The sequence below is a fragment of the Hyperolius riggenbachi genome, chromosome 1 (genome assembly GCF_040937935.1).
Source record: "Hyperolius riggenbachi isolate aHypRig1 chromosome 1, aHypRig1.pri, whole genome shotgun sequence".
NCBI classification, from domain to species: domain Eukaryota; kingdom Metazoa; phylum Chordata; class Amphibia; order Anura; family Hyperoliidae; genus Hyperolius; species Hyperolius riggenbachi.
This window is the reverse complement of record NC_090646.1, coordinates 75,927,172-76,057,162: the sequence shown is the minus strand read 5'-3', so window position 1 is coordinate 76,057,162 and position 129,991 is coordinate 75,927,172. Positions and strand designations below refer to the sequence as shown.

The 129,991-nt window shown below is 45.0% G+C and overlaps 1 protein-coding gene across 2 annotated transcripts; it reads right to left on the bottom strand.

Moving 5' to 3' along the window:
- Positions 1-31,525: 31,525 nt before the first annotated feature.
- On the bottom strand, positions 31,526-103,575 carry LOC137563129 (zinc finger matrin-type protein 1-like). Of its 2 annotated transcripts, none has more exons than XM_068275208.1 (7): positions 103,392-103,575; positions 66,916-67,022; positions 65,177-65,272; positions 53,459-53,651; positions 48,483-48,767; positions 43,579-43,672; positions 31,526-32,758 (listed from the first exon to the last, which is right to left on the bottom strand). In XM_068275208.1, the coding sequence occupies exons 1-7, from the start codon at positions 103,513-103,515 to the stop codon at positions 32,026-32,028; spliced, it is 1,632 nt and encodes a 543-aa protein (XP_068131309.1). In that variant the 5' UTR covers positions 103,516-103,575; the 3' UTR covers positions 31,526-32,025. The 2 variants fall into 2 exon arrangements, with proteins under 2 accessions (XP_068131309.1, XP_068131318.1); XM_068275217.1 differs by having other exon boundaries at positions 43,579-43,669.
- Positions 103,576-129,991: the final 26,416 nt, after the last annotated feature.

Here is a 129,991-nt window from a genome sequence, read left to right as displayed (position 1 = left end):
TATGATTTTCGATCCACTTCTCACATGTACACCACTTTGTATTGGTCTTTCATGTGGAATTCCAATAAAATTGATGCATGTTTGTGGCAGTAATGTGACAAAATGTGGAAAACTTCAAGGGGGCCGAATACTTTTGCAACCTACTGTAATTGATAATTTCCTCTGAAAGTTTGGTTTAGACTACATTTATTACACTGAGCTGAGGACACCAACATGCAGCGGACAGGTGCAATAGATTCATATCTTTGTATGGGCCCTACCAAATATACAGTTGTGTTCAAAATTATTCAACCCCTCTACTCTACTGTTTAAACTTCCCCCGGCAGGAAGTTCAGTGAAGCCAAGCTAGCTGGACCTGGAGCCCAGTGCGGAGAAGAAGACAGCGGAGACCGGGGGAGTCGCGCTGGCCAGAGCAGGTAATGTATGCAGGGGGGGGGGGGGGGGGGAGGGGCGGCAGCAGCAGCTTCACAGATGGTGAATTGGTTTCATAGTGAAAACGATTCACAGTCTGTTTGCAGTAGAGGCAGCCATACAATCCCTCTCTGATCAGATTCCATCAGGGAGGGATGTATATGTTGGTCGATCTGATGGCAAAAATCGACCAGTGTATGGCTACCTTAACCTTCCTGGTGGTAAGCCCGAGCTGAGCTCGGGCTATGCCGCGCAGGAAGATATCAGCCCCTGGTGGGGCGATTTGCTCCATTTAAAATGCTGTACACGCAGCTAGCACTTTGCTAGCCGCGCGTACAGCTTGATCGCCGCCGCTCTGCGGCGATCGCCCGCACGCAGCGGCGCAAGAGGGCCCCCCCCCCCCCCCCGAGAGCCCTGCACTGCCCGGACCAATGAGTTCCGGGCAGCGCTATGGGCTGGATTGGAGGCGTCTGACGTCAGGACGGCGTCTGACGTCCATGACGTCATTTCGATCGTCGCCATGGCGACAGGAAAAGCCAAACAGGGGAGCGCGTTATATACGCGTTCCCCTGTTTGCTATTGATAGCGGCGACAATCGCACTAGAGGGACACATGCACCCTCTAGTGGTGTTTCATGTAGCTACCACTCTGGTAGCTTTACATGAAACAAAAAAAACAAAAAAAAACAAAAAAAAAAAAGGATTTTTGCCTATTTGGCAAAAAAAATTACCCGCCAGGGAGGTTAAGGCCGATTTCACACTGCATATCTGCATTAGCGGTGCGCCCCAGGGGCCGCACCGCACCATCAAAAACAGGCCTTCAGGGATTACCGCATTAATGCGGTAATCCCCTTCTGGCTGACAGCCAAACAGGAAGTGACGCTCGCTTCTGCTCATTTCCTTTTTCAGAAATACGGAAGTGCACAGAAGTGCATTGTAAAAATATGCGTCTGCGCATGAGCACCGCAACGCCACCACATGAAATTTTGAAAAAACCCTTCATTGCCATAGACTTACACGACTTCTGGTCCACTACAGGTCACCGCAGAACCGCGCACTAACATAGATCTGTCCTTGCGTCAGGGATGCGGCAAAAATGTCACTTCCGTTGTATCACATTGCACTGCATTGGTATGAACGACCCCATAGACTTTCATTGGCCTGCGGTGGAGTGCGGTAAAAATACTGCACCGCCCCACTGTAAAAGCACCCTAAGGAATGCGGCAGAAAATTCCCCATTACCCTCCTTTAACAAGGTGAGTAAGTAAAAGGGGTAGTTTTATGACCCCTTACGCAATCACAAAGCGTTAAAAGGTAAATAAAACTATTTCTGCGAAGAGAACAACGCGGTTTTAAACTAAATTATTTCTATCCTGTAATGTTCAGCATTGTACATCTTGTCAATCACTCAGACTTCATCTGCTTTCTTCTAGCTTGATTTAAAGGGAACCTTAACTGTGGGCCCAAAAAAAAATTCACTTACCTGGGGCTTTCCCAAGCCTCCTGCAGCCGTCCTGTGCCCGCGCCAGTCCTTCGATGCCCTCCAGTCTCCCTCCGCAGCTAAGTTTCGTTTTCGGCCGACTGCCAGTCGTCCTCCGGCAAAGCGTCCTCTTCTTCCGCATTCCCCGTAGTAAAGAGCCGTAAAGCGCGTCCGCATGACGCAAGACGCGTCATGCGGGACACGCTTTACGGCTCCAGGTAATTCAAATACCTCATTGTCAAGGTGTCTAGTCTAGTCATTGTCTGGCAGCCGTAAGGGCCAATTATAAACTTCAAAGGGTTAATGCCACGGCGAGGATCATCGCTACCTTCACTGGATTTCCTGTACACTTCCAGAATGATGACCAGGGCAAAGAGAATAACGAAAGATCTCTGCCTCCATGGCTGACGCTTCTTTAACCTCCCCCCATCTGGACGCCGCTACGGAGCCATCCCCTCCAAAACTTCCAGGCACAGTAATACCTTCTTTCCCCAAGTCGACCATTTCCTAAACTCAAGCCCTCCACCCACCCAAAATCCCTAACTTCCTACACTCATCCTGTCTTCGTCAATATTCTTTGATTTAGTAAACAATGGGCAGCATTCACAAAGCTTAACTGCATGCGGTAATGCAGAAAGCAGCTGATTTTACCGATCATCTAGTAAAATGTCAATCCACTAATGCTGTTACCGCATGGCAAGCTGACATTTCTGACCAGTGAGGTAAATTACCGACTTGTGTGGTAAATACCTCAACACGTCAGTAAACATCAATTCACAAAGATATGAGCATGTGGTAAAGTCAGGAGAGATGTTCGGTAGTTCCCTCCAGCTCTGAATTGTCAGAAAGTAGCAAATACCATTCAATAGCTTTGACAGGCAGCAGAGAGCAGAAAGCAGAGAGCCAATAGGAAGATCCTCCCCATTCTGCTTCTCACCCAGTTTGCTCCGATGCTTTGGAAGGTGGCACTTCAGATCGGCAGGAGAGAGGCTTTTCTGCATCATTTTAGATGTGCAGATCTGTATAGGGTTACACAGAAAAGTGGCCTCTAGTAGCATGTAAGCAGGATCTTAAGTGATGCAGGAAGCCTTTTCCTCTCCTTCAAGCTGTCACAGGACACATTAACTTCCACACAGCTTGCCTCAGAGAGCCTAGCTTACTTCTGCATTACCGAACAGGGCTTGGTGAATTAAAGTAACATTTTTCGTCAAATTACCAAACTTCTACCGCACCTTTGTAAATCTTTGTGAATCAGGAAAAAATGTCTAAAATACTGAATGCGGTATTTTACCAATCTGATTTTTTTTTATCGAACAGCCCTTTGTGAATGCTGGCCACTGTCTGTAATTGTGTACTTTAGTCGATGTCTGACAAATTGCACTACTGCCATTCCTGTGTGAACCAAAAGCAATTCCAGGCGTGGCACATGTTGTACTTGGTGACTATAACTGATTCTGAAGTGACAGATGAGGATGGCATCACAAGCCCCTGTTCTTCTACCACCACATCGTTTAGGAGGATGTGGGAAAGCATCCCTGGTTTTGAAAAGGTGCGGAGGACTTATTGCCAGGGCCATATTTAGGCCAAGGCCACCGAGGCCATGGCCCAGGGCACCACAAGAGCACCAAAGCAGCAGGCTAAACTGGTGCAGCATTTGCAAGCTTGCAAATGCTGCAATGCAGGAATATCAGGAGAACGCCTGACTGCGGTACTCTGCTGATAGCAGCCTGTGCAGCAGCCACTTTGCTTTCTGTGCACATTTGCATTGTGGCCGACAGCTATGGTCTTGGCAGCTTTGGAGACAGAAAGGAAGAGTAAACTTCTGCACTGGAGATGATCAGAGAAATGAGTAACACAGATGGCTGCTTCGGTGTGAAGGTGAGCTGGCTACCTATACTGAAAGGTGGGGGGTGTCAAAAGTAGGGATTAAGGGAGTCATCTGGCTACCTATACTGGAGGGGAAAGGGGGAGGAGTCATCTGGTCACCTATACTGGAGGAAAGGGGGGAGGGTCATCTCACCACCTATACTGAAGGGGGGCGGCTGGTGACAATGGCCTTGGGTGGTAAAGAGTACAAATCCGGCCCTGCTTACTGCCCTCATCAAATGGTACCTCCCGCAATGTTAAAAGTCAGGGAGGTTGGTGCTCAGGGGAGGCTGGGTCGTCCCGCTCAGTCAGGCCCTTATTCAATTCACCTTTTTACCCTCTAAGTTTTCTACTACTGTAGATGAGATCACCTATGGGTGATCCGGTGGTGACTGCAGCTATTGTCGTGTGAATAAAGGATATTTTTAAATCTTTGTGTGAGAAAATGCGGAGAAGCCGCCGCGTGTACTGGCGGCAGGGCGGCTGATTCCGCGTCCAGCGCGGCGGTTTCCGCACAGCAATGCATGTCTGGGTCGGCTGGGATCTCTAGTGCACCTGGATGGAGAGCTACGCACGCGCGTGCCAGAAATCAGGACCTTTATGCCAGCAGGAGATGTGTCAGCTGATCAGGATGATCAGCTGATTCCTGCTGGACTCCTGATTGGCTGAGTGGTTCGGGCAGGGCGGCAGAGTCCTGCAACTATATATACAGCTTGCTTGTCAGTTGCTGGTTGTCTGCCGTTGCGAATACTTATGTGTTAGCACTCAGACCTTAGTCAGATCCTTCAGTGTGGTGAAACCAGGAGGACCTGGGAATCCACACTTAGCCAGTTCACTGTATTATTATCTGTGTTATTCTCTAGCATAGTTCCAGGGTGTAGAGTCCACGGACCTCACACCCCAGACTAGGAATTGTATATCATCTGTGTTATTCCTTAGACCAGTTCCAGGGTGTAGAGACCACGGACCTCACACCCCAGACTAGGAATATTGTATATCATCTGTGTTATTCCTTAGACCAGTTCCAGGGTGTAGAGACCACGGACCCCACACCCCAGACTAGGAATTTTGTATATCATCTGTGTTATTCCTTAGACCAGTTCCAGGGTGTAGAGACCACGGACCTTACACCCAGACTAGGGAACTTGTGTTGTCATTCTGATATACATCAGACTAGTTCCAGGGGTGTAGAGACCACGCACCTCACACCCAGATTAGGGAACTTGCTATACATCAGACTAGTTCCAGGGTGTAGAGACCACGGACCTCACACCCAGACTAGGCATTGTTTGATATCTGTTATGACGTATTGCTTTCCTGACTATTCCTCTGATCACTGATTCGGTACCTTGCATATCTGATATTCCGTTGCCAAACCCTGCTTGCCTTGGATACCGAATCAGCTTTCTGTCTCTGTACTTTGTCTGTCCGTGTGTTGCCGACCTGGCTTGCCCGACCTCGAGAGCTATTTCTCCCCTTAAGAGACAGTCTCCGGATCAGATAGTGATATCCACCTTATGGTGTCACTCACCCTCTGGTCCTTCCTACCTCCAGCCTGACTCCACCCCTTGGAGAGTCTCAGGCTGCTGGAAGGTTCCTGTACTCTCTAAAGCAGTATTGCCTATACTGCCCAATATCACCTGCTCATCAGGTGTGTTTCTCAAAGTATTACTGTTACACCAAACACTCTTCTATACATAGGTGTCCAGAGGTTAGTAATATATCTGTATTATCGGTGATTCTGCAGATCATCAATAATCGGTTATATATCTGTATTCTTGGTGATACTGCAGATCACCAATAATCAGATTCTCTCTGCGTGCTGACACCGATCGTTACACTTGGCAATTAAATAACTTAAGTTCCCACCACGCAAGAAAACAGATAGCACTTGAAAAAGTACTAAAAAGTATTAACCACTTTGCATTCCAAGGTTTTTCCTGACAATTATTGCATTTCAGCTGTCACTTTTGATATAGCAATAACTTTTTTTTTTATTACTTAAGCCATCAAAGTGATACACTTGTAGTTTTTTTCAGGACAATCTAGGCTCTCTTTGGGTAATATTTGTTTTTAAGAATTATTTCATTTTATAGGCATTTTATAGGGAGAAGAACAGGCATAAGTGCATAAAATACAAATTTTTTCACGTTTCCCCCTCCACAAATTTCATATTACAAGTGCCACAGTTATAAAACATCTCAAAATAGGTTACTTGTCTTTTCCTGGTTAAAATGATACTCTACATGCCATATTTCATCGATAGTTGGGAATGTGGCGTATCATTATCGCCAGCTTGTTCATTTGTAGTGATTGGATCTGATCACTATGGTGCACAGTTTGGGGACCTCAGTGCTGTTCAGATACATTGCTAGGCAACAGCACAGCGATGGATCTGTAGCAGTATTGGGTCGCATCTGATCGCTATGGACGGCAGCCAATATTACATTTGTCCACTAATCTTACGGTTAAGTATAGGTGACACAAGGGGTTATTTAGTTAGGTAAAAGCTAATATTTTACTTGGAAGGGGACACTTTATTAATTAAGGGGGACACTGTCATTTAAATTGTGTCTTTTTTAATTGTTTTCATGCATGAGTACTACTATCAGAATCATATTTATTCAGCCAAGTACAACAGGGGTTGTACTCAGAATTATCTTTGGCACATACAGGGTCGGTGGTGTTACAGTAAAAATATACACAAAACAAAACATACATAGACAGCATACAGGCACATGAAAATAGTAAAGAGTGGGACAGAGGGGTAGCCTGAGTGCAGATTTGAGCAGTGCCAATTTTTGCACTTAACGCTACACAGCGAAACGTTCACAGTGAAACAGGTGCGCCACAGACTGTCCATGGAATAGAGAGGATGCAGAGGAGCGTGGTGGAGGGGGACAGCAGAGTTCACCTTGGGCCATGTTCCATTTTGTCGGTGGTGTGGAGGTGCCAAGCGCAGCCGTAGCAAGTCCGCAGGCCAAGACCGAGGGTTCAGCGTGACGGAAAGTGGACCCATAACAATGGAGGCCCGCGTGGATTCCATGCTAACCGGCAAGGTGGAGTGTGGGCCGCACACACGAAGCAGGGGCCGGCAGCTGTGGGGCCAGGGGAACATGGCAGGGCACACAGTGGGGGATAGACAGTGGGAGGTTTGCACACAGCTTAGTGGGTAAGGGGCCAGGAGGTTAGCACAGACCTGATGGAGTGATGGATCCGGCGGTGGACTGGTGCACTGGCAGCGGTGATGGACCGGTGGTTCCAGCAGCACTCATTCAACAAATGTACACGAGCGTACACGCGTAGGACCGACAGGAGCGTGCACATGCACTTGGCAGCATTTTAACTGCAGGATGTGAATTTCATGTCCTGGAATACACAGGAGGGCCAATTAGGACGTGAAATTCATGTCCAGAAATCTAAAAGGATTAAGTGCTGAAAAGGTTTTTTTTTGATAAGATGAAAAATTATCTCCTGGGAGAAAACTCACGAGAAAAAGTTAATTTGATTAGGGCAGTGGCGGACATACGGCCGTGCAGGCCGTGCCGCCGCACGAGGGCCCCTGAAGTTCCGCTGCTTCAGGGGCCCATTAAGTATTGCAGGTTTTTTTTTTTAATTTTACCTTTTATTTTAACCTGGGGGGCCCCGACTCCTGTCCTCCCCCCTCACATTGGCCCCCCCCCTCCCCCTCCCCCTCCCCCTCATGCGATGCGGCGGGAGAGCAGAAAATCCAGGAAGTCTCCGCCGGGGCTGCAGCAGACACTAGAGGCTGCTGCCGCTTGGTCTCCCGTGTCTCCAACTTTGTACACTGCTCGCTACTTCCTGGTTTAGTAGCGAGCAGTGTACAAAGTTGGAGACACGGGAGACCAAGCGGCAGCAGCCTCTAGTGTCTGCTGCAGCCCCGGCGGAGACTTCCTGGATTTTCTGCTCTCCCGCCCGCCGCCGCCGCCGCGCATACCGGGAGGGGGGCCCCGAGGTGAGTGAGGGAGGATAGGAGTCGGGCCCCCACCCGGATAGCTACACACCCATCCACCCGGCTAACTACCCACCCGGATACCCGCACACTCACCCGGCTACCTACCCACCCGGATACCCACACACCCACCCGGCTACCTAACCACCCACCCAGCTACCTACCCGGCTACCTAACCACCCTGCCGGCTACCTACCCACCCGGCTACCTACCCACCCGGATACCCACACACCCACCCGGCTACCTACCCGGCTACCTAACCACCCTGCCGGCTACCTAACCACCCTGCCGGCTACCTACCCACCCACCCACCCGGCTACCTAACCACCCTGCCGGCTACCTACCCACCCACCCGGCTACCTACCCACCCGGATACCCACACACCCACCTGGCTACCTACCCGGCTACCTAACCACCCACCCGGCTACCTACCCACCCGGCTACCTACCCGGCTACCTAACCACCCTGCCGACTACCTAATGGGCTACCTACCCGGCTACCTAACCACCCTGCCGGCTACCTACCCACCCACCCGGCTACCTACCCACCCGGCTACCTAACCACCCACCCGGCTACCTACCCACCCGGCTACCTACCCGGCTACCTAACCACCCACCCGACTACCTACCCACCCGGCTACCCACCCACCCGGCTACCTAACCACCCACACATCTACGCACTCACCCGGCTACCTACCCACCCGGCTACCTAACCACCCACCCGTCTACCCACCCGGCTACCTACCCACCCAGCTACCTAACCACCCTGCCGGCTACCTACCCACCCACCCGGATACCTACCCACCCACCCGGCTACCTACCCACCCAGCTACCTACCCGGCTACCTAACCACCCACCCGGCTACCCACCCGGCTACCTAACCACCCACACATCTACCCACCCACCCACCCGGCTACCTACCCACCCGGCTACCTAACCACCCACCCGTCTACCTACCCACCCAGCTACCTAACCACCCTGCCGGCTACCTACCCACCCGGCTACCTACCCACCCGGCTACCTACCTACCCACCCGGCTACCTACCCACCCGGCTACCTACCCACCTGGCTACCCACCCACCCGGCTACCCAACCACTCACCCGGCTACCTAACCACCCACCCGGCTACCTACCCGGCTACCTAACCACCCACCCGGCTACCTACACACCCACCTGGCTACCTACCCACCCACCAGGCTACCTACCTACCTACCCACCCGGCTACCTACCAACCCACCAGGCTACCTACCTAAAGACCCACCAGGCTACCTACCCACCCACCCAGCTACCTAACCACCCACCTACCCACCCACCAGGCTACCTACCCACCAGGCTACCCACCCACCCGGCTACCCAGCCACCCACCAGGCTACTTACCCACCCGGCTAAGGGCTGCCTACCTACCTACCCACCAGGCTACCTATCCACCCAACCACCCATGGGAGCTGCGCGCTGGATGGAGGCTGGGACAGGAGGTCTGCTGCTGCAGGTGAGTAAATGGTTTTTTTTATTATTTATTTTAGCAGGTGTATGTTCTGGGCAGGTCTGCCACATGATTGCGTGTATGTTCTGGGCAGGTCTGCCACATGATTGCATGTATGTTCTGGGCAAATTTGCTACATGATTGCATGTGTTTTCTGGGCAAATCTGCCGACATGATTGCACGTATTTTCTGGGCATATCTGCCGACATGATTGCACGTATTTTCTGGGCATATCTGCCGACATGATTGCACGTATTTTCTGGGCATATCTGCCGACATGATTGCACGTATTTTCTGGGCATATCTGCCGACATGATTGCACGTATTTTCTGGGCATATCTGCCGACATGATTGCGCGTATTTTCTGGGCATATCTGCCGACATGATTGCGCGTATTTTCTGGGCATATCTGCCGACATGATTGCGCGTATTTTCTGGGCATATCTGCCGACATCATTGCACGTATTTTCTGGGCAAATCTGCTCACATTATGTGTATTTTCATGAGAAAACCTGCACAATTATGTGAATTTTCTGGGGAAAGGGTCACCAAAACTTGGGCCCACTGTCTTTGCGTTGCACTTTTCAAGGGAACCTGAGGTGAGAATAATATTGAGGCTGCCATATTTCTCTCCTTTTAAGCAATACCAGTTGCCTGGTTGCCGTTCTGGTCCTCTGCCTCTTATTCTTTCAACCATAGACCCTGAACAAGCATGCAGCAGGTCAGGGGTTTCTGACAATATTGTCAGAACTGAGAAGATTAAGCTGCATGCTTGTTGCTGGTGTAATTCAGTTTATTACTGCAGCCAAATAGATCAGCAGGGCCGCCAGGCAACTAGTATTGTTTAAAAGGAAATAAATATGGCAGCCTCCATATCACTCTCACCCCGGGATCACTTTAAATTACAGTTAGCTCCGCCCTTATCCGGTCATTGCCACGCCCATTTTTTGCCGCGGCGCTATGCGCCGCAGGTTCTATCCACACCCATTTTTTGCTGCGGCGTGCTTCGCGCGTCGTAGGTTATAGCCACGCCCATTTTTTGGCGCGGCGCAGGTCAGGGGGGCCCACAATTGATATTTTGCACAGGGGCCCACTGCTGCCTGTGTCCGCCACTGGATTAGGGGATATTATTTTTATTTTACTCTATATTTAGTGCAAGAGAAATAAACATTATATCAGCTTTCCATCAGGTACTGGATATTTTTACAGGAGTGGCATTTTCCAGGATGAGCATGCTAAGATGCTACTGAGAAGGGCAAGTTACTGTTTAGCTGTGGACCCAACAACCGCCACATACCATTGGTAGAAGACATACTCTTCAGCAAAGATCTGGTAAATACCATGATTCGTTCAGTTGTTTATTTGCTATCTTGTGGTGGGGACTACCGTTTGTTCACACAACCCAGAATTACAGAAATTGAACAGATATGTTTTCATGCTTTCAGTAAATCAGGAAGTCCCACTCTACTAATGACTTATTAGATCTGCTTCTACACTCATCCTGTTCAGTTTCTGTTATCACTGAACTTCTTGTGCATGTGGGTTTGTATTAAGTCATGTATACAGAATCCCCTTAGAAAATCCAAGAGCTGCCAATCCCCAACATAGATAACTGATCAGAATTCTATGTGTTTACATGTCTTTCCTGTATTTGTGTGGGCTCACTCTCCCAAGCAAAACACATACAGCTTGGCTAATGACTAAATATCAGACGTATGCCAAGCATTTGTGTGCTACCTGCTTTTACTCTTCCAAGTCTCCACATAGCGGACCAGCTTGTATACTGACGTGATTAGCTCATTACTGCCCTTAAAATGGAATAAATTAGAACCTACTTTTGTAGAAAAAGCCATACATGTCTAAAAGTTCACTTTGGTAAGAGCTTATCTGTAATATTTAGTCACTAAGGGTCAAAAGCAGACGAGAATATTAAAAAAGCCACAATATCCCATCATTTGGAACTTTTGAAAGAAGACACAAGCCTATATGCAATTACCGGTAACTTTTTCCATAGGAAATAATGTTTCATCTCGTATTTAAAATAATTTTTCATCACTTTGCAATTGAAAAAATACCAAAAATAGGCAAAAAGGTGATATAAAAATTATTTTCAGTATTTTCTTGGTTGCTGGTTGTTTAAAAGGCCGTTTATTTACAAATTATGAAATATAATGTAGGAGAAACTTCAGGTGAAAAAAAGAACTGCTTATTCAATTCACTTTTTTCTTCTATGAGATTTTTCACCTTTTGCTTAAAATAACTTTTCAGCACTCAGTTGTAAAAGTACCAAAAGTAGGTGAAAAATTACTATCAAAATTACTCTGAATATGTCCTTGCTTGCTGGTGGTTTAAAAGATATTTTTTATTTTTGACAAGGTGTAAAAATATAACTTAGGGGAAAACAAAGGAGAAACAGTAAATTGTAAAAGGGCCATTATGTATCCTGTTCTTGTTAAGTCCGTGGGCAGCACAGTGGCATAGTGGTTAGCATTTTTGCCATGCAGCACTGGGTTCCCAGTTCAAATCCCAGCCAGGGCACTATTTGCACAGAATTTGTATGTTCTCCTTGTGACCGCATGGGTTTCCTCTGGGAACTCTGGTTTCTTTCCACATCCCAAAAACATACAAATAAGTTAATTGGCCCTCGACTATGATACATACACTACACATTACATACATATGGCTATGGTAGGGATTAGAATATGAGTCCTTGGAGGGACAGTTATTAAGTGACAAGACAAAATACTCTGTACAGCGCTGCGGAAGATGTCGGCACTATATAAATACTAAATAATAGTCCTATCCAAGTCCTGTCCACAGGATGTAGTAGTTACAGTGCGAAGTTGTCACATTGATGGATGAGAGACACTAATGTATAGCTATGGTGAACTATGAATGCTGGTTTCCGAACAACTACAAATATCCTTTCAGTCTAACCAAATCTCACTAATCTATTAAAATATTTATGTAATTATCATCTGATTAATTTGACTATGATTTAAAAGTTATTGCAAGATTTTTTGTTTGAAAAGAAACTATTTAAAAATGTTTAAGAAAAAAAAGAAAAGAAAAACATACTGGAACGCATGTAAGAAAAAAAGTGTTTGAAAACACACATCAAAATGCAAGTTTTCAAAGCTTTCAGGGAAAATGTTCGTTTCTGTCAGGCAAGCAGCAGCATATAGAAAAAAGAAAAAACTACTGCAAGAAGAAAAGGAGCTGGCTGTAGATTTCAAGAAACAAAAAGACAAAACAAAACATGTCAAATCACCCATGTCAGTCTTACTAATCAAATCTGTATATTCATATGAAGGCTTTACATTTTCAAGAGCTAAACAATATAACACTTCTTGATACACTGCTGTATCCAAAGGTTTCATATTTTCAAACTATGCCGTTATAATTATTTATTACCATGCTGGGTCTGTTCTTTTTCATTTAATATTTAAAGACAGTTTGCATATGGATGATAAAGAGAATCGTCAGAAACACTAATACAAGTCAGCAATATCCTACACGATTATATTTCCAATCTCAGCGCAGTTATAAATAAGTTGCCCCAACGGTTTAGAAAAATACCCAACTATATCAGCGCCACGAAATATTTTGGCGCTTTATAAATCAATAATAACAACAACAACTATATATTATTTGTTTACTTACTTAAATATTCAGTAGTATAAGAGTGCAACTTGCATGGCTGAAGATTTTTATTTTACATTACATTTTTTAAATTCTAATTTACTTTTAAAAGCATTAAAGTCAGCTAAGGGTCTACAATAGGAAGTCAGAAAAGCACTTTGGTTTTATGTATTTTAACTTTGATCTAGACACGCCGTGAGCCATGCAACAGAAAGTGAAGTGAAAAAGTTTAGAAAGAAAAGTTTTTTTTTGTAAGCTTAGTGGACTTTGCTAGATAATATTTTCACTTATAGCTAGATTAAAATGACATCAAAATTATTTTTTTGTGCTACAGAGTTGTGATATAATATGTTTTGATTAAAAACAGTGGAAAAGAGGAAAAATTAAGGTTAATGGAAAAGGGAGAGAGGGGTTTAGACAGGTCAGTGCAAGCTTCATCATGATCATGGTTTATGGTTCAGATGGTTCGGTGGATCAGGAGGATTAGTAATGGGGCCTAGGGAAAAGTCACTTTTTTCCTTTTTTCTAAAAGAAGCACAAAGGTGTGATTAATGAATACAAATTAAATCAGGACCAATCGTGTAAGCGGTCATACAATTTATTTTTGTCCCTCCTCCCCTCCCCCCCCCAAAAAAGTTAGAAGAATGTCAAAAAATTAATCCAGACTTAACTGAACAAAGTTTATCACATAAACTGAATATGAAAAAATGCCAGTTATTAAACCTAGAATACAGATACTCCACAATGCTAAGAAATATGATAAAAAGGGCAATTTATAGGGATATTTTGCATGAATTAAAATATAATAAGAAATTACACAACTGAAAGAACTAGAATAAATTGTTTTTTTGTTTTTTTTTACAAGGTACATTTTTTTTCACCCATACAAGCAGACACAACTTAACCACAAGTTTACCGCACACGTCCTCCTCTGCAGACTAAGCAACAAGCTAAATCATTTACTTAAATGCCCTAAATTGTGCATGTTCATTAGAAAAATCATTTTTTGTAATTGTATATTAAACATTTGATGACATTTTTTAAATTTTCTTCTTTAAAATCAAGAAGAAATGCAAATGATATAAAATGTTTCTAGCATAGAGACCAAGGTTCTCTAGATAAAATATGCAGTGTACTTACAGTATAAAACAAAACTAACCATTGATTTAGTAAAGCTGCTGTTACTGTGTAAGGCAGAATGGTTTAAAAAGGATTTTGAAAATAATGTAATTAATAAAAATGTATAAATTATTTTCCTCAGCATTTGCCCATTGTAAAATCTTTCCTCTCCCTGATTTACCTTCTGAAATGTATCACTGGCGGTGACATCTTTAGTTCTGCCAGGTGATCTGTACAGAATGTTTGTTACTGAGCGTTCTAATGCACAGAGGAGATATTGGTTGCTTGGCAGATGAAAACAGCATGGCATGTTGATTAGACTATGGTGAGGAGGAGCACACCAATGAGTAGAGTTGGTCAATGATATGGTAATAAGTCCACCTTGCAAGCAAATTTAATGTGCAAGTAAATTGCATGCAACTTGGAATTGGGCCATCCAAGACAGCAGGATGTACATTTGATTGCTTGAATAACGTCATAAAAAATAATGAATTAAAAAAATCAATCATTCAGTGATAGTAGTTGGAGGGAGGGGGGGGGGAGAAAGCATCATACTTTGTGAGCTGCAGGCTGCAACGCTCAACACTCAGACAGAAACTCATACATACAGTCTCCCAACATAACTCTCTCACCCTAATCCAATCACAGATCCCTGCAATTTGCAAAGCACCATTTTAAAAACACAAATGTTTAGTTTCAGCCATAGGTCCTGATACCATACAGATACTGCGTGCCATTCACATGCTTTGTGCATGCATCTTTTCACCTATATGAAATTGTATTTTTCCCTGTCAAAAAGTATATTTATAAAATGCAAAATGCAATTGCATACAAAAGATGCAAGACCAAAAACGTAGAGAAAAAGGCAGATACACATATGGCAGAACACTCATGGTTTTCCACACAAGTGTGTTCACACACCCTTAAAGAGACACTGTAACATCAAAAAGATCCCCTGGGGGGTACTCACCTCGGGTGGGGGAAGCCTCAGGATCCTAATGAGGCTTCCCACGCCGTCCTCTGTCCCACGGGGGTCTCGCCGCAGCCCTCCGAACAGCCGGCGACTGTGCCGACTGTCAGTTCAATATTTACCTTTGCTGGCTCCAGCGGGGGCGCTGTGGCGACTTTCGGCACGGAAATAGACGGAAATACCCGATCTCCGTCGGGTCCGCTCTACTGCGCAGGCGCCGGAAACTTGCGCCTGCGCAGTAGAGCAGACCCGACGGAGATCGGGTATTTCCGCCTACTTCGGCGCCGACAGCCGTCAGAGCGCCTGCGCAGGAGCCAGGAAGGTAAATATTACGTCACCGCTGCACGGAGGGCTACAGCGAGACCCCTGACGGATGGAGGACGGCGTGGGAAGCCTCATTAGGATCCGGAGGCTTCCCCCACTCGAGGTGAGTACCCCCCAGGGGCCGTTTTGTCGTTACAGTTCCTCTTTAAAGAGAGCCCTAGCCAGAAAAGAATACCTGATCCGGGAAGCTAGTTGGCTCAGGTAGAGCCTCTTACCGCTACTTCTATGTCCAGTTTTCCTTCACTTTTGTTTTGGTGAATAAAAAAAAATTGCCGAGACCAACGGGGTCAGGATGCTGCAGCTTAGCTCTCCTCTTATTAAACGCTGCCCCTACGATGGGAAAACTGCTCCGGCTGTTTTTGCTCAAAGCCTCTCCAAACAGGTCTGAAGCTCTGTGGCCCCACCTGTGTTGTCCTGGTCCACCTCAGGTCAGTGTTGGCCAAGCTGGGGGTGTGAGGATGAATAATATTTTAGATTTTCAGATAGGTACATGGTGAAGTTACTGTATATTCCTGCGTATAAGACTACTTTTTAACCCTTGAAAATCTTCTGAAAAGTTGGGGGTCGTCTTATACGCCGGGTGTCATTGATGCCGGGTGATACTCCCTATCCTGTTACTGCCTCTCAGATCTCCCTGCTGAGGGAGCGCAATCTATTCTTCCATACCGCTCTGATAAACAGGTAGACAAGGAGAGCTGACCAATGCAACAAGTCAATTGACTATATACTGGGTAACACATACAGTACAGCACCAGTATCTGTTCATACACAGCACCAGTACATGATTTTTTTATTTTTATTTTAATTTGGTGTGCATTGGAAGAGGGGTAGTCTTATACGGCGAGTATATCCCAAACTCTGTATTTTAACTGGAAAAGTTGGGGGGTCGTCTTATACGCCCAGTCGTCTTATACGCAGGAATATACGGTATGTATTTAGGACATTACAAGTCCTCTTTAAAGACTATTGCATATTGTGATAGTTTAATATGTGTATAGTATGTATAAATATTGAAGCCCCTTACCACCTAAATCTCCCACCTTCATGTCTGGAAGCTTTTTAGGCTTTTTCCTACCTGCAGGCTGAGCTGATCTATGCTTAAAGTGAACCTCCAGACCAAAAATCGACTCAGCAGCACTGAGAAGGCTTGGTGTTTCTTTAACAGTTTCACAGCATCAGAACTTTGTTTCTCTTATACAAGCCTCATTTTTAGCTGCACAGAAGAAAACTGCCCGGCTGTGCAAAGCATGATGGGATTTCTGATGGATATATGCGCCCAGAGGTGTTGCAGCGGGTGCTCGCTTGGTCCTGGCGGCTATGACAGGGGATCGATTGGTGAAGGGGAAGATGCCTTCCCCAAACCAATTGAAGCTCCTGTGAATGAATCAACATGTCTCGAATCATGCGCAGAATGATAAGTTTTCAAGTGAAAGTAGTTAGTTGTAAACAAATTAAAAGATTGTACACTTCCTGGTAACTTCTATCTAGTGGCCAAAAAGTAGTATCAGAGTTAATAAATAAATAAATACATGCAATATCTATTAAAACCCCATGACCCCCCTCCTCCCCCCTCCCCTGTAGCTGCAAAATCAAACACGTGCAAAAAAAAAAAAAAAAAAAAAAAGTTACCTTAGGGACTGAACTTTTCATACATATGTTGTGAAGGTATATTACTGTTATTTCTTTTTGCCTATATAGGCTTGTAATTCGTGATGGACACAAAACTGAAAAATCGCACCTTTATTTCCAAATAAAATATAGCCGCAATACATTATACTAGGGAAATATTTTAAACGTTGCAATAACCGGGACAAATTGGCAAATAAACTATTCTGATAAACGATTCTGATAAAATGTGTGGGTTTTATGAATAGTAGAACGTTTTATTTTAAAACTATAATGTCTGAAGAATTAAGAAAAAAAATATAAAACCATTTCTATTATTCCAGTTAAAATGTATTTAGAATAAAGTAATTCTTAGCAAAATGTACCACCCAACAAAGCCTAATTGGTGGCAAAAAAAACTGATAAGTAGTGATAAGATTATTGGTGAATGAATAGGAGGCGCACTGACAGGGAAAATTGCTTTCGTCCTTAACCACCTTAGCGGTATGGACGAGCTCAGCTCGTCCATTACCGCCAGAGGGTGCCGCTCAGGTCCTGCTGGGCCGATTTTGATCAAATAAAAAGCAGCACACGCAGCCGGCACTTTGCCAGCCGCGTGTGCTGCCTGATTGCCGCCGCGAGCAGCGGCGAAAGAGGGTCCCCCCAGCCGCCCGAGCCCTGCACAGCCGGAACAAATAGTTCCGGCCAGCGCTAAGGGCTGGATCGGAGGCGGCTGACGTCAGCCATGGCGACGCGGAAAGCCAAACAAGGAAGGCTGCTCATTGCAGCCTTCCTTGTTACTTCTGCTTGCCGGAGGCGATCAGAAGAACGCCTCCGGAGCGCCCTCTAGTGGGCTTTCATGCAGCCAACTTTCAGTTGGCTGCATGAGATAGTTTTTTTTTAATAAAAAAAAAAAAACCCTCCCGCAGCCGCCCTGGCGATCTCAATAGAACGCCAGGGTGGTTAAGGTGAAAACACCTACGGGCTGAAGTGGTCAAGTTACAGATTATTTTTAAAACACTGGTAGGGACATTAGACTATAGCCTCATAGACACGTTTGATTAAAATTGTTGAAAAATAAAACTATAAACAGCAGAACAATTTTTAAAATTTCAAAATTGTCACTGAACGATATCCAAAACCGCTAACAGACCACGATTACAATGCATGTAGATTGATTTCATCTTGATGGATATGATAATCGGTAGAAATCACAGGTATTGGGCGATGATAAACGATCATTCAAATCAAAACCTTCCTGCTACGTACAGTACTTCAGGATCCTCAATTTTTAACTTCCACTAACGATCCATTCCATTCACTGTCATTATGCTGTCACTGTGTCCTGTTGTCATCAGATATCAATTGTTTGTTGCGTTCCTTTTCAAATAACTGTTATCAAGCATGTGTACATAGACATGGAAGAGTTATAATTTGACTGTGAGCTCCTCACAAGTTCACCTGCAGGAGCCATGGGAAATGAGAAGCTAATAACTCTGTGTAACATCTGCGGCTGCGGGCACGCCGGGTGTCTCCGCAGCCGCCTCGGGTCCCTGTTCAGAGGTGTTTTCCGTTCCATCGGTGTCTAGCACGCTGAGGACGGAATTGTCATTTACACAGAGGGTTGCTGTATCGCGCGGCCATGCGCGTAGACAGGACCTTTATGCTGGGAGGAGGCGCGTCAGCTGACCCGCTGGTCGGCTGACGTCAGAGGGGACTCACACCGCTCTGGATTGGTTGATTATTGGTGGGCACGGCTGTGAGGTCTCCTCTGCTTCTTAAGCCTTCTCTGCTCACTCGCAACCTGTCTGCGCTTGCGAATACATACGGGTTAGCGCTCAGACCTTAGACTAGTATCCGGTGTGCTTTGATCTGGGAGGAAACCAGGGATTTCACACAAGACTAGGATTATTGTTATTACTGTATATTTGATACTCTGTTTATGACTCTGGCTATCTCTGACTCTGCTCTTGCTTATTGATTCTGTACCTCTGCCCATCTGATCTAGTTGCTGAAACACTGCCTGAATACTTACTACTCTCTTGCTTACTGATTCTGTACTGTATCTGTCTCTCAGTTGCCGAACCCAGCCCGTCTGACCTCTCTACTAAGCCAGTGGGCACTAGCCACTGGTGAGGTGTTCTAACAGTTCCCACCAGCTCCTCTGGTGAGGTTCTGCCAAACTAGTCAGTAACTGTGTTCTAACAGTACCCACCAGCTCCTCTGGTGAGGTTCTATCTATCCGATACTGTGTTCTAATAGTGCCCACCAGCTCCTCTGGTGAGGCCTACTTATTCTACTCTGTATCCTGTTAGCTATACTTGCATTATTGGTGATTCTGCAGATCAGACATCTGTGTTGCTACACCGATCGTTACACTTTGACTTGTATGCAAATTGTTTGCAGCTCAGAAATGGGCAAAACAGGAAGTTCCTTTGGTTGGTCCAAATTACAAGCACTATAGAATGTGCCAGAATTATTAGCATTCCATAAAGCATCTCTAACCAGTAGCAGCTGGTACACCGCATTCTCAATTCCACATAAAAATATACAAGATGCATAATCAGACTATCCCATTAATAACACATAAGCGTATACTTGTCGGCTTGTTAACAACACTGCGTGGGAACGCATAATTTCAGCTGAATTTGTGTTGCCAGCCAGGAGCTAATGTAATCCTGCGGGTGACAGTAAGGAAGCTCGATACTGTATACAGTAGATGTGTCGCTGGTAAATAGGGATGATCAAGGAGATGCAAATAATTCCGAGTTCATGCAGGATTATGTAAATTTTTATGCAAATATATGCAGCTTGAAAATTTACCAATCCATTTAAACCTGGATGGAACGTGATTGGTCTATTTTCAAGCTGCTTATATTTGCATATAAAGTTACATAATTACTGCATGAACTCTGAAATATTTGCATCTCATGGATCATCTCTACTGGTAAACAGCTGAACACCACATTATGGCTTCAATTCATCAAGCATTACCGCATTCGGTAATGCTGAAAACAGCTGAGTTAACAGAGCACTTAAGAAAATGTTAATTCATCAAAGCTGTTACCGAATGAGAAGCTGAAATGACAGAGCAATGAGATAAATTACCGACTTGTGCTCAACACATGTCAGCAAATGTCAGTAAATGTTAATTCATCAAGGTTACCACATTCGCTAGCACATTCGGTGTTTATCTCCAGCTCTCCCCTGTCGTTACAGGCTTTGAAAGCCTTCTGTGTGAATGTTTTCATGATTAACAGGAGCAGGCAGCCAATAGAAACAGCCCCTGTTCTCCTGCAAGTGCCGCTGATAGGTGCTGATAGGCAGGGCCGTTTCTACCACCGTGCGGGCCGTGCGACTGCACTGAGCGCAGGCCAGCAGGTGAAGGAAGGTGGGCGCAGGATGGAGGACAATGCTAGGGAGCCGCTCAGTGTTTACACTATTTTCTGTGCACACCAGATATAAGCAGTCAGGTCCCCGGCGGCTGCACTGTGTGAGAAGCATAAGGTTTTTTTTTCTCCCTTCCCTCCCGCCCTCCAATCAGTAACTCTCATTTTTCAGCTGGTGCCTTTCTCCAGCCAATGAGAGTAAGGCAGCCAGCCCACCGAGCCCGCCCCTCTGTCTCCGTTAAGAAGACCAGACAGAAGCAGCAACAGGACAAAAAGCTGCGTTCTGCTCTGTCCAGGATGTCCGCATTATTTTTGTTTTCAAGCCAGCCAGCCAGGTATAGATCTCCAGTGTAATTCCTGTGAGACTGTGTTGTCTGCTCCGGAGGTATATGACCTCTGCAGCCAGGAGCAGATGGCACAGAATTCCTCTGCTTACTGTGTGTGACATTATGCAGAGCCCTGACAGCCAAGGCAGGGATGCATGTCTCACACAAACAATGCTGTACACAATAATGGATGGAAATCTTACCTAAAGTAATGCTGTGTGTAGTGTATTGTCTAGTATTGCACACAAAACTTTTGTTTCATTGTGAGCTGCATGTATTTTCTATTTCATTTCATAAATTATGTCAGTCATGTTGGTTTTTCAGTGAATTAGATCATATAAATCTGGAGGACCTGTATGGGCCATTTGGGGAGTTTTTGAGTGGCTGTGACACAATTACTTGGGAGGGGTTCTCTCTGGCTGAGGGGGTTTGGGAGGACTTGCATGTGCAACTAGGGGTGGGGTGCTTACTAACTAAGGGAGGTTTGTTGGCCTGTCAGTGCAAACCGGCACTGAGTGGGGGGTCTGGGGTGGTATTGTAACTAGCACCCAAGACCTCCATTATGTGGGGGTGGGGGACACCTACCTATCTATCTAACCTATATTGGGAGTACCTACCTATATAATCTATACTGGGGCAGCTACCTATCTAGCTTATACTGTGGGCACCTACCTATGTAACCTATACTGGGGGCACCTATCTATCTAACCTGTACGGGGGGCTTCTACCTATCTAAGCTTTACTGGGGGCACCTACCTATCTAACCTGTACTGGGGGCACCTACCTACCTAGCTTATACTGGGGCACCTACCTATGTAACCTACACTGGGGGCAGATACCTATCTAACCTATTCCTGGGGCTTCTACCCATCTAGCGTATACTGGGGGCACCTACCCATCTAACCTATACTGGGGGCACCTACCCATCTAACCTATACTGGGGGCACCTACCTATCTAACCTATGCTGGGGTCAACTATACTGGCTACCTATACTGGAGGCACCTACCTGGCTAACCAATACTGGGGCACCTATGTGTGGCTACCTATACCAGGGGGACCTATAGCTGGCTACCTATACTGAGTGCAACTGGACCTGGCTAACCTATACTGCGGGCACCTATACCTGGCTCCGCGGGGGGGGGCGCAATTTTTACACCCTCACCCTGGGTGCATTTTAGCCTAGAAACTGCCCTGCTGATAGGTCACACAGGCTTCTCCACACAAGCTTCCAGACCCCCCAGGCAGTGAGCAGAGAGACATCTGGGGACAAAAGATATCCCCAGATGTCCTTCGGTGGTGTAACCCTTTGAGTCCCTGTTTGAATATGCAAAGATGCAAGTGGTGAAATCACCAAGCATGACATTTGTAATGTCTCCAGGAAGTTTATCTACGTTGTGGCAAATAAGTAAAATGTTAAGAAACACTGATGGACAGATTCAGAGCAGCAGAGGCAGTATAACAGTAACTATAACACGTTTACATGTAAAGGGATGTCTGGATGCCTTTTATTGTTATCAGCTTGTAACAACACAGAGACATTCCAAGCTGCTCTGCACCACTCTGCTGTTATTGAACAGCCTTTGATGAACTGAAGCCGTAGTACTTCGGTAACTTAACGAACCTCTACCACATGTGTGAAAATATTGATGAATTAGCACAGTGAAGTGTAAAATACCGAATGCGGTATTTTAAGGACCGGGATTTTGTTATCGAACACCCTTTGATGAATTGAAGCCTATGTCTCTATGGAGAATAGAGGAGGGATAATGGCATGGTGCAAAGGAGCGGCTTCAAGCGGTTGGGGTAGCGAGGAGAAAGATGTACTCAGCCAAGGTGATTCAGCACTCTAGATCAGGCATGGGCAAACTTGGCCCTCCAGCTGTTGAGGAACTACAAGTCCCACAATGCATTGCAGGAGTCTGACAGCCACAGTCATGACTCATAAAGGCAAATGCATTGTGGGATTTGTAGTTCCTTAACAGCTGGAGGGCCAAGTTTGCCCATGCCTGCTCTAGATCTATTGGTGGCACTCTTCAAACTACAAGAAGCACTCCAGAAAGAAGAACTTGCATTTCATATACTGAGCCTGCAGTGAACCTGAACTGATCATAAACTGATGAGATAAGCATTTTGTTCTAATTCTAGTCTTATTTTGTGTTTAAATGCTAAAAAAACAATGAAGTTCTTGTTACAGCTGAATTATGGGAAACTTAAAGTTGACCTAAATTAAAAATCCAAGATTTCAGAAATAAAATCTATTTTCTAAACTATAGTGATAAATGGCAGCAGTTTTTCAGCTGCATGATGACAAATATAAAATATTTAACATTTATTGGAGGAACCCCTTCCTTTCAAATTGCCGGGATTTTTCCAGCAAACTGGTGGAGGAGATAAAAAACAAAACACAGACTGCTACAGATGTCACAGGGGAGGAGCTTGTGTGAGATTTCACATAGATGACCCCTGTGAGGTAGGGTAGCTGATGACAAACACACCCATGATCTAAAACCTCCTACTAGGCTCAGAAGTAATGGCTGCCACCTGTATAACCCTAGTTATGAAAAGAGAAGGGTGAAAAGCATGCACTGAAATGCTCATAGGCTTAACGGTATGGACGAGTATATACGTCCATTACCGCCGGAGGTCGCCGCTCAGGCCCTGCTGGGCCGATTTTCTCCAAATAAAGAGCAGCACACGCAGCCGGCACTTTGCCAGCCGCGTGTGCTGCCTGATCGCCGCGGCGATCCGCCGCGAGCAGCGGCGAAAGAGGGTCCCCCCAGCCGCCCGAGCCCTGCGCAGCCGGAACAAATAGTTCCGGCCAGCGCTAAGGGCTGGATCGGAGGCGGCTGACGTCAGGCGCTATGGCGACGAGGTAAGCAAAACAAGGGAGGCTCCACCAGTAGAGATAGCGCGACACCACCTCTAAAGGACAACACCTTTAACTTTTAAAAATATGTTGGAGCTGCTCCCTCTAAACACATATACAATCAATAAGTAGAAGGTAGCGCCTACACAACAACAAAGTCCATGCACTAGGAAACTGCCACACAGGCTGATTCAGTTCAATGCAGTAGATACAAGACACTTTGCAGGGAGAGTTCAGTGTTGATAATCTCCGTAGGTACTTGATTCACCACCACACCAAAAACTCTATGTTCTCATAACAGTCATCAGCTTGTAAGTGCAACTGATTTTTATACAGTAACAAATTTTTACGGTTTTACACTATGTGGAGTCTCTTTGTTTGAGGACTCTCATATCGTGCATGGAGGCAGCCTAAAGGTTACAGCTCTGTAAGCAAGGGGACTATCCAGAGGTGGTGGGGGACAGCCCTGAGCGTTCCAAGGTGTGACTTGACCTTCTGAGGTCCTACTATCTGGTGAGTCCGGAACCTTGCGGTGTGGTGGTGGTGAATCAAGTACCTACGGAGATTATCAACACTGAACTCTCCCTGCAAAGTGTCTTGTATCTACTGCATTGAACTGAATCAGCCTGTGTGGCAGTTTCCTAGTGCATGGACTTTGTTGTTGTGTAGGCGCTACCTTCTACTTATTGAAAACAAGGGAGGCTGCTCATTGCGGCCTCCCTTGTTAATTCTGATCGCCGGAGGCGATCGGAATTATGCTTCAGGAGCGCCCTCTAGTGGGCTTTCATGCAGCCAACTTTAAGTTGGCTGCATGAAATAGTTTTTTTTAATAAAAAAAAAAAACCTCCCGCAGCCTCCCTGGCGATTTTAATAGAACGCCAGGGAGGTTAAAGGCTTGTTTATTTATCTTTGTATGTGTCAGAGTGGTGCAACCAAATATTTTGAATTAAAAAAATGTTTGGGTCCACTTTAAGCGGAAACAAAAAAGCAGTTCAACTTCCCTGGTGCTTCTTCCTGCCGCTTGCAATCATCCTGTGCCCTCGCAGTCATTCCGTGACCCTCCTGTCTGACCCATCACCTCCTCAAAGCTGGCCAGTCACAGGCTACTGCATGCTGCTTGATCCCGCTCCTGGGAGCATTCTGTGCATGCGTTGTAGTGATTTTTACATACTGCACATGTGCAAAGCACTTGCGTACATGGAAGCGCGATAAGGAGGCTACAGCTGTATGAAGGCCATTACAGCTGACCAAAGGATCGTAACGTGACATATAAAGACTGCAGGAGCATGGAAGAAGCCCCAGGTAAGTACTGTTAAGTAAGTACTGCTCTCTTAATTCAATTTAGATTTCCTTTAAAGGACAACTGAAGAGAGAAGTATATGGTGGCTGCCATATTTATTTCCTTCTAAGCAATACCAGTTGCCTGGCTACCCTGCTGATCCTCTGCCTCTAATACTTCCAGCCATAGTCCCTAAACAAGCATACAGCAGATCAGGTGTTTCTGACATTGTCAGATCTGACAAGATTAGCTGCATGCTTGTTCCTGGTGTTATTCAGACACTACTACAGCCAAGCAGACCAGCAGGGCTGCCAGGCAACTGGTATTGTTTAGAAGGAAATATGCCTCCAGAGCCTTCTCACTTCAGTTGTCCTTTAACCCTTTAGCAGCAAAATGTATTTAGAGGGTTGCAAGTGCTTCAGGCCAATATATTTTAGAATGTTTTATTTGTTATATTTCCTTATTACTAAATAGTACTGCTGTAAGGTGGATTTATGGCCACTTGTCACAGAGGACTTCTACTTTCAGTTTCTATATCCTCTACCAGCAGAGAGACATCAAATCATTCAAAAAATTTACAGCACAAGGAGTTCTGCCAGCTGGACTTCAAAACTGTGCACTTATCTCAAATGAGACGATTCCTTTGAAGCTGCAAATAGGTTAAAGCATATCTTGAGTGACATGATAAGATAAACATAGGTACATATAGTACTAGTGTTACTAAGAAATTGGCTTAACCTGCTGAGCGGTCTGGACGAGCTCAGCTCATCCAGTACCGCCGGAGCCTGCCGCTCAGGCCCTGCTGGGCCGATTTGGCTGAAATAAAAAGCAGCACACGCAGCCGGCACTTTGCCAGCCGCATGTGCTACCTGATCGCCGCTGCAGTGCGGCGATCCGCCGCATGCAGCGGCGAAAGAGGGTCCCCCCAGCCGCCTGAGCCCAGCGTAGCCGGAACAAAAAGTTCCGGCCAGCGCTAAGGGCTGGATCGGAGGCGGCTGACGTCAGGACGTCGGCTGACGTCACTCCGCTCGTCGCCATGGCGACGAGGTAAGCGAAACACGGAAGGCCGCTCATTGCGGCCTTCCGTGTTACTTCTGGCCGCCGGAGGCGATCAGAAGAGCGCCTCTGGAGCGCCCTCTAGTGGGCTTTCATGCAGCCAACTTTCAGTTGGCTGCATGAAAAGTAAATAGAAGGCAAAAGAGAGAGTGAGTAATGGTGTCCATACACTATTTTAACCAACCAGATTCAATCCCTGTGATCTAATATAGCCTCTCGATCAGAATTCTGATTGATTTCTGGCCAAAATCTATTTACATTATCGATCAAGCTGGACAGAACATCTCTTGAAAAGTGGGTGGGGCACAGTGGCAGGAAAATGCATAGTGCCCCAAAGCCTGTAACGGGCTCTCCAGTATACAGTGCTCCCTTGGCGCAATCCCAGCCACGTATCTCCTGAGGTGGACGCGGCTATACAGTACAGACCAAAAGTTTGGACACACCTTCTCATTCAAAGAGTTTTCTTTATTTTCATGACTATGAACATTGTAGATTCACACGGAAGGCATCCAAACTATGAATTGACACATGTAGAAGTATAGTACATAACCAAAAAGTGTGAAACAACTGAAAATATGTCATATTCTAGGTGCTTCAAAGTAGCCACCTTTTGCTTCGATTACTGCTTTGCCCACTCTTGGCATTCTCTTGATGAGCTTCAAGAGGTAGTCACCTGAAATGGTTTTCACTTCACAGGTGTGCCCTGTCAGGTTTAAGAAGTGGGATTTCTTGCCTTATAAATGGGGTTGGGACCATCAGTTGCGTTGTGGAGAAGTCAGGTGGATACACAGCTGATAGTCCTACTGAATAGAGATTGTTAGAATTTGTATTATGGCAAGAAAAAAGCAGTAAAAAAACCACAAAAAAAAACCACAAGTGGCCATAATTACTTTAAGAAATGAAGGTCAGTCAGTCCGGAAAATTGGGAAAACTTTAAAAGTGTCCAAGTGCAGTCTCAAAAACCATCAAATGCTACAAAGAAACTGGCTCACATGCGGACCGCCCCAGGAAAGGAAGACCAAGAGTCACCTCTGCTGCAGAGGATAAGCTAATCAGAAATCGCAGGTTAACAGCAGCTCAGATTAGAGACCAGGTCAATGCCACACAGAGTTCTAGCAGCAGACACATCTCTAGAACAACTTTTAACAGGAGACTGTGAATCAGGCCTTCATGGTAGAATATTTCCTAGGAAACCACTGCTAAGGACAGGCAACAAGCAGAAGAGACTTGTTTGGGCTAAAGAACACAAGGAATGGACATTAGACCAATGGAAATCTGTGCTTTGGTCTGATGAGTCCAAATTTGAGATTTTTGGTTCCAACCACGTGTATTTGTGCGACGCAGAAAAGGTGAACGGATGGTCTCTACCTGCCTGGTTCCCACCGTGAAGCATGGAGGAGGTGTGATGGCGTGGGGGTGGTTTGCTGGTGACACTGTTGGGGATTTATTCAAAATTGAAGGCATGCTGAACCAGCATGGCTACCACAGCATCTTGCAGCGGTCTGCTATTCCATCCCGTTTGAGTTTAGTTGGACCATCATTTATTTTTCAACAGTACAATGACCCCAAACACACCTCCAGGCTGTGTAAGGGTTATTTGACCAGGAAGAAGAGTGATGGGGTGCTGCGCCAGATTGACCAGTCACCAGAACTGAACCCAATCGAGATGGTTTGGGGTGTGCTGGACCGCAGAGTGAAGGCAAAAGGGCCAACAAGTGCTAAGCATCTCTGGGAACTCCTTCAAGACTGTTGGAAGACCATTTCAGGTGACTACCTCTTGCTCATCAAGAGAATGCCAAGAGTGTGCAAAGCAGTAATCAAAGCAAAAGGTGGCTACTTTGAAGAACCTAGAATATGACATATTTCAGTTGTTTCACACTTTTTGGCAGCATACTTCCACATGTGTTAATTCATAGTTTGGACGCCTTCAGTGTGAATCTACAATGTTCACAGTCATGAAAATATAGAAAACTCTTTGAATGAGGTGTGTCCAAACTTTTGGTCTTTACTGTAGCTACAATGCTATAATCCCCCAGCCTTCGCAGTTAATTCTGTCGCTGAACCCCAAATTACTTCTCTTAGTCGTAGCAACTCGGAGGGTCAATAGTATTTAACATTGCCAAGAATTTCAGCTGCAGCAGGGTGAGCCGATATTCAGCTAATCCTGCGCCCAACACAACAGCAATGTTACAATATGTACAGCCCTTGCAGAGTACTCACAGCAGCAGAACACACTCGCCACTCACTTGTCTGGCCTATTCGTTCCCTCCAGTGTTTCCACCTACTTTAATCCCTGAACATTGGCCCTTGTTCTGTGACTCATGTTATCCAAGTATGCACATGCCACCAGGTCACAGAGAACAGGGGACAGTGTTTGATGGAAGGACACAGGAGGGAGTGTGCTGGCCAGACAGGTGAGTGTACCCCGCTGCAAGGGCCCAGGGGAAAGACTATTAACCACTTCACCCCAAAGGGTTTTTACCCTAATGGACCAGAACAATTTTCACCTGTCAGCGCTCCTCCCTTTCATTCGCCAATCACTATATCACAACAAACTGATCTGTACCTTTTATATGCCACAAATTAGGCTTTTAGTGGGTCATACTAGTTTTCAGTAATTGCTTTATTTTCTATGCATTTTATAGGAATTTCCTTTTTTTCCTTCTTTTAAATACAGGTAGTCCCCGGTTAACGAACGAGATAGGGACTGTAGGTTCGTTCTTAAAGTGAACCTCTGGACTAAAAATCGACTCAGCAGCACTGAAAAGGCTTTGTGTTTCTTTAACAGTTTCACAGCATCAGAACTTTGTTTCTCTTATACAAGCCTCATTTTTAGCTGCACAGAAGAAAACTGCCCGGGCTTTTTTCCCCTGATGCTGTGCAAAGCATGATGAGATTTCTGATTTTGTTGTTCTCGTCCTGCTGTTTTGGTGCAATTTTTTTTTTTTTTACATTTTGAATTTGACATTTGAAGCCTAGGGTGCGCAGCTGGGAGGGGTTATCAGGACACAGGACAGTTGGAACTGTGTCTCCTGCTCCGTCACCTCCTTCTAACCAAAAAGATGGCTGCCCCCATGACAAAGATGGCAGCCCCCATGAATCACAAACATTTGCCTGTTCTTTTAAAACAGGGTGGGTAAAAAATTATATTACCTATCTATTCTAATTAACATAACTAATGTAACTTGATGACAGTATGTTTGTTTAGGCTGAAGTTCCCCTTTAACCTGAATCTTTTCTTAAGTCGGAACAATGTGCCATCTCTGACCCCTGTACCTCCTTTGTGCCCCCAGTGTCCCCCTCTGTGTCTGCTTTTATAAGACTAAAAGCCATTTTTTTTTAAATTTTTAACGATTTTCTCAAAAACTACAAGTCAAATATAAAAACATTTTTTTGGCTTGTTCCTATGGAAACACTGAATCCATGTACTTCATATCGGCGGGTCGATCGTAAGTCGGGGACTACCTGAACACTGTTTCTCCAATTCCATCCCCTATAGTTTTAAAATAAGCAATGCTACTGTAAATAAAACACACATTTTATTTGCTCATTAGTCCCGCCTATCACAACATTGAAATTATGTTCCAAGTAAAAATGTATGGCAACAATATATTTAAAAATAAAGGTGTATTTTTCTTGTTTTTTTGTGTAACTGATCAATAATTACAAGCCCTTCCGTACTAAAATAACAGTAATATACCCTCATGACATATACAGTATATTAAAAAAAAGCCCCTAAGGCAACACATTTTTTGAAACTGTTAGCAGTTTCTTTGTTTTTTTTTAAGTGTTTGTTTGGTAACCGGAAGGGATTCATTTTATTTTTAATTAAAAATATATGGCGAATGTAATTTTCCTTTTTGCCACTAGATGGGTTACCAGGGAGTGTTCAATTGTTTGGGTTTTTTTTTTACACTTTTAAATTCACCAATATGAATGGACTTGGCCCAAGGCACTGCAATTGGTTTGGGGAACACTCGTTCGCCTTCACCAATCATGGACCTCCAAGTCCCAACGGGTATGAGCGGCAGGCAAGTGGTGCATTCAAATGACCTAGAGCCACTAAGAGGCTCCAGAAGGTCATTTTAATATGGCGGCTTGACTTTAACAGGTTAATTGGGGAAGACCAGGGGAACGCGACAGCTGGGTCTGCAGAAGTTCCATGGGTTTTTTTTTTTTTATAGATGTCAAGCTTATATTTATTAAAAAATCTTTTTGCAGTGTGTGGCAAGAATAGATTCCTTTCTGATCAGGTTTCGATTAGAGAGCTATGCATCTTTAGGGCTTCTGATAAGGTTTAAGTGCTGGAAAGTTCAAAGAGAAATTACTTCTGTTAAAAAAAAAAAAAAAAAAATGAACGCAGACTTGTCACATCTGTGCTATAGATCTTAAAATAAAGTCTTTAAACTGAAGAAAAAAATAGGAGACTCAAGTCTTAAGTTTTGTAACACATAAAATCATCTCATAAGTTTTCTTTTCACTTCAGGTTTGTTTTAAAGAGACACTGAAGTCTTGTTTTTACCTCCTTTTCTTATCCAGTCCTCTTCAGCATTAAATTCTAAGCTGATTTGCCGCATCCCCACGGCAGAACGAGTGGTTTATGGCCCAGAAATAGCCCTGCAAAGTTCCAGGTAGAGACAGAGCTGTGCGCAGTAGCTCTGCCTCCTCTCCAGTCAATCTCCGCCTGTCCCAGTCTTCTTTCACTGAGAGGGGTGGGGAGTGGCAGAGATTGACTGGAGAGGAAGCAGAGCTACTGCGCACAGCTCTACCTCTCCCAGGCAGCAAAATGTGTGACCTGCAAAGACGTGGAACTTTGCAGGGCTATTTTTGTGCCTTAACAACTCATTCTGCTTAGAATTTAATGCTGAAGAGGACTGGATAAGAAAATAAGGTAAAAAAAACAAAACAAAAAGACTTCAATGTCTCTTTAAAAGGTAGCCATCCTACCTAATAAAATCCCAGGTATCTGCGCCCACCTGTGCCGTTGTAGTGTGCTTGAGCAGGGCTGGGGCCACGTGTGTAAGTGGGCATAAATGCATGTGGTCGGACATGCCCGCATGCATGCTGGTAAGACATGGCAGCATGTCCGGGCAGACAGGTCTACGTTTCTGGGCGAATGCCCCTGTATACGTTGGCAGCCGCTTGATGTTGACGCACATGCAGAAGGGTGTGACTGTGCGCTAGCCCTATGTTCTACCGCCCGTTATCGAAACGGTCCTAATTGTCTAGTACTGTATACTCCAAGTGAAATTTTAAAAACTTGGGGTTTGATAAATCATATATCAAATTATGTTAAAGGCAAAAATCAATTGAAGACTGATCAGCAATTTTTTGGGGGTTGATAGTAAAATAATCGTGCTAACATAAATAAGTTGGAAACTCATACACTTCTCCCACAATCCATAAAAGATTGAGTACTTTACAGTTAACGCGGAAATTACCTCACTCCCTCTAAGTTGTCGATCTATAGGAATCTGTTGCCGAAATGTTGCAAACTTGACCTGTTGGAGATCAATAGAATTGCCTACCAAGCATTTCCATCCCCCACCAGAAGAGAGCGCACAGCTTACCCTTTCTGATGGTGCTTACTCTACTTTTCAACACTTGCTTAGGGCATTCTAACACCTTGCAATACCTAAAATGTAGTAATATATGCAAAACAGACTGCCTTGTCTGACAATCAAACCATCACCGATTATACCACAAGAAATGAACACAATAAAACAGACAAAATAAATAACCCTTCTAGATGGCTCATTTTACTGATAGAAAAAAAGTAGTTCACATATAACATATATAAAGTTTCTTAATAGCAGCTGAGAGACTCTGGAGCCTAAAGAAAACGTGAGGTGTATTAATAAGAAAGTACCAGTTTGTTGAGAAGGGAAAAAAAAGTTAATAAAAAAAATTAAAAATAAATTAGATGGTATTCTAGGTGAGACAGTCTGCCCAATGGGCTATAAAGGCTGCATCGAGGTCTAGCTCCCCCTTTCCGGCTTAGAAAACTAGGAAAATTGTGTCTTCCTCTCCTTGCTGGACCCATGATAGCCGAGCTGGAACACCTGCCAAAAGATCTATTTTCAAGTTTCAGATAGATTGGAAAAGAGTTAGAATCTGTTAGGTTTGTATTGGTGCGTTCCTTCTAAACAGTTCTCCTTATTCGCTCTATCCAAAGCCTTAAAAATGACCGGAAATCCACTCCGATATATAATTTGCCAATATATAGATTAGAGGTCCTTAGAATCCCAGTATGGACTCATCCCACAGGATCTCCTCCTCCGTTCTTTGGTCCTCCACTTTTTTTGTTTTTTTGTGTTTTTTGCTCTCTTTATCGGTGGACTGCTCCTCTTTTTTCTTTTTATCGTTTTTGAGTTTGGGTTTGTCTTCGGGGGCTATGTCGGCCTTCTTGTCCTTTTCACAGTCTTCTTTTTCAGAGTCACTTTTTTCATGTTTCCTTTTCTTTCTGTTGCTGCTGCCATTTTCTCGCTTTGACTTATGGTGTTTGCGGTCTTTGCTGTGGTGTTCCCGTTTGCGGCGTTTCTCTTTCTTGAAGGAGTTCCCGCTATCGTCTGAGGAGGAGTAGTCACTGGAGTCAGAGCTGGAAGGAGAAGTTTTTCTGTAAAGGCCTGTTTTGGGGAACTTTCTGACCACTGGCTTGTTATGCCAATAAACCTGCTCCCAGTCCCCCATTCTAGGATCTATCGTGTGAGGTGGATTGTAAGCTGCAGCATATGCCTTAGGAAGAGGACCAAAGAACTTGTAAGGCTCAGGAGGCTTAGGCTTTGGATGAGTCACTACAGGTGCAGGTTCTATGTCTTCAGCACTGTCATACTGATCCTTATCTTGCCTAAACTGAGTTTTGGGTTCTAGACCTCGTGCTTTCTGAACCTTTATATAATCTTGTAGTTCATTCTCAAAAGAGTCGTAGGACTTCTTTGTTGTTCGTATTACACTAGCCACCATGTGTTCTCTGCAAGAAGAAAAAAAATATGATCAAGCATTACACTCCAATGCATTTAAAGTGAAATTACAGTAAGACTTTCCATACAATAAAAACCTAAATCTTTATTGACCATATACAGTATTTATATTATCTGTCTCTGTCGCAAATTACAGTTATTTAATCTGTGTGAAAATCTAAATTTGTCACTGCAGGTTACAGTGCAGTTATCGGTGGGAGCAGCCATGATGCATGGTTACCTCATATGCTGGTCAGAGAGCTGGCACAAGGAAAAAACAAAAAACACACTGCTGCTAAGGATCAATGCAGCGGTCATATCAGTTAATCATTTAAGCTCCCTGCTTTGTTAGATTTGCAAACAAGCATATTTCCTTTGCACACTACATCAAAAGAAAATCTATTTACAGTCAGGAGAGCTGAGTGCATGAGGTACAGTTCCTGCTAAGGGAAATCATGTGATACGGCTCCAAGGTAAACAAAGTCATTTTAATTCCATGCACTGTTTTTAAACAGGATTTTTTTTACCTACATTTTGATTGCGACACCTTTTTTTTCAAACTGAGCATGCACTCCATTAAATGGACCCTGTAGCAAAACAAAGTGCCCCTGGGGAGTACTTACCTCAGGAAAAAGAAGCCTCTCCTACCTAGGACACCCTTCCCACTAACCACCATTTATACCACTCCACACACAGCTTCCCTTTACCTACTGTCCTATACCTAAAGCTGGCCACTAACGGTCCAATTTCTAGCGAAAAATCATTCAAGCGATCAGAAATTCTGATCGGACGAAAAATCATTCACTACACCATCAACTAACCAATCATTGCTTCCTATCTATCACGACAACAAAGAAAATCCAAATTTTCGTTCGACAAAAATTCATTCGGGCGACATTTTTTTCACTCGTTCATAATCGATTGTGTCCACCAATGGAGATTATTTACAACCAATCCGATCAGAATTTCTGACCGCTCGAACGATTTTTCGCTAGAAATTGGACCGTTAGTGGCCAGCTTTAAACTTTTAGACCAGTGATGGCTAACCTTGGAACTCCATCAAAACTACAAATCCCATCATGCCTCGGCCTCCCTGAGTTATGCTTAGAGCTGTCAGAGTAGTGCAATGCCTCATGGGACTTGTAGTTCCACCACAGCTGGAGTGCCATGGTTAGGCATCACTGCTTTAGACTGTAAGGCCGTTTGGCCAGTTCTCTCTTCCCCTTTTGTCTCACAATGCTGTGTAATGGTTTTACATACCTCCCACACCTGTGTAAAAATATGTAGTTAATTTGTTCACGGTGTTAGCGGTTATACCCTTTTGTCTTCTATCAAATGTTTTATTGTGTATTTTGTATTGTTATACCCTGTATGCTGTTGTACAGCGCCACGGAAGATGCTGGCGCTATATAAATCAATAATAATAAAGAGGCTTCCCCCGTCCTGCTCAGCAGAGCTGGTCCTGCAGTGGGACCCCAGAAAGTCTATCTGCGCTGTGTGCATACGCAGTAGCAGCTTTCCACTTCGGCTCCGGTGGAAATGGCCAAGCCTGATTCGGTCCACTCTACTGCGCAGGTGCAAACCGCCTGCGCACTAGAGTGGCCCCATTTTGGCTAGGCCCCTATTTTGGAGCTCGAGCTGTTTTCATTGTTGCTGACTGTTCTGGGGCTGCCATCGCTGGATCGGGCTGGTTGAGGAAGATGGGGAAACCTCACTGAGATCCAGAGGCTTCCCCCTCCCGAGGTAAATAGCATTTTGTTTTTCATTTCTGAAAGTCATGGATTCTCTCATGGATTTATGGAAACATAATGTGTAAAAAAACAAAACAAAAAGACTTTGCTAAAGTAAACCCAACCCAACCCATGAGGAGGCCATGCTTATGCCTGCGCTCCCTTACTCTTCATACAGAGGACATGTTACAGATCACATCTCTCTCCCACAATGCTCCTGTGAACCACAGCAGGACATTTCTGCCTAAGTAATAGCCATTTACTATTGAAACAAACTATTGGCTAGCAAAAGATTGTTACTATATATCAGGGGTAGGGAACCTTTTTGGCCGAGAGAGCCATAAACACGACATATTTTAAAATGAAATCTGTGAGAGCCATACACAATATGTTTAAAACTAAATACAAGGTAATGTGTACATTTTATGCAAAACAAACACTTTTAAAGGACAATAGGTGTCTGAATTCCTTTTAAGAACGTTGTTATGCAGTTGCTAACGGTTAGCATTTCACCATAAAATAATCGTAAAGTGGGGAGCATTACACCAGAAATTAATCGTAAAGTGGGCTGCATTTCGCCATAAAATAATCGTAAAGTGGGGAGCATTTCACCATAAAATAATCGTAAAGTGGGGAGGATTTCACCATAAAATAATCATAAAATGGGGAGCATTTCACAAAATAATTGTAAAGTGGGCAGCATTCACCAGAAAATAATGGGAGCGGCAGGTCAGGGTGTGGAGAGGTAGGTCAAGGTGCTGGGTGGGCAGGTGATATTGCTTGGTGGGTGGGGGAAACAGGTGAGGTGCTTGGTGGGTAGGTGATATTACTTGGTGGGTGGTGGGGGAAACAGGTGAGGTGCTGGGTGGGTAGGCGATATTACTTGGTAGGTGGTGGTGGGGAAACAGGTGAGGTGCTGGGTGGGTAGGCGATATTGCTTGGTGGGTGGTGGTGGGGAAACAGGTGAGGTGCTGGGTGGGCAGGTGATATTGCTTGGTGGGTGGGGGAAACAGGTGAGGTGCTGGGTGGGTAGGCGATATTGCTTGGTGGGTGGTGGTGGGGAAACAGGTGAGGTGCTGGGTGGGTAGGCGATATTGCTTGGTGGGTGGTGGTGGGGGAACAAGGTGAGGTGCTGGGTGGGTAGGCGATACGGATATTGCTTGGTGGGTGGTGGTGGGGAAACAGGTGAGGTGCTGGGTGGGTAGGCGATATTGCTTGGTGGGTGGTGGTGGGGAAACAGGTGAGGTGCTGGGTGGGTAGGCGATATTACTTGGTGGGTGGTGGTGGGGAAACAGGTGAGGTGCTGGGTGGGTAGGCGATATTGCTTGGTGGGCGGTGGGGTAAAAAGGTGAGGTGCTGGGTGGGTAGGCGATATTGCTTGGTGGGTGGTGGTGGGGGAAACAGGTGAGGTGCTGGGTGGGTAGGCGATATTACTTGGTGGGTGGTGGTGGGGAAACAGGTGAGGTGCTGGGTGGGTAGGCAATATTGCTTGGTGGGCGGTGGGGGAAACAGGTGAGGTGCTGGGTGGGTAGGCGATATTGCTTGGTGGGTGGTGGTGGGGGAAACAGGTGAGGTGCTGGGTGGGTAGGCGATATTGCTTGGTGGGTGGTGGTGGGGAAACAGGTGAGGTGCTGGGTGGGTAGGCGATATTACTTGGTGGGTGGTGGTGGGGAAACAGGTGAGGTGCTGGGTGGGTAGGCGATATTGCTTGGTGAGCGGTGGGGGAAACAGGTGAGGTGCTGGGTGGGTAGGGGATATTGCTTGGAGGGTGGTGAGGGGGGAAACAGGGGAGGCGCTGGGTGGCAGGCTTTGTAGTGCTAGCTAGCTAACTCACCAGGCCAGGCAGCTTCATCGCGGAGTTCCACAGCGCGGGCTCGGCTGACGTCACTGGCCGCAACACTCAGGCCTCCAGTCCCTGCACGCCGCGTCATGGGGGTGGAGCTACAGTACGCTGGCCACGGCGGCTGGAGGAGGTGGCGCTCAGCGCGCGATGTGAGGGGAGGCAGTGCCGATGGAGGCACACATGCAAATTACAAAGGCCCAGCACGGAGGGGGCGGCGCAGATTTAAAAAAGTAAACAGGCTCTCTGGCCGCTCTGTCGCACGTCTTTTAGCGAGCCAGAGAGCCATATGCGGGCATGAAAAGAGCCATATATGGCTCGTGAGCCATAGGTTCCCGACCCCTGCTATAGATGGTGATATAAAATTAATATATGCAGCCTTGGAATGTAGGCAATGGGTTTCCTTGAATTGTCTGCATTAAAGATCAACTGAAGCGAGAGTGAGATAGAGGCTGCCATATTTATTCCCGTTTAAACAATACCAGTTGCCTGGAAGCCCTGCTGATCCTCTGCCTCTATTCATTTTAGCCATAGACCCTGAACAAGCATGCAGCAGATCAGGGGTTTCTGACATTGTCAGATCTGACAATATTAGCTGCATGCTTGTTTCTGGCGTTATTCAGACACTAATGTAGCCAAATAGATCAGCAGGGCTGCCAGGTAACTGGTATTGTTTAAAAGGGAATAAATACTGCAGCCTACATATTCCTCCCACTTTAGTTGTCCTTTAAGTGTAGTGTACTTTTGTTGCATTCCAGAAGCCCCGAATGCACACAGGCCTTTAATAAAAAAAAACAAAAAACAAAAAACAAAAAAAAAAAAAAAAATTCACCTCAAATGTTTTTCCCAATAAACAAAAAGCAATTTTCACCTGTCAGCGCTCCTTCCATTCATTCGCCTATAACTAACTATTTATCACAACAAAACAATCTATATCTTTTTTTCGCCACCAATTAGGCTTTCTTTCAGGGTTACCTTTTGCTAAGAATTATTGTAAAAGTGTGTTATCAGGAAAAAGAAGAAAAAAAAAATCATTATTTCTAAGGTTACGGCCATTAGAGTTTTAAAATAATACATGCTACCGTAATTAAAACCCACACATTTTATTTGCCCATTCGTCCCAGTTATTGCAACATTTTACATTTTTCCCTAGTACAATGTATGGTGCCAATATTTCATTCGGAAATAAAGGTGCATTTTTTCAGTTTTGCGTGCATGCCTGATTACAAGCCCATAATTTATAAAGTAATAGTAATATACCCTCTTGACATACATATTAAACAAAGTTCAGTCCCTAAGGTAACTATGTGTTTTGGGTTTTTTTGTACATTAAAAAAAATGCTAACTATTGGGGAGTATGGGAGGTCAGGAGTTCATTTACAAAGTAAATATAAGATAAAAATAGGTCCTTTATTGAAAAAAAAAATGCAGATGTAATTTTCAGGTGTCTTCTGTATGCGTAGTATTAGTACGCAAACAGGAAGCACTGCGTGGACGGGTTTTGTAAAAGATGGTGCCGTCTAATAGACGTCTGCCATCAGTTACACGGGGAATCAATGATCTAGCGGCTAACGATTGGCAGCGGTAACTAGCGAGGGGGGCGCAGGCGGTAACGCGGGGAGGGACGTGATAGCTACACCCCTGCAAGAAGTTATGGGAACTTGCAGGGATGTAGTTACTCATACCGGGGGAAGGGGAAGTGGTTAAAAGGTATCTGTAGCAAGGGTAAATGGAGTCTATCATCTGAAAAAGCTTTTTGTTGGCGGTTCTGCTAATTCCATTTAAAGGGAATTAAAAGTGAGATAAATGCAAAGGTTGCCAAATTGGGATCACATTATACTTGGTCAAGTGTTGTCTGAGTCACATGTCTGCAATAAAAATGCATGTATTCAAATCAGAGTTGTGAGTTGTTATGCAGAGCTAACAGAGACTTTTACACAGGGCATTTAACACATTTTAAAAAAGGCAGACCACTGCAGCTACCATTTATTCTGCTGCCGCAATCTGAAATCTTTGCTAAACTGCAAATAAGGTTGTTACTAAAGGTGGCCACTAATGATCCAATCTTTTTCATCCAATTTTACCAAATCTATGTAGTATAAGGGTAAAATGAGTAAATATATTGAATGGATAATTTAGGCAGTTACCTTATATTACATAGAAATGTTAAGATTGGATGGAAATGATTGTATCATTAGTGGCCACCTTAAGGGCGGCAACCAATCCTCTGACTTTGCATGTCATGTTTTCTACACCGACCTCAATTATGTTGCCCTATATGTACATGTGGCAGGTTTTCATTTCACTCTCACTGACCGCTGTTTTGAGGGTTAAAAAAACCTCTGCTCTGTTCACGATCCTCAAACTGTGTTCCAAATAAGTGTAGGTGTGCGAGCAGGAGAGTGTGAGAAGGGAGTGTTAGGGTGGCCATACAACAGGCTATTTTGACGATCGAAGATTTTATTGATTCAAAAGGAAAATCTGTGCCGCCACATTTCCGGACAAAAAGATTTATTGGACATGCTGGAAAAGCTGAGGCAAGTGCTTGATAAGGTGCGTGACAGTAGCAGTGTTTGATATTGTGAGGACCGACATGCCCCCCTTCCAAGTGTAAAATTTCCCCCTGTACCCATGTTTTAAAATCTCACCTGTATGCCGAGGCAATTCCAGTTCTACTCCACCGAGGTGGGTTTGATCGCCTCCTCTATAGCGCCGCTCCCTGCCTACGTCCCTTCCCTCCAATCAGCTTACGGAGGCAGGGAGGGGAGGGACGCAGTCGGGGAGTGCTGCTATAGAGGAGGCGGGGAGCAGGGGATGAAATGGCAGACATAAGGTAAACAGCCAGCTAGCGACAAGCTGCATGTCGCTAGCATGGCAGTTTTATTTATGGGGGACAGCAGAGCGCAGGGGGAGACAGTGGGGACACAGTACAGACACAGAAGCTGGTGATAGTATGCAGAACCAGCCTCTGTGTCCTAATAGCATTTTTCAAACCCACCTCGGGTTCTCTTTAAGGCAAGTGCCTGGAACACATGGCACCAGGGACTTACGGTAAAGGCAGACATGGACAGAAATTGCGCTGGCGGACAGGTGAGATGTTAGTGATCACAGGCACTGGCGATGTGGGCGGGGCAGGGGTGGGTGGGATCTATCAGAAATTGGTCTGCGGTGTATGTACTCTTCATGGGATCCACTGACACATACTGGCCGATCACAAAAGATATGTCACTTATGGCGTTCCTCTCCTCGTTATCTGTAATCGCAATCATTTTACTTTTGGCCCAAGGGCTCGTTACCACTAGTGCCAAATGCGGCACAAATCTGCAGCGTTTCCCAGCATGCCGAGCTGCATGGGGAAACACCACCTATTTCTTCTCTAGCTGGTCTGCAGTGTGATTCTGGATGGCATGCTGCAGTTTCCTGCAGAACATACCTACTTTTCTATAGCTGTCTATCCGGAAGCGTTCTCGCATCACTACAAGTGCTGGCGTGCATCCTGCAAGTGGAAACCGGCTCTATGTCAGATTTTCACAAAGGCAGGCTTGCACCCTCCTATACACCTCACATTCCGTCCTCTTCCCTGATCCATTCCCTTCCTTATAGGGCACCTGAAGTGAGGGGAATATAGAGGCTGCCATATTTATTTACTTTTAAATAATGCTAATTGCCTGGCTGTCCTGCTATTCATCTGCCTCTAATACTTTTAGCAATAGACCCTGAACAAGCATGCCGGTCCTCTGACTGCATTAGCCACATGCTTGTTTCAAGTGTGTAATTCAGACACTACTGATGCCAGAAAGATCAGCAGGACTGCCATGCAACTGGTATTATTTAAAGGAAATAAATATGGCAGCTTCCATATCCCTCTCACCTTAGCGGTCCTTTAAAGGGAACCTTAACTGAGAGGGATATGGATGTTTCCTTTTAATCAATACCAGTTGCTTGGCAGCCCTGCTGATCTCTTTGGCTGCAGTAGTGGCTGAATCACACACCTGAAACAAGCATGCAGCTAATCCAGTCTGACTTCAGTCAGAGCACCTGATCTGCATGCTTGTTCAGGGGCTGTGGCTAAAAGTAATAGAGAAAAAGGATTATCAGGAGTCAGGCAACTGGTATTGTTAAAAGGAAAAATCCACATCCTCAGTTTAGGTTCCCTTTAAGGGCAATGGTGATGAAGAGGGAATAGGAGGGTAATAAGGAGCACGACTCTGCCTGTCTGAAAATGTGACTTTAGCCAAAAAAAGACACATTTTTAACCACTTCCGGATACCAGGTGGTTTGGCTGATCTGTGCTGCGGGGGCTCTTCAGCCCGCAGCACAGATCAGAAATCAGGCAGGGCGATCAGACCTCCCCCCTTTTTTCCCCACTAGGGGGATGTCCTGCTGGGGGGGGTCTGATCGCCGCCGCGCTGCTGTGCCTAGCGGGGGGGGGGGGGGGGGGCTCCTCAAAGCCCCCCTCCGCAGCACTAGTCCTCCCTCTGCCTCCTTCCCTCCCTCTCCCGTCCCCTGTGTGCGGCGCAGGACGGAAAGCCGTCCTGCGCCGGATAGGATAGGCTTTAGCCTATCAGAGGCCGGGGATCGCCGATCTCCTCTACGGCGCTGCTGCTGCGCAGCGCCGTATATATGTAAACACCGGGGAAGATCTTCCCCGCGTGTTTACATTTACCCTGCGAGCTGCGATCGGCGGCTCGCAGGGTGTTCACGGAGACACCCTCCGTGAACTGACATGGAACGGCCGCTCATACGAGCGGCCATTTCCATGGAAACCACTTCAGGATTCAGGGGCGTAGTTAAGCGTACGCAGAATCCTGAAGTGGTTAAACAGGGTGATTACAGGTAAAGAGGAATCCAGACAACACACAGTGCAGGGGTATGTGGATCCAGTATGAACAAACCCATGTGATCACCTTCGCTACTTTTTGCTCAGGTCAGGAATACTTGAAGGGCAAAAATACCATATAAATATTTGTCAATGTTATTATAAATAAGGCTAATATAAAATAATTACCCCTTTACTTCTGTGATATAGAAAACGATTAAACATAGCTTTATTTACCAGAGTAAGTTTCACGACATTAAGTGGTCACTAACCGGACGACTCCCTCCCCCTCTTTTCTTTATGTATAGGTTCTGTTTGTTTATGTAAAGTTATCTTTACCTGTTAATCCTGAATACATTACATGCTGTATTGTATAATGATTCGATGACAAAACTTTAATAAAAATTCTCATTTAAAAAAAAAAAAAGAGTAAGTTTCACACTACTGAAAAGAAATGTGAAGACTTGTTTGTAGAATGTGAAAAAGCCAAATGCAGATCTCCTGCGCCACCTACTGGCCATCACTGCCAAACACGTTACAGCTAAAGAGCAGAGTTTCCCAACAACTTCAAAACCTGGGGTATGCCATGTTCCTGATAATATGACCAACATCTTTTTGAAGTACCCCTTAATAAATACACATTTGTGGGCAGCCGATCCTTACATCCTCTTCAACTTAAAGGACAACTGTAATGAGAGGAATATGACGTTTATCTCCTTTTAAAAAATACCAGTTGCTTGGCTATCCTGCTAAACCTCTGCCTCTAATAATTTCAGCCATAGACCCTGAACAAGCATGCAGCAGATCAGGCGTTTCTGACATTATTGTCTGATCTGACAAGGTTAGCTGCATGCTTGTTTCAGGCGTTATTCAAACACTACTGCAGCCAAATAGATCAGCAGGACAGCCAGGCAACCAGTATCGCTAAAAAGGAAATAAATATGACATCCTCCATATCCCTCTCATTACAGTTGTCCTTTAACCACTTAATGACAATGTATTGTATTAAAACGTCATGTTTGAGCCTGTTAACAACAACAGGACGTTTTAATACGTTGCTTGTTCCCGCTGCCGCTCCACACGTGTGCGCGCCGCTCACGCCACCGCTTCCATCGGGATTCAGTGTTCAGCGACTGGGGAAGAGGACAAAGCAGTCCTCTACCCAATCGCAATGCCTGGACGTGACCGCGGTCAGCGGCCACGTCCATTCATAAAACAGGAAACATTCATAGTGTAGTTAAATGTAAAAAAAAAGTGAACACTTCCTACAACGGGAGTGTTCACTAGTGCCATCTTGTGGCCAAAAAGCAAAAATTACACATATAGGCACATACATACTGTACATACAGTACATACACAATATTAATAAAATTATGAATAACTTACACTTCCAAAACCTCCCCCCCCTCAAAAAAAAAACACTTGTAAAAAAAAAATCAGTTTAAAAAAAATACATAAATGTTTGCCTTAGGGACTCAGGTTTTTTTAATCTATATTGTATGAGGGAAAATTACTTTTACTTTACTACATAGGGGCTTGTAATTATGGACCGGACAAAAGTCAAAAAAAAAATTAAAAAAAGGACACCTATATTTCAAAATAATATGTTGCCATACATTGTGATAGGGACATAATTGAAATGGTTTAATAAATCGGGACAACTGGGCAAATAAAATGTGTCCATTTTATCCACAGAACGTTTAATTTTAAAACTATAATGGCCGAAAACTGAGAAATAATGAATTTTTTTCCATTATTTTCTTATTTTTCCCATTAAAAACGCATTTAGAATGAAAAAAAATTCTTAGCAAAATGTACTACCCGCAGAAAGCCCAATTGGTGGCAAAAAAACGAAGTATAGATCATTTTCTTGTGATAAGTAGTAATAAAGTTGTTAGGGAATAAAAGGGAAGAGCACTGACAGGTGAAAATTGCTCTGGTCCGTTAGGGTAAAAACCCTTGGGAGTGAACTGGTTAAGCAGTGCTCAACACCTATAAGCCGGCTAGGCCGTTCCTTGCAAGAAAGAGGATGTGTCACTAGTTGTGTCAGAACTTTCTGCCTTAAAAGTGCAAATTGTCAGTTCTCATTTTTAAAGCAGCTTAATAAAATGAGCATCTAAGGCTCCTTTTAAACTAATGCGCTGCGGTAGCGGTGTGATCAGGAATGATTGGACTGCACGGCACCTGAATAGTCGCACTGCGCATTATATCTTCAGTGTGACCGAACAAATGCATTTAACACGTGACTTCTGGGGCACTTCTGGGACTCGCAGTGTAACGCACTGCAGGTTCTGCTTTACTTCTGCAGCACTGCACAGCTTCGCAGTCATGCCTCCCGCAGCTCAGTTTTTGCTGCAGTGCCAGACACAAGAGAACACATGTAAAACTGTACTTTCTCCACAGAACCACCCAGAACATTTCTCCATGGTGTGTGTGACTTACTTTAGCTGATGCTTGTTTCCTTGCATGTGGGCTTGGTACATCTCTATTGAGGTGAGCGTGATACTGCATATCGGACACACATATATGCCTTCTGCTGAAAAGAGAGGATAATTAGAACAGAACAATACAGTTCTAAAATCCCTACCCCATATCGTGGATAGGGAGGATCCACACTCTTTGAACACTGTTTAAACTCCTTTATCTATCCCAGACTCTCCCTATCTGGGGTGAGTCTTGGAGAGCTTAGCTCCTGTATCTTTCACCATCAAACTACAAGATTTATGTCCAACCCAAAGTTATCGCTTTGCCCCTTTTTAACCACCTAGTACACAGGCATCTGGTCACTTGGGATAGACTGATCATCTTCTAAAGAGGCACTCTGCTTTGTCCCTTTCACACTTCACACGCTGACTCGCCTCCTCTTCATCATTTGAGCTTTTAATAGCTAATGCCGATAGGCAAAAGGGACAAATCTGTCTTACATGATTTTATTTATCTAACATCTTCGGACTCTAGCTAAGCACAAGTACATGGACCAATGGGAAAGTGTTCTGTCTCGGTCCATTACTATAGCCCAGTGGCAACAAATCTGGGAAAATGCCCACCGAACCTCTATTTGCACTATTAAAGAAAACATATACAAGCTGTCATTCCATTGGAAAGAGGGTGGTAATGTTGGAGCACATTTTCTGGTTCTGCCCAAAATAAGCAAACTACTGGGAGACTGTTAGGGATATTTTTGGACCCTTGAACCTTAGCTCTGGGCCTACCCCTGCATTCTTACCACCCAGAAAACTGCTAACATCATTATGGTTGCCGCTAGGTTAGCTATCGCTACGTGTTGGTCTGTTTCCCCTCCAACAATGGATAGAGTTCAGGCAAAGATTGAGTTTATCAGACAAATGGGACTACTTGACAGCTTGTAAAAATAAAGCCACACCTTCTTTTGAAAAAGTCTGGGACTTTAGGGACATTTATGTGGTAATGGCAGATACGGCCCTTTAGTGAGGCGGGTTCTCTGTTCATTGTCTACATGTCACTTCATCTTGAGACTGATCTCCTTTGGGTACTCATCACCGAGTCAACCTGGCTGGATATTTGTTAAAGGGGCACTATGGCGAAAAAGTTTAAAATGTAAAATATGTGCAAACACATACAAATAAGAAGTACGTTTTTTCCAGAGTAAAATGAGCTATAAATTACTTTTCTCCTATGTTGCCGTCACTTACAGTAGGTAGTATAAATCTGACAGAAGGGACAGGTTTTGGACTAGCCCATCTCCTCAAGGGGGATTCTCAGGGATTTATTTTCAAAAGCCCTTAGGCTGGTTTCACACCAGGACGTTGCGTTTTAGGGGACATTATGGTCGCATAACGTGTGGACATCAGAGTGAGCCGCGTTGTGCAGCTTACTCTGGCGTCCGTGATGCGTCCTCTTGGACGCATGCGGCATCACGTGGTCCCGCCCGGCCAATCGCCGCACAGAGCTGCCGCTCCAGGAAGTAAACACTGCATGTCACTGAGTGCAGTGAATATTAATTAGCCATGTGCCTGGCCGCTCTCCGCTCCTCCTCAACATTACTGCGCATGTGCAAGCAGTCTAACGCGGCTCTGCCGCTTATAAAGTACTGCATGCAGTACGTTCTGTTATGACGCAGCGTTACTGAGTAATGCAACGTGGGCACTGTGAACAGCCCATTGATTTTTCATTGCTGTGCGGTGGGCTGCGTTACAGGCTGCTCTAACGTGCGCCTGTAACGTCCCACTGTGAAACCAGCCTTAGTGAATGGCAGTTGCTGCCAAAAAACTGTGTAGCGAGCAGGGAAGCTGGCCAGCATCATTGTTTAAATCCTTTTTAGGGAATATCTTTATAAAGAATAAAGCCTTGCTGAGAATCCCCTATGAAGAGATGGACTAATCCAAAACTTGTCACTTCTGTCAGATTTCTACTACCTACTGTAAGTGACAGCAACATGGGAGAAAAGTAATTTATGGCTCATTTTACTCTGGAAAAAGTGTACTTCTTATTGGTCTATGTTTGCACATATTTTAAATTTTACAATTTTTTCACCATAGTGCCCCTTTAAGCTATACACTGTTTCACTGTTTCTTCCTTTTCTTTATCCTGTTGGAGCAGGTTATGGTTATTCATGCTGGAAGTAAAGGATAAGATCCCTAATATTGTGGTGCTAACTTCTAAGCTAGGTTTAGATGTGATCCTTATTAGGACTTTAAACACCCCCCCCCCCCCCCCCCCCCCCTTGGGGACTTGTTACCAATGCTGGATTTAATACTGATGTAGTGTTGTCCTAAAAAAACAAGAAAACAAACAAAGCCAGTTTAAAACACTACAGGCAAAAAAATAAATAAAAAAAAAAAGCAGTAAACTCCTAAACTGTCAGTCCATAGAGCTGTATATACATTTAGCTTATTATGCACATTTATGTTAGATGTTTGTTTGAAAGAAACACTGAAGTCAGGGGTGTAACAATAGCCATAGCAGGGCCCAGGTGGTACTTAATGTGTGTTCACCATTCACTTTCTTGTGTTTCTCCACCCTTTGACTGTCTCAGTGCCCATGGACTATATGCAGTGATGACTGCACAAGAATGTAAATTGCCCAATTAACTCATAACCATAGGATAGGGGCAGGTGGCATTGCTTAAAGCAGGAGGATTAGCCATACTATGTGTAATACATAGCGGAGAAACCGCCGCAGAGACAAGCGGCATGGCGGCTATCTCCGCGTATCAGCCAGCGGCCTCTGCCGCGCGGTTACATGCTGAGACTTTGCCTGGTCCTTCTGTTGCTCACAGGTTAAGGGCTACGCGCGCGCGAGCCGAGCGACAGGACCTTTATGCATCTAGGAGGGGAGTCAGCTGACGCGCGGTCAGCTGATTCCAGCCAGCGTACGGATTGGCTGAGTGACTGGGGCGGCGCTGTGGAGCATGGTTGGGTATATATAGGACAGGCCTGTCAGTAGCTCCTCGTCTGCTGTTGCAAATGCCATCGTGTTAGCGCTCAGACCCTAGTCAGATCCCAAAGTGTGCTAGAACCGGCCGGACCTGGGGATCCACACTTAGCCAGATTCTGTTGATAGCTTAAAGTACTAATTGCATTGTTTATTTGTTATGACTTTCTGCTTACTCTGACTATCCTCCTGTTTGTCCATTCTGTACCTCAGCCATCTGATTCACGTTGCCGACCCTGCTTGTTATTGACGCTGAATCAGTCTTCCGTTTCTGTACTGTACCTGTCCGCTCGTTGCCTACTCTGCCTGTCTGACCTCGCTACCCACACCAGTGGACCTAGCCACTGATGAGGGAAATTACTGTCTGTATCATCTACTCCTAAGCTGCAGTACTGTCTGTATCATCTACTCCTAGGCTGCAGTACTGTCTGTATTGCCTACATTTAGGCTTTAGTACCTTCTGTATCAACTACGCCTAGGATGCAATACCATTCGTATCACCTGTTCCACAGGGGATCGTTAGTGCAGTACTAATTGTATTACTCCTCCTTGTGCTGTGCACCAAACACTACTAGGCTGCAGTACTACCTGAATCACCTGCTCCACAGGTGATCAGTTGTTCAGCCCTGGTTGTATTATCTTCTATTTGTGTTTGTGCTTCCAACACTCCCGGCTGCAGCACGGTCTGACTCACCTGCCCAATAGTGAGCACCGGCTGCAGTACTGTCTGGGTCACCCGCTCCTCGGGTGAACCCGCTCATCCTACTGTTACACCAAACACTATACTACATTAGCTGCCTTGTGCTTTGCTATACTTGTATTATTGGTGATTCTGCAGATCACCATATAATCAGGTATAGTATCTGTATTATTGGTGATACTGCAGATCACCAATAATCAGAAAATCTGTTCAGCTGACACCTATCGTTACACTATGCCAGGAAAAAAAAAACCCACATATACAGTATAAGTAGATAAATACTTGCTCTACTTGCATAACACATGTATTGTACTGTCCACGTTTTGATTTCAGTGAATGTTATATAGTAAATGGAGAGAATTCTGTTCCTGGTGGGAACCATGTCTTTTGCCCACAGTTTGAGGCTAAATACTGTTGTCATGTCTTCCCTTAACTTTTTTTTTTCTTCTCCAATCACTGAGTCACCTCAGCCTTGCTTGTATACACAAGTGAGCAGAGGATCAGGTTTCAGCTAGGCAGGGAAATTAAGGGAAGAGGAGGAATATATTATAGATAAAAAGAACCCCCAACATGCAACTGAATGGCAATGGCTATTAAAGGGCCAGTGCTCCTAAGGTATGTGATAACTCCAAAGCATAACAGCAGAAAAAGTTTTGATTGCAGGATTAGCATTTTATCACTTAATACACTCAGACCAGTTGCTGTTGAAATTAGAATTTTATGGTGACAATCCCGCTTTAAGAGAGCCTACGTTTGAGGACCTCATGAAAGGTTTGTTATGTGGCCCCATAATCTCTAGCTATGCCACTGACTGACGTGTCCTGTAAAACAAATTCACTCACCTATGGCTCTCATAGAGCCTTTCCAGTCCTCTCTCTGTGTCCTCATTCCCCACTGTCCCACTTTCAAATTTGCTGCCTCCGGGAGACCTCAGAAGGCTTCAGAAGCACTCGTGTCTTCACAGTATGGAGCCGACGGTTTTCAGACATCAGTGCTTCTAAAGCCTTCCGAGGATCCCCGAAGGTGTATTTGACCAGTTGGCTAAATAACTTCAAATTGGGGTGTCAGTGGTGGACCGAGGACACAGAGAGGACCGGGGAGGCTCTATGAGATCCAGAGCCTTCCCTCTCCATAGGCGAGTATCTGACTTTTTTCAGTCCCTTAAGTGATACTTTATATTTGTGATATATACAACACAGAAAGTGTTGCCTGTCCCACCACTGCTCATTCATACCCCCAGACTCCATTGGAACTCCAGTATCTTCCATATCCTCCATCATCTTCCGCCGCATCTCGTTGCGAGCGTGCTTCTTGCCATTGTAGTGCTGTGTAGCCACCAGGGGATTGTTGAACGAGGCACAGCAGAGCTTGCAGTATTTGTTTGGGTCAGTGAGGTCAATCTCATTTATATCCTCCTGAGCAGCGGTGGAGGAGGGATGCTCTTTGCTGCCTTCTTGCTGGCCAGACTTCTCTGGCACATGGGATGCCGCAGCACCGGCCTCGGTGTCAGGTGTAACAGCTGGAAGGAAACAGACGGGAAGAGTAAGCAGCTGAGAAAACAAATGGCACTACAAGCAACTGTCCAAGACGTTATTAGGGTCCTGGGTCCACAAAAAGCTTTTGATAAGGTGGCCATACACCTACCATTTTGCGGCCAAATCGACCATAAATTTATTGAATCTACTGAAAATCAGTGTCACAACATGTCAGCTGATTCGATGTTTAATCGATTTCAGGACGAAATTGGTCAAAACCATCAGAGCAGTGCAGTGGCATAGTGGTTAGCCTTGCAGCGCTGGGTCCCCGGTTCGAATCCCAGCCAGGTCAACATCTGCAAGGAGTTTGTATGTTCTCCCCATGTCTGCCTGGGTTTCCTCCTGGCACTCCTGTTTCCTCCCACATCCCAAAAACATATAGATAAGTTAATTGGCTTCCCCCTAAATTCCCCCCTAGACTATGATACATGCACTACACGATACATACATAGACATGTGACAATGGTAGGGACTAGATTCTGAGGGACAGTTAGTGACAAGATATAATCTGTACAGCGCAGCGTAATATGTTGGCACTATATAATTAAATAAATAGGACAAGCTGGAAAATCTCGGTTGCGCGTGCTAGATCAGTTGCACGCTAATAACGGCGTGCTATATCGCAATAACCGACGTACACAACAGACTCCCATCTGCTGTCCCCTCAAAAGTTAAAAGTCGTCCCCCATTCTATGTAAATTCTCACCTGTCTGCTGCTGCGATTCCCAGCCTGCACCACCATCACCCCCCTGTTAACTGTGATGTCGCGGATGTCGCTATCCGCACTATGGGACACGTGAGAATTTACAGAGCCCTAGCAGGGGGAGTAGGGAGGACGTTACACTAACACTTGGGGGGCAACAGAGGCTCCTTCACGTATTATCTTCATTAATTTTATTGTAAAGGACAACTGTCATAAACCAAATAAATCTTATAAAACTGCAATGTACAGATAATGCCTTAGTAGTAGGTTTATAGTGGTGTAAACAATTTACTTTTCATATAAATCAGAGCCAAAAGCTGCACTTTACTTTGGGTAAGTTTAAAGGCCCATACACACGTCGGATTTCCGCGAACGACGGGTCGTTTGAACGTCCCGTCGTTCGCCCGCTAAATCGGGCGTGTGTACAGACTGTCGTTCGCTTGATAAGGGTGAGTTTGAGCGATCCACCCTTATCAAGCGAACAACAGTCTGTACACACGCCCGATTTAGCGGGCGAACGACGGAACGTTCAAACGACCCGTCGTTCGCGGAAATCCGACGTGTGTATGGGCCTTTAGGCACTTCAGAACAATCCATTAGCAGAGGGGAGTCTGTGTTTTATGTGAAATTAGCCAGTGCTGATCTCTGCACTCCTCAGAAAGAAGGTCCCTCAACCCCTACCGAGAACTACAGTACTTATTCTGGAAAGCCATAGCGATACGTATCCATAGATTCATTTCAAGCAGTGTCGCTCACAGGATTTGAGCTTGATGGTAATGGGTGACACCTTAATGCTTAGTGAGCTCCTTCTCTAGGCAGTTTTCCTTTAAAAAATATTCATGTGCTCACATTGAGAAACAGAAACAGAAACTTTTATTTCGCCAAGCACGACTGGGTCGTGCCCGGAATTGGGCTTGGCACTTACAGGGTACTGATACACGGTACACAGTAGTTACAGATAGAGGACATGCAGTAGTAACAGAACATTATACAGAAAAACAGAGCATTAAAGAACATGTATGCAGAGGGAGACAATGGCATAAGTTACAATACAATAAAAAAAACAACCAAAAAAAGTACGCTTGAGCTATGTGCAAAGTGCCTCAGTGCGTCTTGGTATTTTGGGGTGGGGATAGGCATTTCCATGGCGAGAGTTCAGGAGGTTGACAGCAGAGGGAAAGAAACTGTTCTTATGTCTTGAGGTCCTGGTGTAGATGGATCGGAACCGGAGCTTCCGGCTCGAGGGGAGCTGATTAAAGAAGCGGTAGCCTGGGTGTGAGGGGTCGTTGGCGATCTTTAATGCTCTGGTGTTCAGCCTGGAGTGGTAGAGGAGGTCCAGAGTGGGAAGGGATCTTCCGATGATCCTCTCTGCAGATTTGATGACCCTCTGCAGTTTGAGCTTGTCGCTGGCGGAGGAGCTGGTGTACCAGACCAGGATGGAAGAGCATAGGACGGATTCGATCGTGGCTGAGTAGAAATTTGTCAGCAGTTTTTGGGCCATACCGAACTTTTTCAGTTGGCGGAGAAAGAAAAGTCTCTGTTGGGCTTTCCTCTGTGTTGAGGTCGTGTTGGTGTTCCACCTCAGGTCATTGGAGATAGTTGTGCCCAGTAGGCGGACACTGGGGACTCTTTCCACTTCCATGCCATCCATGTGGATTGGAGGCGGGGTAGAAGCGCTCCTCCTGAAATCAACAATCATCTCCACCGTTTTTGCTGTGTTTAGGACCAAACCGTTCTCTCTGCACCAGCTGCATATGCTTTCGACCTGGTGGCGGTACGCCTTCTCATCGTTTTTGGTGATGAGACCCACAATGGTCGTGTCATCGGCAAATTTGATTACTTTTACCGAGTCCGAAGTGGATTTGCAATTGTTCGTATACAGAGAGAACAGGAACGGCGACAGGACACAGCCTTGTGGGGCCCCTGTGTTGGTGATCCTAGGTTGTGAGGAGATGGTGCCTAACCTAACGACCTGGGACCTGTTGGTGAGGAAGTCCGTGATCCACAGGCGTAGGGTGGGGTGGACTCCTAGCGCAGCGAGATTGTCCTGAAGTATTTTAGGGCTGATAGTATTGAATGCTGAGCTGAAGTCCAGTAGGAGGATCCTGGCGTAGGAGTCCGGTCTATCCAGGTGATCATAGACGTGCTCCAAGCAGATGTTGATGGCGTCATTTGTGGACCTGTTCGCTCTGTACGCGAACTGGTGCGAGTCCAGCAGTCCCTCAGTAGAGTGCTTAAGGAGAGGTAGCACCATGCTTTCAAGATCACGGATGTAAGTGCCACGGGCCTGAAGTTGTTGAGGTCGAGGATGCCCTGCTTTTTGGGGACCGGGATAATGGCAGACCTCTTAAAGCACGCAGGAACTTTGCCCTCCTGGAGGGACCTCGTGAAGATGGAAGAGAGGGTGGGAGCGAGCTGGCGAGCACAGGTTTTCAGGCAGGCTGGCGACACACCGTCCGGACCTGAGGCTTTCCTAGCATTTAGCCTTAGCAAGTGTTTCAGTACATCCTCCTCCCTCACTGATGGTGGGGGTGAGTAAGGGCCTAGGGCTACCGTGGCAGATTGTGCAGGTGGCTGTGGGAGTCCTGCAGGTGCTGGCTGACTCTCGAATCTGCAGTAGAAGTCACTGAGACTCTCGGCAAGCTCAGAGCTCGGTGTGGCGTGCTGAGGGGGGGGGCTTGTAGTTGGTGGCAGCCTTCAGTCCCTTCCACATTGTGGTTTGTTTGTACAGATCTGCCTCTTAAAGTGTGTATTAACGGTTTGACATGTTTTAACGTATGCACGATTTTTGAGGAAAGAAATTCTCTGTCATGGAGTGTTTACATGGCTCAATTGCCCTCAGCAGGTTTTGCAGATATCCATTCAGGAGCACTGGAGAAGTTAATCAGTGACTTAGTATTGATTCACAAAGTGTTATTTACAAAGGCTAAAGACAGGCTGCATAGCACTGGTGTAGCTCTATACCTCTCTTTATAGAAGAGAGAATGTTTGGTTTGCTCCAGTTCACCATGGATATTTCCAATCACTATTAGAAAATTCCACCAAATTGTTGTTTTTTGCTGACAAGTTGACATGTCCTTGGATTATTTGGCTAACCGCCTAGATTTGTTTTCCTTTTTATTGAGGAAAATGTTTTAGGCTAGGTTTACAGTTGGATGTTGTGTTCCCCTTACGGGGAGGTCCGTTTGTGAAGTTTTCTGAAGTTAGGGCCACCCAGGGTGTACGAGAAATATAGCTGCTGGGAGACTTTGGCGCAGGATATAGCCGATATACGGCTTACCCTGTTCCTGCCCCAGCGGTGTTAATTACTATTCCCCCTCCAGGTCCATGTGGATGGTGGGGAATGATGTAATTCGGCCTCCAGCTATTGCTCGCGGCCGAATTAAAGTGTTTTAAAAGTAACTTCAGGTCAGTCTTCTTACGGCGCCAAAGTTACTTTATGTAATTCCTATTACGGTCTATGGTGGCGCTGACTGCGCTCAAATCTCCGGCACTGTAGTACATGTGTTCGCACACAGGTGCTCAGTATGCTTTAATATGTTCTGTACGGCTCCTTGGCAACAGGAGGCTGAAGGTGGTGACAACCTGTCAGCTGCTCCTCTGTATCGGAGGCCCCCCTATAGAGTTATATGTGACTGTGGCTGTATATTGCTCAAGAGGTCAGTCACTGACAACTAAAATCTCCCACCTCCTGCCCAGTCCATGGAGAAAAACAGGCGGCTTGACAGAAAGCTGAACAACATTTCTGTAAAGTGCTCATTCCAAATCTAACACTCAAAGCAATCACAAACGAATGATTTGGGTGACAGGAATTTCAAATACATATTTAGCTCAAGTGTATAAATGTAAGGCCCTTTGACAAACTGGAGGCTGTGGATTATAATGAGACCGCAGTTACTGATGTAGAAGTATGCTATTGTTACAGCACTTACTATCTTTTTATATAGCGGTGGCAATGCAAGGTTTCCTCACCTTTTTCATCCTGTGTTGTCTGTGAGGGATCACTGGCTTCTGCAGTCCATTCACTCTGTTCTCCGGAGAACTGCTTTAACTTCTTGCAGTGAATCTTCCCCACATAGTGTGACTGGGCAACTACTGGGGAGCTGAACACCATATTGCATAGGCTACAAAACTTGTTTCTGTCATTTGCAACTTCCTGATCCGCCTAAACAGAAAAAAACGAATATTAGAATCTTGGCATAAAGCTTTATCAGGTTATAATGCAGGAGTGAGTGTTTATTTCGACCCAGAGTGTAGCCATGCTTCTCACTGAATTTATAAAGCATGCACTATTTTAGAATAAAAATCATAATACAGCCTATATGCCTGAAACCGCCCTATCCAAGACTTAATGAGACACAGAAGCGGAAAAAAAATTATGATATAATGATTTGTATGTGTAGTACAGCTAAGAAATAAAACATTAGGAGCAGAGACATAAGTCTAATATTGTTTCCAGTACATGAAGAGTTAAAGAGTAACTGTCAGGCTGCAAAAGCCAATTTAAACCTCTATTCTCCCGTGTTAAACAGTTTAGAAGGAAGCCAAAAAGGCAATACTGAAGTTAAAAATCTCTCTTACTATGATGTGTGATGAACAGCTAGGCTGGTTATTCCCAAGCTCTGAAGGAGGCCGGCAGGACGTATAACAGATACTGCAAAGCATTCTGGGGCTGCCTCTTTTCCCCACTGCAGTACCTTGGGTCATCCCCTTCATTTCCCTATCATGCCCTAAGGCTGCTTTCATTCACAGTGAGAAGTTACAGGCTCATGTTACAGCAGCTTGTAACAGCAGCCAGCACTGAAAAATCATAGGGCACATGTTCCGTTAGAGTATACTGCATGAGTCCGCTATTGTTCCTAGCCACATGGCTAATTAATATTCACTGCATAGTAATGTTGTCCATTAGGATCTTTTTTGTGAGTCGAATCATCAGGAAGCAGGGAGGATATGACATCACAATTGGCTTCATAGGAGACAGACAAACATGGAACCTGCCATGAGCTGTCAGGAGCATCATTATCTGCAAATACTATATAAACATTCTGTGAAATCCAAATGTGGACAGTGAAATGCATATGTAATGTAAGTACAGCCAATATTTAGCTACTGATATATGTGTTTTTTTTCTCTGAGACCCTATACCTAACAGCTCCTCTTTAAGAAACTCCAGTTATCTATGGAAAAGAGCCATTGAGCTTCACGACTTTCAAAGTCGCAGAGAGCTCAGTCTTCTGAAGCTTATTATCTCAAGTGTCAGTCACTGTATTGTTTTTTCTTCTGCAGAGGATAGTTCAAAAGTTCAGTAGCCTGCTCTGTTAAATAATTTAGAATGCTGAGTAGTGTGTAAACTGCAAATATTACAGAATGATGCAACATTGTAAAAAAAAAACAACAACTATATAACTGAAAAAAATATGAGAATTTTTTTTTGCTACTAATGTTCCAGTAAGTATCCGTACTACCCAACCAATTCAATAGATTATTTTTTTTTTTTGCTTCAGTTTCTCTTTAAAAGGGACTCAGAGTTGAAATTATTAAAAAGGAGTTATACATACCTGGGGCTTCCTCCAGCCCCATCTGCTCGGATTGCTCCCACGGCTTCGGGAACCGGGTCCCACCACTTACGTCAGTCGGCTTCAGTCTACGCAGGAGCGCGTGGGAGAGATGACATGCGGATGGGGCCTGGAGGATGCCTCAGGAATGTATACATCTTTTTAATAATTCCAGCTCTGGTACACTTTAAAGACGAACTTTAACCCAGGATTGAACGTCCCCAATCAGTAGCCGATACCCCCTTTCCCATGAAGAATCTTTACCTTGTCTTGGTCTGCCCATTTTCCCTTGTCTGGCAGCAGTAAATTTAACCACTTTGAAACCCTTGCTACGCTTATCTACTCCCCACAGAACTTTACCTGGGGCTCAGGGGAGTAGATAGGCGTACTTGTGGTAAACAGTGTGCTGTATGCCCAATAAGCTATTTGATAATGTATATAGGGTATCATTTTAACCGTGACAAGTGAGAGAATAGATTTTGTGGTGTTTGACAACTGAGGGATAAGTCATGTGATTTTTTTTTACCGGAAAACTGAATGAAAAGGAATAAAACGGTTATTTTAATGTACTCTATACCCCCAAATAAATACTTGTAAAAACAACAAAAGTGACAGCATTGAAAAGAGAATACATAGTTACCCTAGGGACTTAGCTTTTAAAATATGTATGCCATGAGAGTGTATTACTGTTAATCATGAAGAAAAGGGCTTTTAATTACTGATAGAGTATAATGAGAAAACAAAAAACACAAACCAGAAACTAATATATTTTCGCCATACATTGTACTAGGAACATTATTTAAATGTTGAGATAACCAGGACAAATTAGCAAATAGAATGTGTGTGTTTTACCTATGGTAACATTGTTTATTTGAAAACTATAGTGGATGGAAATGGAGAAATAGTGTGTTTTTTCTTTTTTTTCCTCATTTTTCCCTTTAAAATGCACAGATAATAACATAATTACTAAAAGCAAATATCACCCTCACAAAGCATAATTTGTGGCAAAAAAAACGATATAGATCATTTACATCTGATGAGTAGCAATAACGCTATTGGTGAATGAATGGGAGGAGCGCTGAAATGTGAAAATTGCTCTGGTTTTTAAGCAAAAAACCCTGTGGTGCTGAAGTGGTTAATAACCATAAGTATCAATCATTTCTTGATCTATCTTCTATTTTTTTTTACTTGTAATTTTACAATGTATTCATTTATTTCCCCCCCCCCCCCCGCCCCCCCGACTATCTTTTGGTAAAATCCCTCTGTAAGTAAAAGGACATAGTATGCAATCATTTACACAGCTGGAGGAGGATGTCCAGTTCTGTGTGCATCACTCTCAGAGAGAATAGAACTTAAAAACTGAAGAACATGTGCTTGGAGAAATTGCTTTCTCTCCTGTTGAGGTTGAAGAAGATATTGGGGAGATCAGTAAGAAGTGACACACAAAGCAGGGGCACCAATAGATACAAGCCCAGCTGTGGAGTTGGAGTCAAGATGTCAGAAATTTTTGGGTAGCTGGAGTCGGTGGTTTCATAAAGTGAGGAGTCAGATGATTTTTGTGCTGACTCCACAGCCCTGGATACAAGGCTACATTCCCCATAATTCCATTACAGTTGAAGCTACATGTCTACACAAGGAGGCCAGACTCTGTAATTCACAGCAAGTTGGTGTGGGGTATATTAACCACCCTGGCGTTCTGATTAAATCGCCAGGGTGGCTGCGGGAGGGTTTTTTTTAAATAAAAAAAAAACTATTTCATGCAGCCAACTGAAAGTTGGCTGCATGAAAGCCCACTAGAGGGCGCTCCGGAGGCGATCTTCCGATCGCCTCCGGCGCCCAGAATAAACAAGGAAGGCCGCAATGAGCGGCCTTCCTTGTTTTGCTTATATCGTCGCCATAGCGACGAGCGGAGTGACGTCATCGACGTCAGCCGACGTCCTGACGTCAGCCGCCTCCGATCCAGCCCTTAGCGCTGGCCGGAACTTTTTGTTCCGGCTGCGCAGGGCTCAGGCGGCTAGGGGGGCCCTCTTTCGCCGCTGCTCGCGGCGAATCGCCGCAGAGCGGCGGCGATCAGGCAGCACACGCGGCTGGCAAAGTGCCGGCTGCGTGTGCTGCACTTTATTTGATAAAAATCGGCCCAGCAGGGCCTGAGCGGCAGCCTCCGGCGGTGATGGACGAGCTGAGCTCGTCCAGACCGCTCAGGAGGTTAACACCCCATTTCTGCTAAGAGGAAGTAGCAAGCTCTTAGATCTACATGGATAGTTGCACAGCTGTAGCAAACACAGCTATGCAAATCATTTTTAAATTTAAAAATCATCTGCTCCAAATGTTATACTTACAATTTACGCTTAACAGGTTTGCTTTCATAATCTGCCTTGTTCTATTTTTTGGGGATTTAGTTAGGCTTTAAAATTAAAACTAGACAATTGGCTCCTTTGTGCACAAGAAACATGCTGTCAACATCTACAAAAGGCAAATGTAAAATATTCATATACAATACAGGGAGTTCCCAGAGTTATGGACGTTATCCAACAAGGGCATGCCGGTTGTTGGATGATGTAGTGTTACACATACAGGATCTTCTAAAAAAATTAGCATATTGTGATAAAGTTCATTATTTTCTGTAATGTGCTGATAAACATTAGACTTTCATATATTTTAGATTCATTACACACAACTGAAGTAGTTCCAAGCCTTTTATTGTTTTAATATTGATGATTTTGGCATACAGCTCATTAAATCCCAAAATTCCTATCTCAAAAAATTAGCATATTTCATCCGACCAATAAAACAAAAGTGTTTAAAAAAAAAAAATAGTCAACCTTCAAATAATTATGTTCAGTTATGCACTCAATACTTGGTCGGGAATCCATTTGCAGAAATGACTGCTATAATGCGGCGCGGCATGGAGGCAATCAGCCTGTGGCACTGCTCAGGTGTTATGAAGGCCCAGGATGCTTTGATAGCGGCCTTAACCTATTTTGGTTCCTGGACGTAGAAACTACGTCCAGGAACCATGCGCGCTACCGCGCGCTCCCACGGCCGATCGCACGCCTGCACCCGGTTCGTTAGCCAGGCAATCAGTGAATCGGGTTATGGTGCCCGATCACTGATTCCTCTCCCCCGCTGAAAAAGCGACAGCTTCTCTCGGAAGCTGCGTCTTTTCTGGCTGTTACCTCCCCCATGCGTCGCTCTAAAGCGCCATCTTGTGGCCAAAAAATAATACTACAACCAAAAGTAAAAAAAAATTAAAATGAACACACATTTACATTTTAAACCTATTGTTTACATCCCACCCTCCCAAAACTACCCAAAGAAAATGTTTAATATAAAAAAAAAAAAAAAAACCATTACAATAAAAAAAAAAAACATGTAAATATTTACCTAAGGGTCTAAACTTTTTAAATATCAATGTAAAGATGATATACTTCTATATTTTTTTTATTATAAACTTGTAAATAGTGATAGACGTAAAACGGAAAAAATGCACCTTTATTTCCGAATAAAATATTGTCGCCATACATTGTGATAGGGACATAATTTTAACAGTGTAATAACCGGGATATATGGGCAAATACAATACGTGAGTTAATTATGGAGGCATGTATTATTTTAAAACTATAAAAGCTGAAAACCGAGAAAATGATTTTTTCAGTTTTTTTCTTATTCTTCCTGTTAAAATGCATTTACAGTAAAGTGGCTCTTAGCAAAATGTACCCCCCTAAGAAAGCCTAATTGGTGGCTGAAAAAACAAGATATAGATCAGTTCAATGTGATAAGTAGTGATAAAGTTATAGGCTAATGAATGGGAGGTGAACATTTCTCAAGTGAAAACGACGGAACGCAAATGGGTTAAGCTCATCCAGAGTGTTGGGTCTTGCGTCTCTCAACTTTCTCTTCACAATATCCCACAGATTCTCTATGGGGTTCAGGTCAGGAGAGTTGGCAGGCCAATTGAGCACAGTAATACCATGGTCAGTAAACCATTTACTAGTGGTTTTGGCACTGTGAGCAGTGTTGCCAACTCATCCCTTTAATTACTGACACATCTAAGTTATACAGGTTCTGGGGCTATTTGCACATAATCAGTGCCTTAACTGCATCTACCTAGCCACAAAACCTGTATAATTCATATGTGTCAGTAATTAAAGGGATGAGTTGGCAACACTGACTGTGAGCAGTTGCCAGGTTGTGCTGAAAAATGAAATCTTCATCTCCATAAAGCTTTTCAGCAGATGGAAGCTTGAAATGCTCCAAAATCTCCTGATAGCTAGCTGCATTGACCCTGCCCTTGATAAAACACAGTGGACCAACACCAGCAGCTGACATGGCATCCCAGACCATCACTGACTGTGTGTACTTGACACTGGACTTCAGGCATTTTGGCATTTCCCTCTCCACAGTCTTCCTCCAGACTCTGGCACCTTGATTTCTAAATGACATGTAAAAGTTGCTTTCATCCGAAAAAAAGTACTTTGAACCACTGAGCAACAGTCCAGTGCTGCTTCTCTGTAGCCCAGGTCAGGCGCTTCTGCCGCTGTTCCTGGTTCAGCAGTGGGTTCATGCTTCCATCTGATGAAAAGCTTTATGGAGATGAAGATTTCATTTTTCAGCATGACCTGGCACCTGCTCACAGTGCCAAAATCACTGGTAAATGGTTTACTGACCATGGTATTACTGTGCTCAAGTGGCCTGCCAACTCTCCTGACCTGAACCCCATAGAGAATCTGTGGGATATTGTGAAGAGAAAGTTGAGAGACGCAAGACCCAACACTCTGGATGAGCTTAAGGCCGCTATCGAAGCATCCTGGGCCTCCATAACACCTGAGCAGTGCCACAGGCTGATTGGCTCTATGCCACGCCGCATTGAAGCAGTCATTTCTGCAAAAGGATTCCCGACCAAGTATTGAGTGCATAACTGAACATAATTATTTGAAGGTTGACTTTTTTTGTTTTAAAAACACTTTTATTTTATTGGTCAGATGAAATATGCTAATTTTTTGAGATAGGCATTTTGGGTTTTCATGAGCTGTAGGCCAAAATCATCAATATTAAAACAATAAAAGGCTTGGAACTACTTCAGTTGTGTGTAATGAATCTAAAATATATGAAAGTCTAATGTTTATCAGTACATTACAGAAAATAATGAACTTCATCACAATATGCTAATTTTTTGAGAAAATCCTGTACACTGTGAAGCCAACCTTCCGAGATCACTTCCAATCTCTTTATCAAGGCAAAATAAGGTCAAAAGCTTCCTCCTGCAGCAGCCACTCAAACAGTGCACATCGCTTTTCAGAGGTGTCCTCTCAACCAAAGGGAAAATATCCCTTACCACAGTCTGCTCTAGGTTTCTGCAGACAGACTTGGCATTTATCCCTATTTTGCCTTGACAAAGAGATCCAGAGCGATCTTGAAACACTGGCTTAACAGCTTTAAGGTGCCCATACACTCGTCAGATTAGCAGCAGATAGATAAGAAATCCATCTAATGATCTATCTGATGTGTTTTTTGAACATTTTTTACTAGGATAGAATTCCAATAGATTTCAGTTTGAAATCTATTGAAATTCGATCTGATGGCATTTTTTTTGCCATCAGATTTCCATTAGGGCCAATGCAAAATGATAAGCAATCTCATCAGATCGACCTAGATTTTCCACCCTGCCAGTTCGATGGAAATCCATCGAAATCGGCCGTCGATCGGCCAACCGATTTAAAATCGATCAATCGATTTTGATTGATCAGTCGGCCAGAAAATCGGCTGAGTGTATGGGCCCTTTAGTCTAATGAACTCTACATCAAACAAGGATGCACTGATTGTATCTACTTGTTTAAATATCTTGTTTAACCACTTAAGGACTGCAGTCATAAAATCCCTTAAGGACCAGACACTTTTTTCCCCATTCAGACCACTGCAGCTTTAATGGTTTATTGCTCGGTCATACAACCTACCATCTAAATGAATTTTACCTCCTTTTCTTGTCCTCAATACAGCTTTCTTTTGGTGCTATTTGATTGCTGCTGTGATTTTTAGTTTTTATTATATTCATCAAAAAAGACATGAATTTTGTCAAAAAAATGATTTTTTTAACTTTCTGTGCTGACATTTTTCAAATAAAGTAAAAATTCTATATACATTTTTGTCCAAATTTATTGTGCTACATGTCTTTGATTAAAAAAAATCCAATAAGTGTATATTTATTGGTTTGGGTAAAAGTTATAGCGTTTACAAACTATGGTGCAAAAGGTGAATTTTCCCATATAGAAAGCATCTCTGACTTTTCTGAGCGCCTGTCAGGTTTCATGAGGTGCTAGAATTCCAGGATAGTATAAATACCCCCCAAATGACCCCATTTTGGAAAGAAGACATCCCAAAATATTCACTAAGAGGCATGGTGAGTTCATAGAACATTTTATTTTTTGTCACAAGTTAGCGGAAAATTACACTTTGTGACAAAAAAAATAAGAAAAAGTTTTCATTTCTGCTAACTTGTGACAAACAAAAAAGAAATCTGCCACGGACTCACCATGCCCCTCTCTGAATACTTTGGGATGTCTACTTTCCAAAATGGGGTCATTTGTGGGGTGTGTTTACTGTCCTGGCATTTTGGGGGGTGCCTAATTGTAAGCACCCCTGTAAAGCCTAAAGGTGCTCATAGGACTTTGGGCCCCTTAGCGCACCTAGGCTGCAAAAAGTGTCACACATGTGGTATCGCCGTACTCAGGAGAAAAAGTATAATGTGTTTTGGGGTGTATTTTTACAAATACCCATGCTGGGTGGGAGAAATATCTCTGTAAATGAGATTTTTTTTTAATTTTTTTTTTTTTTTACACACAATTGTCCATTTACAGCGATATTTCTCCCACCCAGCATGAGTATGTGTAAAAATACACCCCAAAACACATTATACTACTTCTCCCGAGTACAGCGATACCACATGTGTGGCACTTTTTTGCACCCTAACTTCGCTAAGGGGCCCAAAGTCCAATGGGTACCTTTGGGAACTTGCCCTGGCATTTTAGGGGCCCTAAACCGTGAGGAGTAGTCTTGACAAAAAATAAAATCTTCTATGAACTCACCATACACCTAACAGAATACCTTGGGGTGTCTTCTTTCTAAAATGGGGTCATTTGTGGGGTTCCTATACTGCCCTGGCATATTAGGGGCCCTAAAGCGTGAGGCGTAGTCTTGAAACCAAATGTCTCAAAATGACCTGTGAAATCCTAAAGGTATCCATTGGACGCTGGGCCCCTTAGCGCACCTAGGCTGCAAAAAAGGGCCACACATGTGGTATCGCCGTACTCAGGAGAAGTAGTATAATGTGTTTTGGGGTGTATTTTTACACATACCCATGCTGGGTGGGAGAAATATCTCTGTAAATGGACAATTGTGTGTAAAAATAAATAAATAAAAAATGTCATTTACAGAGCTATTTCTCCCACCCAACATGGGTATGTGTAAAAATATTCCCCAAAACACATTATACTACTTCTCCTGAGTACGGCAATACGACATGTGTGACACTTTTTTTGCAGCCTAGGTGCGCAAAGGGGCCCAACGTCCAATGGATACCTTTAGGATTTCACAGGTCATTTTGAGACATTTGGTTTCTAGACTACTCCTCATGGTTTAGGGCCCCTAAAATGTCAGGGCAGTATAGGAACCCCACAAGTGACCCCATTTTAGAAAAAAAGACATCCCAAGGTATTCCGTTAGGTGTATGGGGAGTTCATAGAAGATTTTATTTTTTGTCACAAGTTAGTGGAAAATGACACTTTGTGTAAAAAAAAAACAAAAACAACAAAAAAAAAAAAACAAAAACCAATTTCTGCTAACTTGTGACAAAAAATAAAGTCTTCTATGAACTCATCATACACCTAACGGAATACCTTGGGGAGTCTTCTTTCTAAAATGGGGTCACTTGTGGGGTTCCCGGCCCTGGCATTTTAGGGGCCCAAAACCGTGAGGAGTAGTCTAGAAACCAAATGCCTCAAAATGACTGTTCAGGGGTATAGGCATCTGCAAATTTGGATGACAGATGGCCTATGAGGGGCCGAATTTTGTGGAACCAGTCATAAGCAGGGTGGCCTCTTAGATGACAGGTTGTATTGGCACTAAAGTGCAGGAAGCGCAGGATGTTCTCAAATCGTGACCTGGACATGGCAGCAGAGAACATGGGCATGTGATGTATTGGGTGCGTAGACTAATAAGACCGCAATACATTCTTTTTGACTAGACTCATGATAAGGAGAAGGCCCCCAAAAAATGTTACGTTCGGAATGTTGGAGTGGCTTCCACCGAAAAGGCTGGACATAGTAGCTTCTTTGATTGGTGGTTGCATATTGTGTGGCATAACGGTGGTCTCGCCACAATTAAGTCGTACCAGCAGTGATCGGAAAAAATAAATTCTGTCACTGCGGTGGGGCGGGTGAGGGTTTGGCCGGGTGATCAGAAGCCCACGGGGGGGAGATTAGGGCCTGATCTGATGGATAGGAGTAACAGGTGGTGACGGGAGGTGATTGATGGGTGTCTCAGTGGGTGATTAGAGGGGAGAATAGATGCAATCAATGCACTGGGGAGGTGATCGGAAGGGTGTCTGAGGGGGATCTGAGGGTTTGGCTGAGTGATCAGGAGCCCACATGGGGCAAATTAGGGCCTGATTTGATGAGGTGTGCTAGGGGGTGACAGGAGGTGATTGATGGGTGTCTCAGGGTGTGAATAGAGGGGGGAATAGATGCAAGCAATGCACTGGGGAGGTGATCGGGGGTATCTGAGGGCAATCTGAGGGTTTGGGTTGGTCATTGGGTGCCCACAAGGGGCAGATGAGGGTCTGATCTGATGGGTACGATAGGTAGCAGTGACAGGTGGTGATTGATGGGTGCTTAGAGGGGAGAACAGATGTAAATAATGCACTGGGGAGGAGATCAGAGGGGTCTGGGGGGCTATCTCAGGGTGTGGGCGGGTGATTGGGTGCCCGCAAGGGGCAGATTAGGGTCTGATCTGATGGGTAGCAGTGACAGGTGGTGACATGGGGGTGACGGGGTGATTGACAGGTGATCAGTAGGTGATTACAAGGGAGAATATATGCAAGCAATGCACTGGCGAGTTGATCAGAGCGGGTCTGGGGGGCTATTTGAGGGTGTGGCAGGTGATTGGGTGCCCGCAAAGGGCAGATTAGGGTCTGATCTGATGGGTAGCAAGGACAGGTGGTGAGGGGGTGATTGATGGGTGATCACAGGGGCGAGCAGAGGTAAACAATGCACTTCCGGAGGTGATCTGAGGGTGGGTCTGCGGGCAATCTGAAGGTGTGGGCGGGTGATCAGGTGCCCACAAGGGGCAAGTTAGGGTCTGAGCTGATGGGTGGCAGTGACAGGGGGTGATTGATTTGTAATTGACAGGTGATAATAGATGTATACAGTACACAGGGGGGGGGGGGGGGAGGATCTGAGGGTGATCAGAAGCCCCCAGGGGGAAGTTTGGGACCTAAGCTAAAAAATAGCGTTGACAGATAGTGACAGGGAGTGATTGATGGGTGATTAGGGGGGTGCTTGGGTGCAAATAGGGGTCTGGGGGTGGGCAATCGGGGGGGGGGGGCAGATCAGTGTGTTTGGGTGCAGACTAGGGTGGCTGCAGCCTGCCCTGGTGGTCCCTCGATCACGGACCACCAGGGCAGGAGGCAGCCTGTATCAAGCTCTTCTGCACCTACGCGGGCACGAGTGCTCATGCGTCCACGTCATCTGACGCAGTATGTGAATTTATAAGGCACAGAAGAGCCAATCCTGCTGGCGGTTCTCCATCACTGCAGGAGGCCAGCGAGGACACTGAAGAGGAACGGGCTGCTGCAAGTATGTACTGTGCATACTGGATCAACTGTACTAAAGGGGGAACAGTAGGCAGTAAAGGGGGCACAAAATCTAGAACAAGTGGCCCTGAGGAGGCCCAGGTGACCCAAAGGGCACAGGAAGCACCAAAGTTGACATAGGTAATTACTTAGGAGACCAGCAACAAGTAAATGTACTTATCTCCTTCATTATCTAGGGACTGCTTGCATTTCATGTGAGGTTCCTGTACACACAGAGCTTCTAAATAAAACCCCAGCTGCAATTCTACCAATGAAAGAGAAAAATCTTACATGGAAATTGACGCGATCCGCTTTCTGCTTGTACGCCATTTCTTCCAGCTCTTTATTCAAGAAATAAAGGCGGACTTTCTGGGCATGTTTTTTTCCCTAGAGAAAAAAAAAGAAAGGAAATATCAAGGAACTGCTCCAATAAGTCATGTCCATAGAACTGACCTCACAACAGAACCCAAATATCAATCAATAACCAATAGTCCAGGAAACCAACTGGCCACTTTCCCATCCCCTTGAGTGTTTGTGTAGTATAAAAACCTTTAGAAACACTTTAGCCTGGTACACAACTTCAGTTTTGATTGCCCAATAACTGGCCAAATTTACCACCTCCATATAATACGAGGGCAAACAGAGTTTGAATACTACGAACAGATTGTGAAAGTTAACTTTCATACTACATGGAAGTGGTAAAATTGGTCAGAGATTGGCCAAAATTGAAGGTGTGTACCAGGCTTTAACCTCCCTGGCGGTACAATAAATCCGCCAGGGGGCAGCGCAGCACTTTTTAAAAAAAAAAAAATTTTTTTTTAAAGCTACGCGCTAGCTGCATGCTTCCCCCCTCCCTCCGCTATCCCTCCCACCCCTCCGATTGCCGGCGGCGCTTTTACCCTGCAGGGAATCCCGTTGTGAACGGCGCGGATAGCGGCGAAACGGCGGGTAGCGGCGGCGATCGTCATGCACACGCAGCTAGCAAAGTGCTAGCTGCGTGTAGCAAAAAATAAAAAATTATGTAAATCGGCCCAGCAGGTCCTGAGCGGCACCCTCCGGCGGCTTACCCAGTGTCCAGCACGGGGTTACCGCTAAGGAGGTTAAGCTAAGTACAAACTTCAGATAAAAGTCTGGAAAATGAAAGATCACAGACCAATTTTATCCCCTTCCATGTAGTATGAGAGCCATACTCTACACAGTCTACTCTATATTAAGCCGAGTACACCCACACCGATTGTGAACGCACTCACCTGCTCCTCAGATTATATAAAATGATAATATGCGCTTTGTCAAACAAATCTCTGCCCCTCTGGTCAGTGGATGTGGACGAAACCAGTCGGGGAGGAGATGCAGGGCAGGCGAGGGAGAGGAGGAGTTTGCGGACGTTGGCGGGACGGCGGTGCTACGTGGAGTGAACGACCATCTACGGTCCGCTGCCTCCTAAACCTGCGCTTACCAGTATGCCTGTAATAGACATACATGGTTAACACGTGAGTGTGTTTTACTTCTTTTTTAATGATACATTTTATGGAAACTGGATTACGCTATGTGGAGCATTTTATATGTTTTATTATGCAAATGAGAAACTGAAGAGGAGGAAGAAGGAGCCCACTACTGACCAGAGGGGCAGAGATTTGTTTGACAAAGCGCATATGATCTGAGGAGCTGGTGAGTGCGTTCACAATCGGTGTGGTGGTGGATATTGAAGTTTGTGATTGTGAATGAGGAGTTGCATCTGTGCTGATCAACATATACTTTTTACTGGTGAAGATTGAAATTTGAGTATCAATTCAGATCGGCAGCAATTTTGATTGTACTGTGGAGTGTGTGGAATTGTGCACAGAACTTTTTTATTAGAAGATGAAAAATTATCTCCTAGGAGAAATCTTAGGAGAAAAAGTAAATTGAACAAGGGCCAATGTATTCATATAATTCAGAAAGCTGAAATTTAGCTAAAAATGTTTACTGAAATCTCACAATGCTCCCATACTTCATCATATGCACCCATAAGTCATTGTGTATATCCATACCTCATAATGTGCATTCCTGTGCGATTCAAACTGTAGGACGGCCCCACACACTCTACAGAAGGAGTCCGTAAACAGCTCCCTTTTTGTTTTTTCATCCAAAAACACTTCTGTGGAATGATAACAAATCATTAAGTACCCAACAAAGGAATGCAGCCTGACACAGAAAGACGATGATCATAAAATATGGATGATGAACAGGGCTGCAAAGTCGCTACACAAATACTTTAGCTCCAACTCAGACTCCTCAGTTTACACCACCTCCAACTCAGATATACAGAAAAACACCATTATACAATAGAGTCCAGGTTTTCCTGAATTGAACTAACCAGCAGTCTTAACCAAGCAGCACAAGTCACCAGCAGTACTCACAGTGGTGAAGGGCAATTCTTAGGCCGTTTGTGGACTCTGCCATGCTTAAGACTAACGAATAGTTAAAAATGTATACATACCTGGGGCTTCCTCCAGCACCCTTCAGGCTAAACGGTCCCTTGCGGTCTTCCTAGGCCACCTGGATCCTCCGCTAGGCCGTCCAGCAATTCTGCCAGGTGGCGCAGGCTCAGTCCGGCTGCGTGCGCAGGGTGCAAAACTCTCCTGGCGACGTGCGCGCGATGGGGTGTGCGCAGCCAGGCCCTGTATGCCCAGTACACCCCGACCCATCAACCTGAAAAGGGCTGGAGGAAGCTCTAGGTATGTATATTTTTTTCTTATAGTCTCAGGTTTCCTTTGAAGACCGGGATCCACGGCTCCCCAGTTAATAGTATGTATATCAAGTGGGATTACAATACTGTTAGCTTGGGGGATGTGATTTTTAAATATTCTCCATAGCATCAACTTACCAAGTGCTTTACAAATCACAAGCACTTAGAAAAGCACTGTTAGTGGGTACCAGGCCTTAAAGGGACACTTAAGTCTCTGTAAAAAATGCGTTTTACTCACCTGGGGCTTCCAGCAGCCCCCTGCAGTTGTATCGTGCCCACGCAGACTCCATGAGATGCTCCTGGCCCCGCCGGCAGCCACTTCCGGTTTCAGTGACAGGAGCCGACAGGCCGAGAACGCAAGTGATTCTTCACGTTCCCTGCCACAATAGCGCCCTCTATGCTGCTATATGCTATAGCAGCACAGAGGGCGCTATTGTTGCCGGGAACAAGTACCCAGTACCCAGCGTGAGGCGCAGGATCAATCCCCATCTACCTCCATGTTCACTCCAGAACTGCCGTGTACCGTATTGGTTGCTTCTAATTGGTCTGCAGAAGAATTTACTATCAATTCTGTGATAATCTTATGATTGACTATCCATCTGCGAGGAAATAATGGCTATACAAGGCCTACGTTGTAAGTGTGACCTAACTAGAATATTAAGTATGTGTCCTGCTGGTCTCTCCACCGGCAATCAGCAATGCAAATAATACTGAAACTGCGGTAATAATGTCTAATTTGGTTGTCCTTCCACAACCAAACGCCTTGTGTCAGCAAAAAATTCAATGTGCCATTCTCCGTGAGAACCACCACTAACCAACTACTATGTAAAAAGCGTTAACCGGATTATCACCAGCTCAGCTTTCAGGTGGGTCATGCGTTATTGCACAGGGGTTGTCTTGCTACGTTCTTCCAGCTAATCTGTAATAGACAATACTCTCCACATAGTGTTAGTTTAGTATAGGCTAAATTAGTTTTAGTTTAAAATTAAATTTAGGTTAGGCTAAATGCACACAAGCTTACCAAAATCACCTCGTGTGACGGGTGCCAGTGCTCACACTCCGTAGTACTCCCACAACCCAATCCCCCACTCCGTGGTTGCTCACCAGATGATGACCAACTCAACTTGCATGTTGAATAGGCACTTTTGGTGCAACCACCAGGGTCAAACAGAAATCGTCACAATCTTTGGCCTTTCATAAACTTCATCTTTTCTGGAAGGCGCACTTGCAGTCATGTAAAAAGTGATCCAAAGGCTGGTCTAAAAGGCTTTGAAGATTTCTGTCCCCTACCCCCCCCCCCCCAAAAAAAAAAAAATTATATAATTAGGCCTCCCCAAGATGCACCCCCATGTTCCCCCAGTATAGGAAGCCAAGGTATCCCCTTATCAAAAGGTAGCTGGCCACAGTATGCAGTAGATAACCTAGATGCATCCCAAGGAACAGTAAGCCACCCCAGTATAGGTTGCCAAAGATATACCTCAACCCCTCCCCCCATGTAGGGTACTGGTGTCAATGGGGACATGTAGCTTCCTGCTGCCTCCCTATCCCCAACAGTCATAGACCTGCAGATCAGCGGTGGCTGGCAGAGGAGAGAGCTGCGCCCAGCAACTATGTGGCACATTTCAAATGCAGGAAGTGAGCAATGACCTCACTTCTGCATCGGAAGTGTAGTCTTTGTTCACTGTGCCGCTCTTCCCTTTGTTCACATTGCCGCTGATCTGAGGTCAAGTGAATGAGGGGGAGGCAGTGGTGGCCATACGTGTCACAGACAGGATGGCCTTGGCAGCATGGAAGGCCCCTGCTATTGGTGAGGCCCCAAACAGCCGCTTGGTTTGCCTGTGGCCTTTAAAAGTAAAAATGTTCTTTAGTCTGAGGATGTAATGGAACCTTGTGAGGTTTTCTAAAGCCTTGCTCGCGTGAAGATGAATATTTACAGAACCTTTCTGTTTTAGGTAATCAAAGCTGATGCTGTGGGTTCCTCTCGGCACTCTTAAAAAAAAATCCTAGTTCTGGTTCTACGTAACTTACACTAAAGTTGAAGAGAAATCGAGAGCCCAATATGGTTTAGTATGTCAAAATTGATTGGATAAATGAAACAGTGGGATGGTAATACTCACAAACACGGGTTACCACCTAGGTAACCACTCATTAGGCAGGTGAGGAGATTAGACCTGTCCTCACTCAGGATTAAGAAGTCGCTCTCTGTAGATAGGAAGAAAGGGGGTAGATCACCCCTCCAGCTGGGGTGGACTCAAATATATTGGTAGGTGAACAGAGGCGCCAGAAGGATAAAAGTACATAAAATTTTTAAAAAATTGCTGGGAGGAAGTGGTGGACTCGCCTCCGTTAAAGCAGACACCAAGGACTGTAAATATATAGATTTACACATTTATTGAAAAGACCCCAAAGATGCAACGCGTACAATAAAGGACAACTATCAAAGTAAAATGTGTTTGTCAAAATCACTTTAAAATAGAGAGGTGTATACAAGGCTTCAGGTTTGAATCTTGGCCAGGATAATCTGCAAGGAGTGTGTATGTTCACTTCATGCTTGCATGAGCTTCTTCCTATATCCCAAAAACAGACTGATAAGTGAAATGGTTTGCAACCAAAAGTCTCTGCATCTAGCTGGCTGGGAGTAGTATGCTTTTTCCGAATGTTTCTGTAGGCAGTAAAGAGCGGTCTTGTTATATTTTCTATTGCACATTGTTAAATAAAAGCAAGCATCTGCTACCCCCAGGGGTTTATCTAAATTAATGAGCACATTAGCGTTTAAGGTCTGTTTATCCTTCTCACACCTGGGGGTATGCCGTTTCATCAGGCGATGCTGCAGCACTTGAGCACACTGATAATACGGACTGAAGAGCTTACGTAAAATAAATGGTAGCACAACACATACTGGTGCAGCTGTATCAAGACAGGTAAAAAGACAGGGGAAGCAAAGGTGGAGTAGATACCCTAAGCAACTAATCTGGTTTTAGGGCCCAATCACACTAGGGCAATTCGCGGGCGATTCCTGCTAATCGCTGAAGTGCTATCGCTTCTTAAAGTGCTAGTGAAAAATGCGTTATCTGCAGCATTTTGCCGCAATTGCAGGGTGATCGCGATACAGTGCTTAACAAATCACTGACCACGATCGCTCAATGAACGCCTATTTGTCAAGTGATTTTTCTGCATTTTGCTTTTTTTTTTTTAAGTTTGAATGGGCCCTAAGGCCTGGGAACCACTAGGAGCGCGTATGCAGCACATTCCAATCACTGGCGATTGGCATAATGCTACACCCGTGGATCACCTGCTACACCAGTGGATTCCTGGGGGTGGTCCCACTAGCATTTTGGGAGTGATTGCATCAGTGCCAACAGTAGCTTAACCCCTTGAGCACCAGAGCAATTTTCACCTTTTAGTGCTCCTTCCATTCATTCGTCTATAACTTTATCATTACTTATCGCAATGAAATGAACTATATCTTGTTTTTTTGCCACCAATTAAGCTTTCTTTAGGTGGGACATTATGCCAAGAATTATTTTATTCTAAATGTGTTTTAATGGGAAAATAGGAAAAAATGTGGGGAAAAAAAAGCATTTTTCAGTTTTCAGCTATTATAGTTTTTAAATAATGCATGCTACTGTAATTAAAATCCATGACATTTGCCCATTTGTCCCGGTTATTACACCGTTTAAATTATGTCCCTATCACAATGCTTGGCACTAATATTTGATTTGGAAATAAAGGTGCATTTTTTTCAGTTTTGCGTCCATCCCTAATTACAAGCCCGTAGTTTATAAAGTAACAGTGTTATACCCTCTTGACATAAATATTTAAAGAGTTGAGTCCCTAAAGGTAACTATTTATGTATTTTTTTTTTATTGTATTTTTTTTTCTTTTTATTACAAAAAAAATTGGGGCGTGTAGGAGGTAATGAGTTAATTTATAATGTAAAACTATGTATTTGTATATGAAAAATGTTTTTGGGTGTAGTTTTACTATTTGGCCACAAGATGGCCACAGTCATTTTTTGTGCATGCGTCCTGTAAGCGTACTTCCTACGCTTACAGGACGCTCCACATCTCCTTGCACTTGTCTGTATTTTAGAAGCCATACACGCACAAGTGAGTGGGAGCGCGGTCAGCGGCGGTAGTGCGTGTATCTACGCTCCTGGTGGCGAAAGGATGTTAAAAGGAGCGTAGATACATGTACCCGTGGTGGTAAAGTGGTTGATCATGGTTGCTCCGGGAATCGCAACATCAGCGATTGCGGCAAAGCACCCATAGTGGAACCCAGGCATGTACGTTTCACTTATGCTCCACATCTCCTTGCACTTATCTGTATTTTAGGAACCATACACACACTAGATTAAAGTTGGCTGAGGCGGCCAATAACGACTGCCTCTACGGATAATCCAATGTGTGTACTGCAGCCCATAACCCCTGCCAGACCAGCGATATGCCTGGCGGATCAATATGGAAGAGCAATGGCTGAGAGCTTTGATCTGCGCTGCTCAGTTGGCCCTCCACCCATACACACTGTGTAAGAGAACACTTTGTCAGCCTTCGCGCTGTCTGTACATCTGTACAGTCTTGGCCCTGTGATGTCACCTGACTGGATCCCTATCCCCATCAGGTGGCATTGATCTAGCGTTCCTACAAGGTTGTTCTGATGTCTGAATGTAGCACATTTTCTCTTCCAGAAACCAATTTACTTCCCACGTACATATCCTGTACTTCCACAGACTAGGCAAGGGGTAGCTGTAGCCAGAAGAGGTACAGAGAGAGCAGATTAAGGCATCTGACATTGTGGGACAGTAAATTAAACTGATGAATGAGCGATGAGCAAGCGCTTACCCTGCCTGCCAGAAGTTGGCGCTTTATCATGGACTAATCAATCATGCCTCTTCCCCTCTCCATTGCACAGTACACACCACTCGGCTACAGTCGGGGGCAGGTCTGTGTATAGCCAGCTTTCCAAGCTGCAAAATGTATAGTCTACTGCTGGAGCTGCCACCTTGCATTCCGCAAATCCTGAATCTAACACTTCCTGTATAACTCGTGATTTCAATTCATATTTGATACTTACTTTAGAAATGATCATCTCTACCCCTGAACTTAGTACACTTTAAAACGTGCCCACTAATGAATGATACAATCTTTTTGTACATTTTACCACTTCCGTGTAACGAGAGGGACAAACTGAATATCCATTCAAAGTATTTTTAATCAGTTACCCCTTCTACTACATCGATTTGATAAGAGTGGACTAAAAAAAGTGTTTGTATCATTAGTGGACACCTTTATGCTACTAATTAGTAGCTACTGCTGTGACATGCCACACGGCACCCTCCTTAACCCTTTCCTTGCCAGTCGATTTGTCCTAAACGCAAACATCTACTGCCACTTTTTAGACACTTTGCCTTCATTAGGTTTTGCCTTCATTTAGGATTTTTAAAAAGAAAAAAAAAATGGGACATATTATATATTGTTTTTTTCCATAATGAATTTGGCTTTAACACAAACAAAATTTTGTACTTTTTGGAGTGAAATGTTTTTGTTTTTTTTTCTTCAAAGAAGAATTATATTAAATGCTACTGTTTGTAAAAGCCCTGATTCTGCTGAATCCAACGATACCAGAGATGTACTGGTATCCCACTTTTCCTGTCCTGGACTAGGTGCGCCAGTACAGGTAGCCAGATATAGGTGCAGCCAGTATAGGTAGCCTGGAATAGATGCCCCCAGTACAAGTAGCCAGATATAGGTGCAGCCAGTATACGTAATCAGGTATAGGTGCCGCCAGTACAGGTAGCCAGATATAGGTGCAGCCAGTATAGGTAGCCTGGAATAGATGCCCCCAGTACAGGTAGCAAGATATAGGTGCAGCCAGTATAGGTAGCCTGGAATAGATGCCCCCAGTACAAGTAGCCAGATATAGGTGCAGCCAGTATAGGTAGCCTGGAATAGATGCCCCCAGTACAAGTAGCCAGATATAGGTGCAGCCAGTATAGGTAGCCTGGAATAGATGCCCCCAGTACAAGTAGCCAGATATAGGTGCAGCCAGTATAGGTAGCCTGGAATAGATGCCCCCAGTACAAGTAGCCAGATATAGGTGCAGCCAGTATAGGTAGCCTGGAATAGATGCCCCAGTACAAGTAGCCAGATATGTGCAGCCAGTATAGGTAGCCTGGAATAGATGCCCCCAGTACAAGTAGCCAGATATAGGTGCAGCCAGTATAGGTAGCCTGGAATAGATGCCCCCAGTACAAGTAGCCAGATATAGGTGCAGCCAGTATACGTAATCAGGTATATGTGCCGCCAGTACAGGTGCAGCTAGTATAGGTAGCCAGGAATAGGTGCCCCATTATAGGTAGTAGGTATAGGTGTCGCTGCGGGGAGGTGAGCCAACATCATCCTCCCTCCCTCCCTCTTGTGGCCCCCTGCAGAACTGGAGCGCAGCAGTTCAGTGTATAATTACTAACCCGATCGCTCTCTCGATGCGCTGTCCCCTCCGGCAGCAGGCACCTCTCTGACCGCCCGATCTCTGTAGGACGCCTAGGTAATCACGCGTCATACAGTAACAAGAAGAGAGGAGATGGCTTTGAGCATGGAGTGCGCAATCGGGTGAGTAATTACACTCTGACCGCTGCTCCAGCTCTGCAGAGAGGCAGAGGAGGGGGGCCCATGTAGAGAGAGGAAGGAATTATGTCGGCCACCCCTCCCCACTGCTTCCTGGGGGACAAACAGTCAAATAACCTACTAGGTACATTGCTGGCAGTTGAAACATTTTCCAGTCACAATGTACCTTTGGCTGCAGTAGTGTGAGTAACACCAGAAACAAGCATGCAGCTAATCTGGTCAGTCAGATCTGATGCATGCTTGTTCAGGGTCTATAGCTTAAAGTATTAGAAGCAGAGGATCAGCAGGACAGCCAGGCAACTGGTATTGTTTAAAAGGAAATAAATATGGCAGCCTCCATATACCCGCTTACTTCAGTTATCCTTTAACTCTCCTCCCAACCCCTCCCCCCCCCTCATTCCTAATTATTCGTCTGGGATAACCCAATAAGTAAGGAGTCTGTCCTACTTTGAGTTTTATTCTTTATTTTATTGGTGATATTAAATATCTTAAAATGGTATCACACTATTGGTGTACTACATACTTTTATAGTTGAGGATACCACTGACTAATGGAGTAACAACACTGTGGGAGCCCAAACAGACCAGATGGACAGAGAGAACATGACTGCATAGGATCATTTTGTGCGATCAGAGGAGCTGGTGAGGGGGATGTATAATTGGGTGTGGCACTGAAGTATTTACATGGATACAGAAGGAGCGTGGATAGTGCTAAATGACAAGATTGCATGAGCGAGGTCCCCTGATAGACAATTCAACAAATAAGTTTAGTTTATAAATCTTAAACAGTTTTCGGAAGATGCTAAATGTTATCACTCGACAGTAAAGAGTAGAAACGATCAATGAGATATAATTTTTTTTCTGAATTGAATGCACATTTTATGCAGGTTGGATGCGGCTTGGATTTGAGGCAGCCTAAATCTGCAGCAGCTCCGACTGACCCAGATCCATGCAACTTGTATGCTTTTGCTGGAGTTCCCTGAACGTTCTGAATACTAGCGCGGCACAGTAGGGGATCCCAACATAAAGCATCTCTGAACGTTGCTCCAGCAGAACTCATTGTTCTAGATCAGTGCAACAATGGGAAGCCCCAGTTAAAGATGCTTACACTGTATGGAGTGTTGGGGGTCTCTTCAAAAAGTGTGACAGAACACTCAGGTTCTCAACACATGGGGGGACTTTAGTATGCCTCATGGGGTAATAGAACTTGTCAATCTAATATTGTACATTTTGAGACAAAAGACCAAAAAAACCCACAAACATAAATCTAAATTGAAAGTAAAAGCATGAAGAAATGTTGGGAAACCATTTATTCACCATTATGGAGTACACCTAACAAGTATATACGTATGCATCAAGGGGTACGTAAAGTAATCCTGTAAGAAAAAAAAAAGAGCCCGTATGGGGTACTTACCTCAGGAGGGGGAAGCCTCGGGATCCTAATGAGGCTTCCCTCATCTTCAGCCTTGGGGATCCAGTGCTGGTAGCCCCTAAAAAGCACGCAGCAATATTTACCTAACCGCACTCCAGCGCAGTACAAGTTCCCCCTTGAGCTCTGGTGGAAATACCTGAGCCCGATTGGGTCCGCTCTACTGCCCAGGGTCGCCTGTGCTGGAGCGAGGATATGTAAATATTGCTGAGCACTGAAGCCCCTACTGTGCATGCGCCGGCAAGCTTGTCAGCGGATTTTCAGAGGCTGACAGCACTGGATCCCCGAGGATGAAGAGGACGGAGGAAGCCTCATTAGGATCCAGAGGCTTCACCCTGCTGAGGTAAGTACCCCTTAACAGTGTCTTTTTAAGACAATGTTACCAGTATAGGGCCTACCTGGCCGACGCAGTAATTAGTAAAGGGGTATGTGCTATAATAATGTTGAGAACCACTTCCCTAGAGCACAGGCATGCAAATAACAGTGTTTTTCTGGTTGAACATAAGCTACATACACAGACTGGAATCAACTCGGCTGTGACTGACAACAAAGACCGCCTCGGACGAGAATTGTGAAGGACTCCAGCAGCCACCAGTCTTCTACTAAAGATCTAGAATGCAGGATCTTAAGCGATTCCTGACCACTACCCACTCAGATTGTTTTCCACTGTCTGCTGTTGTGCACCGCTCGTTCTCCCTCTGCCACACCCCTTTCATACCAACAGATGCATCACATCTGGACAGCATCGGCATAGCACTGGTGCCCAAGGGATCTAGTACCAATCCCTGCAGGATGACATAAGCCCCCCAGTGTGTACAGGGCTAAAGTCTGACTATGGAAAATCTCACTGATAATTACAAGCCATGGAAAATCTTGCCTGGAAGAGAACACCTTCAGAGTACATACCTATGAAATAGCCATAGGATATAGCTGATAAGGCTTACCCTGCTCCCGCACAAGTCCCGGCGGCATTAATTACTATTCCCCCTCCAGGTCCACATGGATGGTAGGGAATGTATGCATGATGTAATTCAGCTTCTAGCTATTGCTGGCGCCCGAATTACCGGTTTAAAAGTAATTTCAGCTTCGTCTTCTGACGGCGCAGAAGTTACTCACTGTGTGCAGCTATAACTGTAATTCTTATTACGGTCTATGGTGGCACCAGCAGAGCCCAAATCTCATGTGCGGTTATTACAGTGCTCGCTTCTGAGTAAATGCAGAAGAAAAACAAAAAAGGATTCATAGTTCATAGACATTAAAACTACTTTATTTTTATAACTGGCAGTTTAAAAAAAAAAAAAAAAGTCTTATTTAGGAGTAGGAGGGCAGATGATTTATTTCATCAGCTTATATTTAGTTCAGGTTTTCTTTAATACTAGTAACTGCTCAATCAGGCCCCTTGCATATGGGAATTTCCAATGAGGTGCAAATAATTCAAGAGTTAAAGAGTACCTAGGGTAAAAATTTCAGAGCCTCATGATGATGGGGGGAGGGATCTCAAGCGTAAAGAGTCTCTGAAGCCTCCTAAATTACCTCTTTTTTGTAGGCAGACTTTTTAAGCATTAATGGCTTAGCTGAAATGCCACTATCCTGCAGCAATACCGGGGCAAAAATTAACAACTTTCAAAGTCATGGATTTTGCTGCACGGGGAGGCAGAGCTTTGAGCTGTAGCTCTGTCTCCATTTGCGACACTCTCCCGCGGATCTCTCCCTCCTCCCACCCCTCAGTGGCAGGGCGGGAGGAGGTGGAGATCCACAGGAAATTGACGCGAACCGAGGCAAAGCTACAGCTCAAACCTCTGCCTCCAAAAGGAAGGAGCCCCGCAATTTGCCCTGGGGATTTTGGGGTGATTAAATCCCGTTTTGCCGTGGGATAGCAGCATTTCAGCTAAGCCATTAATGCTTAAGACTGCCTAACAAAAAGTGACATTTCAGGAGGCTTCCGACTCAATTTAAATACTTACCTGATCTGACATCTTCAGGTTCTAGGTGACACTCTGCCCCATTCCTCAGCAGTGCAGTCACAACCATGTTCCCCAAGACTGTCAAAGCTCTTCAGAAGCCTCTGCCTGTGTTGCCGAGCTGGGGGTGGGCTGCAGCAGCCCTACGTAATATGTTGGCGCTTTATAAATAAAATAATAAAGAAAAGATGGGTTTGCCCTGGGTGGGTCTCAGGCCTAAATACTAACCAAATCTGACATCTTCAGCTTCCAGGTGACGCTCTGCCCTCCTCCTCAGCAGTGCAGTAGCAAACATGTTCCCCAAGACTGTCAAAACTCTTTGTAAGCCTCCGCCTGCATTGTGGCTACCAAGCTGGGGGCGGGAAGCAGCAACGCAGATGGGTGTGACCTGAGTCTCAACAGAAATTCTGGGGGAAAAAAAAAATCACCAGGGCCCATTATCATATACCTGTAGTTAAGTCCACGACTTTTTTTTTTTTTTAAACAGATTTTAGTGCATTGTATTCTGTCCTCCTAAATCTTATCGCTCACCCTTGGTGTTGCCCCTTTTTCCTGTTTCTACAAAGGGTGACCTTTTAAAACAGAGTGTGGTCAGGTTTGCCCTCCTCACCTGCCTATACAGTGGTAGCTTTTGTGGTAAACCACCTTTGTGAGTATCACTTCACTACATCGGACTCTTGGTTCTCTCCCCATATTCATGCATTAAAAAAAGTATTGTACAGCACTGGTGTCATGGCGGCTGGATAATGTACTGGTTAAGGGCTCTGCCTGACAAAGACCTGGGTTCAAATCTCGGCTCTTCCTGTGTAGTAAGCCAGCAGCTAGTCAGTAAGGAGTCCTTGGGCAAGACTCCCTGACACTGCTACTGCCTATAGAGCGCGTCCTAGTGGCTGCAGCTCTGGCGCTTTGAGTCCACCTGGAGAAAAGAACGATATAAATGTTCTCCGTCTTGTCCATTACTGACTGATCAATCAAAGAGTACAATATCCAAGTATCTCAGTGAATAAACAACCATGGCTGGCATCCTGGGGTTGAGCAATGGTCAACCCCTTTAGGAGTGGCCTGTGATCTCTAGTCTCTGCGCAACACCACAGGTATGAATGCGCAGCATTTACCATCTGCATTGCAGAGTGATGCAAATTGTCTCATGCCAATAAAATAGTCTGCATTTTTTGCGCTGAAAATGTGTTTTTTTTTAATTGCTCCTTTATAATAAGGCCCCAACATGGCACTGAAAGTGGATGCACGGTCATTTATGTAATGCCTATTTATTGTTAAAATTAATTTTTTTAAACAATTTTAGCACAGTCTGGGTAAAAGAGTCTTGTGGGGTCACAGTTTAGAGGTCGTGTCCTTTACAGATGCCTCACTCTGCTTTAACACTGTGACAGGAAGGGATGATCAATGAGACAAATATCTCCTTGCATTCAAATTTCATGTAAATGTTATGCAACTTGAACTTGGACCAATAAAAATCACAGGAAGGAAGTCTGATCGGTCCAGTTTCAAGCACCATATAATTTACTTGAAATTTCAATTTAAGGAGACAGGCACTGTTTCTATGGGGATGGACAACAGCACAGCAAATGACAGAGCAGCTTCTGGTGGGGGGGCTAAGGAGGGGGAAGAATGCACTCAGTGGTGGTGGTCATTTAACCATTTCTCGACCACACTAATTATAATCCATGCCCAGTTTATGGCTGCCTCATCCATGCCACGGTGTAGATTTTAATTAGCCCTCTGATAGCACCCCTCACTCACCCCGCTGTTTGTATGACAGCAGAGCTCTGTGAGCCGGTCAATGAGATTGGCTCACAGTGATCACGGAGTCGGGAGCCAATGAAATCGGCTCCTGGCGGGCTCACAAAGCTCTACAGTCATAGCGACAGCAGAGAGAGTGAGCGTCAGCGACAGGTGAGCAGCATGTCGTTGGTGAACCAGTTTTTTTTTTTTTTTTTTGGTCCTTAAGGGGCCAGAGACCGCTGGTACTGAAGTGGTTAAAGATCCAGTGTTTTGTATCTTCTAACTAACGGATCTTCCGGCATACACAGTATCATACACAGTCAGGGCTCATTTCCACTGTTGCGGTGCAGAATCGCCTGGATTCCACCGCGGATGAAATCGCATGCGGATGCGATTCCCCATGCGTTTTTTGCCGCCAATTCGCATTGGTGAGGGTATATGCGATTTTAACCATGTCACTGCCTGTGTGAATTTACATCGGTACCTATGCGAATTCGTGGCAAAAATGCATGGGGAAAACGCATGCGATTTCCCTATTAAATACATTGCATGCGATTCACATGCGAATTTGTTTACTCTTTTGTGCGTTTTTTCACCGCTCAAAAAAACGCGCATCACCAACGCAACAGTGGAAACAGGCCCATCCACTTGCATTACATGTGCAAATCCGCATGCGTTGGACGCATGCGGATTCGCGATAGTGGAAACAAGCCCTCAAGAGTTCCTGATCTGCATATACTTGTTTAGAGTCTATGGCTAAAAGTATTAGAGGCAGAGGATCAGGAGAACTGCCAGGCAACTGGTATTGCTTAAAAGAAAATAATGGCAGCTTCCATACCCTCTCTCTTGTGTTTCCTTTAACAGTATTAAAGCACACCTGAAGCAAAACAAAAAAAAAACACCTTGTGATATACTGAAATGTATGTGTAGTGCAGATAATATAACAAAAGTAGCAAAGAAGAGAGTCTAATTTTTAATTTCAGTTATATAGTTTTTTTTTACTTTTTATAACTACATCAATCTGTCATATTTGCAGTTTAGAAACCACGCTCTGTCTTTTAAAAAAGAGGAACTCCAGTGAACATTTTACTGTGGGCAGGTGATGTAGCTGCTGCATGGTTTTTGGCAGTTGGAAACAGCCATTTCCCACAATGCAGCAAGGTTCACAGGCAGGAAACTGCCAAAAAAAAGTACATACTTTTCTTGTGGGAGGGGTTTCACCACAATATCAGTCATACAGCGCCCCCCGATGGTCTGTTTGTGAAAAGGAATAGATTTCTCATGTAAAAGGGAGTATCAGCTGATTGGGATAAAGTTCAATTCTTGGTCGGAGTTTCTCTTTAAGCTATAAAACAAAGCTAAAATAATGACCCTTTCCTATAGTAAAACCTTATCACAAGCTGTCTCTTCTCACTGTTTCTTGGCTGTTTAAGTGCTTTAGAAAAAAGGGCTGTATTCCACCCAGTGGGTCTAATAGCTCATAGAAGCTCTTTTGCAGACGAGTTTATTTTTTTTTAACTCTTCCTGTACTGGAAAACAGTATGACTTCTTTGCTACTACTGTTTTATTACTTTGCTGTACTACACATACAAGTCATTGTTTGTTCATTTTCGCTTCAGGTTTTTCCTACTCAGATTATTACCCCCATACTAGTAGGCAAACGTTCTAGGAGTTAAAGTTTAGAAAATATGCAGTTGCTTCCGATCCAATCTGCAACATGTCAGGCTATAATCCTGAATGAGAAGCCCGTCTCCTGTTACTAAAATGGCAACATTTACTGGTGAAATGAAGAAATCATGTAAGCAGAGATACTTCTGACTGAAGCAGCTGTCTGCATACTGTACATGTAATTCAGGTAAAATCTGAAGAGTGGGATTGAATGAAGAATGTCCTTTTTTCCTTTGTGCATTCTGGTCTCTTCACTGGATACCCAGTACTCATGAACAACATGATTCAAAGTGAAAGGGACCTCAAAGTGTATCTGAGATGGGGCCACATGAAGAAAATATACATACTTGGGGCTTCCCTCCAGCCTGATCACTCTCATGCAGTCCTCTTCTCACTGCCTGTTCGCCCCGCTACTGGCCCCGGAAAATCAGTAGGCGCATGCGCAGTCCGGCCAGGTGAGCTCCCGTCAGGAGTGTTCTGCGAGTGTGCAATAGTACTGCGCAGGCACAGACCGCTCAAGGCGATGTGAATGTGGTGGGATCGGTGGCGCCACGCAGTTGGCCCGGGATCGGAGGACTTTCCGGGGCTAATTGCAGAAGAAAGGCAAGCGAGAAGATGCTGTGGGAGCCATTAGGCCGGAGGAAGCCCCAGGTATGTATATTTTCTTCATGTGGCCCCGTCTCTGAATCACTTTACGTGGTTTTCAAACCCAGGGAGAGAGTGTTTTACTTTGGGAAAGTTTGGAGAGGTGTTAAACCGTGTGTATTTAATAAAAGAAACATGAAATGAGAGGGACATGAAGGCTGACATGTGTTTCCTTTTAAACAATGCATATTGCTCAGGAGTCCTACTGATCTTCTGCCTGCAATACTTTTAGCCATAGACCCTGAACAAGCAGATTATTTAATGTTTATATAGCACCGCCATTGGCCTCAATTCACTAAGCTTTATCAAACACTTTATCAAACGTTTGATAGTTTACCTCATGGGTAAAATCTAATTTTGAATTCACTAGGGTGTGTTCTATATTTCTCAAATATTTTATCATTGTCTCCAGAGCTTTACAAAGTACATACTCATGTTACCAAGGGCTCATTTCCACTAGGAGCAGTGTCTCCAGTGAAGCCACAGCCTGAATCGCTATGCCATGTAATGCAGGACTATAGGGTGTGGGCTACAGAAATCTGCAGCATGCAGTGCAGATTTGCACAGCAGCGCGATCTGGACGACAAGTCACTCGGGAGATGGGCAGCGTTTCCCCACCCCACTCGCATGTGGGAACATACTGCAGATTTGGCTTTGGATTCAGGCGTACTAGACCCTAACTGTCCCTCAGTGGAGCTCACAAGCTTACCATAGCCATATGCCCATTGCACAGTAGTCTAGGGCCATTTTTTTATGGGTAAGCCAAATCTGGTATGTTTTTTGGGATGTGGGGGGGAAAACCAGAGTGCCCGGATGAAACCCACGCAGACACGGGTAGAACATACAAACGCTTTGCAGATGCAAACCAGGGACCCAGCACTGCAAGGCGGGAGTGCTATCCACTATGCCACCATGCTACCCCAGATAAGATGTATCTGACAAGCTGCATGCTTGTTTTAGGTGTGTGATTCATACACTACTGGCCAGAAAGAACAGCAACACTGCCAGGCAACTAGAATTGTTTATAAATATGGCAGCCTCCATATCCCTCGCACTTCAGCTTCCATTTAAAGCATTTATATCCAAGAAAAAAAAAAGGCCTCGTTCACATTACACCTATTGCTGTCTGTATTTCAGACGCACAAACCATCAGATGTTCATAAACCGCAGTCTGATGTTCACATTGCATGCATTCCGTTCCAGTACGGTGCGCAAATGCATGCTGCACGCATCTTTGGCAAAACACGCGCCTGATCCATTTACTACTGTGAATGGGATCAGCCACACAAGGCATGCAAACGCAGATGGTGATCGTACACGTTACGTTCTGATTGTACGGCCATCTGCGTGTGATGATGTGAACGAGGCCTTAAGAACAGCTGCACTTGCAAGGTCGAGTTATCCAAAATGAACCCCAAACTTCTTGGACCAGCTCCCACCTTGTGTGCACCTAAAGGGATCAGGAATGAGCTGAAATGTTGGGATTTCATAAGTGTACATTAGAGATTTTTCTCTCAGCAACATTGCTGTGGGATAATGGCAGGTAGGACAGCTAGACAGGCAACAGGGGTTAGAGGACAAGCTTTCTACTGTACATTATTCCATGCCACTTTAGAAAAAAAGAGACTGGTGAAGATTTGGAACCCGGTAACATTTATATTCCCTTGAAAGGACTGGACCACCACAGCCTACGCAGTAACATGGAGCTGATCGCGCACGAGTGGATCCAGCTTACTGTGCAGTACAGCTGTGGCTTCGAAGAGGAGCACGGCCCTGATCTTCATTCCTGGATTTCTTTGGGGGTTTGGGCTCTGCAATAGGGGACCAGAGGGCTGCATGGGAAGCCTCTACAGGGTCCAGAGGCTTCTTAGATATGCATGTCTTTTGTAACCCAAGGGATATGGAGGCTGTCATTTCTTTCCTTTTAAGTAATATCAGTTGCCTGGCAGGCCTACTGATCCTCTGCCTCTTTTATCCAACACTATGGAACTCCCAACCTTCACCCCCAGCGATGAGCTACGGTTTACTAACGGATGATATCCGAATGGGATTCATTTGGATTTCATCCTCCTAATTAGTGCAGTGGGTGGGCAAGGGAGGGTTAAACTTACCCAGAAGTCGTCTTCTTGAATCCTTCCCACGGCGCCTCCCACGCTACGTTCCAATCCGCGGTCACATGACTACAAACACTTCCTCCTTCCGGGTTGGAGGAGGAAGTGTATACTCACGTGACCGCAAATTGGAACGCAGCGTGGGAGGTGCCGTGAGACGGATTAAAGAAGACGGTTTCTGGGTAAGTTTAAACCTCACTAAATAAGCCACTCACCTGCTCTTTTTAGAAGGATGAAATCCGAATGAAACCCATTTCGATTTCATCCGTTAGTAATTCGTAGCTCATCACTGCTTCCCCCATCAGGGTTGCCCCTCCATCTTCAAGGCAGCCTTCAAAACACACCTTTTCACTCTGGCCTACCTGCCCTCCCTAGTGCTCTAAACCCGCAGCTGAACTCTGGTCCCCTACCTTTCATGTCCCTACCTCTCCCTCTAGATTGTAAGCCTTCGGCAGGGTCCTCATCCTTGTGTCTACCACCTGATCACACACCTCCATTGCCATATACCCATCCTATGGATCCGAGTGAACTCGACTTAATCTCTTCACTTAAAGAGGATCCGAGGTGAACATTTACTCATTGCATAATTGTGTTCCTTTCCTATTGTTTATAGGGCATTCTTCAAGCCAAATACATATTTTTTTGTTTTAATACTCTAATTCCCTATAAGCTAAACAAGCCACGCCCACGGGTTTTCAGAGAGCCAAGGCACTTTCAGACAGTAGCAAGGGCTCATGGGAGCTCAGTCTGGGCAGGAGGAGGTATTACTAGCCAGAGATTTCAGAGGCAGAGGGGAGGAGGGGGGGGGGGGGGATTAGGTTTTTTTTCTCAAGATACAGAGAAGCCTGCCTCTGTGTAATGTTTACAAACAACATGGCTGCTGTCATTGTATCACAGGAAGACAATCATATTCTATTAAAGCTGTCTGCAGCTAGATTTGTTGTGTAAACTATCTAAACTTTAAGTAACATATATAGACAAGTTACTGGTTTTTCATCTCGGATCTGCTTTAATCTCTTGATGTAACCTATTCTGCATGCTCCCATCCAGTGATTAAGCATTACCTTGTACCCATTCTGTGCTGTGTGATCTGGTTTGCATGTATTCCTGTATTGTCATTTTTCTGTATGTCACCCCTAAATATTGTCTGTAACCTAAATTAATGTCCAGCGCTGCGTAATATGTTGGCGCTTTATAAATACAATAAATAATCCATAGTCGCTGATCAGATGTTTGACGTTATGGTCAGATCTGACAAGATTGGCTGCATGCTTGTTTCTGGTGTGATTCAGACACTACAGGAGCCAAATAGATAAGCCGGGCTATGATAGCCTCTATATTCTTCTCACTACAGTTGTCCTTTAAGGGCAGGTCAAATACCAATTCACAGGCAATCGACTTATCCCACTAGTGACACATGCCTTCTCTGGTGTCGACTGGTACATAGAATATACACTGGCAATCTAGTGAATTGATGGTATCCAGAATCTCATGCTTATTTCCACAGCTATACAAAATCCTTACTTGCTATTGCTAGTAGGTCATGTCTCATAAAAAGCGCTTTTATGTACATCCATTCCTTTTTAGGTAGTACTGCATACAGTTCCCAATTCCCTTCTGTCCTGTGATACACGACTCTGTGGTGTCCACGTAGTGGTTTAGGCAGTGCACAATGTTGTATCTATTGCTATATGTACAAAAACTAACCCTTGGTATCTAGTGCTACAACAGACCCCAATTTCCAGCTAACACTATACACGGGCCCCACAGCATGTCCTGTAGAGTATCTGTATGCAGAGCCCCCAATTCCCTTATATCTGGTGACAGGAATGATTTCTGCTCTTAGGAATCATAAAGTGCATACATTTACCAATTCTATTTCATCTAATGAAAAGCAAAGTTCTCAGTCCACGTAGTCGTATTACATTTTCTGTCACACAATGCATAAAAGCATTTGAAGGTATACAGTGTTCTCAATTCCCTTTCATCTCTCATATCTCGTAGTTACTTACCTCCAAGCTCATGCCTTACCACAGTATCCAAATCCAATAGTAAAGTTGTTCACCATGCCCAATGCTATTTTACTGTACAAAAACAAAAAAAATCTTTCCATTTTACACACACACTCAACCCAACTGCACAGTACGCATTGGTCAATGCAATGTGCGTATAATAATATGTTGTCTATACTTACCTCTCTGATGCCATCTGCAGCATTTTCAAAACTAAAGCCACATTTAGAGCTCAAACCCACTAGCAGCATTTTCTGAGCACTAGTGATTTGAAAAAGCTCTTGCTAATGCAATGCTATGGGGGATTTTTATAAAATCACATCGCTCAAGTGGGATCACACCCATAGCATTACATTAGCAAGAGTTTTCAAATCACAAAGCGCTCAGAAATGCGCTCCTAGTGTGTTCCAGGCCTGGTTCACACTAGGAGCTATAACGGGCCGTTTTCTGGAACAGAACACAACAGACATGTCGCCAGATCCTTACTAAACACAGGATCCATTCAGATATGTGCCGACATGTCCGTTCTATTACAGAAACTCAGACACTGGACAAAAGTCAGACATGTCATAATAGCAATACAACATGCCTGATGCATGACCTATCTGAACAGGTGTTCAGTGGACAGTGACCTCAAATGCCATGTCACCGTCCAAGGCACGTGTGGACCCAACCTTAAGGTGGCCACACACTAATAGACGGCGACCAGATTCGTCCAACAAATAGATTCCTCTCTGATCAAAATCAGAAAGGGCTCTATCACTGCCACACACTGTACACAGATTTTCAATAGATTTCAGCATGTATTCTGAAGCCATCACCACCTGCTGGACCCCCAGGTCTCCCCCATTTAATGTGCTCCTCCTCGGGCCAAGCAGAGTGTTTGCAGCGAAGCGCATGCCAACCTGTCCGCAGACTACTCCCTTGTCTCCTCTCCATTACCACGAAGGCGCCCATAACCCATGTCCCGGGGGCATATACGTGGTCACACGAAGTACATGTCACTAGGTCACATCGTAAAGGTGCCCCAGTGGCAATGGAGAGAAGACAGGAGGAGCGTGCCGGTGAACAGGTGAGCTTGTGCAGCCAACACTTTGCATAGCCCAAGGAGGAGCACATTTGACAGAGGAGACCTAAGGGCCCAGCAGGCAGCTCCACAGATTTTCAACAGATGAAGTGCTGAAATTTATTGAAAATCTGTCTACAGTGTGTGGCAGTAATAGAGAGCCCCTAGTGGAAACAAGGATTTCCATGGGCACAAAGAAGAATTCTGGAGGATGCCACAAAGGGCCCGCTGCCACTGGATGCGTTTTTGGAACACATGCCATTTTCCAATCGTAACAATGGCCACTATAATGTAAACGTGCAGTGTTTCCACTAGTGTTACGAAATTTTGAAGAAACAGAAACACACTGCCTGCTGAAGTTTTTGAATGATGCGTAATGTTCAGTTGGAGCGCGCGCGCACACACACACACACACACACACACACACACACACACACACACACACACACACACACACAAAAGCGTTGCTATGGCAATTTCCCTATTTTAGTGCCTAAGCCCACTGCTGCGCTGTTAAAAACTCATAGAAATGCATGTGTTTTTCAAGCGTTTTGAAACGTTTGATGCGTTTAAACATGTTTTGATGCACTAAAACGCCTGAAAACGCATTTCAAAAACACTTGAAAAACGCATGCATTTCTATGAGTTTTTAAAAGCGCAGCAGTGGGCTCAGGCCCTTAGGCAGGTTCACAGTGGGACGTTGGGTTGTAAAGTTGCAACAAAAAAGTGGTAATGCGACGTTACTGTTGCATACAGTAGGTACAGCGAAACATACAGGCAATGAAAAGGTTGCTTTTCTGTACCAGGTAACGTGTGCGTTTAGAGGTAACGCACAGCCGCAGTGAGGTACCATAATGCTACACGTTACAAGGCAATGCTAACGTCAAACTGTGAATGTCACAGACTTACTGCAGTGAGGTAACCTGTGATAAGACTTTATAATGCAGCACCGCAACGTCCTACTGTGAACCTAGCCTTAATGTAAGTTCTCTAGTTAATCTGATCAAACACGCTATAGCAAATGAAAGAATTGGCAAAAGTGGAATCACTGCGTATTTTGTGGTTTAAAGTAGGAACATGCGGTGCACACAGAGTGAATGGGATACAAAGGCAGACCAAGGAAAGTAGAATTCTGGTGCCTGGGAACATGTCCTTCCCTTCACAATACCAAAGGTTTAAAAAACTGGGAATGATTTTAAGTGATCGGATAGCTGTAATATCTTCAGCTAGCACTAGGCTAGCTAGCAGTGGTGGCTGGCATTCCCTGATTACTGATGATCCCCCCCCATCGCCGCTAAATACATTACCCAGCCTGGATCCAGCGATCGCCACAGCCTCCCCGGACAGCTCCGGTCTTCACTATGGGGAGGATTGAACATGACGTCATGCACAGACCCGATCCTCCCCATAGAGAGACTGCAGCTGCGCCGGCCACCACTGCTAGCTAGCCTACTGCTGGCTGAAGATATTACAGCTATCTGATCTTTAAAACCATCCAGGGGGGGACTCCTGGGGACAAACATCGACTCAATGTAGGACATTGCCAAGACTCGCTGTGCCAAGGGGGGGGACGTAAATATTTAAATATTTACCTTCCTGGCTCCAGCACAGGCGCAGTATAGACTCTCTACTGGGGGATGGGCAGAAATAGCCGATCGCTGTCAGCCCGCTCTACTGCACAGGCACAAGTCTCCTGCACCTGCGCAGTAGAGCGGACCCGACAGAGATCAGCTATTTCTGCCTATCTCCGAGCAGAGAGCCGCAACAGCCCCCCCGCTGGAGCCAGAAAAAGTAAATATTGCACAGCCTGACAAACTGTCGGCTGTGCATTCAACGGGAGACCGCCGTGGGACACAGGAGGATGGGGAAGCTGCATTAGGATCCAGAGGCTTCCCCCTACTGAGGTGAGTACCCCCAAAGGGACCTTTTATTTTTTTTGTTACAGGGTCTCTTTAAAGGGGAATTGAAGAGAGAGGTATATGGAGGCTGTCATGTTTATTTCCTTTTAGACAATACCAGTTGCCTGGCAGCCCTGCTGATCCTCTGCCTCTAATACTATTAGCCATAGCCCCTGAACAAGCAGGCAGCAGATCAGGTGTTTCAGTGGTTCAGACTTATAAGTCTGATCTGACAAGACTAGCTGCATGCTTGTTTCTGGTTTTAATCAGATACTACTGCAGAGAAATAGACCAGCAGGGCTGCCAGGCAACTGGTATTGATTAAAAGGAAATAAACATGACAGCCTCCATATACCTCTCTCTTCAGTTCCCCTTTAAAGGACACCCGAGGTGAAAAAAAAACTAATGAAAAACAATTGTATCCATCTTCCTTTTTCTAAAAATTACATTTTAAGATATTCCAGTTTTATTTTACGATTAGAGACTTTGAAGCGAGTCTTAATTCTCTTTATTAACTTGTATTCATTTGAATCACCCTCAGCCCTGCTAAACTGCCGCTATCCCGCGGCAAAACAAGGGGTTTATACCCCCCCAAATCCCCTCCTGTGTCCTGGGAGCTCTTCCTGATTGAGGCAGAGCTAATGGCTGTAGCTCTCCCTCTTCACGCGTCAATCCCAGCTGATTGCTGCCTCACCCAGTCTTCCTTCACTGAGAGGGGCGGGGAGAGGCGGAGATCCTTGCGGCGATTGACGCACATGGAGGCGGAGCTGCAGTTCATAGCTCTGCCTCCATGAGCAGCAAAATCTACCCCCAAGAAAGTCGTGGATTTTGCAGAAGGGATTTGGAGGGTATAAACTAGGCCTGAAAGATTTTAGGAAAAAATTGAATTGAGCGATATCTGTCTGAAATTGCGATTTCGATTCGATGCACGGTTTCCTTCCAATCAAGCTTTGTTCCCCCTCTTTGCCTAGTTGTTCCCTCCTCTGTCTCTCTTTGTGCCCCCTTTATGCCTCCTCTGGGTCTCTCTCTTGCCCCTTTTGTGTCTCTGTGCCCGCTCTCTCTGTGTCTCTGTGCCTCCTCTGTCCACCAAGTTGCATCAGTTCTGGACATAGCTTCTAATGCACGGAATACTTCCTGTATGTCATGTGACATACAGGAACCCGGAGTTTTGCCAAGCACACTTCTTCAACCTTCCCCCATGTGAAAATGACGTGATCGCGATAATTGCCGCTTTGACGATTCCGAAATTGTGATCTTGGTGATCACAATTTCGATTTAAATTCGATTTATCTTTCAGGTTAAACCCCTCGTTTTGCCGCGGGATAGCGGCGGTTAAGCAGAGTTGAGGGAGATTCATATGAATACATAATAAAGAGAATTTAGACTTGCTTCAGAGTATTTAAATCTACTTTTTAAAGGGATACTGTATGGGGGTCAGGGGAAAATTAGTTGAACTTACCCGGGGCTTCTAATGGTCCCCCGCAGACATCCTGTGCCCGCGCAGCCACTCACCGATGCTCCGGCCCCGCCTCCAGTTCACTTCTGAAATTTCTGACTTTAAAGTCAGAAAACCACTGCGCCTGCATTGCCGTGTCCTCGATCCCGCTGATGTCATCAAGAGCGCACAGCGCAGGCCCAGTATGGTCTGTGTCTGCGCAGTACACTCCTGGTGACATCAGCGAGAGCGAGGACACGGGCGTGCAGGCGCAGTGGTTTTCTGACTTTAAAGTCAGAAATTCCAGAAGTGAACTGGAGGCGGGGCCGGAGCATCGGTGAGTGGCTGCGCGGGCACAGGATGTCTGCGGGGGACCATTAGAAGCCCCGGGTAAGTTCAGCTCATTTTCCCCCGACCCCCCTACAGTATCCCTTTAAGTTTTAACAGTTTTATTGTTTTTGCTCAATGACACATTCATTGAACTATGCCAGAGCTAAAATCTATGAACTATTGATCCTTTTTATCTCTTTCCTGCTCTCAGAAGCCCTTTACTGCTAGGAAAGTTTTTTTATAGTTATAATGAGGGTAGTTTATAGTTATAATGAGGGTAACACTGTAGTCACTTCCTGTCTGAGTCAGGACTAAGTCAGCCACTTATATACCTGATATTTAACTCTTTCAGGCAAACAAAAAAAAGGAACACAGCATAGTTATGGGTGTCCTAGGCACTGTAAATACACATGTCTATCTCATGTCACCTTGGGTATCCTTTAAAGAGAACCCGAGGTGGGTTTGAAGAATATTATCTGCATACAGAGGCTGGATCTGCCTATACAGCTCAGCCTCTGTTGCTATCCCAAACCCCACTAAGGTCCTCCTGCACTCTGCAATCCCTTATAAATCACAGCCACGCTGCTGACAAACAGCTTGTCAGAGCTGGCTGTGTTTATCTCTATAGTATCAGTCATCTGCTCTCCCCGCCTCCTGCAGAACTCCAGTCCCCGCCTACATCCCGTCCCTCCCTGCTGATTGGAGGGAAGGGACGGGGGCAGGGACCGGAGCTATGCAGGAGGCGGGGGAGCAGCTGAGACTGACACTACAGATGTAAACACAGCCTCAGAGCATGGCTGTGATTTATGAGGGATTGCAGAGTGCAGGGGGACCTTAGTGGGGTTTGGGATAGCAACAGAGGCTGGGCTGTAAAGGCAGATCCAGACTCTGTATGCAGATAACATTCTTTAAACACACCTCGGGTTCTCTTTAAGGGGGCATCGCCTTTTGCATCTCGTTTAGTTGCTGCCAAACGCTTTTCTGCACTAGTGTTGGGCACTACGAGTACGTAGCTAGTCAATCAAAATTAGAGTGATGCCCGCAGCAGAGGGGGGTTAACTTATGCTGCCGCCTCAGCCAATGCGCTCCACATCACTCCTATGCTTCCTCCAACTGCGAAGAAGGAAGCATGCGAGTGATACTGGAACGCAGGTGGAGCACATCGGCTAAGGTGGCGGCATAGGCAAGTTAACCGCCCCTCCGTTGCAGGCTGCACCGTTAAATCTAATTTTCCATTACTAGTAGCAAGTTTACATGGACGTGAAAAACTGTAACCGGTGTTTAAAAAGTGCTTCCATTCATTTGAATAGACAGTGCTTGAGAGACGAATGCCACAATTGTCACCTTTAACACCCCTGATGGCCCATACTGACAACTCACTATCAGTTCATGTTCAACCAATTACCATATGTGATACTGCAATTTAATGTTTGGCCAAATTTAATGTTTCAACTGTAAAGCTTGCCTCTGGTTACACCGGGGTGGGCAAACTGACTCCTGGACCACAATGGGTTCCTAAAGCAGATGTGCACCCCCCTCTTCTACCCTGGTGCAGTATAGGAAGCCAAATGTTACCCAGTATCAGGTAGACCCCCCCCCCCCCCAGTATATGTAGCCCCCATTATTAGGCAGCTACCCACAGTATAGGTTGAAGTGCTATAAAGTAGCCAGACATTCCTCCAGTGTTCAGTGAACTTCCAATATAGGTAGCATATATGCCCCCATTATCCCCCCCAATGTTGGTAGCAGATGTGCCCCCCCCCCCCCCCCCAGTATTGGAAGGCAATACTAGGTCAATCCCAGTTCAGACAGCAGATGAACCCCACTCTAGTACTGAAAATCAAATACAGTGGTTTGCAAAAGTATTCGGCCCCCTTGAAGTTTTCCACATTTTGTCATATTACTGCCACAAACATGAATCAATTTTATTGGAATTCCACGTGAAAGACCAACACAAAGTGGTGTACACGTGAGAAGTGGATCGAAAAATCATGCATGATTCCAAACATTTTTTACAAATAACTGCAAAGTGGGGTGTTCGTAATTATTCAGCCCTCCTTGGTCTGAGTGCAGTCAGTTGCCCATAGGCATTGCCTGATGAGGGCTAATGACTAAATAGAGTGCACCTGTGTGTAATCTAATGTCAGTACAAATACAGCTGCTCTGTGACTGCCTCAGAGGTTGCCTAAGAGAATATTGAGAGCAACAACACCATGAAGTCCAAAGAACACACCAGACAGGTCAGGGATAAAGTTATTGAGAAATTTAAAGCAGACTTAGGCTACAAAAATCCTTGAACATCCCACGGAGCCCTGTTCAAGCGATCATTCAGAAATGGAAGGAGTATGGCACAACTGTAAACCTACCAAGACAAGGCTGTCCACCTAAACTCACAGGCCGAACAAGGAGAGTGCTGATCAGAAATGCAGCCAAGAGGCCCATGGTGACTCTGGACAAGCTGCAGAGATCTACAGTTCAGGTGGGGAAATATGTCTGTAGGACAACTATTAGTCGTGCACTGCACAAAGTTGGCCTTTATGGAAGAGTGGCAAGAAGAAAGCCATTGTTAACAGAAAAGCATAAGAAGTCCCGTTTGCAGTTTGCCACAAGCCATGTGACGGACACAGCAAGCATGTGGAAGAAGGTGCTCTGGTCAGATGAGACCAAAATAGAACTTTTTGTCCAATATGCAAAACACTATGTGTGGCAGAAAACTAACACTGCACATCACTCTGAACACACCATCCCCACTGTCAAATATGGTGGTGGCAGCATCATACTCTGGGGGTGCTTCTCTTCAGCAGGGACAGGGAAGCTGGTCAGAGTTGATGGGAAGATGGATGGAGCCAAATACAGGGCAATCTTGGAAGAAAACCTCTTGGAGTCTGCAAAAGACTTGAGACTGGGGCGGAGGTTCACCTTCCAGCAGGACAATGACCCTAAACATAAAGCCAGGGCAACAATGGAATGGATTAAAACAAAACATATTCATAAGTTAGAATGGCCCAGTCAAAGCACAGATCTAAATCCAATCGAGAATCTGTGACAAGATCTGAAAACTGCTGTTCACAAACGCTGTCCATCTAATCTGACTGAGCTGGAGCTGTTTTGCAAAGAAGAATGGGCAAGGATTTCAGTCTCTAGATGTGCAAAGCTGGTAGAGACATACCCTAAAAAAGACTGGCAGCTGTAATTGCAGCAAAAGGTGGTTCTACAAAGTATTGACTCAGGGGGCCGAATAATTACGAACACCCCACTTTGCAGTTATTGATTTGTAAAAAAATGTTTGGAATCATGTATGATTTTCATTCCACTTCTCACGTGTACACCACTTTGTATTGGTCTTTCACGTGGAATTCCAATAAAATTGATTCATGTTTCTGGCAGTAATGTGACAAAATGTGGAAAACTTCAAGGTGGCCAAATACTTTTGCAAGCCACTGTATGCCCTCAGCCTAAGATAGGACCCCACTTTAACCTTCCTGGTGGTAAGCCCGAGCTAAGCTCGGGCTATGCCGCGCAGGAAGATATCTCAGCCCCTGGTGGAGCGATTTGCTCCATTTAAAATGCTGTACGCGCAGCTAGCACTTTGCTAGCCGCGCGTACAGCTCAATCGCGATCGCCCGTACGCAGCGGCGTAAGAGGCCCCACACCGCCAGAGCCCTGCACTGCCCGGACCAATGAGTTCCGGGCAGCGCTATGGGCTGGATCGGAGGTGTCTGACGTCAGAAGCCAAACAGGGGAGCGCATTATATACGCGTTCCCCTGTTTGCTATTGATGCCGGCGACGATCGCACTAGAGGGACACATGCGCCCTCTAGTGGTGTTTCATGTAGCTACCACTCTGGTAGCTTTACATGAAACAAAAAAAAAAAAACAAAAAAAAGGATTTTTGCCAATTTGGCAAAAAAAATTAACCGCCAGGAGGGTTAAGCAGGAAATAAGCTCCCCCAGTAAAGGCATCCAAGTGTGCCCCCAGTGAAGGTAGCAGTCAGCAGATGAGCTACCTTTACTGCCGCTCCCTATGCAGCATTACTAGCAGAGCAAATGAGGCTACTCACCAGCTCTCAGCTTCCACTGACAATTGGTCAGTGATAGGCCAATCATAATTGAAAGTGGTCACCAGGCTTTATTTGTCCCATTCCTGGGCTAGACATACATTCCACTCGCTGCGCACTCCCCAACTGCAGCTATTGGCTGCACAGATGTCCATTAAAAGTCCTATGACAAAATGAGCCTGTGCTAAAGAGGAACAAAATAAAAAAAAACAAAAAAAAAACAACAGTCTTTGACCTTATTGCACTCACAGCATAATAATGAAATAGAATTCTACCTAGCTACTCCTCCGCCTTTGTTAAGTGAGATGCTGCATCCAATGACAGCTACTACAATCGTTAAAAATGCATAAAACATGGAAAATGCAAAGCCATACGATTACTCTGCAATTTTATTTGCATTTGTGGTTTCGGGAGTCTGTGTAGTAATTGTCCCTATGAGGTTTCCTGCTTTATTTACTTTAATACCAGTTGCCTGTAGTAGAACACATCTAAGGCCTGGTTCACACTCGGCGCTTTGCCAGTGTTTGGGTCCGCGACCGCGTTTTGTGGGAAAAATCTTGCGATTCACGTTCAATAGAACAGGAATCACAGAACAATCGCCCCCAAAACTATGCATGCAGCACATTTGCAATTAGTCGAAATTGCAACCTCTGCAGTGTGAATGTGTCCATAGGGATACATTGGCCTCGATTCATAAAGCATTTCCGCATGCGGAAATGCTGAAAACGGCTCACTTTACCGACCACACAGCAAAATCTGTATTCATAAAGGCTTTTTCCGCATGAAAAGCTGACATTCGCGAGCAGAGTGATAAATCACCGCCTTGCGCGGTGATTAGCTTACCAAAAGTAACAAATGTCAATTCATAAAGATTAGGGGTAGCGGTATGCGGACGGGGATTACCGCTACCTCTGATGTGGCGAGAAGCGTGCGGAATACATTGCAGTGAATGGGACAGACCTCCCAAGCAGCTGCAGCAGAGAACACCGCACGGAGGGACTCGGCCAGCTTCTCCTGTTTCCGCATGCGTAGGACAGCCTAACGCCAGCCTATAGCAGAATATCTCCGCACGCATATCTCAACAGGCAACATTTTTATGAATTACCACCCTGAAGGCTGAAATACCGACAGCGGTGTTTCCCCGCTCGAGTTTACCTTACCGACAGCACTTTTATGAATCGAGGCCATTGTAGCAGCGCTTTGCTGATCGCCGGTAATCAGCAAAGAGCTGAAGAATCTCCCCAATGTGAACCAGCCCTAAAAAACTCTCCAACGGCTCCAATAAATCTCCACTTTTATTATTAACAATTTCAGCCCGCAGTTATTTTTCACCTTATGGACGAGAGGAATTTTCACCTGTCTGCGCTCCTCCTATTCATTCCCCAATAACTTTATCACTACTTATCACAACGAAATGATCTATACCTTGTTTTTTTCCGCCACCAATTAGGCTTTCTTTTGGTGGTACATTATGCTAAGAATTATTTTATTCGAAATGCATTATGATGGGAATAATAAGAATACGTTTTCAGCCATTATAGTTTTAAAATAATTCACGCTACCATAATTAAAATCCACACATTTTATTTGGCCATTTGTCCAGGTTATTGCAACGTTAAACTGTTATCCCTAGTACAATGTATGGGGACAATATTTTATTTGGAAATAAAGGTGCATTTTTTCTGTTTTACATCCATCACTAATCTTTAGCACAATATTAATTATATGCCCTCTTGCCAGATATTCCCCCCCCCCCCCCCTAAAGTCAGTAGGTTTATTTTACTATTTGTGCCTGCTGAGCAAAAATCCTATTAGCGTGATACAATGTATCATTACATTGTAACTAGGGGAAGTGACATAGGCTTCCATCGGAAGTGGCGGCGGGGGGATTATGAATGGAAACACTGGATCAACTATTTCCAGTAGTAAATCTGCAGAAAAATCTAATTTTGTATTTACAGCATTAGAAGAAGAGGATCAGCAGGACTGCCAGGAAACTGGTACTGTATGAGATTAAATGTCAACTTCCATATCCCTCCACTTTAGTTTCCCTTTAAAGGAGAACTGTAGAGAGAGGTGTATGGAGGCTGCAATATTTATTTCCATTTAAGCAATACCAGTTACCTAGCTATCCTGATGTTCCTCTGCCTCTAATACTTTCAGCCATAGACCCTAAACAAGCATGCAGCAGATCAGGTTTTTCTGACAATCTTCACAGATATAACAAGATTAGCTGCATGCTTGTTTCTGGTGTGATTCAGACACTTCTTCAGCCAAATAGATCAGCAGGGCTGCCAGGCAACTGGTATTGCTTAAAAGGAAATATGGCAGCCTCCATATACCTCTCACTACAGTTCTCCTTTAAAGGGGAACTGAAGAGAGAGGTATACGGAGGCTGCCATATTTATTTCCTTTTAATCAATACCAGTTGCCTGGCAGCCCTGCTGATCCTCTGCCTCTAATACTATTAGCCATAACCCATGAACAAGCATGCAGCAGATCAGGTGTTTCAGACTTTAACCACCTTGGCGTTCAATTAAGATCTTTTTTTTTTAATCATGTAGCTAGCCTAGCGCTAGCTACATGATTCCCCCCTCCCGGCGGCGTCTTACTCACCTTTCCGATCGCTTCCGGCGCATTAGCCCATAGGCTAATCTGAACGGGATTTCTTGGAGGGCTTTCCCCGTCATGGCCACTGACGTCAAACGACGTTGTGACGTCATCGGGGGTCCCGATCCACCCCTCACTGCTGCCTGGCACTGATTGGCCAGCCTGCGCAGGGGTCTCGGGGGGGGGCCTTACGCGGCGGATAGCGGCACATTGGCGGCGATCGTCCCCCACACGCAGCTAGCAAAGTGCTAGCTGCGTGGTTTTTTTTTTTAATTGTCAAAATCGGCCCAGCAGGGCCTGAGCGGTGCCCTCCAGCAGCCATGGACGCCGCCAAGGATGATCTGACAAGACTAGCTGCATGCTTGTTTCAGGTGTTATTCAGATACTACTGCAGAGAAATAGACCAGCAGGGCTGCCAGGCAACTGGTATTGATTAAAAGGAAATAAATATGGCAGCCTCCATATACCTCTCACTACAGTTCTCCTTTAACCGCTTTCAGACTGTGCTGAGATGAAATCTACATCCAGTTTGAAACATGTTTTTCCTGCCAGGGCGGAGATTTCAGTTATCCCTCCTCCCTCTGCTGTCCCTATGACGGCAGAGCTCCCTGAGCCGGTCTGGAGCCGATTTCATTGGCTCCTGACCTCAATCAAATTGCCTCACATTGATCACAGGGTCAGGAGGCAATGGAATCGGCTCCAGACCGGCTCAAGGGGCTCTGTCATCATAGGGACAGCAGAATGAGGGGCTACAATGATGGGAGAACAGCGTGGACAGCGGTAGCAGGTCAGTGTGGCGTGACGTTGGTAAGCGCCATTTTTTCAAACCAGCCTTCTCTGGTCCTTAAAGCGGATCCAAGATGAAAACTAACTATAACAAGTAACTTGTCTATATATCTTATCTAAAGTTTAGATAGTTTACACAGCATATCTATCTGCAAACTGCTTCAACGGTTTACGATTATTCCTGTGATACAATGAGGGCAACCATGTTCTGTTTGTCACAGGCCTGAGGGCTGGAGATGCTATCAGCTTGCCTGTGTGTAAATTCAGTCCCCACTGCCTCTGAAATCTCTGACTAGTAGTAACCTCCTACTGCCCAGACTGAGCTCCCATAAGCCCTTGCTACAGTGCCATGGTACTGTGAAAAGCTGTGGGTGTGGCTTGTTTAGTTTACAAGGAATTAAGAGTATTAAAACAAAAAAGTATTTGGCTTGAGGCATGCCCTATAAACTATATGAAAGGAACACAATTATGCAATGAGTTTATCTCAGATCCACTTTAAGGGGCCAGAGAAAGCCGGCACGGAAGTGGCGCAGCACATTATCCACGCACTGCATACAGTCAATGCAAAGTGTGCTGCACTGTCACCCGGCACAATTTGCAATAATGTATTGCATGCAGCGCGTCACGATCCCAAACACCCCATTGTACCACAACGCACTTGCAGCACCGTGAAGGTTGCATAGGTGAAGCATTGCAATGCAGCCATTACGTCATAACGCACCACTGTAAATGTAACTTAAGGGTGTGCACACATCCAATTCTGATTGGCCAATCACTAACCACATTTACCACCTCCATGTGGCATGGGGACAACAGATTTCGAACACTACAAACCGATGGTGTAGGAAAGTCCTCACACTACAAGGAAGAGGTAAAATTGGCCAATCAAAATTGGATATGTGTACCAGGCTTAAGTTATCAATCTAGAGATTGGATTATGTCAGTGCTGCGTAATATGTTGGCGCTTTATAAATACAATAAATAAATGTCCATTAATATACAAGGTGAGGTAAATTTCAAGATATGTAAATTCAAAGATCACCAACAAAAAACGAAACGAAAAAAATTGTACATATAAAAAACACTAGATGGAAAGGCTTGTCAAGGAAGGTGTGGTTAACTTTATTATGCCATATACAGAAATGATAAAGGGGCTCCCCAGATCAACAGCTTGTTATAAACCAGGTCCAGGGGGCTCCCAATCACATCATATATGAAAGCAAGAGAGTGGGTGTTGAAATCCTAAGTAAAAACAAAAATAAAAGTCATGGACTCAAAGTGCCACACAAAAAAGAAATAAGGCTTTTCCCCAAGACAGCATCCAGTAGTGTAAAATTCCAGGGGATCTCCAAAGCTGCCAGATACACACAGCTCCCCTGCTTATTAGACACGGTGGCAAGTATAAGCATATATGACGCAGTCTGACAATATATATATTGTACACTTACTATTCCAGGGATACCGGTGGAGACTGCTGTGAATGTGCTTGCACTGAGAGTACATTTTAGGTTCTAGTAGCATTGTTAGGCATTTCTGGAACCTTTAAGAGGTTCCCAGTAGCATACTACACACAGGTTTATGAGAATATCTTACTCACATATTGCGCATCCAGAACTAGAAAGAGCACTGCTCCCTAAACACACTGCGCAATTAATCCCACTCCCAGAGCACATTAATGAGGCTGTAATTACTCCCAGGACATACATAGAAGGGAGACTGGGGTTTCCTATTATTAATAGTTTTTTTTATTTATTTCTGTGGTTGAGGTTAAGGTGTAGGTTGCTAATTAAACTTGCCTATTTGTAGATCTCGAATTTCCCCATACCTGTTCTACCAGCTCCTCTTACCTGTCTGTGTAATTTTAGTTTACTCATAAGTAGGCACTTTCAATGAGATGCAAATAATTCTGTGTTTATGCAAAATGTTGCCGTGGTCCATTTTCAAGCTGCATAAGTTTTCATAATATTTGCACAGCAATTTCAATCAGCTCAGAATGATTTGCATTTTATCGACAATCAATATAGTAAGATGCAAATAATTCCAGTTTGCATGTAAACATTTCAAATGTATGCAACCCTAAAACTGGGCCAATCACGTTCCTTATGGTTTTGTGTAGTTCAATTCTAAGCTGCAAGCAATTTGCATCAAAATTAGCATGCAATTATGAAATGCATCTCAAGGTCCGTCGCAGACTCCCTGGGCCGCTCCTGCCCCCTGCAGGACGGCTCGGTATTATGGCTGAAGAGTGCTTAAACCGCTCCTGGCCACGGAAGCACAATGGAGGAATACGCGTGGCTGGGCATGTGCGACAAAGCACGACTGAAAACCATGCCGTCCAGTGAGGTACAGAAGCGCCCTGGGGAGACGACGAGGGACCGAGCTGCCTCAAGGGGGCTGGAGGAAGCCCCAGGTAAGTATAAAACAAAGTATACAACGTAGTTAGGCCTCTTTTCCACGGACTGTTGATAGGCAGTGAAATGCCTCTCAAACTCTCACAACTGCTCACTGCAAGTTGCTGCCTGGTCAATGCTGCCTGGTAACTGCTTGCTGAGCACACAGCTAAACAGTCCATAGAAAAGCGGCCTTAGTCTCAGGTTTCCTTTAACCTCCCTGGCGGTATGAATTGTGCGGCTGCGCGGCCGCGGGAGGGTTTTCCTCACTTTTTTTTTAGCATGTAGCTAGCCTAGCGCTAGCTACACGCTTCCCCCCTCCCTGCGGCGTCTGCCCGTCCCCTCCGATCGCCGCCGCTTGCCCATTCTGAACGGGATTTCCTTGAGGGCTTCCCCCGTCGCCATGGCGATGAACGGAGTGACGTCATCGGCATCACAGGGAATCCCGATCCACTCCATAGCGCAGCCTGGGTATGCGGGGGAGGAGGAGCCCATGTATCGCGACGGGTAGCGGCGCATCGGCGGCGGCGATCGCAACAAACACGCAGCTTGCAAAGTTCTAGCTGCGTGTTTGAAAAAATGATGCAAATCGGCCCAGCAGGGCCTGAGCGGCACCCTCCAGCGGCTTACCCAGTGTCCAGCACGGGGTTACCGCTAAGGAGGTTAAAGAAAATCTTTAAGGACCCCCCTCCCTCCCCGGGACACTAACCTTGGGAGGGGCAAGTCAGGGTGGTTAAAAGAATCTGGAAGATCCCCCCCCTGCCCCCCCTCACACGGGGGGGGGGGGGGGAAGCCTCTGGATCCTAATGAGGCTTCCTCGTCCCCCTAAGCCTCTGTGAAACAGCACTGGCAGTCCCCGAACACTGGCAAGGAACCGGTGCGGTAAATATTTACCTACCGCAGGTACAGCTTTCCAATCCGACTCCGACGGAAATAGCTGAGTCCAACTGGGTCTCCTCTACTGCGCAGGCGACTTTCACCTGAGCAGGTAAATATTGCAGGTGCTACTGCAAGCGAGCGCTGGATCTCTGAGGCTTAGGAGGATGGGGGAAGCCTCATCAGGATCCAGAGGCTTCCCTCTCCCGCGGTAAGTGTCCCCCGGGGGGGGGGTGTTCTTTCAGATTCTCTTTTAGCCTCCCTAGCGGCATCATTATTTCCGGATTTGAGGGTCCTCCGGGTGGCGCTGTAACTCTGTATTGAGATCACTGACAGCGATCTCGCCACAGTAATTCAAAGCCTCAGAACGGAGGCTCAGGCAGGACCAGCGCGGGACAGGATGGCTGCTGGGGGCTTGGGGAAGCCCCAGGTAAGTGAATCAGTGTGCCTAACCACTTAACGACTGCCTAACGCCGATAGGTTTTCCATGGAAACGGCAGCTCGATCGAGCGGCTTTTCCATGTCAGTTCACGGAGGGTGTCTCCGTGAACAGCCGGAGAGCCGCCGATCGCGGCTCGCTGGCAAAATGTAAACAAGCGGGGAAGAAATCCCCACTGTTTACATCATACGGCGCTGCTGCGCAGCAGCGCCGTAAGGCAGATCGGCGATCCCTGGCCTCTGATTGGCCGGCATATGATAGGCTGAGGCCTATCCTACAATGCGCAGGACGGATATCCATCCTGCGCAGCCCATGGAGGGAGAGACGGAGAGGAAGGGAGCGCCGAAAACGCTGCGGAGGGGGGCTTTGAAGAGCCCCCCCGCAAAGCGCAGCAAGCCGGCGGCAATCAGACCACCCCAGCAGGACATCCCCTAGTGGGGAAAAAAGGGGGTAAGTCTGATCGCCCTGGCTCTATCCTGATCTGTGCTGCGGGCTGGAGAGCCCACGCAGCACAGATCAGGCAAAACACCCCTGGTCCTTATTGTATTTCCAGTTCCGCTTTAAAGGACCCAGCAGGAAACCTCGTATGGAAATTCAGCTAACATAATTGGGTGGACGGCACTCACTCAAAAAAATAAGTTTCCAATAGATTGCAGTAAACTGCACCCACATTATATGGTGAATCACAGTGCTTTGTGCTGAAAGAGGGTACTGTGATTGTTGAACTGTTCCCTATGAGGCTTCCTTCTGATTCCCCTAAAGTGAACTAGCACCCAATCCCCTGCATAATGAGCAAATTGATAGCTTTTTTTTCTTAAATATAAATCTTAGGCTGGGAATACACTAGTTTGAACCGCTTGCGCTTTCCTGCAGTGGAAAACGCACAGTTGCCCCCTTTATGCAAGTCTATGGGCCGCATTGCAAATGGCAGCTCTCTGCCATTTGCAATTGCAATATACCACTTAAAAAAAAAAAACAAGACATGCTGGGCTTTCCCACATACTGTATGTGAATCACATGCGATTTACATACAATGCTTTCCTAAGGGGAAAAAGATTGGGTACTGTATTTTTCCCTATCAAAAAAAAAAAAGGTACATTATTTAAAATGTGAACATACAAAAAATGGTAACGCATTCAAAAACAACACAGAAATGAGCATGGCAGAAAACCTCATGATTTTTCGCACACATGTGCTCCTAGCCTTAGTGGTCTCAAAAGTGCCATTATTTCATTAGAAATAACAGCACATCTTGCCTTAGGCCTATTTATGTCATACAGGCAAGTTAAATTATCATCCTACACCGACCTCACCCCAATCCACAGAACAGAAGCATAGAAGTTTAGCCCCTCAAGTTGGATATGGTAATGCCATAAAAGCTAAACGCCTCCAACTAAGGGACATACAGCAGGAAGTTCTGCTATCCAGGCATTTTGTAACCTCTGCAAAAGCTGCAGTCACTGCCTTATTGGCCTATTGGGAGAAACGGGCCTGGGAGATGACCAGTCCCAAACTAAAGGCAACACTGGCCACCAGGGAAGAGCTACAGGAGGAAGACAGAGGAAACAACCACAGCCTGAGTATGATGTAGTGCAGCCTGTGGGGCTCAGCTGGTGGGAGCACCACAACTCTCAGCATGGCCTGGGACTTGCTGGGGACGCCCTGGCCCCGACCTTCCCTGGGCTCACTCACAACTCACCTGTCTGGGCACTACTACTAAAGTCACCCCCTGCCATGGGCCCGCTACAAGTGGCTGCAGCCGGGCTGCTGTGCTGTGTTATACTCTCCACTAGCTGCGGGATGATGGCACCCTCCGACGCCATAGCTCACTCTGCTACTTCCCCCACCCTCCGAGGGAAGGAACTGGCCAGTGGCGGGGCTGCTGCTGACGTCACTGCTGACGAGCCCAGCGAGGACGTGCGGGACAGCTGGGGAAAGGCGTGGCCTCGTCTCCAGGAAAAGAGGGGAGGAAGTGCGGCGGGCGCCATCTTCCTTTCTGGCAAAGAGGTTTCCGCTGACCACTATAGGCACAAGCGCCACCAGAAGTAATGCAAAAGCAATCTGTTGCATTATTTACTTAGTTTAACAGGTTTAAAGAGTATCTCCAGTGAAAATAATGTAATACAAAAGTGCTTCATTTTTACAATACTTATGTATAAATGATTTAGTCAGTGTTTGCCCATTGTAAAATCTTTTAAACCCCCAATTTACATTCTGACATTTATTACATGGTGACATTTTTACTGTTGGCAGGTGATGTAGCTGCTGCATGCTTTTTTGGCAGTTGGCAACAGCTGTAAAAAGCTATTTCCCACAATGCAGCAAGGTTCACAGACGGGAAGCTGCCAGTACCATGGTCCTTAGAGTTTCTTGTTGGAGGGGTTTCACCACAATATCAGTCATACAGCGCCCCCTGATGGTCTGTTTGTGAAAAGGAATAGATTTCTCATGTAAAATGGGGTATCAGCTACTGATTGGGATAAAGTTCAAGTCTTGATCGGAGTTTCTCTTCTGATTGGTTGCAAAGCAACTTCTACACTATTGCTATTTTACTTTTTTTTGTGTGCACCTGTCTTTATATACCAGCCCCATGTTCTTGTAGGCAAACAGTGATGTACATATACTGTATTCCAGTTTCCAGTGACTAACAGCAGCTCAGTTAGGCCTCTTTTTTACGGAAGTCTAAAGTATTTGTTTTTCGATTTTAAATTGAATTGAGTTACCTCAAGAGAGGAAAGCCTCAGTATCCTATTGAGGCTTTCCTCCATGATCTGGTGTCCCCCTTCGCTGAGCGCTGCACCCAGAAGATTGGTGACAAGGCATTGTCGTCAATCCTATCAGCAGCTCCCCTTTGATTAGTGAGGAGGCCCACACTGCGTATGCTCGCGCAGCTATTGCATAAGTGCGTTCTTAACAGAATCAGAATCTTTTATTTCGCCAAGCACGACTAGGTCGTGCTTGGAATTGGTTTTGGCAGGTACAGGGGCCAGGGCTAGTGTGGAACAGGACATACAATACAAACAATAATCAGAAATACAGCAGTTAAACGTAACAAAACGACGAGTTAACCGCTAATTTTGTACAGTGTGAGGAGAGTCCATAGAGTTCAAAAAGTTGGCAGCTGTTTCTGTGTCTTGTGGTCCTGGTGTTAATAGACTGGAATCTCTGGCCTGAGAGAAGCTGGCTGAAGAAGCAGCAGCCTGAGTGAGATGGGCCCTTGATGATCCTCAGAGCTCTGGAGCGCAGTCTGGAGTTAAAAAGTTGACCCAGAGAGGGAAGTGGTTTCCCAATGATCCTTTCCGCTGATCTTATGACCCTCTGTAGTTTGAGTCTGTCGTTGGCGGAGGAGCCACCGTACCAGACCAAGATGGAGGAGCAGAGGACGGATTCAGTAGTGGCGGTGTAGAAGCTCATCAGAAGTTCCCGAGCCATGCCGAACTTCTTCAGTTGGCGACCTCGATGTGGAAGGTGGGGAGTGCTGACTAAGGAGGACATCAGAGCATGGAGGGAAACCTCAATAGAATCCCGAAGCTTCCCTCCGTCTAGGTAAATATCTATTTTTTTAACCCAAGCTTTGGCTCGGGTTCCCTTAAGACCTCTAGCACACTGGCGTAACAATAGGGGATGCAGCCCCTGCCCCCATGGGAGGGTCCGGGGCCCCTCCAGGGCCCGCTCAGGTCCGTTGTGTGGGGCTGGAGGGATCGCAGCAGGAGAGGAAAGCATGGCCGCACATCAGAGGGGAGAGCCCGAGGTGAGGGGGGGAACTGTCCCCCCTCCCCGCCGATGTGCAGCCCTGCTTTCCTCTCATGCTGCAACCCCTCCAGCCCCATAAAACAGACCTGGGGGACAGGGGAGGGGGGGGGGCCCATTCAAATTTTTGCAAGGGGGCCTGGTGATTTCTAGTTACGCACCTGCTATTCCACACTACATGCAGTTCCATTTTTTTATACGGTCTGATTTTTGATTCCGATTAAAAAAAGGACTGCATGCTACTATGTTTTTTTAATCGGAATCAAAAATCAGATCGTATAAAAAAAAAATGTAGTGCGCAAGAGGCCTTAAATGCATCCGAACAGCAGCGGTTGTAACACCATGTGTGTCAAGCAGTGACACGAGGCGGCGTTGCCATATGATGTGTCTGTGGCCGCCTACACACGGCCCAGTCTGAGCGCTAGCAAGTGCCCGACGGGTGGACAAGAGCCCTTACACACTGTAGTCCGCTTTTTCTTTTTTTCTGCCCTTTTTTTTTTGTCAAGGGCTATTTTGGGTATTAATCACTTGCCGACCGCCCACTGCACATTGGTGGCGCACTGTGTTGCCGGGGATCGCGCGCTGGGATGCGCGCGCATCCTCCGGTAATAGGCTCCGCCCACCCGCGTCGTCAACCCGCCGGCCAATCGGAAGCGCCGGCGGGTTGTTAACCCGACGATCGCTGCATAGGAAGCGTATAATACGCTTTGTAATGTTTACAAAGTGTATTATACAGGCTGCCTCCTGCCCTGGTGGTCTGCACCCAAACACACTGATCTGCCCCCTGATCGCCCACAGCACCCCTCAGACCCCCCCCCCCCCTGCCCACCGCTCAGACCACTGTTTGCACCCAATCACCCCCCTCCCCCCTAATCACCCATCAATCACTCCCTGTCACTATCTGTCAATGCTATTTTTTTTTAGTCCCTAAACTGCCCCCTGGGGACTCCTGATCACCCCCCCACCCCTCAGATTCTCCCTAGACCCCCCCCCCCCCAGATCACCCCCCCGTGTACTGTATGCATCTATCCCCTCTGATCACCTGTCAATCACCTGTCAATCACCCATCAATCACCCCCTGTCACTGCCACCCATCAATCAGCCCCTAACCTGCCCCTTGCGAGCAATCTGATCACCCAGTATAGGAACTCCACAAGTGACCCCTTTTTGGAAAAAAGACACCCCAAGGTATTCTGTTAGGTGTAAGAAGAGTTCATAGAAGATTTTATTTTTTGTCAAAAGTTAGCGGAAATTGATTTTTATTGTTTTTTCACAAAGTTTCATTTTTCACTAACTTGTGACAAAAAATAAAATCTTCTATGAACTCACCATACACCTAACGGAATACCTTGGGGTGTCTTCTTTCTAAAATGGGGTCACTTGTGGCATTCCTATACTGCCCTGGCATTTTAGGGGCCCAAAACCGTGAGGAGGAGTCTAGAAAACAAATGCCTCAAAATGACCTGTGAATAGGACGTTGGGCCCCTTAGCGCACCTAGGCTGCAAAAAAGTGTCACACATGTGGTATCGCCGTACTCAGAAGAAGTAGTATAATGTGTTTTGGGGTGTATTTTTACACATACCCATGCTGGGTGGGAGAAATCTCTCTGTAAATGGACAATTGTGTGTAAAAAAAAAAATCAAAAAATTGTCATTTACAGAGATATTTCTCCCACCCAGCATGGGAATATGTAAAAATACACCACAAAACACATTATACTACTTCTCCTGAGTACAGCGGTACCACATGTGTGTAAAGGTGTATAATTTGTCTGATGTGGTGCTGGACCCGGCCTGCCTTACCCTGTTGATGAAAGGCATGACGTTCTGCCCTACTGCACCCTTTGATATCATTACATTTGAACAGGAACTATTCCTCAACTCTAGAAAACTGGCCTTTTATCGTTTTTTTCAAAGCCAAAAAAAAACGCACATTCAGATTCCCCCTAATTACATCACTGTGCCACCCCTAATGGGAGATGGTTGGAACTACTAGGACACTAATGCCTTAAAAGACCTATGTGAATTAACAGGTGAAATCGGCTCCCATCAAGTTGATACAAATTGTCCCGTTCCATTCCATATCGGTGCTCGGTCCTCTTTTAACCCTCCAATGATCCCGGGGGGCTCTGTAGAATTGTTTGTTAAAAGTGTAATGGAGGAATGTAAGCTTTGATCTACCCCATGACACCAAAAAATCTGTCCATAGCGGAAACACAAGCTCTCAAGTGGCTAAAAAATAATAAAGAACTGACAATCAGGGAAGCTGATAAAGGAGGGGGAGTAGTAGTTCTGGCAACAAAGGACTATCAGGCTGAATGCCTCAGGCAACTCCAGGATAGGTCCACTTATACCAGACTTCCTTGTGATCCTACCCCCTCTTACAGCCTGGAACTAAAAAACTTGTTGTCAAAGGCTGTGGCTGAGGGTATATTGGACAGAACTTTTGCCAATAAATTAGTGCCGGAATTTCCGATAAGTCCTGTGTGGTATACTATCCCGAAAATTCACAAGTCTGAAAAAAAGCCCCCCGGGAGACCAATAGTCTCTGCTATTGGCTCCTTGACCAAGTCCCTTTCCCAATTTTTAGACTTTAAATTTAGACCTCTCCTGAGATCATTGCCAGCCTATGTGGGAGATACAGTTGAAGTGTTAAACATTCTTAAAGAGAATCTGTATTGTTAAAATCGCACAAAAGTAAACATACCAGTGCGTTAGGGGACATCTCCTATTCCCCTCTGTCACAATTTCGCCGCTCCCCGCCACATTAAAAGTGGTTAAAAACAGTTTTAAAAAGTTTGTTTATAAACAAACAAAATGGCCACCAAAACAGGAAGTAGGTTGATGTACAGTATGTCCACTCATAGAAAATACATCCATACACAAGCAGGCTGTATACAGCATTCCTTTTGAATCTCAAGAGATCATTTGTGTGTTTCTTTCCCCCCTGAGGGGGGAGTGCATAGCAGAACCACAACACTGAAGAACTTGGCAGCCTTCCAGACACAGGCTGACAAGTCTGACAAGGGAAAGACACATTGATTTATTACAGAGACTGTGATAGTACAAAGTGCTGCAGTAAGCCAGAACACATTAGAATAGCTTCTGGAACTTGTAGGATGATAAAAAACAGGATGCAATTTTTGTTACGGAGTCTCTTTAATGCCTTTGAGTGGCAGCCTTCTTTTCATTTGGCCATCATAGACATGGTTTCCTTGTACAACAGGATCTGTCATGATGATGGTTTATTGGCGGTATCCAAATTTTTGCCAGCTTTACAATACTCAGAGGAGGAACAAAGGTTCTTGTTGGCGGGTCTGGAGTTTGTCCTTACCAGGAATGCGTTCCTGTTTGACCGCCAGTGGTACCGTCAGGAGGTCGGCACGGCAATGGGGAGCCCGGTGGCCCCCACCTATGCCGGCCTCTTCATGGGCCACTGGGAGGCGAACCACATCTTTGCGATGGGGAACACGTTCCTGGTGAAGATCAAACTCTGGATCCACTTCATAGACGACATTTTGGTGGTATGGGATGGTGACCAGTCCTCCTTTGAAGAATTCATAGAAAAAAATAATGTAAATGATGTTAACATGGCCTTCACCCATGCCTGGGGGGAGGAAAAAAATTGAATTTTTGGATTTGAACATTGATGCTAGTAGGGGGTCTTTGATCACCAACACTTTCAGGAAACCCACAGTGGTTAATTACATTTTACATTCATCTAGTTATCACCCCCCATCAACGATTAGATCACTACCCTTTAGTCAATTCCTTCATCTGAGAAGGAATGCAACCACTATGGAGGATTTTATTAATCAGGCTGAGCTACTCAGAGGGAGACTACTTGCAAGGGGTTACAGAGATGAGGTCATTGCGGAGACTTTTCAAAAAGCTGCAAATAAAAATAAGGAATCATTAATGACTCCAAAGGCAAAAAAAACAACAAGATAGATTCTTTATGCATTTCACATATTCTCCCATGTTTGAAAAAATTAAAAAATCGATTAAAAACAACTGGTGGATTCTGCAAGAGGACAGATTACTAGCAGATAAGTGTCGACAGACCCCATGTATTTCTTACAAAAAGGTCCCTAACCTTAAAGACCAATTGTCACATAGTGAGTTCGTTAGTCCTAGAACACAAAATTGGTTAGGTAGAAATAGGACCCCTGGAAATTATAGATGTGGCTCTTGTTCTTGTTGCAATTTTTTGGTAACTGGCAAGGAATTCCATAGATTTGGAAAAACTGTAAGGTCTAGGGAGTTTATTAATTGCAAATCTAAAGGGATTGTATATGCATTTATCTGTCCGTGCCAACATATCTATGTGGGATTGTCAACCCGCATGATGCAAGATAGATATCAAGAACATTGTAGATCCTTGGGAAACCCGCGAGCAAAGGGCAGCCCAAGGGTCATGGAACATATGAATTCTGTGCATGCAGGGGATGCCTCACAGCTTAGATTTTTTGGATTGGAGGTAGTAAAAAGGGATTCGAGAGGTGGTAATTGGCTAAAAAAACTACAACGCAGGGAAAGTTATTGGATTTCTTTCTTTGAGGCGGTGGGCCCATTGGGATTAAATGAACGTAACGATCTATCAGTGTTTTTGTGATCAATCATGCTGTTGTTTGCTGTACTTGTGTAAATTTTATTGAATATTGAGGTTTTTATAATGTAATTCCCTTTTCTTCTTTCTTTCTTTTTTGCCCCTCTTTTTCCCTATCCTTTTTAGGTTGATGGTGAGAGGGAGGAGGTCGGCTCTAGCTTCACCTGCTAGTGGGAACATCCACCTTGGTCAGGTAGCTCCATTTGTATTTATTTACCTATTTGACACTGGTGCTTGCAATTTTTTTTGCCCTGTGATCTTCTATGGGGTGGGTTTGACTTAGACAGCTTCTGCCGTCAGTCTGCGCCCTGATCCTTTGTTCAGTTGCTAGGGACGCCTGTTCGCCTCTCCGCTGTTGCGGAGAGACGTGACGTTTACCCCTGTTAGCTGGGAGGGTGATAGGCGGAGTGCGGAATTCCGATGACTAGTGTATAGGTGGGGCCTCCTCACGTAGCTGGTGCGCGGTGCCCAATGGAGTCCGGCGCTGTCGGCGCATGCGCTCCACTGACCAGCTTTGGTGGATGACCACTTCCGACCCGCCTCTTCTGGTATTTGGTACGCAGATGGCGTCCCAGAAGTTTTTTGGATGCGGTGTATGGCAGGTGCACTCCGTTTGGCGTCTGGCCTCCTCCCTTCAAGCCACCATACTGTAAGTATTTAAGGGGTGACACAGGGGGGGCTCATTGTCCTGAGGAAGCACTCCGTGTAGAGTGCGAAACAGCTGTAGACGATCTTTACCATGCTTGTGTAAACCTCTCTCCATCCTGTCTATTGCCCTGGTCGCATGTATTGCTTTTTAATGAAAATACAATAAAGGTCTGTTTTTACTGGAGGTGCCCAGCCGCTTTTGCTCTTACACTGCTTGACCACATGTGTGGCGCTTTTTTGCACCCTAAGTGCGCTAAGGGGCCCAAAGTCCAATGAGTACATTTAGGATTTCACAGGTCATTTTGCGACATTTGGTTTCAAGACTATTCCTCACGGTTTAGGGCCCCTAAAATGCCAGGGCAGTATAGGAACCCCACAAATGACCCCATTTTAGAAAGAAGACACCCCAATGTATTCCGTTAGGAGTATGGTGAGTTCATAGAAGATTTTATTTTTTGTCACAAGTTAGCGGAAAATGACACTTTGGGAAAAAAAACAATTAAAATCGATTTCCGCTTACTTTTGACAAAAAAATAAAATCTTCTATGAACTCACCATACTCCTAACGGAATACATTGGGGTGTCTTCTTTCTAGAATGGGGTCATTTGTGGGGTTCCTAAACTGTCCTGGCATTTTAGGGGCCCTAAACCGTGAGGAGTAGTCTTGAAACCAAATGTCGCAAAATGACCTGTGAAATCCTAAAGGTACTCATTGGACTTTGGGCCCCTTAGCGCAGTTAGGGTGCAAAAAAGTGCCACACATGTAGTATCGCCGTACTCTGAAGAAGTAGTATAATGTGTTTTGGGGTTTATTTTTACACATACCCATGCTGAGTGGGAGAAAGATCTCTGTAAATGGACAATTGTGTGTAAAAAAAATAAAAAAATTGTCATTTACAGAGATATTTCTCCCACCCAGCATGGGTATGTGTAAAAATACACCCCAAAACACATTATACTACTTCTCCTGAGTACGGCAATACCACATGTGTTGCACTTTTTTGCAGCCTAACTGCGCTAAGGGGCCCAAAGTCCAATGAGCACCTTTAGGCTTTACAGGGGTGCTTACAATTTAGCACCCCCCAAAATGCCAGGACAGTAAACACACCCCATTTTGGAAAGTAGACACTTCAAGGTATTCAGAGAGGAGTATAGTGAGTCCGTGGCAGATTTCATTTTTTTTTTTTGTCGCAAGTTAGAAGAAATGGAAACTTTTTTTTGTCTTTTTTTTGTCACAAAGTGTCATTTCCCGCTAACTTGTGACAAAAAAAAAATCTTCTATGAACTCACCATGCCTCTCAGTGAATACATTGGGATGTCTTCTTTCCAAAATTGGGTCATTTGGGGGGTATTTATAACATCCTGGAATTTTAGCACCTCATGAAACATGACAGGGGGTCAGAAAAGTCAGAGGTGCTTCAAAATGTGAAAATTCACTTTTGGCACCATAGTTTGTAAACGCTGTAAGGCCTGGTGCTCACCAGATGAGTTTTTGTGAGCGTTTTGAGTTTTTAAATCTGCTGCTAATGTTGTCCTGTGTGTCTGTGCACACTGGAGCAATGAGGTTTTGTAAAAAAACAAACCATAGCATAAGGCCCAGTGCACACCGAGCGGTTTTTGGAGCGATCCGCCGGCCGCATCCGCCTCTAAAAACGCTTGTCTAATGTATTGCAATGGGATGGTGCACACCGGCGGTTTGCGCTTTTTGCCAAGCCGCAAACGCGCCTCCTGCTGCGCGGTTTTCGGAAGCGTTTCGTCCTCAATGTAAAGTATAGGAAAAACGCAAACCGCTCTGAAAAACGCTAGTTCAGAGCGGTTTGCCAGGCATTTTTGTTACAGTAGCTGTTCAGTAACAGCTTTTACTGTAACAATATATGAAATCTGCTACACAAAAACGCACCCAAAACCGCTAGGTATGTTTAGAAAACCTCTCTAAACATACCTAGAATCGCTCTGAAATCAGCCCCCAAAACCGTTAGCGTATTGCGGATCTGCTAGCGGTTTTGGTGTGCACTGGGCCTTAGATAGATTTCCAATAGATTTCATTCTGAAATCTATTGGAAATCTGTTCCTAGTGTGTGACACACATCAGATTCCTGTCAGATTTGACTTGACAGGCATCTGACAGAAATCTATCTCATGGTCAAATCTGCTGCAAATCTATAAGTGTATGGCCACCTTTTAGAAGCATTTTGTTTTTCAGTGCTTACGTTTGCAGAGCGATTGCAATTTGCAAATTTTGTTTTACCTTGGACAATGAAATTGCTGCAAAATTACTTTTGCACAGGGTTTGCAAAGCAATTTTGCAGCGATTGTATCTTATGCATAGGAGTGCAATTGCTGCAAAAATGCAGCAGGAGCTATGATAACGATTTCCCTAATTGCAAACGCTTCTGTGGGCTCACCTTCATTAACTTTCATTAGCTATAATGTTTTTGAAATCGCTGGCGATTCCAAAGCATGGCTAAAAGCACTCTAGTGGGCTATAGTCACAAATGAAATCACACCTTTGTGGCCAGCACTCCACAGCAGGAGGCGCGTTTGCGGTTTTCGGAAGCGTTTCGTCCTCAATGTAAAGTATAGGAAAAACGCAAACCGCTCTGAAAAACGCTAGTTCAGAGCGGTTTGCCAGGCATTTTTGTTACAGTAGCTGTTCAGTAACAGCTTTTGCTGTAACAATATGTGTAATCTGCTACACAAAAACGCACGCAAAACCGCTAGGTATGTTTAGAAAACCTCTCTAAACATACCTAGAATCGCTCTGAAATCAGCTCCCAAAACCGCTAGCGTATTGCGGATCTGCTAGCGGTTTTGGTGTGCACTGGGCCTTACATTGGGAAGAGCTTTTGAAACCTCCAAAAGCTCTTCCCAATGAAATGCTATGGGGTTGTTTTTTTTTACAAAACCTCATTACTCCAGTGGGCACAGACACATAGGATAACATTAGCAGCAGATTTAAAAACTCAAAACGCTCAGAAAAACTCCTCTGGTGTGCACCAGGCCTAACTTTTACCCAAACCAATAAATATAGGCTGAATGGGTTGTTTTTTTTTATCAAAAACATGTTTGTCCACATTGTTTGTGCTGCATGTATACAGAAATTTTACTTCATTTGAAAAATGTCAGCACAGAAAGTTAAAAAAATCATTTTTTTGACAAAATTCATGTCTTTTTTGATGAATATAATAAAAAGTAAAAATCGCAGCAGCAATCAAATAGCACCAAAAGAAAGCTGTTTTAGTGACAAGAAAAGGAGGTAAAATTCATTTAGGTGGTAGGTTGTATGACCGAGCAATAAACCGTGAGGGCTGGAACCCACAGGAGCGCTTTTGGCAGCGTTTTGGCAGCACTGCGATACGCTAGCAGTTTGCCAAAACGCTGGGCTAATGTTAATGGATGGGGCAACTTCCACAGGAGTGTTTGCGTTTCTCAGAAACGCAAACGCAGGACGTGCAGCATTTTGGGAGCGTTAGCGCTTCAATGTAAAGTATTGAAACGCTAGCGGAAACGCTCAGCAAAACCTAAACTGAGCGGTTTTGCTAGCGTTTTGCGGTTCAGCACACTGTAACAAAATGAAAAATAATTCACAGGACCAATCAGGATAAAAACGCAAAACGCTACGCACCCGCTGGGCAAAAAAATACAATGTTGCAAAACACGACCAAAAACGCACATGAATCCGCTTGCAAACCGCTCAGACAAAACGCTAGCGGTTGCGTTTTGCGTTTGCTGATTTCAGTGGGTTCCAGGCCTTAAAGCTGCAGTGGTCTGAATGGAAAAAAAGGCTCTGGTCCTTAAGGGGTTTTATGACTGCAGTCCTTGAGTGGTTAAAGAGAACCCGAGGTGGGTTTGAAGAATGTTATCTGCATACAGAGGCTGGATCTGCCTATATAGCCCAGCCTCTGTTGCTATCCCAAACCCCCCTAAGGTCCCCCTGCACTCTGCAATCCCTCATAAATCACAGCCATGCTGCTGACAAACAGCTTGTCAGAGCTGGCTGTGTTTATCTCTATAGTGTCAGTCTGCTGCTCTCCCCGCCTCCTGCAGAACTCCAGTCACCGCCTGCATCCCTTCCCTCCCTGCTGATTGGAGGGAAGGAACGGGGGCAGGGACCGGAGCTATGCAGGAGGCGGGGGAGCAGCTGAGACTGACACTACAGATGTAAACACAGCCTCACAGCGCGGCTGTGATTTATGAGGGATTGCAGAGTGCAGAGGGACCTTAGTGGGGTTTGGGATAGCAACAGAGGCTGGGCTGTATAGGCAGATCTAGCCTCTGTATGCAGATAACATTCTTCAAACCCACCTCGGGTTCTCTTTAAAATCATGTAGAATCAACTGAGCATGTGTAGGCAATGATTAAAGGATTAAATAAAAGTGCATTGAGCAATGGGTCTTTATGCAGGCACATGGTATAATAAACTCACTGGGTAGGGTGTTGATATGACTCTGTGCTATATTGCACATAACACAAAAGTTTAGCCTCTTAAAACAGAAAGTATTTGCGATTATTCAGATTGGAGTGAGCTCACAAAACAACTAGTTGGAGTGCTGGCCACAAAGGTGTGATTTCATTTGTGACTATAGCCCACTAGAGTGCTTTTAGCCATGCTTTGGAATCGCCAGCGATTTCAAAAACATTATAGCTAATGAAAGTTAATGAAGGTGAGCCCACAGAAGCGTTTGCAATTAGGGAAATCGTTATCATAGCTCCTGCTGCATTTTTGCAGCAATTGCACTCCTATGCATAAGATACAATCGCTGCAAAATTGCTTTGCAAACCCTGTGCAAAAGTAATTTTGCAGCAATTTCATTGTCCAAGGTAAAACAAAATTTGCAAATTGCAATCGCTCTGCAAACGTAAGCACTGAAAAACAAAATGCTTCTAAAAGGTGGCCATACACTTATAGATTTGCAGCAGATTTGACCATGAGATAGATTTCTGTCAGATGCCTGTCAAGTCAAATCTGACAGGAATCTGATGTGTGTCACACACTAGGAACAGATTTCCAATAGATTTCAGAATGAATAGTAATAGCTTTACTGTAACAATATATGAAATCTACTACACCAAAAACGCTTCACAAAACCACAAAATGCTAGCTGAAACGCTACAGAAAAATAAGAAAAAGCGTTTCAACATCGTCTAGCATTTTGCGGATCTGCTAGCGGGTTTTGGTGTGCACCAGGCCTAAATGCATTATTGGACCATTAGATCCAATGCAACTCTATGGGCCATGGATCTGCTCCCAGCAGCCGATCGACCTAGATGTTCCATCCTGCCCGATAGATCAAATCCATCAAAATTGGCCACAAATCGATCGATAAATTAAAATAATCGATTTCTGAATGATCGATTGATTCTATAGAATCAATGGCTGAAATCAACCAGTGTATGGGCCCCTTAAGAATTAAGGGCTCGTTTCCACTATTGCGGTGCAGAATCGCCTGGATTCCACCGCTGTTGAAATTGCATGAAATAGCATGCGGATGCGAATTTTTGCTCGTTTTTTGCCGCGAATTCGCATGCGAATTCACATAGGTGATGGTATATGTGAATTTAACCATGTCACTGCCTGTTTGAGGCTAGATTCACAGTGGGACGTTGCGTTTTCATGCCACGTTAAAGTCGCACCGCAAGCTTACAACGCAACGCGCCCAAAAAGTGGCAACGCAGCGTTACTGTCGCATACAGCAGATACAGTAAAAAATACAGGCAATGAAAAGTATGCTTCCAAGTCATTACTGAGCATGTGCAAACAGTCCAACGCAGCTAATAACGTGTATAACGCACTGCATGCAGTACTTTTACTTAACGTGCAGCGTTAGACACCAACGCAACGTGTGCACTGTGAACAGGGCATTGATTTTTCATTGCAGTGAGTTATTCTGCGTTAAATGCTGTTTTAACGCGCGACTTTAACGTCCCACTGTGAACTTAGCCTGAAGTTACATTGGTACCTATGCGAATTCGCATGAAAATTCGCATACCATATCCGCATGCGAATTTCCTATTAAATACATTAGCGGCGATTCGCATGCATTCCACTCGCAGGCGAATTCGTTGGCTCTTTCGTGCGTTTTTTTACAGCTGAAAAAAACGCACCTCAACTACGCTACAGTGGAAACAGGCCCATCCACTTGCATTACATGTGCGAAACCGCATGCGTTGGACGCATGCGGATTCGCGATAGTGGAAACGAGCCCTAAATGAAAATCACTGTACACAATGCTAAGTGATTGCAATCAGACAAGACAAAATAACATTTAAATTGCGCTTTACTCCTGATGGACTCAAACGCCAGAGCTGCAGCCACTGGGGTGCGCTCAGTAAGCAGTAGCAGTGTTAGGCCTGGAACCCACTATAAAACGCTAACGCAATCGCTATCGTTTTGTATGAGCGGTTTGTAAGCGATTTCATGAGCGTTTTTTGGTAGCGATTTTAAAAAGTGTAATCAATTTGCCAGCGGTTGTGATTAGCGTTTTTAATTCTGATTGGTCCTTTCAATTAATTTTAATTTTCTTACAGTGTGCAGTAATGTAGAAACGCTAGCAAAATCGCTCTGTGTAGGTTTTGACGAGCGATTACACCAGCGTTTATATACTTTACATTGCAGAAACGCTAATCGCTAACACTCAAAAATGCTGCGTGTCCTGCATTTGCGATTTTGGTAATCGCAACCACTCCAGTGGAATTTGGCCCATCCATTAACATTAGCTGAGCATTTAGGGAAATCGGTAGTGGTTTGAATCGCTCCCTAAGGGCCCATTCACACTTGTGCGTTTTCAGAGCGATTTCAGCTTTGCTGAAAATCGCTAGCGATTTGAAAAACGTGTGCACAATGAAAGTGTATGGAAGTGTTCTCATCTAAGCGTTTAGCGATTTGCTGAAACGCAAACGCGTTGCATGCAGCGTTTTCTGAGAGATTCTGGAGCGATTAGCGTTTCAATAAAAGTATTTGAATTGAACTAGAAATCGCAAAACGCTAATCGCTGGAAAAACGCTCTCTATACAGTGAAAAATCGCTAGGAAAAAACGCCAGAAAAACGCTCAGCGTTTTGCGTTAGCGTTTAGCGGTTTCTAGTGTGAATGGGCCCTAAAAGCTCACAAAAACGCTTTAGTGGGTTCCAGCCTTCAGGGAGTCTTGCACAACGACTCCTTACTGAATAGGTGCTGGCTTACTGAACAGTTAAGGTGCGTACACACATGCGACTATAGCCGTTTGAAACGATCGTTCCCCGATCGTTTCAAATGAAGGTTCATTTAAAAAAAAGCAGCCAACGACCATTAAAGTCTAATGACGGACGAGCTAGATCGTTAAAAACGAACGATCTAGCTTGGCGGATTTTTCCCAACGACGATTGTTTGCAAAAGTAATACATCGTTGGAAAACGGTCGTTCGTAAAAAAAAAAAAGTGCAAGCTTTTCACATGCTTTTTTAAAAAATGATACTGTATTTTTTATGCAAATGCATCTAAAAATGCAGAACCAAAATTGCAGAAACGCACACGGCAGAAAAGTTATGGTTTTTCGCACAGACAAGTGTACTTCCAGCCCTTCACACTAGGGATCGCAAGACGCTAGCAAAATTACTAGCATTTTGCAGACTGATTTTTTTTTTTTATTTTCACTGAACACAAATGTGATTTTTCTTTAGTGATCGATTCAAGATTTTTTTAACATTTGAACTGCAGGCTCTCCTAAATCAGGCACAGTGCACATCAAAACCGCTAGCAGATCCACAAAACGCTAGCGTTTTTTGGAGCGGATTTCAGAGTGATTCTAGGCATGTTTAGAGTCGTTTTCTAAACATACCTAGCGGTTTTGGGAGCGTTTTTGGGTAGCAGATTACAAATACTGTTACAGTAACAGCTGTTACTGAACAGCTTCTGTAACAAAAACGCCTGGAAAACCGATCTGATGTAGCGTTTTTCCAGAGCGGTTAGCGTTTTCCCTATTCTTTACATTGAGGCAGAAACACTTCTGCAAACCGCAAACGTGCAGCAGGAAGCACGTTTGTGGCTTGCTACAAACCTCAAACCGCAGGTGTGCACCATCCCATTGAAATACATTAGCCAAGCGGTTTTACAGGCGGATGCGGCCGGCGGATCGCATCCAAAACCGCTCGGTGTGCACTGGGCCTCACAGAAAAGACTGCAAGCACTGCATTTCTAATTCTCGCGAATCGCTGGTGCATAAACGCACATGGCAGAAAAGTAATGGTTTTCTGCACAGACAAGTGTGGTCCCAGTCCTAGGGCCCATTCACACTGGAGATCACGAAACGCTACCAAAATCGTTAGTGTTTTGCAGAATGATATTTGCGACTTTTTTAACAATCAAGAATCGTGCTTTTTTAACATTTCAACCACGATTGCTCCAAAATCGCGGTAAAGCGGTGCATGCATTGCATTACTGATTTCCGCAAATCGCTGGCAATTGCTGCAGTGAGTTCACTGCCATATACTATACATTATACTAGCACTTTTCAAAGCGCTGCAGAAATTGCTCAGAAAGCTCCCCACAGTGAATGGGCTCTTAGCAGAAGGAAGAGGTGACCGGAACCATATGAGCTCCTTATTAATGGGGAGGGAACTCCCTTCCTTGCTTGCACCTGTTTTTTATGTGCAAATAACAGAAATGGCAGATAGGAGTCTTTTTAAGTCATTCAAAGGCATTTCCCCCTGTATCCATGGCAACACAACGGGTATTGGCCCCGCCCCCTAATACCCCATAGGACATAGTAACTATAAGTGTTTTGCCAGTCCCCCTCTGCTACGTCTTTTTTCCTGGTCCCTCACCTCACAGGACGGCAGGCTTTAGCCCTGCAAACTTTTTATTTTTCCCCCTTACCGGTCGCATCATGTGACCCTCGCGCAGGTAAGCCTCCCCTGCTGCAAGGCCTTATGATAAGCTCTAAATGGGCTTAATATTTGGCAACCCCGTTCTGCTGGTTCTTGGGGGTATATATTTGCCTGCTGCTCTCATCAATACTAAGGTGTTGCGTTCAGCAGTGTGGCACGCTAACTTATTGTTACCGTACTAAATGTGCGGTCAGGGCGGGTGTCCTCTTCCTCTTTCTCCTTCTGGTATGTGTGAGGCTGGTGCGGAAAGGTTTTGGCGTGCGCTCCGGCGTCTTGTACATCCTGAATCATGGCTGGAACGCACAGCGCGATTCAGGAAGAGCGACGTCACTTCCGCATGCCCTGATTGGTTGCCAAGGCGACCGGAAGTACGCGTCATACGCGTCCCCGCTCAGTCAGTGCGCGCAGTCTATTTAAACACGGAAATGAATAGGCATGGTGGCTACAGACTGCGCGCGCTGGGACACAGGGCGGATTGCTTATTTCCTCCAGCGTTTGTAAGTGAAATATGAGGCTTAGCATTAAGCTTATCATCTCTTCTACTTGAAATACTCTTCTAAACTCACTGACTCTTGACTATTTTTTTCCTCTTGCAGCCTGTCTTTGGCTGCCTCGTTATGGACACCCATAGGCCCCACAGAGACCAGCAATACTATACAAGGTAAGGGGGTGACAGGTAGGTTTTAAAAAAAAAAAAAAAACACCACATAAGGAGTGCTTATGGCTGCTGTTTGCCTTTGTTGTTGCAGTGGCAGCGGAAGATCGCGCGACAAAAGGCGTGCCTCACATTCTCCCGCAAGACACCGCTCGAAAGACAGAAGGGGCTCCAAGGACAGATCCAGCAAGCATAGATCTAAACACAATAAGTCTCATAGGAGAACGAAATCCAGGTCAAGATCACCACTGCGTACAGGTCAAGGAAAACTCTGTTGGGCATGCGCACAGCCGGTTATACCGGGGAAACTGGTGTGCGCAGATTGTTTCAGGGATCTTGGGAAAGACACAGTTGCTGAGCCCATTGACGTGTCAGACATTATTCAGAAAGCAGTTCAAGACTCGATGCAAGAGTACATAGAGAAGTTACCAGTTACAGCGCTTCAGGCGGGCGTGCAAGACCAGCCCTCTACATCAGCAGCCGCTTTAACAGACACTGATCTTGAGGTCGGCTTTGATTTCTCTTTAGTGGAGCCTTTTGTGAAGGCGGTGAGAGAGGCTATTGCCTGGGAAGATCCGGAGGTACAGGAACTACCTGACAAGCCCAAAAAGAGTTATTACAAACACCTCACAAAGACTAAAACGCCTTTTCCTTTAATGGCAGAAATACAAGACTTAATTAATGATGAGTGGCAACGCACTGAAAAAAGGCCTCCTTTAGCCAACAGGTTCTCTAAGTTGTACCCACTTCCCGAGGAAGAAATTAAGTCGTTAGAGAATGCACCGGTAGTCGATGCCTCAGTTCTACGCTTAGCCAAACATGTCACACTTCCGTTAGAGGATTCAATTGCCTTCAGAGATCCTCTTGAAAGGAAAATTGATATGGACCTCAAGAAGATTTACACGGGTTGTGGTGCAGCATGCAAACCAGCAATAGCGCTCACGTCGGTGGGTAAAGCCATCAGAGCGTGGACGGATAACCTACACCAAGGGATAATGGATGAAGTTAGTAAGGAAGAACTAATTGCCTCTCTAGAGGACCTAAGGATCACGGCGGATTTCGTAGGCGAGGCAGCCATAGATGTGATTCGCTCATCAGCTCGGTCAATGCTTGGGTCAATCACTGCAAAGAGAGCCTTGTGGCTTAGGTCATGGGTAGCGGACCCGGCTTCCCGCCTTACCTGGTGTAAAATACCATTTGATGGTAAGTCCCTTTTCGGGGAGAAGATGGACGCGGCCATCACTAGGGTAACAGGCGGCAAGTCGGGTCTCATCCCGCAGGACAGACGTCCTACAAGGCAATTTTCAGCAGTCCAGACTCAGCAGCAACCCTCGAGATATCGTAATGCCAGAAATTACAAGCCAGGCAGGAATTACAGGAGAAACTGGCAGGTGAACCAGACCAGTTACGCAAAAAATAATAAACAAAAATCGACAACATCCTCTGTGGCCCCAAAAAAATCTTTTTGACGGTTTCAAGGCCCAGGAGTATCCGGTAGGGGCAAGGTTAGCCTATTTCGCAGAAGAGTGGAAGACCCATATCAAGTCACCATGGGTCTTAAAAACAATAGCGGAAGGACACTCCTGGACCTTTGTAAAGACTCCACCAAAAAATGTATTCAGGAAGACAAAGATTCCCACGGTACCAGAGAAAAGGGAAATATTGGAATCATATTTACAGGACTTAATAAAGAAGAAAGCAATAATCCCGGTACCAAAGCAACAAGAAAAACAGGGTTTCTATTCAAACCTATTCTTTGTTCAGAAAAAAACAGGAGATTGGAGACCAGTGTTAGATTTGAAACACCTGAACTCTCATATTCTGTTAGAAAAGTTCAAAATGGAATCACTAAACACCATAATAGCGACAGTAAAGGAGAACGACTTCCTACTTTCAATAGATCTGGAAGACGCCTATCTGCACATACCGATTCACAACTCTTATCAAAAGTTTCTGCGGTTTGCAGTGGGGAAGGAACATTTCCAGTTCGTCTGTCTTCCCTTTGGGATTTGCACCGCCCCTCGAACCTTCTCAAAGGTTCTGGTCGAGCTTATCGCCTTACTGAGGGAACAAGGGGTACGTTGTCATCATTATCTGGACGACATATTACTCCTAGCAGACACAAGACAGCAAATGCTGGCACACAGACTACAGGCAATTTCGGTTCTGGAAAACTTCGGGTGGATCATAAACTACAAAAAGAGCCAGTTGATTCCCACAAGAGACCTAGTGTATCTCGGAGCCAGGTTCCTCACAGCGGAGAACGCTGTCTGCCTACCACCAGGAAAGGCGACAACCATAAAGGAAAGGGTCCTGCGGATACTAACTTCACATCGAGCCAAGGCAAAACTATGTCTGACAGTACTAGGAACAATGTCGGCCACCATTCCAATGATCCCGTGGGCCCACTGGCATTTAAGAAGCTTTCAACAGGGATTCCTTCACCAATGGAACAGAGTGAATCTTCATCAAATTATCCTTATAACGGGCACAATGAAACAAGATTTACGCTGGTGGCTCTCCAACAAAAATCTCTTCAAACATGTACAGTTACACCAGAGTCAGGTAGTCTTTGTAACAACGGATGCCAGCACGACCGGTTGGGGAGCGATGTGTGCACAAAAGATGGCGCAAGGAACTTGGCCTCTTTTCATGAGAGACTGGTCAGCCAACAGGCTGGAATTGAGAGCAGCGTACTGTGCATTAACAGCGTTTCGCCATCTAATCTCCAACAAGTCAGTAATTTTGAGAATGGACAATTCAACAGCGGTGGCCTATATAAAAAATCAAGGTGGGACTCGGAGTCAAACTCTTCTTCAGAACGAGTGGGAACTTCAGGAGGAGGCCTTCAGCTGGATTTGCTCGGTTATGGGGACACCACAAGTGGACCTGATGGCCACAAGTCTCAACAGAAAGTGTCAAAGGTATTACAGCCGTTATCCGGACCGAGAAGCAGAGGGCGTGGACGCCCTGACGGCTACATGGGACTTTCACCTGGCGTATGTATTCCCGCCAATTCCGCTAATATTGCGACTACTGACGAGGCTCAGATCAGAGCCAGTCACCCTACTGGCAGTACTGCCCTATTGGCCCAAAAGGCCCTGGTTCCCTATGGCCTTACAGATGACGGAAACTCAACCACTCCAGATTCCCCTGACAGAATCTCTACTCACTCAAGGTCCAATAGTCCACCCCAATCCTGCCCGCCTCAAGCTGAGGATATGGAGATTGAAAGGAGGAAATTGAAGGATATAGGTTGCTCAGAGGCAGTAATCTCAACCTTACTTAAAGCTAGAAAGACTACGACAAACCGTACTTACCAAAGAATTTGGAAAGTATACATAGAATTTGCAAAAGTGCATACCTTTGATCCCTTAAAGCCATCGGTGACGCAACTGTTAGCGTTTCTACAGTCAGGGGTAGAGAAGGGGCTAAGTTTTCACTCTATCAAGGTACAGGTCTCGGCCTTGTCAACACTAACGAGCAAAAGGTGGGCGTTTGATCCACTAGTCAAACAGTTTATAGCAGCAGTACTAAAGATAAAGCCTCCAGTCAAGCCTATATTTGCAACTTGGGATCTACCGTTAGTGTTAGAGTGTTTGGCGAAGCCACCGTTCCATCCACTAGAGCAGTGCTCGATAGAAAATCTAACTCTGAAAACAATTTTTCTAGTAGCAATCTCGTCAGCACGTAGGGTGTCAGAACTACAATCGCTAAGCTGCCGAGAACCTTATCTAGTATTCTACCCTGACCGAGTTCAATTAAGACCAGTTCACAGCTTTCTACCAAAAGTCGCTTCTGCATACCATTTGAACCAAGAATGGTCACTTCCAACATTTACCCAAGAGGACTCCATGGTTCTTCACGCATTAGATGTGGCACAAACTTTAAAAGCGTATATTATGGCGACCAGGGACATCAGAAAGTCAGATAGACTGTTTATAGTTCACACAGGTTATCGGAAAGGCCAACCTGCCTCTCCTAGGACTATGGAAGCAGTAGATTTGGGCGCATGAGACAAGTGGACAAAAAGGGCGCCCCATTCACTTCCATTATAAATATCGTTTAATGGGCGCTGAACGGGGAAAATAAGGCGCCGGAGATTTTTAAGGATTTATAACGGCGCCCGGAGATTTTTAAGGATTTATAACTATGTTTGTGATGATTTAAGTTTACAAAATGAGCCAGTGACGAATAACGTTTATGAAGATAATAAATCACTATTTCTAAAACATTTCTAACACATTATTATCCACCCAAAAAAATAATTTACATTTTTTTTCTTTACATTTTTTATTTATTAATGTCTGTAAAATATTATTATCCATAGGGGGTTTTAGGTTTAGGCACCAACAGGGGGGTCTTAGGTTTAGGCACCAACTGGGGGGTCTTAGGTTTAGGCACCAACAGGGGGGTCTTAGGTTTAGGCACCAACAGGGGGGTCTTAGGTTTAGGCACCAACAGGGGGGTCTTAGGTTTAGGCACCAACAGGGGGGTCTTAGGTTTAGGCACCAACAGGGGGGTCTTAGGTTTAGGCACCAACAGGGGGGTCTTAGGTTTAGGCACCAACAGGGGGTCTAGGGGTTAGGGATAGGTACAGGGAGGGTTTTTAATAAACGAAAATATAAGTTTCACTTTACAAACAGGGAAGATTAACGTTTTAAGAATTGCCGATCTCATACACATTATTTAGTGATTTATAAATTCTTAAAACACTATTTATAAACGAAATTCTACACAATAATTTCTATAAACGATATTTCCATTTATCGTTTATACCACGCGCCCTTTTTTCCCGACGCCCTTTTCGTACGTACGCTAGGACTATAGCCTCATGGCTGATAAGGATCATACAGAAGGCTTACAGAGCAAACAATAGAGAACCTCCGAAGGAAATTAAGGCCCACTCCACTAGAAGTGTTGCTACTTCCTGGGCGGCACAAGCGAAAGTTACGCCTGAAAAAGTCTGTCAGGCAGCGAACTGGACTTCTATAAATACATTTATTAATCATTATAGAGTGGACACTTCTGGATTGACGGCATTGGATTTCGGAAGAGCAGTAATATCTTCCGGGTCCTCTGCATTAACAGTTTAGGAAAATCTAAAAGCTAAATAAAAAGTTTGATTTACTGAGCACCTGCAACAGTCTCCCTCCCGTCTTTTCTGTGGCTAGTTAAATCCCGTTGTGTTGCCATGGATACAGGGGGAAAATGGAAAATTGTATACTTACCTGACGGTAATTTTCATTTCCCCTTGCATCCATGGCAACACAGCGCACCCACCCACTGTTCGGTGAGGTACTAGTTATCAGACGTAGCAGAGGGGGACTGGCAAAACACTTATAGTTACTATGTCCTATGGGGTATTAGGGGGCGGGGCCAATACCCGTTGTGTTGCCATGGATGCAAGGGGAAATGAAAATTACCGTCAGGTAAGTATACAATTTTCCATTATCGTTTACTGTGATTTTAAGGGCATTTGAGAAAAATTGCAGGAAGTCTTTTTTTTTTTTAAAGACTAAAGAATTACTACTATAATTACTACTATAAGTCCACGGGCGCCTCCTACCCTTCTCCCAGTTTATCCTACCCCTGTCTAGGGGAGTGCACACTTGGAAGGCCTTTCCAGTGGCATATTTTTCTTGTGGAGCTGCGACCAACCACACTGCTAGAAGCAAGGCCGAGTGAGGACGGTACTTCCTCACATGCGATCAAAAGTGGTTGCATATGTATAGCAACCCGAACTTTGTGAGTATATTTCCTCCTACCTGCACATATATTCTGGTGTCCCTTTGATAATACACCAGATCGGGCTCCCGGTCTTTCTGTGTCTTTTTTGTCTTTTACAAAGAACCCACTTTTTTTCTTAAAGGACTCCCAAGGTGAACAATTATAATCTATTTTTACTCACCTGGGGGTTCTTCCCCAAAGATGCAACGCGTTTCGCGGGCAAGAGGTGACAGAGGTGACAGAGGTGCTCTGCTTGCTATAACTGAATTGCTGTTGTTTATCCCCTGCTTATTGCCTGAAGAAGTGGGCTGTGCCCGCGAAACGCGTTGCATCTTTGGGGTATTTTCAATAAATGTGTATATCTATATATTTACAGTCCTTGGTGTCTGCTTTAACGGAGGCGAGTCCACCACTTCCTCCCAGCAATTTTTTAAAAAATTTTATGTACTTTTATCCTTCTGGCGCCTCTGTTCACCTACCAATATAATCTTCGGTTAAAGTTCCTCTTAAAAAGGGCAAGGACGAGTCTTTACAGGAAGCAGAAATAGCTTTGTACTTCCTGTACTCTGTGTTTTAGTAACATTGTTTAGCCTGGATCTTTGGTTGTGATTTGGATTCCTGCATTTTCTTTGCCTTGAGATATGGATGAGCGTTCAGCTTGCTTTTTTCATTTGAAGCTTCTGGCTCTGAGGGTGCTTCTCTGAAGACCTCTGGCGGGTCAGAGGGTGAGTCATCGGCACAGGTAAGTTCATCACATTGCTGCGCAGAGGTCAACTAGAGATGTCTTATGGCCCTTTACTGTGATCTTCGAAGACATCTAAATCGGTTCCACAGCTATGTTGTGTCTTAAGGATTCCCTAAAGGCTTACCCTAAAGGGTAAGCGCCTAAAGGGTTTCGCAATCTAGCATCATCTGGATTCCCTTAAGGCTTACCCTAAAAGGTAAACCCCTAAAGCAGGGGTCTCAAACTCAATTTACCTGGGGGCCGCAGGTGGCAAAGTCAGGATGAGGCTGGGCCGCATAAGGAATTTCAAATCGCGGCACATCGCCGCCCCTGCCCGCCCCTCTCACTCTTCCTTCACAGAGAGGGGCGGGGAGAGGCGGCGATCCGTGCGGCGATTGACGTCAGGAGGGGCAGAGCTGAAGCTGAACTCTCTGCCCCTTCCAGGAAATGCCGGCGGATTGCCCCCCGAGCGATTTGGGGGCTCTGCAGCCCTCGTTTAGCGGCGGGGATGCGGCGGATTACTTGAAGCGAACTATAAGGAAGCTTTTGCCGGTGAGGGCCACAAAATATTGTATCGAGGGCCGCAAATGGCCCGCGGGCCGTGAGTTTGAGACCCCTGCCCTAAAGGGTTTTGCAATCTAGCGTCATCAGGATTCCCTGGTGACGCTAGACTGCGAAACCGGCCGAAAAGAAGACAGGCAGCACCTTTAATGTCTTATTGCCTGTGGACCAGCTTACACGTGCAAGTTTTTATTAGGGTTTCCCAGTTCTTGGGCCCCGTATGTAAGCTTTTGTTTTTATCTTGTTTTTTATGGTCTTTATCGACTGTTTTTACAATAAACGGTTTACACTTAGAGTTGCCTTTTTTTGTTGTGTTTATATTTTGGTCTTTCTGGATACCATAGCATATATCGGAGTGATGGAGTGGTGAATGTTTGGATCCATATCTGCTTGAGGTTCGTTACCACTGAATGCGAGATATACAACCTTATAATGTGGGTTGTTGGCAGCTGGTAAGCCCCTCTTACTCTTTTCTGGTGATGGTTGGCCCTGAGACCATGTGAGGTTGGAATATCACCATGATGTAGTTTTATTGACTGTATTTAGTCCTCTTTGATCTGCGCTGACTTCTTAATACTAATTTTGTGGACTTTGGACGTTGTTCATTCTCGGCAGTAATCATATGTTCTGTTTCCTTGGCGCTGAGAAACTGCTTATATTAAATGTCTTAGTTAATTTTTTTGCTTTTTTTTTTGTTTTTGTTTTAGATTTTTTTCCTTTACTCCACCTCCCCTTTTTCTTTTTCTAAAGGATCCCATACACTGGTCGATCAGAAATCGATTCTATCAAATTCCTATTTGAACGATTTGCGGACGATTTCGATCGATTTCGAATGATTTCATCTGACAGGATGGAAAATCTAAGTCGATCTTCTGCTGGCAGCAGATCGATGACCCATAGAGTTGCATTGGATCTAATAGTCCAATAATGCCTGTTCCTAGTGTGTGGCACACATCAGATAGATTCCTGTCAGATTGGACTTGACAGGCATCTGCCAGAAATCTATCTGATGGCCTGCTGCAAATCTATAAGTGTATGGCCACTTTAAGAGTCTTGTTTTGTCTGTATAATTCTAGTTAATGCCAAAAAAATGAAGTGCCATCACTTCAACAGGTTGAGTGTATATATGTTATCTTTATTGGTACACAAGCTGGAGGTGAACAAAATTCTAAAAACACTTAAAATTGAAGCTCGCAAGAGATGAGCGCAACACGTAGGTGGGCGGGGTCATAATCCCGCGCTGAACCTTGGAGCGCTCCGGCGTCCTGACTACCCAACAGAACACCGTGATTGGCGTGCACGCTGAAAGTCTGTGGACCCGGGGTTCGCCTCTCCAGACAGCTTGGTCTTGGATTGAGGCCCGGCGATCTCTGGATTACAGCAATCAGCGGTTTCTCAGCACCTACTGTAAGAGGGCGGTGAGACAGTCACTAGGTGGCTGGATGGTGTAATGGTTAAGGGCTCTGCCTCTGACACAGGAGACCTGGGTTCGAATCTCGGCTCTGCCTGTTCAGTAAGCCAGCACTTATTCAGTAGGAGACCTTAGGCAAGTCTTCCTAACACTGCTACTGCCTATAGAGCGCGTCCTAGTGGCTGCAGCTCTGGCGCTTTGAGTCCGCCAGGAGAAAAGCGCGATATAAATGTTCTGTGTTTGTTTGTTTGTTTGTAGGTAAGTCCTGCTGATGCAGGTAAAGAATGCCTATGCTAAGTTAGCCGCAGAAAGCCTCTGAATTTGTCCGGTCATCGGAGTTATAAATAGTGTTACTGGACTTACCAAGATCACGTGTTTACACTCTCCCTCCCCTCTCCCACACAGAAGGGTTACCCAACCAATCGATACCAGTACCAAGTTTCAGTGGAATTTGGGAGAATGGGATGTAACGTGATTGGTAGTGTGGGAGCGCTCCAATTTTAAGTGTTTTTAGAATTTTGTTCACCTCCAGATTTTGTACCAATAAAGATAACATATATATATATATATATATATATATATATATATATATATATATATATATATATATATATATATATATATGTATGTATATATATATATATATATACACTCAACCTGTTGAAGTGATGGCACTTCATTTTTTTGGCATGTACACATCCCCTTTGTGACGTCACACCTGCTTAGTGCAGTAATCAGGTTTCATGACGTGGTTGAGTTTGTGCAATAATATTTTTGTATATAATTCTAGTTAAACTGTTGAAGGCTCCTCAGATACAGCACAGTGTCCTTGGAAAGTGATTTAGTCCCTGGCAAGTAACTATATGGATCCATCTGAAAATGGCGCACGATGTTGCCGCTAATCCGTTTGTCGTTTATCGCTATTTAACGTTAAAGCCTTATCGTTATTTAGTCTTAAAGCCTTATCGTTATGTAGCGTTAACACACAGAACCCTCTCTGTACCTATCCCTAACCCCTAAACCCTCCCCCTGGTGGTGCCTAACCCTAACCACCCCCTTGGGGGTGCCTAACCCTAACCACCCACCTGGTGGTGCCTAACCCTTAGACCCCCCCTGGTGGTGCCTAACCCTGAGACCCCCCTGGTGGTGCCTAACCCTTAGACCTCCCTGGTGGTGCCTAACCCTAACCTTGAAAGTGTTACATTAAATCCATTTACTGTTTTGCAGTTAAATAACTTCTGCAGTTTGGCTTATGTAGGGTGCTATTGATAAATAACGCTACTGTGCACAATAACGTCTGCTGTTTGGCATATGAATGGCGCTATTGATAAATAACGTTACTGTGTGC

What these genes read in the sequence shown, in the direction of transcription:
- LOC137563129 (XM_068275208.1), bottom strand. Translation starts at nt 103,515, where the DNA reads ATGGCGTCGGAGGGTGCCATCATCCCGCAGCTAGTGGAGAGTATAACA. An exon ending in CGGATCGCGTCAATTTCCAT is followed by an intron (nt 53,652 to 65,176) that starts GTAAGATTTTTC and finishes TTTTCTGTTTAG; the next exon opens with GCGGATCAGGAAGTTGCAAA. An exon ending in GACAACACAGGATGAAAAAG is followed by an intron (nt 48,768 to 53,458) that starts GTGAGGAAACCT and finishes GTTTCCTTCCAG; the next exon opens with CTGTTACACCTGACACCGAG.